Source organism: Elephas maximus, chromosome 22 (genome assembly GCF_024166365.1).
Source record: "Elephas maximus indicus isolate mEleMax1 chromosome 22, mEleMax1 primary haplotype, whole genome shotgun sequence".
NCBI lineage: Eukaryota > Metazoa > Chordata > Mammalia > Proboscidea > Elephantidae > Elephas > Elephas maximus.
In genome coordinates, this window is record NC_064840.1 from 22082517 (window position 1) to 22226695 (window position 144179).

At 43.2% G+C, this 144179-nt stretch overlaps 1 protein-coding gene and 1 gene segment (V, D, J or C); one reads left to right on the top strand and one right to left on the bottom strand.

Annotated features, from left to right (window-relative positions):
* Positions 1-5576: 5576 nt before the first annotated feature.
* Positions 5577-77194, bottom strand: ZNF280B (zinc finger protein 280B). Of its 16 annotated transcripts, none has more exons than XM_049866816.1 (3): positions 77140-77161; positions 10120-10190; positions 5577-7501 (listed from the first exon to the last, which is right to left on the bottom strand). In XM_049866816.1, exon 3 carries the CDS (start codon positions 7437-7439, stop codon positions 5709-5711), a length of 1731 nt encoding a protein of 576 aa, XP_049722773.1. In that variant the 5' UTR covers positions 7440-7501; positions 10120-10190; positions 77140-77161; the 3' UTR covers positions 5577-5708. The 16 variants fall into 16 exon arrangements, with proteins under 16 accessions (XP_049722773.1, XP_049722772.1, XP_049722771.1 ...); XM_049866815.1 differs by lacking the exon at positions 77140-77161 and adding an exon at positions 71028-71049; XM_049866814.1 differs by lacking the exon at positions 77140-77161 and adding an exon at positions 64932-64953.
* A 48619-nt stretch (positions 77195-125813) lies between these two features.
* Positions 125814-133407, top strand: LOC126066082 (immunoglobulin lambda variable 3-21-like). The segment is given in 5 exon segments: positions 125814-125828; positions 126830-126898; positions 127899-127962; positions 128122-128448; positions 133337-133407. Coding segments are annotated over 5 exon segments (546 nt in total).
* The last annotated feature ends 10772 nt before the right edge of the window (positions 133408-144179 follow it).

The following is a 144179-nucleotide window of genomic DNA, read 5'->3' on the forward strand; positions in this document are numbered from 1 at the left end:
CAAAGTAACTGAATTATATAACATTTGAAAGAAAAAAGAACTATCACCATAATCTCAACGAGTAAACTCAACCACTGTTAGCCATTTAGCATTTTCACAGTTATTACTATGTATAACTATAATTGTGTAGTACGTGCAACTTTGCTTTTTCATTTTGCTTTATAATCTAATAAAATCTGGTACTGCTATAGCTTGATAGTCATTACTTTTTGATAACTGTGTATAAAAGCAAACCAAACCCATTGCCGTTGAGTTGATTCCGACTCACCAACCCTACAGGACAGAGCAGAACTGCCCCTTAGGGTTTCCAAGGAGCGGCTGGCGGATTCAAACTGTCGACATTTTGGTTACCAGCCAAGCTCTTAACCACTGCGCCACCAGGGCTCCAAAACTATATATTTAACAATTTGTTTGAGTGATCTACAGTTTGGTTTCCAAGTTTTGTTACCAGAAATCACTCTCAAATAAATATTTCCATCCACCTTTTATATGAGATTCATTCTTTTGGGATAGAGTCCTAGAAGAGTTATTTAAAACATATTTTGTATTTTTACCACAGAAATAGAAGATAGGCCATTTTCTCAATGATTCATTTAGTAATCTTAAAAGAGTATTTATATTGACACTTAAGTGTACACACACACATACACTCAAAACTCCAAGGAAAACTTAATTCTCAGTAAAACTATAAATTAAGACTAAAATATTCAGCATGCAAAACTCTAAAATCTTTAGAATTCTAAACTTGCTAAAAATATATACACATCTATATATAGTGAAAATTTTAATAAAAATGAAAGTAATATTAATAAAAATCTTTGGAATTCAGTCAAGCTGTACACAGAGGCAGTTAAGGTCTTAAATCCTATTAAAGAAAAATAAAGCTTTTAAAATAAAAGGGTACAAGGAGAACAATCCTAAAGAAAGCAGATGGAAGCTAATGAATAAAAATAAAAATAGAGAACAATGAAAACAAAACTAGTTGCGATGATAACTCAAACCAAAGGCTCCTTCTTTGAGAAAGTCAATCAGAAACATAGAAAACCTGCGACAAATCTGATGAGGGGAAGAGAAAACAAGCGTCTACGGCAGAAATGAGAAACAGAATGGGATTCTGAGTAGTCAGAGTCATGTTCTACCCCAAGGGGGGCTACTTTTGCTTCAAGAAAGGAAGATTTCTAATAGAAAATTTGTGAATGCAGCCAAGCAAAACCTTTGGTTAATAAAGAAAAATCAAATGATTACCTCAATAGATGGTGTAAACTATCTAATAAAACTACACAATAATTATCTTTAAAGATTCTAAAGCAGAAATAGAAAGTTAATTCTGTAAGCAATATACTCATTATCTTTAATGGCAAAGAAATTTCTCATTACAACCACGCTTTTGTGTGTGTGTGTGTGTATCTGAAAAGTCACAAGTGATTTGGAACCAAGTCAGAAGGAAATCATCATGAACCTGAACACATTTCAAGCTATGGACGTGGCAAGTTTTGATTGTTTGCTTGTGTTTTTTTTTTTTAAACCCAACTACAAATACAGTCCCTATTTTACCTCACACAGAGCCGAGACATGAAATATTCTGCCTCGGCTCTCTTCATGTACTTCATATTGTACACGTCAGCTTCTCACATCTACTTTTTTTTTTAGCCATTTCAACTTTTTTTAATTGTGGTAAATATGGAACAAAAAACTTGACATTTGAACATTCTTCTCACGTACAGTTCAGTGACATTGATTATGCTTATCATACTGTGCAACCATCAGCAGTATTGGTTTCCAAATTTTTCTATCACCTACTAGTAAATTTTAGTCTCTATACATTTGTCTATTCTAGGTATTTCATATAAATGGGATCATATAATATTTGTCCATTCATTCGTTGACTGTTGGTTGCTTCTATTATTTTTTCCTGAACCATCTGAGAGTAAGTTGCATCATGACACTTCCACAGCCCTAAATATCTATACACTATCTATTTCCTAAGATTAAGAACATTCTCTCACACAATCACATTTATTATGGTACAAAAATTTAACAGTTGGCAGTATTTCACCCACTCCTCACTTACTATCTTGTTATCTGAAATTTTGCCTTTACAAGGATAGTAAAAAAACCTCCTGTTTGACTATCTTGCCCATTAACAATGTATATGTGGCAGTAACGAATGTTGAGGTATGAGGTGAGAGTAACCCCGGCTGTGATGGTTAAGGTTATGTGTCACCTTGCCTGGGCTATGGTTCTCAGCAGTTCGGCAGTTACGTAATGTTGTAGTCATCTTCCATTTTATGATCTGATGTGGCTGCCTCCCACTTTGTGACCGGATGTGAGCAGTCAATCAATTGAAAGGGAGTTTATCTGGGGGTGTGGCTTGCATTCAATATAATGCCGATTTTTGCATAGTGACCAACCACGTACTTTTTAAAAAGTCAGTTAACTCTATCATACTCACAATTGTTTGGAAGTTGTGACCAATTCAATGGGACTGAAAATAACACAACTGGCAGGAAGGCAAAGAGTTTACATAGTGACGCTAAATAAAAAATGAAAAAAAAAAACTAAAAACATGCCTTGTTATTGATGGAAAGACAATATTTTATTCACAAAACATTTTACTATTATCACTGCTATTTTCCTTACAATTTTGGCAAGATTAATAACAATAAATTTTATCTGAATAAACAAGCAAGCCAATAGACAAGGAAATCCACAAAGAGAAGGACAATAATAAAATAGTAATTTTGACAGATACTCAATATTCAAACATTTGTAAACAAAACAAAGTGACGTTGCATTAAAAAAATACAGCGATATCAGTAGAAAAACAGAGAAAGGTCCTGAAACGACTCACTATATCTTCTTTTGCTTGCAGGCACAGAAACTGATTCAGGCTAGCTCATTTCTAAGAGAGATGCCAAGCCCTTGATGATTATCTCCTCCCAGCTTTTCGTGAAAGTTCAGGAAATGTAACCAGACCGGGGAGAGAAGAAAGAGCGGAGAGAGGTAAAGTGCCTTTAAAGTGGAGGAGAAAGTAAGGGTAAAAGAAGAGAGATTTCACTGCCAGTGTCATTATGAGGACATTGTTGAAGCTCAATGAAGCAAAGGTAGTACTGAACGATTAAGTGAGGTAGCAAGCCATGCAGGCCTAGGGAAAGAGCATTCAAAGTCTCTGAATGGAGAAGTGTAGTTTGCTTGAGGAAAAGCAAGGTCAGTGTGTCAGAAAACACTGTACCAGTGGGGAGAGTAGGAGAGAAGCAAGGCAGAGAATGAAAGCCAGAGAAGAGGTAGGCAGGAGCCAGATTACTGGAACCTGTAGTTGGCAAGGAAAGACAATTTGTACTCCCTAAGAGTATGCATCAGGGAAGTAGCAAACAACACATCAGGGGAGTACCAAACAACAGTAATAGTGTTATAATACTAAGCAACCACAAAAACACATATACCACCAAAAGGGACATAAGTACGCAAAAATCTGCAGATCTATTTATACACAGTAAGAGCTTCCACCTGAGAGCACAACAAATAGAAGAGACACAGTGGTTTCAAATACTTAGGGGAAAATAACCTTTCTACACCTAAACAAAGAGCTCAGGCTTAAATTTTAGGAAAAGTGCCTTGGCCCATGCAGACTGAAAGGCCTAGTAAAACATTCAAGGTACAAATCAATCAAGTACTGAACAAATAAATAAAACAGGATCTACACTAAATTATCTCAAATTTACACAATACACTCAAAACACTTTGTTATCTGTAGTCCTTCTTCCCTAGATTCTAAGAGGGAAGCTGAACTCTTGATGTATATTTCCCAGCTTTTTGTGAAACTTCAGGAAAGTGAACTAGATTGGGGAGGGAAGAAAGGAGTGGAGACAGGTAAGGTGCCTTTAAAGGAGAGGAGAAAGCAAGGGAAAAAAGGGAGATTTCTCCAGGCCTATGTCTAGGGCCAGAATCCCAGACTGCTTGAGTGGTACACAGAGGCTGCTGGGCACCTCGGTCAGGGGTAGAGGATGCAGGTATGGTGCTAGAACATACCTAGGGAGACTCAACACTGGGAACCACAGAAGCAGCCAAGACTGCTGATATTCAGGAACCAACACTCAGAGGGCCCTCCCCAGTTCTGTGAAAGAGCTCTTGCGGAGGGCAAGCAGAAGTGGTTCCCCTATAGCAGAGATTAGATTCCCGACAGTGCTGAGGGACAGTAACTCTAAGGCTTAATATTTATTGAAATACGTGGGCTATTTCTTGCACACTAGCGTGCGTCAAGGCCCAAACTCAGTATCAGTTTAATATGGAAATTATTCATACATATGAATAATTACTGTTAACTGTAATACATTCATGTCCAAGGCAAGATACAAAACTGCACATGTCAATTAGAGTTAAGATACATGTGCACAGAAAAATCTAAGGAAAATCCATGTTATGAGTTTTAGTCATGTTGGGCTTTCTATTTTTATCCATTCTATCTACTGTTCTTGGACAAACCCCATTCCAACTTACCAGTGGGAGACTAAACTTAACCCAGTCCGTGAACTGGGCAGGCATCATTTGTTTGGTCCCTTTCAGTTAAAATAATGGGTTCAGTCCACTTCAAACTATGGGAGTCAGGGCTCCTTTCTCTTGGGAGCCTTTACTTGTTCTAACTGCCTGCAGAGTGAGAGGAATTCTCCACCAAAGGCCAGCCAGAGGGAGAGGGGGAGTGGATTAATGGGTATCCCCTTTAGATCACTCAGCAGGAGGCCCACTGGCACCAGGCCCCATTCTATTAACTTATGCCGCTGCTTCATCTGAAGCCAGTGATACACAGCCATTGTTTGATATCTGCAGGAACAACATCAAAACAGACAAACCCCTCCCAAACCTTTAACTTTGTTGTTCGTCTTATTTTCGTTTGTTGGTTTGTGACTTTGGAGATCCCATGTGTGACAGAGTAGAACTGTTCTTTAGAGTTTTCTTGAGTATAATCTTTACAGAAGCAGATGGCCAGGGCTGTTTCTTCCCTGGTGCCACTGGGTGGGTTCAAACTGCCACCTTTTTGTTACAAGTACAAACTGTTTGCGCCACCCAGTGACCTTCGAGCCGTTTATTTTGAATGGTTTTGCACCCTTTCATGTTCTTGGGTTAAAAAAAGATACTTAAAAATATACATATATATTTCAGTATTCTTTTTATATTGGCTCCAAAACCTAAGTGAATGTGTGCTTCTCCCTCAATTGGACAAGGAGCCATTGTTCCTCCCTAAGCACTGCATTGCCTGGGCCCCTTCATGCCAAGCTTCTCATCAGCTTCTGGACACCCAGGCTTTCAGAACTAGCTTATCTTGGGCAAGCACAGCAGAGGCACTTCTGGGTGTTCAGGAGCAAACAGGGCCAGGCCTCGCCCCTTAGCAAAGCCATTCCTGTCAGACTAGAGTTAATACTGAAATCTTCGATGCATGGAAAAAGTTGAAAATACAGTTAAGTATTTGAAAAACTCCACAGATTCTATATACAGAAGTAAGAACTTGCAAGCTCAGGCATAACAAAAAATAACCAATACAACTTTTTTTTCCCTCTCTCTCTCTCTCACACAAAAACCTTTTACGTATTAAACCAGATTAAAAAAAAAAAAAAAAAACATGAAAATCAGACAATATATTTTAAAATAACACTTCAGACCAAGAAATGTTGCACATCATGAATTTAAGAAACTCATGAATGATTCATTGGTTTCTATTCATTTGGTGCTATCGACAAATGTGCGCTTTGTGGTTTTCGCTTTATTGGGGCTTTTGACTTGGACTGAAACCCTTGAGATTTACACAAACTAGAATTAATGGGTTTTCCTGGCAATTCTTTTAGACCCAGGGGTGGCAGTTCAGATGAACTCACAGTGATGGATGCTACTCCTGCTGATCCCAGATGAGGAGGTGCTGGCGACACCTGAATAACAACTTTTGTTTCAGGCGGTAATCCTTGTAGTTGCTTAGGCTTCGTAAACATTTGATGACACTGGGTCTTATGCTCCATTTTCTCCTTGAAGGTCAAAAACTGTAGTCGGCATTTGGAACACTGGTGAACGCTCTTTTCCCTGTGCCCCGTATAATGACACATGTAGGGTACTGCAGTTTTGAAAATTTTGAGACAAAATGGACAAAGCAAATTCTTAGTGTTTTCATGGCGGGATCTAAAATGGGTTTCCACGTCAGCAAAGGCCGACGATCTGTAATTGCAAACTTGGCACACATAGGGCATTTCACCTGGCTTGTGTGTGTCCTTCATGTGTTGTAAGAGAGCGTGGTCTGTTTCGAATGACAGCTCGCAGATTTTACAAACCGTGGAGGGGTCCTGGCTGACGTGCACACTTTCGATGTGGCGCTGCAGCTGGAAGGGAGTGAGAAACTGCCGGTTGCAGTGCTGGCAGATGGTGTAGCTGTCCCAGCTGTTACTCCTCTGCCTCTCGAGTTCCAAATGGTGTTTCATGTGGTTCATAAACCTCACGTTCTTTAGAACTTTCAGGCAGCTGAGGCACTTAAAGTTTGTAAAAGTCTTCTCTTCTGGCTGCCCATTTCCTTCACTATGTCCATAGTAGAAGTCAGGAAGTAACACAATCAGGTTTCCTTCCTGGGAATCAAAGGTCTTGTTTTCACTTGCTATTCTTGAAAAGTCTGTTTTTGCCCGTCCCCCGTTTTCTCTATCCAGATTTAAGGTCTTAAAATTGGCACTGTCCTTTGGAAAAGCTGTTGGAAAAGGTGCTCTATTCTGAACACGGCTTAGTGAGGTATAAATATCTTTTGAGGGTATATTTTGCTGCACGTTCCTTGTAGGAGAGATACCTAAGGAGGACAAAGCTAAAGAATGTCCCCCTGGGACTCCATCACTGAGTTTAGGCCTTTTGGGATTTGTGCTGTTCACTTCGGAAGTGGAAAGTTGCTTTGACACACGACGCCCTTCATTCACACCTCCTACAGAAAATGCTGCTCCTCCTGGATGCTGCAATGAACTTGTGAACCTAATCAAAGGAGAGCATAACTCCGAAGCGCTATTAGGCTTGACTTGTGGCGAGTTATTTTTATAATCAGGATTAGACGAGGGCTCAATAATAATAGGACTATCTGTTGATCTCACTTCAGATGGAGAAACTGGTGAGAGAGTCGCCACTTTTGATGCTGGGGTCATATGACTTGAAGGCTGCGAGATACTGCAAGGAGGATCTTGTCTGAGGTGACCATACTTTCTCCTCCGCGAATATGAACCTGGGGTGGCTCTGTTCAAAATGGTTGAAACGACTGGTTTTGATTGTGAAGTGACGCCAACGAAGATCAGCTCAGCATCTTCATTTACATGTTCCACCCCAACAAAGATCAGTTCAGAATCTTCATCATTCACTTGTGTGGTTTCTTTTACGCTTTTCTGTGGTCCCGGCTCTTGTTCTTCCTCACATAGCACAGATGGTTGCTCCATTTTTTTTGCTTGGAGGGTATGGTCACAACAAGTCCCAAGGCTTCCTTTATATAAATCGCCACCTAAGTACAAACACACGACATCAGTAAGTACAGTAAAATGTATTATTTAATTCATATTTTACAGATAAGGATAGTAAGACACAAAAGAGAGTACATGACAGCTTAAAATCTGTCATTACAAAATCAGATCTGTAACTCCAAAATCATTACTTTGCACTACACTGATTATGATTTCTCCTGTTACAAAAAAAAAAAAAAAATTAAAAAGCTACAACATCAAGTCTTCCAGGAAATTTTGCTCTGTTAACCAAGCCCTCCATCAAATCCCTAAAAATGTAATACTATTTTAACTGATTTTTTTTTTTTTTTTTAAAGGCTGGACTAGTAACTTCAATGTAATTATCCTAGCTTGCTTATTTTCCAAACCCTCGGCAAACTAGAAAAATGTCCTTTTTCAGATCAATAAATATTTGAAGAATGCTAAAAACACACAAAAAACCTTCAACAAGCACTAGGAAAAAGAACGAGTATTTTTACACAGGGATCATTGTGCAGTGTTTAAAAACATGGGCTTTGGACTCAGAGAAGACTGAGTTGGAATTCTAAAGCCATCACATACCAGTTGTGTCTTCTTTGGCAAGTTTCAGAACTTTTAAATGTGTTTCTGTATCTAAAAACCCACCAAAATTTCACCAAAAAAGAGGTAAAATTTTGTATTTCCTACACTTAAGGTGTACAGTCAAAATGTTCCCTAGAAGCAAGGATGGCAAAACTTTGTGTTATTTACTTTGGATGTGTTATCAGGAGGGACCAGTCACTGCAGAGGGACATCATGCTTGGTAAAGTAGTGGGTCAGTGAAAAAGAGGAAGACCCTCGATGAGATGAACTGACACATTGGCTGCAACAACGGACTCAAATGTATCAACGACTGTGAGAATGGTGCGTTTCATTCTGCTGTACGCTGGGTTTTTCTGAGTTGGAACCAACCCAACGGCACCCAGTGACAACAATAACAACACACTTTAGGTAACAACTATTTTTTGAAAAGCACCAACTATTCAGTGATACCTTGTTTTGTAGTGGGATCGGAAGAAAAATTCTATTAAACCCATGTATCTCGATTCATATACACAAACTTCATAAATGTTAATGTAGAAAACCAAAACAAACAAAAACAACCCTGTTGCCATTCTGTCAACTCCAACTCAAAGAAAAGAGACATCAAATTCAAAGGATACAGTAAAAGTATCGACACACAATCAATAAATGGCACAATGCAATGTCAACGCATGCCTGACAGAACACATTAAGAGTGAGCTCTCCCGGTAATCTCATCTTGACTCACAACCTGAACTATAATCCATTCTCTGATGTCTAATATCTTTCTCCCTTCAACTCTGACTTCTCCACTAAACTTAACTGCAACAGCATCCTGACTGACTTTCTCATTACCTCCCTCACCCCGCCTCAGTCTCTTCTCCATAAGGCAGGCAGAGTAAGCCTGTTAAACCAAGACAGACTGTATCACTCCTCTGCTCAAAACCCTCCAATGGCTTTCTGATTCACTCAGAGTAGAAGGTCAAGTCCTCCCAAGGGCCTGCAAGACCACTGGCACCCACCCCACATATCACCCTGCAGTAATCATCTCATACTCCTCTCCCTGACCCACTGAGTCTGGTCACACTAATTCCTGGCTGTTTCCAGAATGCACCAAACACTTTTACCATACTTAGGGCCCTTATGAGGACAATGGTGGTTCAGTGGTAAAAGTGTCAGTAGAGGCCTGCATGTTGCTATGATGATGAACAGGTTTCAGCAAAGCTTCCAGACAAAGACAGACTAGAAAGAAAGGCCTGGTGATCTACTTCTGGAAAATCAGTCAGTGAAACCCTCATGGATCACAACAGTGCAATCCACGACAGACTGCAAGGGTGGCCCAGGACCGGGCAGTGTTTTGTCCCACTGTGCGTGCGGTTGCCACAAGCTGACTCTACAGCGGCTAACAAGTGGGCCTTCATAGTTGCTGTTTCCTCTAACACGGATGCTCTGTATGTCCATCCGGCTCTTCCCCGCCTTCACGTGTGTTCCTCTGTTCAAGTCTCCTTTTAAGCAAGGTTCTCAAATATTTGAAAGAACTTCCAACTCAAATTCTGTCTCTCTCATAATTTTTGTTTTCACCTTAAAGCACTTATCACCATCTAACATAAACTTTACTTATTTATCTTGATTCTAGAAAATTGTCTGTCTAGTAGAATGTAAACCCAAAGGACAGGGATTGTTGTTTATTTTGTTCAAACTGCATCAGCAGTACAAAGAACAGAGTCTAGCAAAGCATGGGTACTTAACAAGATTTGTTGAATGAATTAAAAATTAATACATAGTAATTCCCATTAATAAGATTCTTTATATGCTGGACTTCTATCCAGCTCACCTTGGCTGGATTTTTGGCTGCTATTGATGGCACTGGGTGGCTGGGTATCTACGCTGATTAGCTGAATTGCAAGAATCACACGTAAACCTAATACGCTACCGGATGAGCTAATTCAGAACAAGAGTAGCATTAGAGAGAATTTTCTTATCCCTTTCATCTTGGTGTCCAGAGCCCCATCCTTATTGTCTATAATTTACCAGAATCTTGAGATATTAAGGTAGAGAAATAAGACAAGCAAAAACCTACCAGATCTAAGGGGTTAGTTCTCAAAGATCACTTCTTAACCTCCACCAATGAAGATTAACAAGGGCGTAGGCCTGGAAAAAGACAAAGGGAGAGTTTCATTCCAAAGATACCTGAGAGGTCAGGGACAGTGACCCACCACCCAGGTTATTCCTGTGTTTAAACAATGGCACTTTCAGTGGGTTGTTGTTAAATCCACGTGCCAGCTTCTTCCAAACATTACCCCCTTTCCTCTTAACTTCCTGAGGTTAGATTCTATACCACCAGGACTTCACTGGTAAGGAAGCACACCCTCTGCTCTCGCCCCTCCCTCTGTTCATGGAATTACATCTCCTTCAATCTCCTGCACTACCCCATTACACTCTCTCCATTCACATCACTTTTGTCCCCTACTATACCTCCCCTTTCCTCCATTAATCCCATACATTTGCTGTTCTTAGAATGTAATGCCCATTGTGACTGTTAAGGTTGCGTGTCAACTTGGCTAGGCCATGATTCTCAGTGGTTTGGCAGTTATGATGTAGTTTGGCAGTCATATAATGATGTGACCACCTTCATGATGAGATTTGATATAATATGATCACCTCTATAATGGGATCTTCTGTAAGTAGCCAGTCAGCTCAAAGGGTATTTCCTTGACGATGTGGCCTGCATTCAATATAAGTGGTGTCATGGGCTAAATTATGTCCCCCCAAAAATGTGTATTAACTTAGTTAGGCCATGATTCCTAATACTCCATGGTTGTCTTCCATTTTGTGATTGTAATTTTATGTTAAAGAGGATTAGGGTGGGATTGTAACACCACCCTTACCCAAGTCACCTCCCTGTCCAAGGTAAAGGGAGTTTCCCTGGTGTGTGGTCTACACCACCTTTTATCTCTCAAGAGATAAATGGAAAGGGAAGCAAACATAGAGTGGGGGGACCTCATATTACCAAAAAAGCAGCACCAGAAGCAGAGCACGTCCTTTGGACCCAGGGTCCCTGTGCCTGAGAAGCTCCTCGACCCGGGGAAGATTGAGTACAAAGAGCTTCCTCTACAGAGAAAGCAGAGAGAAAGCCTTCCCCTGGAGCCAACCCCCTGAATTTGGACTTTTAGCCTACCTTACTGTGAGAAAATAAATTTCTCTTTGTTAAAGCCATCCACTTGCGGTATTTCTGTTATAGCAGCACCATATAACCAAGACAGGTGGACTTTCTGGCAAGGCTCATGGCTTTTGTTTGCTCTGGATCCTGCAGCTGGCTCCTGTTTGTCTGACCTTTGGTTCTCAGGACCTGAGTTACCAGCTTGCCTGGCATCTTGCCTGCCAATCTGGCATTCATCGATCTTTGCAGCCTGTGACCAAGAGCCCTGCTGTCTGACTTGCTGACCTTAGGTTTGCCAGCCCTGCGGCTATGTGAATCAGGAGAAGCTGCACTGAGACCCAAGGACTTAGGACATTCCAGCCTCTAAAACCGTATGAGCCATTTACTTCATACAAATTTCTCTCTACATATATTTATATGCTTTACTGGTTTTGCTTCTCTAGAGAACCCAGCCAAAGACATTTGGTACTGAGAGCGGTTCTAGAGAAGCAAAATTCTAAGGATGAGTTTTATAAATGGTTCTCAAGTGTGGCTGGTCTTAAAGATGTTGATGACTTTGCCTCCAGTAGTAAAGAAGGCACTGCTAATCCATGACATTGAGATAGATAGGATCAACTGTGCTGGCTGAACAAAAGGCCTGTTAAAAGATTACCATAAGAACCACACCCTGTCAACATGAGATAAGGCTGAAACAACCAGTGAATTACTATCTCCTTCTTAGTGTTTTTTCTAGTCCCTTCCCCCTTTACAGAAGAACAAACTGTGACTGCGGCTTAACCTTCCTTAGCCCTCCGAAGATGGTGATGCACTGCCAAAGATCAGTGTGCTTGCGCTATATCCCATAAGTAATGCCAAGGGCTGCTGAGAGGAGTCCATCTTGAATATCAGCAGGTTCCATCTTGGATCCCAGATGCAGGCAACCTAATTAACATGCACTGCCATCCTGAGAAGTACCCACCCCTTGAAAGAAGCCCACTAAATATTCATTACTCTATTGTCTCCACCGAACCCATATAAGCCCTAGCCTAGCTTCCCTTTTCGAGTCAGTCTTTTGGAGAGGCTTAGATCCTCGCTGAATCCTTTTGCTTGACTCAAGCAAAATAAAACTTGCTGAAGCTAGAGTTTGTCTTTCGCATGTATTCTTACTCAGGAAAAGACAAGGACCCTTTGTGTCAGGTGGGCAATTGGTAACAACATGAGGTAGCGATAGAAATACACAAAACACCACCACCAACATATTAAGTATTGATGAAAAAACGAGGCTCTGGAGGGGGCGGAGCCAAGATGGCGGACTAGGCAGACGCTACCTCGGATCCCTCTTGCAACAAAGACTCGGAAAAACAAGTGAATCGATCACATACATAACAATCTACGAACCCTGAACAACAAACACAGATTTACAGACGGACAACGAACTAATACAGGGAAGCAGCGATTGTTTCCAGAGCCTGGACCCAGCGTACCAGTCAGGTACGGCACAAGCACAGAGAGCTGCTCCACCCCCCTGAACTAACCCCGGGAGGGGGACCAGCCGGTTCCATGGGCGGCGTGGGACGCAGCCGGTAGGAGAAGTCCCTGGGAGGCAGCGACTGGTATTGGAGCGGGGAGAACAGCGTCCCAGCCGGGACACTCGGTCACGGCACAAGCACAGGGAGCTGCTCCACCCATCTGAACTAACCCCGGGAGGAGGCCCAACTGGTTCTCGGAGGCGGCACGGCCACGCGGCTGGAGGGACGAGAAGTCCCCAGGAGGCAGCGACTGATTTTGGAGTCGAGAGTGCATCATCCCAGTAGGGGAGCCTTGACGCTGGGCGTGGGGCTGGAAGCGGAGGATCTGACCGTGACTCCAGCGGGCCAGACCCCCCGGGGGCAATCTCCACACAGCCAGCACACATAGGCGATGCACCCGCGGGAATCTCAGATATAATAGTCATTCCAAGCAAGACAAGCAACTCTGGCTATATTCTGAGGTGCTACTCTCCTATCTCTCTGTTCCCTCCCCCACCCTCCCCAGGCGGCTTCATTAACATCTGAATAGCCTGAGCCAGAGGGAGAACTCTGATAGGGATCTGACTGCATTTTTTTTTTAGCAGATTTTCTGGAAAAACTAGTTTCCCAGTGATGGCTCGGAGACAACAATCCATATCAAGCCACTTAAAGAAGCAGACCATGACAGCTTCTCCAACCCCCCAAACAAAAGAATCAAAATCTTTCCCAAATGAAGATACAATCTTGGAATTATCAGATACAGAATATAAAAAACTAATTTACAGAATGCTTAATGATATCACAAATGAAATTAGGATAACTGCAGAAAAAGCCAAGGAACACACCAATAAAACTGTTGAAGAACTCAAAAAGATTATTCAAGAACATAGTGGAAAAATTAATAAGTTACAAGAATCCATAGAGAGACAACATGTAGAAATCCAAAAGATTAACAATAAAATAACAGAATTAGACAACACACTAGGAAGCCAGAGCAGCAGACTCGAGCAATTAGAATGCAGACTGGGACATCTGGAGGACCAGGGAATCAACACCAACATAGCTGAAAAAAAATCAGATAAAAGAATTAAAAAAAATGAAGAAACCCTAAGAATTATGTGGGACTCTATAAAGAAGGATAACCTGCGGGTGATTGGAGTCCCAGAACAGGGAGGGGGGACAGAAAACACAGAGAAAATAGTTGAAGAACTCCTGACACAAAACTTCCCTGACATCATGAAAGACGAAAGGATATCTATCCAAGATGCTCATCGAACCCCATTTAAGATTGATACAAAAAGAAAAACACCAAGACATATTATCATCAAACTCACCAAAACCAAAGATAAACAGAAAATTTTAAAAGCAGCCAGGGAGAAAAGAAAGGTTTCCTTCAAGGGAGAATCAATAAGAATATGTTCTGACTACTCAGCAGAAACCATGCAGGCAAGAAGGGAATGGGACGACATATACAGAACACTGAAGGAGAAGAACTGCCAACCAAGGATCATATATCCAGCAAAACTCTCTCTCAAATATGAAGGCGAAATTAAGATATTTACAGACAAACACAAGTTTAGAGAATTTGCAAAAACCAAACCAAAGCTACAAGAAATACTGAAGGATATTGTTTGGTCAGAGAACCAATAATATCAGATATCAGCACAACACAAGGTCACAAAACAGAACGTCCTGATATCAACTCAAATAGGGAAAGCACAAAAACAAACAAATTAAGATTAATTAAAAAAAAAAATACACATAACGGGGAATCATGGAAGTCAATAGGTAAAAGATCACAATAATCAAAAAGAGGGACTAAATACAGGAGGCATTGAACTGCCATATGGAGAGTGATACAAGGTGATATAGAACAATACAAGTTAGGTTTTTACTTAGAAAAATAGGGGTAAATAATAAGGTAACCACAAAAAGGTATAACAACTCTATAACTCAAGATAAAAACCAAGAAAAACGTAACGACTCAACTAACATAAAGTCAAGCACTATGAAAATGAGGATCTCACAATTTACTGAGAAAAACGCCTCAGCACAAAAAAGTATGTGGAAAAATGAAATTGTCAACAACACACATAAAAAGGCATCAAAATGACAGCACTAAAAACTTATTTATCTATAATTACACTGAATGTAAATGGACTAAATGCACCAATAAAGAGACAGAGAGTCACAGACTGGATAAAGAAACACGATCCATCTATATGCTGCCTACAAGAGACACACCTTAGACTTAGAGACACAAACAAACTAAAACTCAAAGGATGGAAAAAAGTATATCAAGCAAACAATAAGCAAAAAAGAAGAGGAGTAGCAATATTAATTTCTGACAAAATAGACTTTAGACTTAAATCCACCACAAAGGATAAAGAAGGACACTATATAATGATAAAAGGGACAATTGATCAGGAAGACATAACCATATTAAATATTTATGCACCTAATGACAGGGCTGCAAGATACATAAATCAAATTTTAACAGAATTGAAAAGCCAGATAGATACCTCCACAATTATAGTAGGAGACTTCAACACACCACTTTTGGAGAAGGACAGGACATCCAGTAAGAAGCTCAACAGAGACACGGAAGATCTAATTACAATAATCAACCAACTTGACCTCATTGACTTATACAGAACTCTCCACCCAACTGCTGCAAAGTATACTTTTTTTTCTAGCGCACACGGAACATTCTCTAGAATAGACCACATATTAGGTCATAAAACAAACCTTTGCAGAGTCCAAAACATCGAAATATTACAAAGCATCTTCTCAGACCACAAGGCAATAAAACTAGAAATCAATAACAGAAAAACTAGGGAAAAGAAATCAAATACTTGGAAAATGAACAATACCCTCCTGAAAAAAGACTGGGTTATAGAAGACATAAAGGAGGGAATAAGGAAATTCGTAGAATGCAATGAGAATGAAAATACTTCCTATCAAAACCTCTGGGACACAGCAAAAGCAGTGCTCAGAGGCCAATTTATATTGATAAATGCACACATACAAAAAGAAGAAAGAGCCAAAATCAGAGAATTGTCCCGACAACTTGAACAAATAGAAAGTGAGCAACAAAAGAACCCATCAGGCACCAGAAGAAAACCAATAATAAAAATTAGAGCTGAACTAAATGAATTAGAGAACAGAAAAACAATTGAAAGAATTAACAAAGCCAAAAGCTGGTTCTTTGAAAAAATTAACAAAATTGATAAACCATTGGCTAGACTGACTAAAGAAATACAGGAAAGGAAACAAATAACCCGAATAAGAAACGAGAAGGACCACATCACAACAGAACCAAATGAAATTAAAAGAATCATTTCAGATTACTACGAAAAATTGTACTCTAACAAATTTGAAAACCTAGAAGAAATGGATGAATTCCTGGAAAAACACTACCTACCTAAACTAACACATTCAGAAGTAGAACAACTAAATAGACCCATAACAAAAAAAGAGATTGAAACGGTAATCAAAAAACTCCCAACAAAAAAAAGCCCTGGCCCGGACGGCTTCACTGCAGAGTTCTACCAAACTTTCAGAGAAGAGTTAACACCATTACTACTAAAGGTATTCCAAAGCACAGAAAATGACGGAATACTACCCAACTCATTCTATGAAGCCACCATCTCCCTGATACCAAAACCAGGTAAAGACATTACAAAAAAAGAAAATTATAGACCTATATCCCTCATGAACATTGATGCAAAAATCCTCAACAAAATTCTAGCCAATAGAATCCAACAACACATCAAAAAAATAATTCACCCTGATCAAGTGGGATTTATACCAGGCATGCAAGGCTGGTTTAATATCAGAAAAACCATTAATGTAATCCATCACATAAATAAAACAAAAGACAAAAACCACATGATCTTATCAATTGATGCAGAAAAGGCATTTGACAAAGTCCAACACCCATTTATGATAAAAACTCTTACCAAACTAGGAATTGAAGGAAAATTCCTCAACATAATAAAGGGCATCTATGCAAAGCCAACAGCCAATATCACTCTAAATGGAGAGAACCTGAAAGCATTTCCCTTGAGAACGGGAACCAGACAAGGATGCCCTTTATCACCGCTCTTATTCAACATCGTGTTGGAAGTCTTAGCCAGGGCAATTAGGCTAGACAAAGAAATAAAAGGTATCCGGATTGGCAAGGAAGAAGTAAAGTTATCACTATTTGCAGATGACATGATTATATACACAGAAAACCCTAAGGAATCGTCCAGAAAACTACTGAAACTAATAGAAGAGTTTGGCAGAGTCTCAGGTTATAAAATAAACATACAAAAATCACTTGGATTCCTCTACATCAACAAAAAGAACACCGAAGAGGAAATAACCAGATCAATACCATTCACAGTAGCCCCCAAGAAGATAAGATACTTAGGAATAAATCTTACCAAGGATGTAAAAGACCTATACAAAGAAAACTACAAAGCTCTACTACCAGAAATTCAAAAGGACATACTTAAGTGGAAAAACATACCCTGCTCATGGATAGGAAGACTTAACATAGTAAAAATGTCTATTCTACCAAAAGCCATCTATACATTTAACGCACTTCCGATCCAAATTCCAATGTCATATTTTAAGGGGATAGAGAAACAAATCACCAATTTCATATGGAAGGGAAAGAAGCCCCGGATAAGCAAAGCACTACTGAAAAAGAAGAAGAAAGTGGGAGGCCTCACTCTACCTGACTTCAGAACCTATTATACAGCCACAGTAGTCAAAACAGCCTGGTATTGGTACAACAACAGACACATAGACCAATGGAACAGAATTGAGAACCCAGACATAGATCTATCCACATATGAGCAGCTGATATTTGACAAAGGACCAGTGTCAATTAACTGGGGAAAAGATAGCCTTTTTAACAAATGGTGCTGGCATAACTGGATATCCATTTGCAAAAAAATGAAACAGGACCCATACCTCACACCATGCACAAAAACTAACTCCAAGTGGATCAAAGACCTAAACATAAAGACTAAAACGATAAAGATCATGGAAGAAAAAATTGGGACAACCCTAGGAGCCCTAATACAAGGCATAAACAGAATACAAAACATTACCAAAAATGATGAAGAGAAACCCGATAACTGGGAGCTCCTAAAAATCAAACACCTATGCTCATCTAAAGACTTCTCCAAAAGAGTAAAAAGACCACCTACAGATTGGGAATGAATTTTCAGCTATGACATCTCAGACCAGCGCCTGATCTCTAAAATCTACATGATTCTGTCAAAACTCAACCACAAAAAGACAAACAACCCAATCAAGAAGTGGGCAAAGGATATGAACACACATTTCACTAAAGAAGATATTCAGGCAGCTAACAGATACATGAGAAAATGCTCTCGATCATTAGCCATTAGAGAAATGCAAATTAAAACTACCATGAGATTCCATCTCACACCAGCAAGGCTGGCATTAATCCAAAAAACACAAAATAATAAATGTTGGAGAGGCTGCGGAGAGATTGGAACTCTCATACACTGCTGGTGGGATTGTAAAATGATACAACCACTTTGGAAATCTATCTGGCGTTATCTTAAACAGTTAGAAATAGAACTACCAATACATCCCAGAAATCCCACTCCTGGGAATATACCCTAGAGATACAAGAACCTTCATACAAACAGATATATGCACACCCATGTTTATTGCAGCTCTGTTTACAATAGCAAAAAGTTGGAAGCAACCAAGGTGTCCATCAACGGATGAATGGGTAAATAAATTGTGGTATATTCACACAATGGAATACTACGCATCGATAAAGAACAGTGACGAATCTCTGAAACATTTCATAACATGGAGGAACCTGGAAGGCATTATGCTGAGCGAAATTAGAGGCAAAAGGACAAATATTGTATAAGACCACTATTATAAGATATTGAGAAATAGTAAACCTGAGAAGAACACATACTTTTGTGGTTACGAGGGGGGGAGGGAGGGAGGGTGGGAGAGGGTTTTTTATTGATTAATCAGTAGATAAGAACTGCTTTAGGTGAAGGGAAAGACAACACTCAATACATGGAAGGTCAGCTCAATTGGACTGGACCAAAAGCAGTTTCCGGGATAAAATGAATGCTTCAAAGGCCAGCGGAGCAAGCGCGGGGGTCTGGGGAACATGGTTTGAGGGGACTTCTAAGTCAATTGGCAAAATAATTCTATTATGAAATCATTCTGCATCCCACTTTGAAATGTGGCGTCTGGGGTCTTAAATGCTAACAAGCGGCCATCTAAGATGCAGCAATTGGTCTCAACCCACCTGGAGCAAAGGAAAATGAAGAACACCAAGGCCACACGACAACTAAGAGCCCAAGAGACAGAAAGGGCCACATGAACCAGAGACCTACATCATCCTGAGACCAGAAGAACCAGTTGGTGCCTGGCCACAATCGATGACTGCCCTGACAGGGAGCACAGCAGGGGACCCCTGAGGGAACAGGAGATCAGTGGGATACAGACCCCAAATTCTCATAAAAAGACCAAACTTAATGGTCTGACTGAGACTGGAGGAATCCCGGCGGCCATGCTCCCCAGACCTTCTGTTGACACAGGACAGGAACCATCCCTGAAGGCAACTCATCAGAAATGAAACGGACTGGTCAGCGGGTGGGAGAGAGATGCTGATGAAGAGTGAGCTAATTATATCAGGTGGACACTTGAGATTGTGTTGGCAACTCTTGTCTGGAGGGGGGATGGGAGGATAGAGAGAGAGGGAAGCCGGCAAAATTGTCAAGAAAGGAGAGACTGAAAGGGCTGACTCAAGAGGGGAAGAGCAAGTGGGAGTAGGGAGTGAGATGTATGTAAACTTATATGTGACAGACTGATTGGATTTGTAAACGTTCACTTGAAGCTTAATAAAAGTTATTAAAAAAAAAAAACGAGGCTCTGGGTGATCACATGGTTAATACCTTTCCACAATTTTGTCATAATGAGAAGTATAAGGAAGCTGGTTGGTTCGTCCTCCTTGCACTATACAAAATGGTGAAAGAAAGAGATGAGCTCAGGGCTTCAGAGTCAAAGCTCAAGCGCTGCATAAATGACCTCAAAGTTTCCACTTGTGCCTTGAAAGAAAGCCTTACTTCTTGTAGTAAAAGAGCTGATACTGCCAAAAACCAAATCCAGAATCTTACTGTAAGAGTGGCTGAATTACGACATCAACTTAATCCCCAACCTCAAGTGGTGTCTGAAGTTACTTAGGGCATTATAGGAAGAAATGGGATCCTTAAACTTGGGAATATATGAGCAGATAATCAAGAAGCTGGGGACACTGAGCCCCTAAACGCTGTTGAAATACTCTTGCCAACAGAAACAGCCCTCTCAATCCCAGCTGAGGAGATTACTCCATCTTTGTTTGCTAAACCACCCTCCCCAGCAAAACCATTAGCCCCTTGACCCCCATCTGATGAGATTAACCCAGCTGAGTCTGAAAAGCCTTTGTCTGAATCATTGCCGGTGGCATCACCTGAGGCAGATGCCTTACAAGACAACGCTGAATGTTCTCAAAACACAGCCCCACCACCCATTTTGGCTTCTAGACCTTTAACTACTTTTAAGTCTCAGCAACCCCCAAAAGGAAAAGTACAAAAAGGGACCCAGGAGGAGGCACACACACTCCAAAAGAACTCCTTGACTTTTCTAATATGTACAAACAGAAATCTGGGAATACGGCTGGGAATGGCTATTAAGGGTGTAGGATAATGGTGCAAGGAACATAAAGATGGATCAGTCCGAGTTTATTGATATGGGACTACTAAGCACAGATTCTTCAATGTTTCAGCTCCAGAGAGTAGGAAAGGATGTAATAGTTGATGTGGTTGGGTTGCTGAAGCACAGATTACACAGTGGCCTACACTAAATCAAGGTGAAGTACCAGACCTGCCCTGGTACACTGCAGAAGAAGGTATCTAAGGGCTCAGGGAAATCAGCAGGTTAGAGTAGATTTATCAGGTTTGAACCACAGACCCATACATGTAGTGCCCAGAGGACACACCTTTTACCACAGCACTGAGGAACAAATTTGTGAAGGTAGCCCCAGTATCCTTGAGGAATGCTGTGATTGCTAATTTACGTATGGGAGTTGCCCTAACTGAATTAAGATACCTAACTACAACGGGCCTGATTGAACCTCATGGTAGTAGGCGCAAAGTAACGGCACTCGATCCACAAAGGCGGGTGTGGTTACCATAATGAACAGCAGAGTCAAAGCAGTAATCAGAATAGCCTGACACATATGGAATTATGGTGTTGGCTACTTAGTCATGGTGTCCTATGAGTGAAACAGATAGGAAATCTACTAATTATCTACTTAATCTGTACAAGTGAAAGAATTCTAGGTCAAATGAAAAGCAGTCTAACTCAAATCACCAGAACAGAGAGTCATGCCCCCTCAATCAATTCCCAGGCCTGAGCAAGTTTACAAACCCACGACTCCTTGAATGAAGGGTTGAAGGGGAGGGAGGACTCCACTACAGTGCCAAAAACTTACACCGTTAATCTTTCTCCTAGCCTTCCCAAAGGGATTTACGGCCTTTTACTAGAGTGACTGTTCAATGGGGAAAAGGAAATAATCAGACTTTCTGGGATTACTGGATACTGGCTCTAAACTGACACTAATTCCAGGAAACCCAAAGTGTCACTGTGGGCCACCAATCAGGGTGGGGGCATATGGAGATCAGGTTATTAATGGAGTCTTAGCTCATGTCCATCTCACAGTAAGTCTGGTGGGTCCCTGAATCAATTCCTGTAGTGCTTTGGCCAGTTACAGAATGCATAATTGGGACAGATATACTCATCGACTGGAAGAACCCCCAACACTGGATCCCTGACAAGTGTAGGCGCTATTATAGTAGGAAAGCCAAGTGGAAGCCATTAAAACTGCACCTAAGAAAAAAGTACACCAAAAGTAATACCACACTCCTGGAGATTACTGCCACCATCATGGCCTTGAAGGATGCAGGGGTGGTGATTCCCACTACATCCCCATTCAATTCGCCTATTTGGCTTGTGCAAAAAACAGATGGATTTTGCAGAATGACAGTGGATTATCGTAAACTTAACCAGGCGGTGACCGCAACTGCAGCTGCTGTTTCAGATGTGGTTTCATTGCTTGAGCAAATTAATATATCTGGTATTTGGTATGCAGCTACTCATCTGGCTAATGCCAGGACCACGAGAAGCAGCTTGCCTTCAGCTGGCAAGGCCAGCAATACACCTTTACTCCTCATGGGTATAGCAACTCTCTAGTCCTATGTCATGATTTCATTCCCAGGTACCCTGATTGCCTTTCCCTTCCACAAGATGTCATATTGGTCAATCACATAAATGACATTATGCTGACTGCACCTAGTAAGGGTGAAGTATCAACAACTAGGACTTACTGGTAGAACATTTGTATGCTAGAGTGTGGGAAATTCATCCAACAAAAATTCAGGCATATTGCACGTGAGTAATGCTTTTATGGATCCAGTGGTATAGGGCATGTTGAGATATTCCTTCTAAAGTAAGGGATAAGTTATTGCATTTGGCCCCTCCTACAACTAAAAGGGAGGTGCAACACCTGATAGGCCTCTTTGGATTTTGGAGGCAACATATCCCTCATTGGGGTGTGCTACTCTGGCATCTTTATCAAGTGACTCGAAAATCTGCTAGTTTTCTGTGGGGCCAAGACCAAGAGAAGGCTCTGCAACAGGTTCAGGCTGCCATGCAAGCTGCCCTGCCACCTGGGCCATATGATCCAGCTGATCCAATGATGCCTGAAGTGCCAATGGCAGACAGAGATGCTGTTTGGAGTCTTTGGCAGGCCCCTGTTGGTGAATCACAACACAAACCCTTAGGATTTTGGAGGAAAGCCCTGCCATCTTCTGTAGACAACCACTCTCCTTTTGAGAAAAAGCTTTTGGCTTGTTACTGGGCTTTGGTAGAGACTGAATGCTTAATTATGGGCCACCAAGTCACCATGCTGCTCAAACTGCCCATCATGTACTCAGTGTTGTCTGACCCACAGAGTTAAAAAGACAGACGTGCACAGCAGCACTCCATCATTAAATGGAACTCGTATATATGAGAGTGGGCTGAAGGCACAACTAAGTTATATGAGAAAGTAGCCCAAATGCCCATGGTCTCCACTCCTGTCACATTACCTTCTCTGTCCCAGTCTGCACCTATGGCCTCATGGGGAGTTCTTATGATCAGCTGACTGAGGAAGAGAAAACTTGTGCCTGATTTACAGATGATTCTAAGAAATATGCAGACACCAGTTGAAAGTGGACAGTGGCAGCACTACAGCCTCTTTTGGGACCTCCCTGAAGGACAGAGGTGAAGGGAAATCCTCCTAAAGGTAGAAATTCAAGCAGTACACCTGGTTGTCCACTTTGCTTGGAAGGAGAAATGGTCAGATGTGCTGTCAGATCTGTCAGCAAGTTCCTCAGCTGGTCGTGATACTTTGCCTGGTGGGCTGACCCAAACCTACATTCTTGAAGGGTCTGGGCCATTGGTGGTCATGTCGGAATTGGGTTGCTTTAGTTTTCCATTGACTTTAATCACAGGATATAGTAGTACTAAGAAGCGCCCAGATGAGTCATGGGTTGTAGCCAATGGTTTTGGTTGGTTGGTCAGGGACCTGGAAGGAACATGATTGGAAAATTGGTGACAAGGTGGTATAGGGAAGAGGTATGTTGACAGACTTCCCTGAATGTGCCAAGGAGGTGAAGGTATTTGTATCCCCTGTGAATGCTCACCAAAGGATGACCTCAGCAGAGGAGAATTTTAATAACAAAGTGGATAGGATGATGTGTTCTGTTGAAGCCAGTCATCCTCTTTATCCAGCCACTCCTGTCATCGCTCAATGGGCTCATGAACAAAGCGGCCATGGTGGCAGGGATGGAGGTTATGCGTGGAATCAGCAATGTGGACTTCCATTCACCAAGGCCAATTTGGCTATATCCACTGCTGAGTGCCCAATTTGCCAGCAGCAGAGACCAACACTGAGTCCCTGAAATGGCACCGTTCCTCGGGGTGATCAGCCAGCAATCTGGTGGCAGGTTAATTGCATTGGACTGCTTCTATCATGGAAAGGGCAGTGTGTTATTCTTACTGAAGAGACACTTACTCTGAATACAGATTTACCTTCCCTAGACACAATGCTTCTGGCAAAACTACCATCTGTGGACTTACAGAATGCCTTATCCATTGTCACGCTGTCGCATACAGCATTGCCTCAGATCAACTGACTCACTTCACAGCAATAATGAAGTAAGGCAATGGACCCATGCTCAAGGAATTCACTAGTCTTACCATGCTCCTCATCATCCTGAAGCAGCTGGCTTAACAAAATGATGGTCTGAATTTCTAAAGACACAATTACAGCGCTAGATAGGTTACAATGCTCTGGAGAGTTGGGGCAATGTTCTCCAGGAGGCTGTATATGTTCTAAACCAGCATCCAATACACAGTGCTGTTTCTCCCATAGCCAGGACTCACGGATCAAGGAATCAGAGGGTGGAAATGGAGTGGCACCACTCATTAATATTCCTATGACCCACTTGCAAATTTTTGCTTCCTGTCCCCACAACCCTATGCTGTATGGGTCTAGAGATCTTAGTTTCAAAGGAGGAATGCTCCCACTTGTAGACACAACACTGATTCCATAGAAGTTAAGAATGCCACCTAGCTGCTTTGGGCTCCCCATGCCTCCAGACTAACAGGCAAAGAAGGGAGTTACCATATTGGCTGGTGTGACTGATTTTCATTACCAAAGGGAAATCAGGTTGATATTACATAATGTGGGAAATGAAGAGCTTCTGGAATAGATGAGATCCCTTAGGGCACCTCTTGGAAAACCTGGTGGTGTAGTGGTTAAGAGCTACGGTTGCTAACCAAAAGGCTGGCAGTTTGACTCTACCAGGAGCTCCTTGGAAACTATGGGGCAGTTCTACTCTGTCCTACAGGGCTGCTATGAGTCAGAATTGACTCAACAGCAATATGTTTTTTTCTTAGGGCGCTTCTTAGTACTACTATATCCTGTGATTAAAGTCAATGGAAAACTAAAGCAACCCAATTCCGACATGACCACCAATGGCCCAGACCCTTCAAGAATGTAGGTTTGGGTCAGCCCACCAGGCAAAGTATCACGACCAGCTGAGGTACTTGCTGACAGCAAAGGGAACACAGAATGGATGGTGGCAGAAGGTAATTCTAAATACTACCTATGACCACATGACCAGTTGCAGAAATGAGGAATGTAACCGCGGTACTTCTTCTTTGTTTTGTTACATGTGTGTGTAATACATAACATATACATACATACATACATGCTGTTGCCCTAAGGTGAAATTGAGTCGCTTCTGACTCATAGCAACCCTATGTACAACAGAACAAAACACTGCCCGGTCCTGTGCCATCCTCACAATGTTGGAGCTCACTGTTAAAGCCACTGTACCAATCCATCTCACTGAGGGTCTTCCTCTTTTTCAGTGACCCTCTACTTGACCAGGGATGATGTCCTTCTCCAGGGACTGGTCCCTCCTGATAACATGTCCAAAGTATGTAAGACAAAGTCTTGTCATCCTTACTTCTAAGGAGCATTCTGGCTGTACTTCTTCCAAGACAGATTTGTTTGTTCTTCTGGCAGTCCATGGTGTATTCAATATTCTTCTCCAAAACCATAATTCAAATGCATCAATTCTTCTTTGGTCTTTTTTACTGTTCAGCTTTCCCATGCATATCAGGCGATTGAAAATACCACGGCTTGGGTCAGGCGCACCTTAATCCTCAAAGTGACATCTCTGCTTTTTAACACTTTAAAGGGGTCTTTTGCAGCAGACTTGCTTAATGCAGTACATCATTTCATTTCTTGATTGCTGCTTATGTGGGCATTGACTGTGGATTCAAGTAAAATGAAATCCTTGACAATGTCAATATTTTCACTGTTTATCATGATGTTGCTTAATGGTCTAGTTTTGCGAATTTTTGTTTTATGTTGAGATGCAATCCATACTGAAGGCTGTATTCTTTGATCTTCATCTGTAAGTGCTTCAAGTTCTCTTCTCTTTCAGCAAGGAAGGTTGTGTCATCTTCATATTACAGGGTGTTAATGAGTCTTCCTCCAATCTTGATGCCATGTTCTTCATATAGCCCAGCTTCTCGGATTATTCGCTCACCATACGGATTGAACAAGTATGGTAAAAAGATACAACCCTGATGCACACCCTTCCTGATTTTAAACCACATAGGTCTCATTGTTCTGTTCAAACAACTACCTCATCGTCTATGTACAGGTTCACTAATGGCATAAGTTAAGTGTTTTTTCTGGAATTCTCATTCTTCTCAATGTTATCCATAGTTTGTTATGATCCATATCCCTTTGCATAGTCGATAAAACACAGGTAAACATCTTTCTGGTATTCTCTAATTTCAGCCAAGATTCATCTAACATCAGAAATGATATCCCTCATTCTACACACACACACACACACACACACACACACATATGTATGTATACATATAGTCATGTGCCACATAACATCCGTTCAGGAAATACCCCACCATATATAGGTCTGTGATCCCATAGTATTTTTTTTTTTAAGGGAAAGCAGCTCTGCTTTTGTTTATTATTCCCCCTAATGGTTTTAAAGTTCCCAAGCCCCCAGGGTGAATGAGGAGTAGGACTCTAGGGCACATCCCAATCCCCATCGCATTCCTCTTTAGCCTCTTCCTCCTCCCCCACTCTCCTGGCTTTATTCATCTGCTCATAAGCTGTGTAACCTTTCACTCCCAGTGCAGGGCAGAGCCTGCTGGGGCTTCTCTGTTCCTGTTGAGGGGGTTCCAGCCTTGCTAGAAGCACTGGCTGGCTCTCAGCTCCAGGCAGCCGCAGCTGCACATGGTCAGTGACGGCTGCACCAACACTGCAGCACCAGCCAGGGTTGCCACCGCCAGCTGCGCTTCTGGCACCTGCACACCCACTCCCTGCAGCCACCTCTCTGCCCCTCCACATGCACCCCCTGCCCTGCACTTGGAATTGCACAGTCCCCATCAGGCTGCCAGCATAGCCCCCACCGCCGGCCCACAGCTGCACGCCTGGCGAGGCTGGCCTCCTGTATCCATGGATACAGCTTTCAGGCTTTGTCAGGCAGACAGGCAGCTCCCACTGCCGGTCTGAGCCTGGATGGCTCCTGCTCATCAGCAGGCAAGACAGTGAGTGGGGGTGGGCACACGTCCTGGGGACTGCCTATGTAAAATATGGAGTTCACGCAACGTCCATGTCAGATAATGTCCTTTTTCACTGAATGTATAGGGTCGCTAGGAGTCAGAATCAACTCGATGGCAGCGGGTTTGTTTTTTTGGTTTTATCATGGACGTTAAGTAACGTATGACTGTATAGCAAATATTTGTTTTCTTCCCTCCTTTATGCCATTATTTATTATAAATATGTAAATGGGGCTAGTGGAACACACTGCCCAGCCATGACAGGAACAAGGTCTATCCCATTTTTCTCTCTTCTAATTTTAAACTTATTTTGACTGCTTAGTTCCTTTTTCCTTATTGAATTTTTACTAATGACTAATGTCTTTTTCAGGGTGTAAAAACAAATAATACAATCTAAGAAAACCTTATGACCACCAAAATCACCCCAGGAGACCAGTCAACCCCAGGCAGATGAGATGATACCTTGGGACAATAATCACTGGAACCACCCCAGGAGAGAATGACATTCCACAAGTTCCTGAAACCCGTGATTTTGCCCTATAAATCTTTGAGCCAGTCTCCATTTGGGGAAGACAGGCTTTGGAGGAGATCATTCCCCTCTGTGTCCTGTGTATCGACACACATTAAAGCTCTTGCTACTCACTTCACCCCGTCTCTGGAACTGGCTATCTGCGGCAGGCGAAACTGAGGTAACGCTAGCATGTTTTCAGTTGCATACATGTTAGCTGCATCCTGTTAAACACAAGTACGAGTTTATAACTATTCAGAGATTATATATGGTTTAAGGACATGTGCGCAGGTGCCAAATTAACAAGAGATTAACTGTGATGGTTAATGTTATTGGTCAACTTAGCTAGGTCATGATTCTCAGTATTATGTAATTATCCTCCATTTTGTGGTCTGGTGTAAGGGGAGTTTCCTTAGGGGTGTGTGGCCTGCATCCAGTATGTATGGACCGTCTGGCAAAGCTCGATCCTCTCTCAATCAATCAACATGATCCTGCATTTGTCTCGTTGCCGCCTGACCTATAGATTTGAAGTTCATCAACCCCTTCAACCACATGAATCAGGAGAAGCATTTGGCCTGCTGCCTCTGCCTAACCCACAGATTTGGGATTTGCCAGCTCCCACAACTGCATGAACCATTTCCTTAAAATAAATCCCTGTGTATATACCTATACACACTTCACTGGTTTTGCTCCTAAGAACCCAGACTAAAACAATCTCCAAGGACTTTCCCCAGAGCAGATAGAGAAGGAGCCTTCCCCTAGAGCCCAGACTCCTAAACTGTGAGTAAATAAATTTGTTTGTTACAGCCACCCACTTGTGATAGTTCTGTTATAGCAGCACTAGATAAGTAAGGCAGATACAAACAACTGAACTGACTCATGAAAAAAACAGAAAATATGAATAGACTTATGACAAGAGATTGATTCAGTAATGAAAAAACTCCACACAAAGAAAAGTTCAGGACCAAATGGCTCTACAAGTGATTCTACCATCCATTTCAAGAAGAATTCACACTAACTGTTTACATACTCTCCCAAATAATAGATGGGAACATTTCCTAACTCATTACATGAGGCCTGTATCACCCTGATATTAAAACTAAAGACACATAAAAAAAGAAAACTACAGACCAATTACTCTTAGAAATACAGACAAAAAAGTCCTCATTAAAATATTAGTGAACTATATCCAATAATACCTAAAAAGGATTATACACTATGACAAAGTAGGATTTATCCAAGGAATGCAAAGTTAGCTCAATATGGAAAAATCAATCAATGTAATACATGATTTCAGTAGTACAAATGACAAAAATCACGTTATCGTCTCAGTAAATGCAGGAAGAGTATTTGACAAAATCCAATACCCTTTCATAATAAAAAAATCCTCAACCCAAAAGAGGACATCTGTGAAAGACCCAAAGCTATCATCATACTTAATGGTGTAAGACTGAAAGCCTTTCCTCCAAGATCAGAAAAAAGACAAAGATGTCTATTTTTGCCACTTCAATTCAACACTGTACTAGAGGTTCTATAGCAAGAAAGAGAAACAAAAAGCATCCAGACTGGAAAGAAAGATGTAAAACTATTTCTATTTGCAGATGACACGATCTTCTACACAAAAAATCCTAAGAAATCCATAAAAACGTATTAGAACTAATAAATGATCTCACATTGTTGCAGAATACAAGGTCAAAATATAAAATCAAAGTATTTCTACAGAATAGCAACGATCATTCAGAAAAAGAATTTAAAAAAATCTCTTATGATAGCGTCAAAAAGAATACTTAATGACATTAATAAAAGAAATGCACAGCTTGTTTGCTGTAAACTACAAACAATGTTGAAATTAAAAACCTAAATAAATAGAAAAGCATCCCATGTACATGGATCAGAAGATTAAATATTGTAAAGACAGCAATACTCCCCAAATTGAGCTACCGATTAATGTGATTTCAGAATAGCCAAAACAATATTAAAAAAAAGAAAAAGAAAATTTGAGGAATCATATCTCCCAATTTCAGAACATACTACAAAGCTACGGTAATCAAAAGTATGGTAAAGGCATAGGATAAAAATACAAATCAAAGGAATAGCACCGAGAGTCCAGAAATAAACCCTTATATTTATGGTTAATTGATTTTTAGCAAGGATGCCAAGACAATTCAATGGAAGAAAGAATTACTTTTTGAACAAATAATGCCTGACCATGAAGCTTTTGTATATTCAAAAATTAACTATATAGTATTTTACTATACACAAAAATTCCACCATGCTTCTGTTAGTTTGTCATACTGTGGTGGCTTTCTTGGTGCTGTGATGATGGAAGCTACGCCACTGGTATTTCAAATACCAGCAGGATTGCCCATGGGGGACAGATGGAAGCAGAGCTTCCAGACTAAGAGAGACTAGGAAGAAAGACCTGGCAGTCTACGTCTGAAAAAAAAAAATGGCCAGTGAAAACCTTATGAATAGCAGCAGAACCTGTACACAGGCCAATACACACTGATTCAAACAGAATGAGATGACGCTGCATGGTTTAAAATCAGGAGACATGTGCATCAGGGTTGTACCCTTTCACTATACTTATTCAATCCTCATGCTGAGCAAGTAATCCAAGAAGCTGGACTATATGAAGAACATCATCATCAGAACTGGAGAAGACTCATTAACAACCTACAATGTGCTGATGACAACCTTCTTGCCGAAAGTGAAGAGGGCTTAAAGTACTGAAAAACAAAGATCAAAGACAACAGCCTTCATTAGGAAGATCAAAGACTACAGCCTTCAGTAAACCTCAACATAAATAAAACAAAAATCCTCACAACTGGATCCATAAGCAACATCATGATAAACGGAGAAGATAGTGAAGTTGTCAAGGGTTTTATTTTAATCCTCAACACCTTCAGAAGCAGCAGTTAAGAAATCAAACAACGTATCGGATTGGGCACCTGCTGCAAAAGACCTCATTAAAATGTTGAAAAGTAATGATGTCACTTTGAGGATTAAGATGTGCCTGACTCAAAAGGTATTTTCGGTCACCTGATATGCACGCAAAAGCTGGACAATGAATAAGGAAGGCGAGAGAAGAATTGATGCCTTTGATTTATGGCTTTGGGGAATAATACTGAATACACCATGGACTGTAAAAAGAAGAAACAAGTCTGTCTTGGAAGAAGCAGGGCCAGAGTGTTCTATGGAAGCAAGGACGGCAAGACTTCCTCTCACGTACTTTGGACATCTTATCAGGAAGGACCAGTCCCTGGAGAAGGAGAGTCAGTGAAACAGAGGAAGACCCTCGATGAGATAGTCTGACACAGAGGCTGCAACAAGGGGCTAAAACGTAGCAGTGATTGTGAGGATGGTGAAGGACTGGGCAGTGTTTCGTTCTGTTGTACATAGGAATGTTGTAAGTTGGAACTGACTCGACAGCATCTAACAACAAAAGACAATGTATACAAAAATTAACTCAAAATAGATTATAGCATTCCTAAAGAAGTTAAACACTGTATTACCACAGGACCTAGCAACTCTACTCCTAGGTATATATCCAATAATTTACAACAAATGTTCAAAGAAAACCATGTAAACTAATGTTCATAGTTGCATAACTCAAAATAGCCAGTCAAAAGATGAAGTCACGCAAATGTACACAAACAGATGGAGTCTTCAGCATATAACGTTATTTAAAACAGAAGATTGGATGAAGTCACCTAGGGAAAGAGACAGCAAAAAAAAAAAGGGTCTGAGAACCAAACCCTGGGATACTCTATCGGTTAGATAGAGATCAGGGAGATGAGAAGGAGACACTAAGCAGATAAAAAAAAAAAAAAAACTCAGAGCCACTCGGGAGAATTCAATCACAAGAGAAGGATTCTGGAATACAAATGCAAAATTATTTTCAGGGAAGAGGAAATGAACCACTCCGACAAACACTCCCAATAGGCTGAATGAAATAAAAACTAAAAATTGACCATTGCATTAAGCAATGGAATTCACTGATGACCTTGACAGAAGTGGGTTTAAGGAAAAACGGGAGAAGAATTGGAGACGGCAAATACAGCCAACTGTGAAGAAACTGCTGGAAGAACAAGCAAAAGTCAATTAAGCAGGACGAAGATATGGCATAAGAAGAGAGACACGGAACGAGGAGACATCAAGATAAGTATCTTTGCCAGTGTGCATGATCCAGAGAAACAGAAAATTTAATAATTCGGGACAAAGGAGAGACTTGCTGGGACAATATCCTGAATATACACGAATGGTTTGGATGTACGACACAGGTATAGGGTCTGACTTACCTAGAAGCCAATTAATTCACCCTTATTAACAGGACAATGCCTAAGATTATAGGGAGAAGGGTTGTAATGGTGAATACCTGGGTGTGGTAAGCAGCCTCCAGGATGGTTCAGTATCTCCTGCCTCCTGATAGTCACAGCCTGTGGCTCTTCCACACTGTACCAGGGTTGGTGTGTGTGGCCATTTCCATCCAGAAGAAGTGATGGGATGTCACTTTGGAAATGAGGTGATAAAAAGACTCTGTGCCATCAGCTTCATCTCTAGTAGGAGCTCTCTCTTAGATCACTTGCTCAGGGGAAAGCCAGCTGCCATGATGTGAGGAGGCCCAGGGAGAGGCCCACACAGTGAAGAACTGGGGCCTCCTGCCAACAACCAAGTGAGTGAGCTTGGAAGCTGATTATCCAACCCTAGTCAAGTCTGCAGACACTATATAGACCCAGCCAAAGGTTTGACAGGAAACGCATGAGTGCCCACAGAACAACAACCAGCTAAACTACTCCTGAATTCCTAACCTTCAGAAACTGTGAGGTAATAAATTTTGGGATAATTTCTTACTCAGGAATAGATAACTAATACAATTGGATTTCACTGACTGTATGGTCAAATGTGCGGGGCACAAAACTTGCTTATAATTTCACCTACTGGCATGGAATACACTTAGATGGACTACCCTGCCAGGTCATATGCAATTACTTTACGAATTCAAGCCTCCAAGGGAACAGATATGAAGTAAACTAACTAATCCCATGTGACTGTGTTAAAAAATACACATTTACCCTGAATCAACTACTTTAATTCCTTCGCTAAAATCTTAGGGTATAAACTATATCTATCAGTCCATCTAAGCCCAACAGCATAGTAAGTCACGTTTACATAGCTTAATACCTATGCTGTTCTTAAAAAGCAGTTGCCATCGAGTCAATTCCAATACATGACAAGCCCATCCATGTACGCAAAGGAGCACTTTGCTCCATAGGGTTTTCAAAGACGTGACCTTCTGGAAGCAGGACACCAAGCCTCTGTCCTATGGCAACTGTGGGTGTGTTTAAACCACCAACCTTTTGGTTAGTGGTCAAGCACTTAACCATATGCACTGTGCAGGCCTCCTATGTGGGCATGGTTTTCTTTTTCCTTTCAAGACATCAGATGAAAGAATGACACTCCTCACTTTTCTTTTAAGGAAATAATTCAGTGGGTTTCAGAACTACCCGGAGCAACAGTTGGCCTGAATTTACCATAAAAAATAGTAGGTGAATTTACCATAAACACTCAGATTTCCTCAGGAAACACTTTGTATAAAGTAATGTTTTACCAAGAGGAGCCCTGGTCGTGCAGTGGTGAAAGCACTCGTCTGCTAACTGGACGATCAGCAGTTTGAACACACCAGCCACCCTGAGGGAGCGACATGCGGCAGTCTGCTTCCGTAAGGATTTACTGCCTTAGAAACACCACAGAGTAGTTCTACTCTGTCTGACAGGGTTGCGATGAGTCCGAATGAACCCAACGGCAACAGGTTTGGTTTTCCGGTTTTAAGGTTCTAGCACAAGAGATAAAAAACCTTAAGAAAAAAGAACATAATGTTGGTCCTTATTCTAAAGACCGCTCATCCTACCTGAGGTGTGCACTGAAACTTCAAAGAGCTGAGATATTCCAGGCAGCAGATGATCACACTTTTCAGACAACCAGAGACAAAGATTAGGGTTTCTCACATTTTCCAGGGATTTTTTATATCATACTGCTTACCTGACTTATAAGAAACCCTAGTTCTGCTAATGTTAAGCGCTCAGCTGCCAATGAAAAGCCCAAGAAACCTTCAGAAGCAGTTCTACTCTGTCACTTGGGGTGGTTATGAGTCAGAATGAACTTGAACTTGACAGAACCTAACAACACCTGACAAGGAGGCTCCCTGGGTGATGCAAACACTTAAGTACTAGAATACTAACTAAAAGGATGGTGGTTTGAGCCCACCAGAGGTGCCTCAGAAGACAGCCTTTGCACATCCTTGACAATCCTATCATGATGGCAACTGCTTTCTTTTGTTGCTGTTCCTGTTGTTTTTGCATTTCTTACCCAACACAGCCATCTGGATATTTAGCAAGCATCTCAACCTTAATCAGAAAAGACCACTGCACTACTCCCCACCACTACCACCGCCCCGTCCTCCCCACAAACCTGATCCTTCATTGGAGCCTGCAGCAAAAAACAACACCCCACCGGTCAGCTGCCCAAATCCCAAGCCTGGAGGCCACCCTGGTCCAGGCGCTCAAGAGGGCTGCGTTAAGGTGAAGGCAGACATACAGCGAACAGGACAAATAGGAAGGTACAGCGGTGAAGGGGCGACCCACAAAGCGATTTAAAACAGGTGAACGCACTACGGGGTCTGGGCCAGCAGAACCGCAGAACGGGGGTCCGCGGGGGTCCCTAATGCGCGATCCCACCCGGGGAGGACAGGCCCGAGGTCCGGACGCTGAACAGGAGAGCCCTCTGCTGAGCAGAGGAGCCAGAGTGGGAGGGCTAGGCCGCCTGCTCCCCGAGCCTCCCCTCAGGGCCGCTGGCACCGGGTTCGGGGCGGACAGATGGCCGCGCGCCCACATGCTTACCGCTACTCCGCGGGCTCCAGGGCTCCCCGCAGCGATGCAGGCCCGAGGCACCCGGGCTGCAGAGCCCGCGGCCACCAAGCCGAACCAAACCCAGGCACCGCCTCCGTGGCTGCCTGGACACGCGCAGGCGAGGGCTACGGGGCGCATGCGCGCACTTCAGCGTCCCTGGCTGCCACCGCTGCGTGGCAGCCAGCTGCAGCAAGGCGACAGGGGGAGGGTGGAGAAGGGGAGCAGTCGTGGCCCCGATCCCCTGCAAGAGTTTGGGGGCGTCACAGTTCCAGAACCGGCCAGCACTCAAGCCCGACGACGGGCGTCGGAAGGTCCAGGCATTTGGCTGCGCTCCTGGAGGCCAGGGCTCAGAGCCCTGAGGTGCAGTCCCCTTTCCGTGGCTGCACCAGTTACCTGCCCCATGCTGAAGGTCCTCGCCTCTGCAGCTGCCTTGAAGTTACACCTACGCGCCCGCCAGAAGCCCAGTTGCAGCCTGAGCACTTTGCTGCCTCAGCATCCATTCATTCCTCCTCTTGCCCTTTCACTGTGTGTGAGGAACTTTGAAATTTTGAGGTGCCGGTAGGTCTAACCCGGGAGATTTCAGAACGAAAATCAAGCGTTCCGTTTAGAAATTAAACGGAGGGCTTTACTTCTACACTCCTCATAACCATTGAGGGCACTGCCATCAAGTGGATTCTGACTCAAAGGGACCCAATAGGGCAGGGGGGAACTGCCCCATAGAGGTTCCAAAGAGGACCTGGTGGATTCAAACTGCTGACCTTCTGGTTAGCAGCTGTAGCTCTTAACCACTAGCCACCAGGGTTTCCATTCCCACACCAAAATTAGGCTTCTGTGAAAGTCTGCCATTTGAAAAACAAAGCTCAGTCATGTTTGTTATGTTAAGAGTGTTCCTACCAGTGGCTTTAGAAAAAGATTCATTGAGTTGTTAACATCAGTTAGAGCCTAGAGATAAACATGTTGTTTTAACTACCTTAAAGAAGTTCCCCAGTAAGCACCTAGGCATGATTTCCTTTCTCTCAGCTCAGTAAGCAGAGTTTACCTACACTTTCCTAACTAAGGGTCCCTTCTGGATCCAAAGATTCCAATTAAGTTGGCCCAGCAACAATTATGTCACTAACTGCCATATCACTAAGCTTTCACGTTGAAAGGTTTTATACTTTTCATTCATGAAATATTGCATTAGTGCAAATTTATCAAGTGTAGGAGATGTGTGTGTTTCCTTAAAAAGCTAGATAGAACTACCATAGGATCCAGCTGTCCCACTCCTTGGAATGCATCCTAGAGAAATAAGAGCCTTTACATGAACAGATAGATGCACACTCATGTTCACTGCAGCATTGTTCATCATAGGAGAAAGACGGAACCAACCAGGGTGCCCATCAACGCATGAATGAATAAATACATCACTGTATATTCACACAATGGAATACTACGCATGCAGAAAGAACATTGATGAATCCTTGAAACATTCCATAACATGGAGGAATGTGGAAAGCATTATGTTGAGTGAAACTAGTCAGTTGCAGAAGAAGAAATAGTGTAGGAAAGTGCTATTGTAAGAACTCGAAAAAGAGTTTGAACAGAGAAGAAAATATTCTTTGATGGTTACGAGAGCTGGGAGCGAGAAAGGTTAAGAGGTTTTCACTCATTAGATAGTAGATGCTAAGAACTACTTTAGGTGAAGCGAAAGACAACACACAATACAAGAGAGGTCAGCACAACCGGTCTACACCAAAAGCAAAGAAGTTTCCTGAATAAACTGAATGCTTCACAGGCCAGTGTACCAGGGGCGGGGGTTTGGTGACCATGGATTCAGGGTACATCTAGGTCAACTGGCATAAAAAAAATCTGTAAACATTCTGCATCCCATGTTGGAGAGTGGAGTCTGGGGTCTTAGACGCTAGGAAACGGTCATGTAAGATGCATCAATTGGTCTTAATCCACCTGCAGCAGAGGAGAATGAAGAACACCAAAGATACAAGGTAGTCATGAGACCGAGAGGCAGAAAGGGTCACATAAAGCAGAGGTTACATTCGCCTGAGGCTAGAAGAACTAGATGATACCCACGTACAACCGATGACTACCCTGACAAGGAACACAGCAGAGAACCCCTGAGGGAACAGCAGAGCAGTGGGATGCAGACCCCAAAATCTCATAAAAAGACCAGACTTAATGGTCTGAGACTAGAAGGACCCCGGAGGTCATGTTCCCCAGACCTTCTGTTCGCCCAAGACAGGAACCGTTACCCAAGCCAACTCTTCAGACAGGATGGGACTGGACTATGGGATAGAAAATGATACTGAGGAAGAATGAGCTTCTTGGATCAAGTAGATACGTGAGACTATGTTGACATCGCCTGTCTGAAGGGGAGAGGAGAGGATAAAGGGGGTCAGAAGCTGGCCAAAATGACACAAAAAGAGAGAGTGGAGGGAAGGAGTGTGCTGTCTCCTTAGGGGAGAGCAATTAGAAGTATACAGCAAGGTGTATATAAATTTTTGTATGAGAGACTGACTTGATTTGTAAACTTTCAATTAAAACACAATACAATTTTTTTTTTTTAATGTGATACAGAGCAGGTAGGTGTATGAGACTAAAAACCAGAGAGACGTCTGCACTAGGTATATCAATTCTGGAGTCTTCAGCACGTGATGTTATTGAAAACACAAGATTGGATGAGGTCAGCTAGGGGAAGAGTTAGATGGCAAAAAAAGAAAGGTCTGAGAACCAAGCCCTCAGACACTCCATTGGTTAGACAGAGATCAGGGAGATGAGAAGGAGCCAGTAAGGAGATCAAGAAAGAACTCAGAGTCACTGAGGAGGATAATCAAAAAAAAAAAAAAAAAAAGGAAGGATTCTGGAATAGATATGCAAAATTATTTTCAGGGAGGAGAAAAATGAACCACTCTGACAAACACTCCGAAATAGCGAATGAAATAAAAATTAAAAATTGACCATTGCATTAAGCAATGGAATTCACTGATGACCTTGACAGAAGTGGGTTTAAGGAAAAACGGGAGAAGAATTGGAGATGGCAAATACAGCCAACTGTGAAGAAACTGCTGGAAGAACAAGCAAAAGTCAATTAAGCAGGACGAAGATGTGGCATCCGAAGAGAGACACGGAACGAGGAGACATCAAGATAAGTATCTTTGCCAGTGTGCATGATCCAGAGAAACAGAAAATTTAATAATTCGGGACAAAGGAGAGACTTGCTGGGACAATATCCTGAATATACACGAATGGTTTGGATGTACGACACAGGTATAGGGTCTGACTTACCTAGAAGCCAATTAATTCACCCTTATTAACAGGACAATGCCTAAAATTATAGGGAGAAAGGTTGTAATGGTGAATACCTGGGTGTGGTAAGCAGCCTCCAGGATGGTTCAGTATCTCCTGCCTCCTGATAGTCACAGCCTGTGGCTCTTCCACACTGTACCACGGTTGGTGTGTGTGGCCGTTCCCATCCAGAAGGAGTGATGGGATGCCACTTTGGAAATGAGGTTATAAAAAGACTCTGTGCCGTCAGCTTCATCTCCGGTAGGAGCTCTCTCTTAGATCACTTGCTCAGGGGAAAGCCAGCTGCCATGATGTGAGGAGGCCCAAGGAGAGGCCCACACAGTGAGGAACTGGGGCCTCCTGCCAACAACCAAGTGAGTGAGCTTGGAAGCTGATCATCCAACCCTAGCCAAATCTTCAGGCACTACAGACCAGGCCAAAGGCTTGACTGCAAACTCATGAGTGGCCTCAGAGCACCGCCCAGCTAAACTACTCCTGAATCCCTGACCTTCAGAAACTGTGTCAGGTAATAAATTTGGGGATAATTTGTTACTCAGGAATAGACAACTAATACAATTGGATTTCATTACCTGTAGGGTCAAATGTGCTGGGCACAAAACTTGCTTATAATCTCACCTACTGGCATGGAATACACTTAGATGGCCTACCCTGCCGGGTCATATGCAATTCCCTCATGAATCCAAGCCTCTCAGGGAAAGGAGGAAACCCTGGTGGCGGTGCTTAAGCGCTCTGGCTGCTAACCAAAGGGTCGGCAGTTTGAATCCGCCAGGCGCTCCTCGGAAACTCTATGGAGCACTTCTACCCTGGCCTACAGGGTCGCTATCCACCCGACGGCAGTGGCTTTGGTTTGGTTTGTTTTTGAAGGGAAGGACAGAGAAGTAAACAGACTAATCCCACGTGACTGTGTTAAAAAATACACATTTACCCTGAATCAACTACTTTAAATCCTTCGCTGAAATCTTAGGGTATAAACTATATCTAGATTTTTTTATCAGTTCATCTTAGCCCAACAGTATAGTAAGTCACTTTTACGTAACTTAATACCTATGCTGTTCTTAAAAAGCAGTTGCCATCCAGTCAGTCCCAATTCATGACAAGCCATCCACGTGCGCAAAGGAGCACTTTGCTCCATAGGGTTCTCAAACACGTGACTTCTGGAAGCAGGTCACCAGGCCTCTCTCCTGTGGGTGTGTTCAAACCAACAACCTTTTGGGTAGTGGTCAAGCACTTAACCGTATGCACTGTGCAGGCCTCCTATGTGGGCATGGTTTTCTTTTTCCTTTCAAGAGGTCAGATGAAAGAATGACCCTCCTCACTTTTCCTTTAAGGAAACAATCCAGTGGCTTCCAGAACTACCCGGAGCAATAGTTGGCCTGAATTTACCATAAACATTCAGATTTCCACAGGGAACATTTTCTATAAAGCAACTTTTTACCAAGAGGAGCCCTGGTCGTGCAGTGGTGAAAGCACTCGTCTGCTAACTGGACGATCAGCAGTTTGAACACACCAGCCACTCTGAGGGAGCGACATGCAGCAGTCTCCTCCCGTAAGGATTTACTGCCTTAGAAACACCAAGGAGTGGTTCTACTCTGTCTGATAGGGTTGCCATGAGTCGGAGTCAACTCAACGGCAACAGGTTCGGTTTTTTGGTTTTAAGGTTCCAGCAAAAGGGATAAAAAAAAAAAAAACCTTAAGAAAAAAGAACATAATGGTGGTCCTTATTCTAAAGACCTCTCATCTTACCTGAGGTGTGCACTGAAACTTCAAAGAGCTGAGATACTCCACGCAGCAGATGATCACACTTTTCAGACAACCAGAGACAAAGATTAGGGTTTCTCACATTTTCCAGGGATTTTTCATATCGCACTGCTTACCTGACATATAAGGAACCCTACTTGTGCTAATGTTAAGCGCTCAGCTGCCAATGAAAAGGTGGCCCTTGGAACCCACCCAGTGGCTCCGTGGGAGAAAGACCTGGCTCTCTGCTTCCAGGAAGATTACAGCCCAGGAAACCTTAGGGGGCAGTTCTACTCTGTCACATGGGGTCGCTAGGAGTCAGAATGAACTAGAACTTGTCAGAACCTAACCACACCTGACAACTAGGTTCCCTGGGTGGTGCCAAAAGATAAGCACTCCAATACTGACTCAAAGGTTGCTGGTTTCAACCCAGCAGAGGTGCCTCGGAAGAAAGGCCTTGCCATCGGCTTCGGAGAGGTCACATCCTTGAAACCCCTATCATGATGGCAACTGTTTTTTTGTTGTTGACGTTCTTTTTCCTTTGCTTACCCGACACAGCCATCTGGATGTTTAGCAAGCATCTCAACCTTAATCAGAAAAGACCACTGCACTATTCCCAACGCCCCCCCACCCCGCCCCCCAACAAATAATCCTCTTCCTTCATTGGAGCCTGCAGCAAAAAACAACACCCCACCGGTCAGCTGCCCAAATCCCAAGCCTGGAGGCCACCCTGGTCCAGGCGCTCGAGGGGGCTGCGTTAAGGTGGGGGCAGACATGCAGCCAACAGGGCAAATAGGAAGGTACAGCGGTGAAGGGGCGACCCACAAAGCGATTTAAAACGGGTGAACGCACTACGGGGTCTGGGCCAGCAGAACCGCAGAACGGGGGTCCGCGGGGGTCCCTAATGCGCGATCCCACCCGGGGAAGACAGGCCAGAGGCCCGGACGCTGAACAGGAGAGCCCTCTGCTGAGCAGAGGAGCCAGAGTGGGAGGGCTAGGCCGCCTGCTCCCCGAGCCTCCCCTCAGGGCCGCTGGCACCGGGTTCGGGGCGGACAGATGGCCGCGCGCCCACATGCTTACCGCTACTCCGCGGGCTCCAGGGCTCCCCGCAGCGATGCAGGCCCGAGGCACCCGGGCTGCAGAGCCCGCGGCCACCAAGCCGAACCAAACCCAGGCACCGCCTCCGTGGCTGCCTGGACACGCGCAGGCGAGGGCTACGGGGCGCATGCGCGCACTTCAGCGTCCCTGGCTGCCACCGCTGCGTGGCAGCCAGCTGCAGCAAGGCGACAGGGGGAGGGTGGAGAAGGGGAGCAGTCGTGGCTCCGACCCCCTGCAAGAGTTTGGGGGCGTCACAGTTCCAGAACCGGCCAGCACTCAAGCCCGACGGCGGGCGTCGGAAGGTCCAGGCATTTGGCTGCGCTCCTGGAGGCCAGGGCTCAGAGCCCTGAGGTGCAGTCCCCTTTCCGTGGCTGCACCAGTTACCTGCCCCATGCTGAAGGTCCTCGCCTCTGCAGCTGGCCCTTGAAGTTGCACCTAGGCGCCCGCCAGAAGCCCAGTTGCAGCCTGAGCACTTTGCTGCCTCAGCATCCATTCATTCCTCCTCTTGCCCTTTCACTGTGTGTGAGGAACTTTGAAATTTTGAGGTGCCGGTAGGTCTAACCGGGGAGATTTCAGAACGAAAATCAAGCGTTCCGTTTAGAAATTAAACGGAGGGCTTTACTTCTACACTCCTCATAACCATTGAGGGCACTGCCATCAAGTGGATTCTGACTCAAAGGGACCCAATAGGGCAGGGGGGAACTGCCCCATAGAGGTTCCAAAGAGGACCTGGTGGATTCAAACTGCTGACCTTCTGGTTAGCAGCTGTAGCTCTTAACCACTAGCCACCAGGGTTTCCATTCCCACACCAAAATTAGGCTTCTGTGAAAGTCTGCCATTTGAAAAACAAAGCTCAGTCATGTTTGTTATGTTAAGAGTGTTCCTACCAGTGGCTTTAGAAAAAGATTCATTGAGTTGTTAACATCAGTTAGAGCCTAGAGATAAACATGTTGTTTTAACTACCTTAAAGAAGTTCCCCAGTAAGCACCTAGGCATGATTTCCTTTCTCTCAGCTCAGTAAGCAGAGTTTACCTACACTTTCCTAACTAAGGGTCCCTTCTGGATCCAAAGATTCCAATTAAGTTGGCCCAGCAACAATTATGTCACTAACTGCCATATCACTAAGCTTTCACGTTGAAAGGTTTTATACTTTTCATTCATGAAATATTGCATTAGTGCAAATTTATCAAGTGTAGGAGATGTGTGTGTTTCCTTAAAAAGCTAGATAGAACTACCATAGGATCCAGCTGTCCCACTCCTTGGAATGCATCCTAGAGAAATAAGAGCCTTTACATGAACAGATAGATGCACACTCATGTTCACTGCAGCATTGTTCATCATAGGAGAAAGACGGAACCAACCAGGGTGCCCATCAACGCATGAATGAATAAATACATCACTGTATATTCACACAATGGAATACTACGCATGCAGAAAGAACATTGATGAATCCTTGAAACATTCCATAACATGGAGGAATGTGGAAAGCATTATGTTGAGTGAAACTAGTCAGTTGCAGAAGAAGAAATAGTGTAGGAAAGTGCTATTGTAAGAACTCGAAAAAGAGTTTGAACAGAGAAGAAAATATTCTTTGATGGTTACGAGAGCTGGGAGCGAGAAAGGTTGAGGGGTTTTCACTCATTAGATAGTAGATGCTAAGAACTACTTTAGGTGAAGCGAAAGACAACACACAATACAAGAGAGGTCAGCACAACCGGTCTACACCAAAAGCAAAGAAGTTTCCTGAATAAACTGAATGCTTCACAGGCCAGTGTACCAGGGGCGGGGGTTTGGTGACCATGGATTCAGGGTACATCTAGGTCAACTGGCATAAAAAAAATCTGTAAACATTCTGCATCCCATGTTGGAGAGTGGAGTCTGGGGTCTTAGACGCTAGGAAACGGTCATGTAAGATGCATCAATTGGTCTTAATCCACCTGCAGCAGAGGAGAATGAAGAACACCAAAGATACAAGGTAGTCATGAGACCGAGAGGCAGAAAGGGTCACATAAAGCAGAGGTTACATTCGCCTGAGGCTAGAAGAACTAGATGATACCCACGTACAACCGATGACTACCCTGACAAGGAACACAGCAGAGAACCCCTGAGGGAACAGCAGAGCAGTGGGATGCAGACCCCAAAATCTCATAAAAAGACCAGACTTAATGGTCTGAGACTAGAAGGACCCCGGAGGTCATGTTCCCCAGACCTTCTGTTCGCCCAAGACAGGAACCGTTACCCAAGCCAACTCTTCAGACAGGATGGGACTGGACTATGGGATAGAAAATGATACTGAGGAAGAATGAGCTTCTTGGATCAAGTAGATACGTGAGACTATGTTGACATCGCCTGTCTGAAGGGGAGAGGAGAGGATAAAGGGGGTCAGAAGCTGGCCAAAATGACACAAAAAGAGAGAGTGGAGGGAAGGAGTGTGCTGTCTCCTTAGGGGAGAGCAATTAGAAGTATACAGCAAGGTGTATATAAATTTTTGTATGAGAGACTGACTTGATTTGTAAACTTTCAATTAAAACACAATACAATTTTTTTTTTTTAATGTGATACAGAGCAGGTAGGTGTATGAGACTAAAAACCAGAGAGACGTCTGCACTAGGTATATCAATTCTGGAGTCTTCAGCACGTGATGTTATTGAAAACACAAGATTGGATGAGGTCAGCTAGGGGAAGAGTTAGATGGCAAAAAAAGAAAGGTCTGAGAACCAAGCCCTCAGACACTCCATTGGTTAGACAGAGATCAGGGAGATGAGAAGGAGCCAGTAAGGAGATCAAGAAAGAACTCAGAGTCACTGAGGAGGATAATCAAAAAAAAAAAAAAAAAAAGGAAGGATTCTGGAATAGATATGCAAAATTATTTTCAGGGAGGAGAAAAATGAACCACTCTGACAAACACTCCGAAATAGCGAATGAAATAAAAATTAAAAATTGACCATTGCATTAAGCAATGGAATTCACTGATGACCTTGACAGAAGTGGGTTTAAGGAAAAACGGGAGAAGAATTGGAGATGGCAAATACAGCCAACTGTGAAGAAACTGCTGGAAGAACAAGCAAAAGTCAATTAAGCAGGACGAAGATGTGGCATCCGAAGAGAGACACGGAACGAGGAGACATCAAGATAAGTATCTTTGCCAGTGTGCATGATCCAGAGAAACAGAAAATTTAATAATTCGGGACAAAGGAGAGACTTGCTGGGACAATATCCTGAATATACACGAATGGTTTGGATGTACGACACAGGTATAGGGTCTGACTTACCTAGAAGCCAATTAATTCACCCTTATTAACAGGACAATGCCTAAAATTATAGGGAGAAAGGTTGTAATGGTGAATACCTGGGTGTGGTAAGCAGCCTCCAGGATGGTTCAGTATCTCCTGCCTCCTGATAGTCACAGCCTGTGGCTCTTCCACACTGTACCACGGTTGGTGTGTGTGGCCGTTCCCATCCAGAAGGAGTGATGGGATGCCACTTTGGAAATGAGGTTATAAAAAGACTCTGTGCCGTCAGCTTCATCTCCGGTAGGAGCTCTCTCTTAGATCACTTGCTCAGGGGAAAGCCAGCTGCCATGATGTGAGGAGGCCCAAGGAGAGGCCCACACAGTGAGGAACTGGGGCCTCCTGCCAACAACCAAGTGAGTGAGCTTGGAAGCTGATCATCCAACCCTAGCCAAATCTTCAGGCACTACAGACCAGGCCAAAGGCTTGACTGCAAACTCATGAGTGGCCTCAGAGCACCGCCCAGCTAAACTACTCCTGAATCCCTGACCTTCAGAAACTGTGTCAGGTAATAAATTTGGGGATAATTTGTTACTCAGGAATAGACAACTAATACAATTGGATTTCATTACCTGTAGGGTCAAATGTGCTGGGCACAAAACTTGCTTATAATCTCACCTACTGGCATGGAATACACTTAGATGGCCTACCCTGCCGGGTCATATGCAATTCCCTCATGAATCCAAGCCTCTCAGGGAAAGGAGGAAACCCTGGTGGCGGTGCTTAAGCGCTCTGGCTGCTAACCAAAGGGTCGGCAGTTTGAATCCGCCAGGCGCTCCTCGGAAACTCTATGGAGCACTTCTACCCTGGCCTACAGGGTCGCTATCCACCCGACGGCAGTGGCTTTGGTTTGGTTTGTTTTTGAAGGGAAGGACAGAGAAGTAAACAGACTAATCCCATGTGACTGTGTTAAAAAATACACATTTACCCTGAATCAACTACTTTAAATCCTTCGCTGAAATCTTAGGGTATAAACTATATCTAGATTTTTTTATCAGTTCATCTTAGCCCAACAGTATAGTAAGTCACTTTTACGTAACTTAATACCTATGCTGTTCTTAAAAAGCAGTTGCCATCCAGTCAGTCCCAATTCATGACAAGCCATCCACGTGCGCAAAGGAGCACTTTGCTCCATAGGGTTCTCAAACACGTGACTTCTGGAAGCAGGTCACCAGGCCTCTCTCCTGTGGGTGTGTTCAAACCAACAACCTTTTGGGTAGTGGTCAAGCACTTAACCGTATGCACTGTGCAGGCCTCCTATGTGGGCATGGTTTTCTTTTTCCTTTCAAGAGGTCAGATGAAAGAATGACCCTCCTCACTTTTCCTTTAAGGAAACAATCCAGTGGCTTCCAGAACTACCCGGAGCAATAGTTGGCCTGAATTTACCATAAACATTCAGATTTCCACAGGGAACATTTTCTATAAAGCAACTTTTTACCAAGAGGAGCCCTGGTCGTGCAGTGGTGAAAGCACTCGTCTGCTAACTGGACGATCAGCAGTTTGAACACACCAGCCACTCTGAGGGAGCGACATGCAGCAGTCTCCTCCCGTAAGGATTTACTGCCTTAGAAACACCAAGGAGTGGTTCTACTCTGTCTGATAGGGTTGCCATGAGTCGGAGTCAACTCAACGGCAACAGGTTCGGTTTTTTGGTTTTAAGGTTCCAGCAAAAGGGATAAAAAAAAAAAAAACCTTAAGAAAAAAGAACATAATGGTGGTCCTTATTCTAAAGACCTCTCATCTTACCTGAGGTGTGCACTGAAACTTCAAAGAGCTGAGATACTCCACGCAGCAGATGATCACACTTTTCAGACAACCAGAGACAAAGATTAGGGTTTCTCACATTTTCCAGGGATTTTTCATATCGCACTGCTTACCTGACATATAAGGAACCCTACTTGTGCTAATGTTAAGCGCTCAGCTGCCAATGAAAAGGTGGCCCTTGGAACCCACCCAGTGGCTCCGTGGGAGAAAGACCTGGCTCTCTGCTTCCAGGAAGATTACAGCCCCGGAAACCTTAGGGGGCAGTTCTACTCTGTCACATGGGGTCGCTAGGAGTCAGAATGAACTAGAACTTGTCAGAACCTAACCACACCTGACAACTAGGTTCCCTGGGTGGTGCCAAAAGATAAGCACTCCAATACTGACTCAAAGGTTGCTGGTTTCAACCCAGCAGAGGTGCCTCGGAAGAAAGGCCTTGCCATCGGCTTCGGAGAGGTCACATCCTTGAAACCCCTATCATGATGGCAACTGTTTTTTTGTTGTTGACGTTCTTTTTCCTTTGCTTACCCGACACAGCCATCTGGATGTTTAGCAAGCATCTCAACCTTAATCAGAAAAGACCACTGCACTATTCCCAACGCCCCCCCACCCCGCCCCCCAACAAATAATCCTCTTCCTTCATTGGAGCCTGCAGCAAAAAACAACACCCCACCGGTCAGCTGCCCAAATCCCAAGCCTGGAGGCCACCCTGGTCCAGGCGCTCGAGGGGGCTGCGTTAAGGTGGGGGCAGACATGCAGCCAACAGGGCAAATAGGAAGGTACAGCGGTGAAGGGGCGACCCACAAAGCGATTTAAAACGGGTGAACGCACTACGGGGTCTGGGCCAGCAGAACCGCAGAACGGGGGTCCGCGGGGGTCCCTAATGCGCGATCCCACCCGGGGAAGACAGGCCAGAGGCCCGGACGCTGAACAGGAGAGCCCTCTGCTGAGCAGAGGAGCCAGAGTGGGAGGGCTAGGCCGCCTGCTCCCCGAGCCTCCCCTCAGGGCCGCTGGCACCGGGTTCGGGGCGGACAGATGGCCGCGCGCCCACATGCTTACCGCTACTCCGCGGGCTCCAGGGCTCCCCGCAGCGATGCAGGCCCGAGGCACCCGGGCTGCAGAGCCCGCGGCCACCAAGCCGAACCAAACCCAGGCACCGCCTCCGTGGCTGCCTGGACACGCGCAGGCGAGGGCTACGGGGCGCATGCGCGCACTTCAGCGTCCCTGGCTGCCACCGCTGCGTGGCAGCCAGCTGCAGCAAGGCGACAGGGGGAGGGTGGAGAAGGGGAGCAGTCGTGGCTCCGACCCCCTGCAAGAGTTTGGGGGCGTCACAGTTCCAGAACCGGCCAGCACTCAAGCCCGACGGCGGGCGTCGGAAGGTCCAGGCATTTGGCTGCGCTCCTGGAGGCCAGGGCTCAGAGCCCTGAGGTGCAGTCCCCTTTCCGTGGCTGCACCAGTTACCTGCCCCATGCTGAAGGTCCTCGCCTCTGCAGCTGGCCCTTGAAGTTGCACCTAGGCGCCCGCCAGAAGCCCAGTTGCAGCCTGAGCACTTTGCTGCCTCAGCATCCATTCATTCCTCCTCTTGCCCTTTCACTGTGTGTGAGGAACTTTGAAATTTTGAGGTGCCGGTAGGTCTAACCGGGGAGATTTCAGAACGAAAATCAAGCGTTCCGTTTAGAAATTAAACGGAGGGCTTTACTTCTACACTCCTCATAACCATTGAGGGCACTGCCATCAAGTGGATTCTGACTCAAAGGGACCCAATAGGGCAGGGGGGAACTGCCCCATAGAGGTTCCAAAGAGGACCTGGTGGATTCAAACTGCTGACCTTCTGGTTAGCAGCTGTAGCTCTTAACCACTAGCCACCAGGGTTTCCATTCCCACACCAAAATTAGGCTTCTGTGAAAGTCTGCCATTTGAAAAACAAAGCTCAGTCATGTTTGTTATGTTAAGAGTGTTCCTACCAGTGGCTTTAGAAAAAGATTCATTGAGTTGTTAACATCAGTTAGAGCCTAGAGATAAACATGTTGTTTTAACTACCTTAAAGAAGTTCCCCAGTAAGCACCTAGGCATGATTTCCTTTCTCTCAGCTCAGTAAGCAGAGTTTACCTACACTTTCCTAACTAAGGGTCCCTTCTGGATCCAAAGATTCCAATTAAGTTGGCCCAGCAACAATTACGTCACTAACTGCCATATCACTAAGCTTTCACGTTGAAAGGTTTTATACTTTTCATTCATGAAATATTGCATTAGTGCAAATTTATCAAGTGTAGGAGATGTGTGTGTTTCCTTAAAAAGCTAGATAGAACTACCATAGGATCCAGCTGTCCCACTCCTTGGAATGTATCCTAGAGAAATAAGAGCCTTTACATGAACAGATAGATGCACACTCATGTTCACTGCAGCATTGTTCATCATAGGAGAAAGACGGAACCAACCAGGGTGCCCATCAACGCATGAATGAATAAATACATCACTGTATATTCACACAATGGAATACTACGCATGCAGAAAGAACATTGATGAATCCTTGAAACATTCCATAACATGGAGGAATGTGGAAAGCATTATGTTGAGTGAAACTAGTCAGTTGCAGAAGAAGAAATAGTGTAGGAAAGTGCTATTGTAAGAACTCGAAAAAGAGTTTGAACAGAGAAGAAAATATTCTTTGACGGTTACGAGAGCCGGGAGTGAGAAAGGTTGAGGGGTTTTCACTCATTAGATAGTAGATGCTAAGAACTACTTTAGGTGAAGGGAAAGACAACACACAATAAAAGAGAGGTCAGCACAACCGGTCTACACCAAAAGCAAAGAAGTTTCCTGAATAAACTGAATGCTTCACAGGCCAGTGTACCAGGGGCGGGGGTTTGGTGACCATGGATTCAGGGTACATCTAGGTCAACTGGCATAAAAAAAATCTGTAAACATTCTGCATCCCATGTTGGAGAGTGGAGTCTGGGGTCTTAGACGCTAGGAAACGGTCATGTAAGATGCATCAATTGGTCTTAATCCACCTGCAGCAGAGGAGAATGAAGAACACCAAAGATACAAGGTAGTCATGAGACCGAGAGGCAGAAAGGGTCACATAAAGCAGAGGCTACATTTGCCTGAGGCTAGAAGAACTAGATGATACCCACGTACAACCGATGACTACCCTGACAAGGAACACAGCAGAGAACCCCTGAGGGAACAGCAGAGCAGTGGGATGCAGACCCCAAATTCTCATAAAAAGACCAGACTTAATGTTCTAACTGAGACTAGAAGGACCCCGGAGGTCATGTTCCCCAGACCTTCTGTTCGCCCAAGACAGGAACCGTTACCCAAGCCAACTCTTCAGACAGGATGGGACTGGACTATGGGATAGAAAATGATCCTGAGGAAGAATGAGCTTCCTGGATCAAGTAGACACGTGAGACTATGTTGACATCGCCTGCTTGAAGGGGAGAGGAGAGGATAAAGGGGGTCAGAAGCTGGCCAAATTGATACAAAAAGAGAGAGTGGAGGGAAGGAGTGTGCTGTCTCCTTAGGGGGAGAGCAATTAGGAGTATACAGCAAGGTGTACATAAATTTTTGTATGAGAAGCACAATACAATTTTTTTTTTAATGTGATGCAGAGCAGGTAGACGTATGAGACTAAAAACCAGGGAGACGTCTGCACTAGGTATGTCAATTCTGGAGTCTTCAGCACGTGATGTTATTGAAAACACAAGACTGGATGAGGTCAGCTAGGGGAAGAGTTAGATGGCAAAAAAAGAAAGGTCTGAGAACCAAGCCCTCAGACACTCCATTGGTTAGACAGAGATCAGGGAGATGAGAAGGAGCCAGTAAGGAGATCAAGAAAGAACTCAGAGTCACTGAGGAGGATAATCAAAAAAAAAAAAAAAAAAAAGGAAGGATTCTGGAATAGATATGCAAAATTATTTTCAGGGAGGAGAAAAATGAACCACTCTGACAAACACTCCGAAATAGCGAATGAAATAAAAATTAAAAATTGACCATTGCATTAAGCAATGGAATTCACTGATGACCTTGACAGAAGTGGGTTTAAGGAAAAACGGGAGAAGAATTGGAGATGGCAAATACAGCCAACTGTGAAGAAACTGCTGGAAGAACAAGCAAAAGTCAATTAAGCAGGACGAAGATATGGCATAAGAAGAGAGACACGGAACGAGGAGACATCAAGATAAGTATCTTTGCCAGTGTGCATGATCCAGAGAAACAGAAAATTTAATAATTCGGGACAAAGGAGAGACTTGCTAGGACAATATCCTGAATATACACGAATGGTTTGGATGTACGACACAGGTATAGGGTCTGACTTACCTAGAAGCCAATTAATTCACCCTTATTAACAGGACAATGCCTAAGATTATAGGGAGAAAGGTTGTAATGGTGAATACCTGGGTGTGGTAAGCAGCCTCCAGGATGGTTCAGTATCTCCTGCCTCCTGATAGTCACAGCCTGTGGCTCTTCCACACTGTGCCACGGTTGGTGTGTGTGGCCATTCCCATCCAGAAGGAGTGATGGGATGCCACTTTGGAAATGAGGTTATAAAAAGACTCTGCGCCGTCAGCTTCATCTCCGGTAGGAGCTCTCTCTTAGATCACTTGCTCAGGGGAAAGCCAGCTGCCATGATGTGAGGAGGCCCAAGGAGAGGCCCACACAGTGAGGAACTGGGGCCTCCTGCCAACAACCAAGTGAGTGAGCTTGGAAGCTGATCATCCAACCCTAGCCAAATCTTCAGGCACTACAGACCAGGCCAAAGGCTTGACTGCAAACTCATGAGTGGCCTCAGAGCACCGCCCAGCTAAACTACTCCTGAATCCCTGACCTTCAGAAACTGTGTCAGGTAATAAATTTGGGGATAATTTGTTACTCAGGAATAGACAACTAATACAATTGGATTTCATTACCTGTAGGGTCAAATGTGCTGGGCACAAAACTTGCTTATAATCTCACCTACTGGCATGGAATACACTTAGATGGCCTACCCTGCCGGGTCATATGCAATTCCCTCATGAATCCAAGCCTCTCAGGGAAAGGAGGAAACCCTGGTGGCGGTGCTTAAGCGCTCTGGCTGCTAACCAAAGGGTCGGCAGTTTGAATCCGCCAGGCGCTCCTCGGAAACTCTATGGAGCACTTCTACCCTGGCCTACAGGGTCGCTATCCACCCGACGGCAGTGGCTTTGGTTTGGTTTGTTTTTGAAGGGAAGGACAGAGAAGTAAACAGACTAATCCCATGTGACTGTGTTAAAAAATACACATTTACCCTGAATCAACTACTTTAAATCCTTCGCTGAAATCTTAGGGTATAAACTATATCTAGATTTTTTTATCAGTTCATCTTAGCCCAACAGTATAGTAAGTCACTTTTACGTAGCTTAATACCTATGCTGTTCTTAAAAAGCAGTTGCCATCCAGTCAGTCCCAATTCATGACAAGCCATCCATGTGCACAAAGGAGCACTTTGCTCCATAGGGTTCTCAAACACGTGACTTCTGGAAGCAGGTCACCAGGCCTCTCTCCTGTGGGTGTGTTCAAACCAACAACCTTTTGGGTAGTGGTCAAGCACTTAACCGTATGCACTGTGCAGGCCTCCTATGTGGGCATGGTTTTCTTTTTCCTTTCAAGAGGTCAGATGAAAGAATGACCCTCCTCACTTTTCCTTTAAGGAAACAATCCAGTGGCTTCCAGAACTACCTGGAGCAATAGTTGGCCTGAATTTACCATAAACATTCAGATTTCCACAGGGAACATTTTCTATAAAGCAACTTTTTACCAAGAGGAGCCCTGGTCGTGCAATGGTGAAAGCACTCGTCTGCTAACTGGACGATCAGCAGTTTGAACACACCAGCCACTCTGAGGGAGCGACATGCAGCAGTCTCCTCCCGTAAGGATTTACTGCCTTAGAAACACCAAGGAGTGGTTCTACTCTGTCTGATAGGGTTGCCATGAATCGGAGTCAACTCAACGGCAACAGGTTCGGTTTTTTGGTTTTAAGGTTCCAGCAAAAGGGATAAAAAAAAAAAAAAAAAACCTTAAGAAAAAAGAACATAATGGTGGTCCTTATTCTAAAGACCTCTCATCTTACCTGAGGTGTGCACTGAAACTTCAAAGAGCTGAGATACTCCACGCAGCAGATGATCACACTTTTCAGACAACCAGAGACAAAGATTAGGGTTTCTCACATTTTCCAGGGATTTTTCATATCGCGCTGCTTACCTGACATATAAGGAACCCTACTTGTGCTAATGTTAAGCGCTCAGCTGCCAATGAAAAGGTGGCCCTTGGAACCCACCCAGTGGCTCCGTGGGAGAAAGACCTGGCTCTCTGCTTCCAGGAAGATTACAGCCCAGGAAACCTTAGGGGGCAGTTCTACTCTGTCACATGGGGTCGCTAGGAGTCAGAATGAACCAGAACTTGTCAGAACCTAACCACACCTGACAACTAGGTTCCCTGGGTGGTGCCAACAGATAAGCACTCCAATACTGACTCAAAGGTTGCTGGTTTCAACCCAGCAGAGGTGCCTCGGAAGACAGGCCTTGCCATCGGCTTCGGAGAGGTCACATCCTTGAAACCCCTATCATGATGGCAACTGTTTTTTTGTTGTTGATGTTCTTTTTCCTTTCCTTACCCGACACAGCCATCTGGATGTTTAGCAAGCATCTCAACCTTAATCAGAAAAGACCACTGCACTATTCCCAACGCCCCCCCACCCCGCCCCCCAACAAATAATCCTCTTCCTTCATTGGAGCCTGCAGCAAAAAACAACACCCCACCGGTCAGCTGCCCAAATCCCAAGCCTGGAGGCCACCCTGGTCCAGGCGCTCGAGGGGGCTGCGTTAAGGTGGGGGCAGACATGCAGCCAACAGGGCAAATAGGAAGGTACAGCGGTGAAGGGGCGACCCACAAAGCGATTTAAAACGGGTGAACGCACTACGGGGTCTGGGCCAGCAGAACCGCAGAACGGGGGTCCGCGGGGGTCCCTAATGCGCGATCCCACCCGGGGAAGACAGGCCAGAGGCCCGGACGCTGAACAGGAGAGCCCTCTGCTGAGCAGAGGAGCCAGAGTGGGAGGGCTAGGCCGCCTGCTCCCCGAGCCTCCCCTCAGGGCCGCTGGCACCGGGTTCGGGGCGGACAGATGGCCGCGCGCCCACATGCTTACCGCTACTCCGCGGGCTCCAGGGCTCCCCGCAGCGATGCAGGCCCGAGGCACCCGGGCTGCAGAGCCCGCGGCCACCAAGCCGAACCAAACCCAGGCACCGCCTCCGTGGCTGCCTGGACACGCGCAGGCGAGGGCTACGGGGCGCATGCGCGCACTTCAGCGTCCCTGGCTGCCACCGCTGCGTGGCAGCCAGCTGCAGCAAGGCGACAGGGGGAGGGTGGAGAAGGGGAGCAGTCGTGGCTCCGACCCCCTGCAAGAGTTTGGGGGCGTCACAGTTCCAGAACCGGCCAGCACTCAAGCCCGACGGCGGGCGTCGGAAGGTCCAGGCATTTGGCTGCGCTCCTGGAGGCCAGGGCTCAGAGCCCTGAGGTGCAGTCCCCTTTCCGTGGCTGCACCAGTTACCTGCCCCATGCTGAAGGTCCTCGCCTCTGCAGCTGGCCCTTGAAGTTGCACCTAGGCGCCCGCCAGAAGCCCAGTTGCAGCCTGAGCACTTTGCTGCCTCAGCATCCATTCATTCCTCCTCTTGCCCTTTCACTGTGTGTGAGGAACTTTGAAATTTTGAGGTGCCGGTAGGTCTAACCGGGGAGATTTCAGAACGAAAATCAAGCGTTCCGTTTAGAAATTAAACGGAGGGCTTTACTTCTACACTCCTCATAACCATTGAGGGCACTGCCATCAAGTGGATTCTGACTCAAAGGGACCCAATAGGGCAGGGGGGAACTGCCCCATAGAGGTTCCAAAGAGGACCTGGTGGATTCAAACTGCTGACCTTCTGGTTAGCAGCTGTAGCTCTTAACCACTAGCCACCAGGGTTTCCATTCCCACACCAAAATTAGGCTTCTGTGAAAGTCTGCCATTTGAAAAACAAAGCTCAGTCATGTTTGTTATGTTAAGAGTGTTCCTACCAGTGGCTTTAGAAAAAGATTCATTGAGTTGTTAACATCAGTTAGAGCCTAGAGATAAACATGTTGTTTTAACTACCTTAAAGAAGTTCCCCAGTAAGCACCTAGGCATGATTTCCTTTCTCTCAGCTCAGTAAGCAGAGTTTACCTACACTTTCCTAACTAAGGGTCCCTTCTGGATCCAAAGATTCCAATTAAGTTGGCCCAGCAACAATTACGTCACTAACTGCCATATCACTAAGCTTTCACGTTGAAAGGTTTTATACTTTTCATTCATGAAATATTGCATTAGTGCAAATTTATCAAGTGTAGGAGATGTGTGTGTTTCCTTAAAAAGCTAGATAGAACTACCATAGGATCCAGCTGTCCCACTCCTTGGAATGCATCCTAGAGAAATAAGAGCCTTTACATGAACAGATAGATGCACACTCATGTTCACTGCAGCATTGTTCATCATAGGAGAAAGACGGAACCAACCAGGGTGCCCATCAACGCATGAATGAATAAATACATCACTGTATATTCACACAATGGAATACTACGCATGCAGAAAGAACATTGATGAATCCTTGAAACATTCCATAACATGGAGGAATGTGGAAAGCATTATGTTGAGTGAAACTAGTCAGTTGCAGAAGAAGAAATAGTGTAGGAAAGTGCTATTGTAAGAACTCGAAAAAGAGTTTGAACAGAGAAGAAAATATTCTTTGACGGTTACGAGAGCCGGGAGCGAGAAAGGTTGAGGGGTTTTCACTCATTAGATAGTAGATGCTAAGAACTACTTTAGGTGAAGGGAAAGACAACACACAATACAAGAGAGGTCAGCACAACCGGTCTACACCAAAAGCAAAGAAGTTTCCTGAATAAACTGAATGCTTCACAGGCCAGTGTACCAGGGGCGGGGGTTTGGTGACCATGGATTCAGGGTACATCTAGGTCAACTGGCATAAAAAAAATCTGTAAACATTCTGCATCCCATGTTGGAGAGTGGAGTCTGGGGTCTTAGACGCTAGGAAACGGTCATGTAAGATGCATCAATTGGTCTTAATCCACCTGCAGCAGAGGAGAATGAAGAACACCAAAGATACAAGGTAGTCATGAGACCGAGAGGCAGAAAGGGTCACATAAAGCAGAGGCTACATTTGCCTGAGGCTAGAAGAACTAGATGATACCCACATACAACCGATGAGTACCCTGACAAGGAACACAGCAGAGAACCCCTGAGGGAACAGCAGAGCAGTGGGATGCAGACCCCAAATTCTCATAAAAAGACCAGACTTAATGTTCTAACTGAGACTAGAAGGACCCCGGAGGTCATGTTCCCCAGACCTTCTGTTCGCCCAAGACAGGAACCGTTACCCAAGCCAACTCTTCAGACAGGATGGGACTGGACTATGGGATAGAAAATGATCCTGAGGAAGAATGAGCTTCCTGGATCAAGTAGACACGTGAGACTATGTTGACATCGCCTGCTTGAAGGGGAGAGGAGAGGATAAAGGGGGTCAGAAGCTGGCCAAATTGATACAAAAAGAGAGAGTGGAGGGAAGGAGTGTGCTGTCTCCTTAGGGGGAGAGCAATTAGGAGTATACAGCAAGGTGTACATAAATTTTTGTATGAGAAGCACAATACAATTTTTTTTTTAATGTGATGCAGAGCAGGTAGACGTATGAGACTAAAAACCAGGGAGACGTCTGCACTAGGTATGTCAATTCTGGAGTCTTCAGCACGTGATGTTATTGAAAACACAAGACTGGATGAGGTCAGCTAGGGGAAGAGTTAGATGGCAAAAAAAGAAAGGTCTGAGAACCAAGCCCTCAGACACTCCATTGGTTAGACAGAGATCAGGGAGATGAGAAGGAGCCAGTAAGGAGATCAAGAAAGAACTCAGAGTCACTGAGGAGGATAATCAAAAAAAAAAAAAAAAAAAAGGAAGGATTCTGGAATAGATATGCAAAATTATTTTCAGGGAGGAGAAAAATGAACCACTCTGACAAACACTCCGAAATAGCGAATGAAATAAAAATTAAAAATTGACCATTGCATTAAGCAATGGAATTCACTGATGACCTTGACAGAAGTGGGTTTAAGGAAAAACGGGAGAAGAATTGGAGATGGCAAATACAGCCAACTGTGAAGAAACTGCTGGAAGAACAAGCAAAAGTCAATTAAGCAGGACGAAGATATGGCATAAGAAGAGAGACACGGAACGAGGAGACATCAAGATAAGTATCTTTGCCAGTGTGCATGATCCAGAGAAACAGAAAATTTAATAATTCGGGACAAAGGAGAGACTTGCTAGGACAATATCCTGAATATACACGAATGGTTTGGATGTACGACACAGGTATAGGGTCTGACTTACCTAGAAGCCAATTAATTCACCCTTATTAACAGGACAATGCCTAAGATTATAGGGAGAAAGGTTGTAATGGTGAATACCTGGGTGTGGTAAGCAGCCTCCAGGATGGTTCAGTATCTCCTGCCTCCTGATAGTCACAGCCTGTGGCTCTTCCACACTGTGCCACGGTTGGTGTGTGTGGCCATTCCCATCCAGAAGGAGTGATGGGATGCCACTTTGGAAATGAGGTTATAAAAAGACTCTGCGCCGTCAGCTTCATCTCCGGTAGGAGCTCTCTCTTAGATCACTTGCTCAGGGGAAAGCCAGCTGCCATGATGTGAGGAGGCCCAAGGAGAGGCCCACACAGTGAGGAACTGGGGCCTCCTGCCAACAACCAAGTGAGTGAGCTTGGAAGCTGATCATCCAACCCTAGCCAAATCTTCAGGCACTACAGACCAGGCCAAAGGCTTGACTGCAAACTCATGAGTGGCCTCAGAGCACCGCCCAGCTAAACTACTCCTGAATCCCTGACCTTCAGAAACTGTGTCAGGTAATAAATTTGGGGATAATTTGTTACTCAGGAATAGACAACTAATACAATTGGATTTCATTACCTGTAGGGTCAAATGTGCTGGGCACAAAACTTGCTTATAATCTCACCTACTGGCATGGAATACACTTAGATGGCCTACCCTGCCGGGTCATATGCAATTCCCTCATGAATCCAAGCCTCTCAGGGAAAGGAGGAAACCCTGGTGGCGGTGCTTAAGCGCTCTGGCTGCTAACCAAAGGGTCGGCAGTTTGAATCCGCCAGGCGCTCCTCGGAAACTCTATGGAGCACTTCTACCCTGGCCTACAGGGTCGCTATCCACCCGACGGCAGTGGCTTTGGTTTGGTTTGTTTTTGAAGGGAAGGACAGAGAAGTAAACAGACTAATCCCATGTGACTGTGTTAAAAAATACACATTTACCCTGAATCAACTACTTTAAATCCTTCGCTGAAATCTTAGGGTATAAACTATATCTAGATTTTTTTATCAGTTCATCTTAGCCCAACAGTATAGTAAGTCACTTTTACGTAGCTTAATACCTATGCTGTTCTTAAAAAGCAGTTGCCATCCAGTCAGTCCCAATTCATGACAAGCCATCCATGTGCACAAAGGAGCACTTTGCTCCATAGGGTTCTCAAACACGTGACTTCTGGAAGCAGGTCACCAGGCCTCTCTCCTGTGGGTGTGTTCAAACCAACAACCTTTTGGGTAGTGGTCAAGCACTTAACCGTATGCACTGTGCAGGCCTCCTATGTGGGCATGGTTTTCTTTTTCCTTTCAAGAGGTCAGATGAAAGAATGACCCTCCTCACTTTTCCTTTAAGGAAACAATCCAGTGGCTTCCAGAACTACCTGGAGCAATAGTTGGCCTGAATTTACCATAAACATTCAGATTTCCACAGGGAACATTTTCTATAAAGCAACTTTTTACCAAGAGGAGCCCTGGTCGTGCAATGGTGAAAGCACTCGTCTGCTAACTGGACGATCAGCAGTTTGAACACACCAGCCACTCTGAGGGAGCGACATGCAGCAGTCTCCTCCCGTAAGGATTTACTGCCTTAGAAACACCAAGGAGTGGTTCTACTCTGTCTGATAGGGTTGCCATGAATCGGAGTCAACTCAACGGCAACAGGTTCGGTTTTTTGGTTTTAAGGTTCCAGCAAAAGGGATAAAAAAAAAAAAAAAAAACCTTAAGAAAAAAGAACATAATGGTGGTCCTTATTCTAAAGACCTCTCATCTTACCTGAGGTGTGCACTGAAACTTCAAAGAGCTGAGATACTCCACGCAGCAGATGATCACACTTTTCAGACAACCAGAGACAAAGATTAGGGTTTCTCACATTTTCCAGGGATTTTTCATATCGCGCTGCTTACCTGACATATAAGGAACCCTACTTGTGCTAATGTTAAGCGCTCAGCTGCCAATGAAAAGGTGGCCCTTGGAACCCACCCAGTGGCTCCGTGGGAGAAAGACCTGGCTCTCTGCTTCCAGGAAGATTACAGCCCAGGAAACCTTAGGGGGCAGTTCTACTCTGTCACATGGGGTCGCTAGGAGTCAGAATGAACCAGAACTTGTCAGAACCTAACCACACCTGACAACTAGGTTCCCTGGGTGGTGCCAACAGATAAGCACTCCAATACTGACTCAAAGGTTGCTGGTTTCAACCCAGCAGAGGTGCCTCGGAAGACAGGCCTTGCCATCGGCTTCGGAGAGGTCACATCCTTGAAACCCCTATCATGATGGCAACTGTTTTTTTGTTGTTGATGTTCTTTTTCCTTTCCTTACCCGACACAGCCATCTGGATGTTTAGCAAGCATCTCAACCTTAATCAGAAAAGACCACTGCACTATTCCCAACGCCCCCCCACCCCGCCCCCCAACAAATAATCCTCTTCCTTCATTGGAGCCTGCAGCAAAAAACAACACCCCACCGGTCAGCTGCCCAAATCCCAAGCCTGGAGGCCACCCTGGTCCAGGCGCTCGAGGGGGCTGCGTTAAGGTGGGGGCAGACATGCAGCCAACAGGGCAAATAGGAAGGTACAGCGGTGAAGGGGCGACCCACAAAGCGATTTAAAACGGGTGAACGCACTACGGGGTCTGGGCCAGCAGAACCGCAGAACGGGGGTCCGCGGGGGTCCCTAATGCGCGATCCCACCCGGGGAAGACAGGCCAGAGGCCCGGACGCTGAACAGGAGAGCCCTCTGCTGAGCAGAGGAGCCAGAGTGGGAGGGCTAGGCCGCCTGCTCCCCGAGCCTCCCCTCAGGGCCGCTGGCACCGGGTTCGGGGCGGACAGATGGCCGCGCGCCCACATGCTTACCGCTACTCCGCGGGCTCCAGGGCTCCCCGCAGCGATGCAGGCCCGAGGCACCCGGGCTGCAGAGCCCGCGGCCACCAAGCCGAACCAAACCCAGGCACCGCCTCCGTGGCTGCCTGGACACGCGCAGGCGAGGGCTACGGGGCGCATGCGCGCACTTCAGCGTCCCTGGCTGCCACCGCTGCGTGGCAGCCAGCTGCAGCAAGGCGACAGGGGGAGGGTGGAGAAGGGGAGCAGTCGTGGCTCCGACCCCCTGCAAGAGTTTGGGGGCGTCACAGTTCCAGAACCGGCCAGCACTCAAGCCCGACGGCGGGCGTCGGAAGGTCCAGGCATTTGGCTGCGCTCCTGGAGGCCAGGGCTCAGAGCCCTGAGGTGCAGTCCCCTTTCCGTGGCTGCACCAGTTACCTGCCCCATGCTGAAGGTCCTCGCCTCTGCAGCTGGCCCTTGAAGTTGCACCTAGGCGCCCGCCAGAAGCCCAGTTGCAGCCTGAGCACTTTGCTGCCTCAGCATCCATTCATTCCTCCTCTTGCCCTTTCACTGTGTGTGAGGAACTTTGAAATTTTGAGGTGCCGGTAGGTCTAACCGGGGAGATTTCAGAACGAAAATCAAGCGTTCCGTTTAGAAATTAAACGGAGGGCTTTACTTCTACACTCCTCATAACCATTGAGGGCACTGCCATCAAGTGGATTCTGACTCAAAGGGACCCAATAGGGCAGGGGGGAACTGCCCCATAGAGGTTCCAAAGAGGACCTGGTGGATTCAAACTGCTGACCTTCTGGTTAGCAGCTGTAGCTCTTAACCACTAGCCACCAGGGTTTCCATTCCCACACCAAAATTAGGCTTCTGTGAAAGTCTGCCATTTGAAAAACAAAGCTCAGTCATGTTTGTTATGTTAAGAGTGTTCCTACCAGTGGCTTTAGAAAAAGATTCATTGAGTTGTTAACATCAGTTAGAGCCTAGAGATAAACATGTTGTTTTAACTACCTTAAAGAAGTTCCCCAGTAAGCACCTAGGCATGATTTCCTTTCTCTCAGCTCAGTAAGCAGAGTTTACCTACACTTTCCTAACTAAGGGTCCCTTCTGGATCCAAAGATTCCAATTAAGTTGGCCCAGCAACAATTACGTCACTAACTGCCATATCACTAAGCTTTCACGTTGAAAGGTTTTATACTTTTCATTCATGAAATATTGCATTAGTGCAAATTTATCAAGTGTAGGAGATGTGTGTGTTTCCTTAAAAAGCTAGATAGAACTACCATAGGATCCAGCTGTCCCACTCCTTGGAATGCATCCTAGAGAAATAAGAGCCTTTACATGAACAGATAGATGCACACTCATGTTCACTGCAGCATTGTTCATCATAGGAGAAAGACGGAACCAACCAGGGTGCCCATCAACGCATGAATGAATAAATACATCACTGTATATTCACACAATGGAATACTACGCATGCAGAAAGAACATTGATGAATCCTTGAAACATTCCATAACATGGAGGAATGTGGAAAGCATTATGTTGAGTGAAACTAGTCAGTTGCAGAAGAAGAAATAGTGTAGGAAAGTGCTATTGTAAGAACTCGAAAAAGAGTTTGAACAGAGAAGAAAATATTCTTTGATGGTTACGAGAGCCGGGAGCGAGGAAGGTTGAGCGGTTTTCACTCATTAGATAGTAGATGCTAAGAACTACTTTAGGTGAAGGGAAAGACAACACACAATACAAGAGAGGTCAGCACAACCGGTCTAAACCAAAAGCAAAGAAGTTTCCTGAATAAACTGAATGCTTCACAGGCCAGTGTACCAGGGGCGGGGGTTTGGTGACCATGGATTCAGGGTACATCTAGGTCAACTGGCATAAAAAAAATCTGTAAACATTCTGCATCCCATGTTGCAGTGTGGAGTCTGGGGTCTTAGACGCTAGGAAACGGTCATGTAAGATGCATCAATTGGTCTTAATCCACCTGCAGCAGAGGAGAATGAAGAACACGAAAGATACAAGGTAGTCATGAGACCGAGAGGCAGAAAGGGTCACATAAAGCAGAGGCTACATTCGACTGAGGCTAGAAGAACTAGACGATGCCCACGTAAAACCGATGACTACCCTGACAAGTAACACAGCAGAGAACCCCTGAGGGAACAGCAGAGCAGTGGGATGCAGACCCCAAATTCTCATAAAAAAAACAAACTTAATGGTCTGACTGAGACCAGAAGGACCCCGGAGGTCACATTCCCCAGGCCTTCTGTTCGCCCAAGATAGGAAGCGTTACCCAAGCCAACTCTTCAGACAGGGATGGGACTGGACTATGGGATAGAAAATGATCCTGAGGAAGAATGAGCTTCTTGGATCAAGTAGACACGTGAGACTATGTTGACATCGTCTGTCTGAAGGGGAGAGGAGAGGATAAAGGGGGTCAGAAGCTGGCCAAATTGACACAAAAAGAGAGAGTGGAGGGAAGGAGTGTGCTGTCTCCTTAGGGGGAGAGCAATTAGGAGTATACAGCAAGGTGTACATAAATTTTTGTATGAGAAGCACAATACAATTTTTTTTTTTAATGTGATGCAGAGCAGGTAGACGTATGAGACTAAAAACCAGGGAGACGTCTGCACTAGGTATATCAATTCTGGAGTCTTCAGCACGTGATGTTATTGAAAACACAAGATCGCATGAGGTCAGCTAGGGAAAGAGTTAGATGGCAAAAAAAGAAAGGTCTGAGAACCAAGCCCTCAGACACTCCATCGGTTAGACAGAGATCAGGGAGATGAGAAGGAGCCAGTAAGGAGATCAAGAAAGAACTCAGAGTCACTGAGGAGGAGAATCAAAAAAAAAAAAAAAAAAAAAAAAAGGAAGGATTCTGGAATAGATATGCAAAAATTATTTTCAGGGAGGAGAAAAATGAACCACTCTGACAAACACTCCGAAATAGCGAATGAAATAAAAACTAAAAATTGACCATTGCATTAAGCAATGGGATTCACTGATGACCTTGACAGAAGTGGGTTTAAGGAAAAACGGGAGAAGAATTGGAGACGGCAAATACAGACAACTCTGAAGAAACTGCTGGAAGAACAAGCAAAAGTCAATTAAGCAGGACGAAGATGTGGCATCAGAAGAGAGACACGGAACGAGGAGACATCAAGATAAGTATCTTTGCCAGTGTGCATGATCCAGAGAAACAGAAAATTTAATAATTCGGGACAAAGGAGAGACTTGCTGGGACAATATCCTGAATATACACGAATGGTTTGGATGTACTACACAGGTATAGGGTCTGACTTAACCTAGAAGCCAATTAATTCACCCTTATTAACAGGACAATGCCTAAGATTACAGGGAGAAGGGTTGTAATGGTGAATACCTGGGTGTGGTAAGCAGCCTCCAGGATGGTTCAGTATCTCCTGCCTCCTGATAGTCACAGCCTGTGGCTCTTCCACACTGTACCAGGGTTGGTGTGTGTGGCCGTTCCCATCCAGAAGGAGTGATGGGATGCCACTTTGGAAATGAGGTTATAAAAAGACTCTGTGCCGTCAGCTTCATCTCCGGTAGGAGCTCTCTCTTAGATCACTTGCTCAGGGGAAAGCCAGCTGCCATGATGTGAGGAGGCCCAAGGAGGGGCCCACACAGTGAGGAACTGGGGCCTCCTGCCAACAACCAAGTGAGTGAGCTTGGAAGCTGATCATCCAACCCTAGCCAAATCTTCAGGCACTACAGACCAGGCCAAAGGCTTGACTGCAAACTCATGAGTGGCCTCAGAGCACCGCCCAGCTAAACTATTCCTGAATCCCTGACCTTCAGAAACTGTGTCAGGTAATAAATTTGGGGATAATTTGTTACTCAGGAATAGACAACTAATACAATTGGATTTCATTACCTGTAGGGTCAAATGTGCTGGGCACAAAACTTGCTTATAATCTCACCTACTGGCATGGAATACACTTAGATGGCCTACCCTGCCGGGTCATATGCAATTCCTTCATGAATCCAAGCCTCTCAGGGAAAGGAGGAAACCCTGGTGGCAGCGCTTAAGCGCTCTGGCTGCTATCCAAAGGGTCGGCAGTTTGAATCTGCCAGGCGCTCCTCGGAAACTCTATGGAGCACTTCTACCCTGGCCTACAGGGTCGCTATCCACCCGACGGCAGTGGCTTTGGTTTGGTTTGTTTTTGAAGGGAAAGGACAGAGAAGTAAACAGACTAATCCCATGTAACTGTGTTAAAAAATACACATTTACCCTGAATCAACTACTTTAAATCCTTCGCTGAAATCTTAGGGTATAAACTATATCTATCAGTTCATCTCAGCCCAACAGTATAGTAAGTCACTTTTACGTAGCTTAATACCTATGCTGTTCTTAAAAAGCAGTAGCCATCCAGTCAGTCCCAATTCATGACAAGCCATCCATGTGCGCAAAGGAGCACTTTGCTCCATAGGGTTTTCAAAGACGTGACCTTCTGGAAGCAGGTCACCAGGCCTCTCTCCTGTGGCAACTGTGGGTGTGTTCAAACCACCAACCTTTTGGGTAGTGGTCAAGCACTTAACCGTACGCACTGTGCAGGCCTCCTATGTGGGCATGGTTTTCTTTTTCCTTTCAAGAGATCACATGAAAGAATGACACTCCTCACTTTTCTTTTAAGGAAACAATTCAGTGGCTTCCAGAACTACCTGGAGCAATAGTTGGCCTGAATTTACTATAAACATTCAGATTTCCGCAGGGAACACTTTCTATAAAGCAACTTTTTACCAAGAGGAGCCCTGGTCGTGCAGTGGTGAAAGCACTCGTCTGCTAACTGGACGATCAGCAGTTTGAACACACCAGCCACTCTGAGGGAGCGACATGCGGCAGTCTCCTCCCGTAAGGATTTACTGCCTTAGAAACACCAAGGAGTGGTTCTACTCTGTCTGATAGGGTTGCCATGAGTCGGAGTCAACTCAACGGCAACAGGTTCGGTTTTTTGGTTTTGAGGTTCCAGCAAAAGAGATAAAAAAAAAAAAAAAAAAAAAAAAAAACCTTAAGAAAAAAGAACATAATGGTGGTCCTTATTCTAAAGACCTCTCATCTTACCTGAGGTGTGCACTGAAACTTCAAAGAGCTGAGATATTCCAGGCAGCAGATGATCACACTTTTCAGACAACCAGAGACAAAGATTAGGGTTTCTCACATTTTCCAGGGATTTTTCATATCGCACTGCTTACCTGACATATAAGGAACCCTACTTGTGCTAATGTTAAGCGCTCAGCTGCCAATGAAAAGGTGGCCCTTGGAACCCACCCAGTGGCTCCGTGGGAGAAAGACCTGGCTCTCTGCTTCCAGGAAGATTACAGCCCAGGAAACCTTAGGGGGCAGTTCTACTCTGTCACATGGGGTCGCTAGGAGTCAGAATGAACTAGAACTTGACAGAACCTAACCACACCTGACAACTAGGTTCCCTGGGTGGTGCCAACAGATAAGCACTCCAATACTGACTCAAAGGTTGCTGGTTTCAACCCAGCAGAGGTGCCTCGGAAGAAAGGCCTTGCCATCGGCTTCGGAGAGGTCACATCCTTGAAACCCCTATCATGATGGCAACTGTTTTTTTGTTGTTGATGTTCTTTTTCCTTTCCTTACCCGACACAGCCATCTGGATGTTTAGCAAGCATCTCAACCTTAATCAGAAAAGACCACTGCACTATTCCCAACGCCCCCCCACCCCGCCCCCCAACAAATAATCCTCTTCCTTCATTGGAGCCTGCAGCAAAAAACAACACCCCACCGGTCAGCTGCCCAAATCCCAAGCCTGGAGGCCACCCTGGTCCAGGCGCTCCAGGGGGCTGCGTTAAGGTGGGGGCAGACATGCAGCCAACAGGACAAATTGGAAGGTACAGCGGTGAAGGGACGACCCACAAAGGGATTTAAAACGGGAGAAAACACAACGGGGTCTGGGCCAGGAGAACCAAAGAAGGGGGGTCTGCGGGGGTCCCTAACGGGCGATCCCACCCGGGGAAGACAGGCCCGAGGCCCGGACGCTGAACAGGAGAGCCCTCTGCTGAGCAGAGGAGCCAGAGTGGGAGGGCTAGGCCGCCTGCTCCCCGAGCCTCCCCTCAGGGCCGCTGGCACCGGGTTCGGGGCGGACAGATGGCCGCGCGCCCACATGCTTACCGCTACTCCGCGGGCTCCAGGGCTCCCCGCAGCGATGCAGGCCCGAGGCACCCGGGCTGCAGAGCCCGCGGCCACCAAGCCGAACCAAACCCAGGCACCGCCTCCGTGGCTGCCTGGACACGCGCAGGCGAGGGCTACGGGGCGCATGCGCGCACTTCAGCGTCCCTGGCTGCCACCGCTGCGTGGCAGCCAGCTGCAGCAAGGCGACAGGGGGAGGGTGGAGAAGGGGAGCAGTCGTGGCTCCGACCCCCTGCAAGAGTTTGGGGGCGTCACAGTTCCAGAACCGGCCAGCACTCAAGCCCGACGGCGGGCGTCGGAAGGTCCAGGCATTTGGCTGCGCTCCTGGAGGCCAGGGCTCAGAGCCCTGAGGTGCAGTCCCCTTTCCGTGGCTGGACCAGTTACCTGCCCCATGCTGAAGGTCCTCGCCTCTGCAGCTGCCTTGAAGTTACACCTAGGCGTCTGCCAGAAGCCCCGTTTCAGCCTAATCACTTTGCTGCCTCAGCATCCATTCATTCCTCCTCTTGCCCTTTCACTGTGTGTGAGGAACTTTGAAATTTTGAGGTGTCGGTAGGTCTAACCGGGGAGATTTCAGAACGAAAATCAAGCGTTCCGTTTAGAAATTAAACGGAGGGCTTTACTTCTACACTCCTCATAACCATTGAGGGCACTGCCATCAAGTGGATTCTGACTCAAAGGGACCCAATAGGGCAGGGGGGAACTGCCCCATAGAGGTTCCAAAGAGGACCTGGTGGATTCAAACTGCTGACCTTCTGGTTAGCAGCTGTAGCTCTTAACCACTAGCCACCAGGGTTTCCATTCCCACACCAAAATTAGGCTTCTGTGAAAGTCTGCCATTTGAAAAACAAAGCTCTGTCAAGTTTCTTATGTTAAGAGTGTTCCTACCAGTGGCTTTAGAAAAAGATTCATTGAGTTGTTAACATCAGTTAGAGCCTAGAGATAAACATGTTGTTTTAACTACCTTAAAGAAGTTCCCCAGTAAGCACCTAGGCATGATTTCCCTTCTCTCAGCTCAATAAGCACAGTTTACCAACACTTTCCTAACTAAGGGTCCCTTCTGGATCCAAAGATTCCAATTAAGTTGGCCCAGCAACAATTACGTCACTAACTGCCATATCACTAAGCTTTCACGTTGAAAGGTTTTATACTTTTCATTCATGAAATATTGCATTAGTGCAAATTTATCAAGTGTAGGAGATGTGTGTGTTTCCTTAAAAAGCTAGATAGAACTACCATAGGATCCAGCTGTCCCACTCCTTGGAATGCATCCTAGAGAAATAAGAGCCTTTACATGAACAGATAGATGCACACTCATGTTCACTGCAGCATTGTTCATCATAGGAGAAAGACGGAACCAACCAGGTGCCCATCAACGCATGAATGAATAAATACATCACTGTATATTCACACAATGGAATACTACACATCGATAAAGAACATTGATGAATCCTTGAAACATTCCATAACATGGAGGAATGTGGAAAGCATTATGTTGAGTGAAATTAGTCAGTTGCAGAAGAAGAAGTAGTGTAGGAAAGTGCTATTGTAAGAACTCGAAAAAGAGTTTGAACAGAGAAGAAAATATTCTTTGATGGTTACGAGAGCCGGGAGCGAGGAAGGTTGAGGGGTTTTCACTCATTAGATAGTAGATACTAAGAATTACTTCAGGTGAAGGGAAAGACAACACACAATACAGGAGAGGTCAGCACAACTGGTCGAAACCAAAAGCAAAGAAGTTTCCTGAATAAACTGAATGCTTCACAGGCCAGTGTACCAGGGGCGGGGCTTTGGTGGCCATGGATTCAGGGTACATCTAGGTCAACTGGCATAAAAAGAAATCAGTAAACATTCCGCAACCCATGTTGGAGAGTGGAGTCTGGGGTCTTAGACGCTATCTAAGATGCATCAATTGGTCTTAATCCACCTGCAGCAGAGGAGAATGAAGAACACCAAAGATACAAGGCAGTTATGAGACCGAGAGGCAGAAAGGGTCACATAAAGCAGAGACTACATTCGCCTGAGGCTAGAAGAACTAGACGATGCCCACGTAAAACCGATGACTACCCTGACAAGGAACACAGCAGAGAACCCCTGAGGGAACAGCAGAGCAGTGGGATGCAGACCCCAAATTCTCATAAAAAGACCAGACTTAGTGGTCTGACTGAGACCAGAAGGACCCCAGAGGTCACGTTCCCCAGACCTTCTGTTCGCCCAAGATAGGAAGCGTTACCCAAGCCAACTCTTCAGACAGGGATGGGACTGGACTATGGGATAGAAAATGATCCTGAGGAAGAATGAGCTTCTTGGATCAAGTAGACACGTGAGACTATGTTGACATCGTCTGTCTGAAGGGGAGAGGAGAGGATAAAGGGGGTCAGAAGCTGGCCAAATTGACACAAAAAGAGAGAGTGGAGGGAAGGAGTGTGCTGTCTCCTTAGGGGGAGAGCAATTAGGAGTATACAGCAAGGTGTACATAAATTTTTGTATGAGAAGCACAATACAATTTTTTTTTTTAATGTGATGCAGAGCAGGTAGACGTATGAGACTAAAAACCAGGGAGACGTCTGCACTAGGTATATCAATTCTGGAGTCTTCAGCACGTGATGTTATTGAAAACACAAGATCGCATGAGGTCAGCTAGGGAAAGAGTTAGATGGCAAAAAAAGAAAGGTCTGAGAACCAAGCCCTCAGACACTCCATCGGTTAGACAGAGATCAGGGAGATGAGAAGGAGCCAGTAAGGAGATCAAGAAAGAACTCAGAGTCACTGAGGAGGAGAATCAAAAAAAAAAAAAAAAAAGGAAGGATTCTGGAATAGATATGCAAAAATTATTTTCAGGGAGGAGAAAAATGAACCACTCTGACAAACACTCCGAAATAGCGAATGAAATAAAAACTAAAAATTGACCATTGCATTAAGCAATGGGATTCACTGATGACCTTGACAGAAGTGGGTTTAAGGAAAAACGGGAGAAGAATTGGAGACGGCAAATACAGACAACTCTGAAGAAACTGCTGGAAGAACAAGCAAAAGTCAATTAAGCAGGACGAAGATGTGGCATCAGAAGAGAGACACGGAACGAGGAGACATCAAGATAAGTATCTTTGCCAGTGTGCATGATCCAGAGAAACAGAAAATTTAATAATTCGGGACAAAGGAGAGACTTGCTGGGACAATATCCTGAATATACACGAATGGTTTGGATGTACTACACAGGTATAGGGTCTGACTTAACCTAGAAGCCAATTAATTCACCCTTATTAACAGGACAATGCCTAAGATTACAGGGAGAAGGGTTGTAATGGTGAATACCTGGGTGTGGTAAGCAGCCTCCAGGATGGTTCAGTATCTCCTGCCTCCTGATAGTCACAGCCTGTGGCTCTTCCACACTGTACCAGGGTTGGTGTGTGTGGCCGTTCCCATCCAGAAGGAGTGATGGGATGCCACTTTGGAAATGAGGTTATAAAAAGACTCTGTGCCGTCAGCTTCATCTCCGGTAGGAGCTCTCTCTTAGATCACTTGCTCAGGGGAAAGCCAGCTGCCATGATGTGAGGAGGCCCAAGGAGGGGCCCACACAGTGAGGAACTGGGGCCTCCTGCCAACAACCAAGTGAGTGAGCTTGGAAGCTGATCATCCAACCCTAGCCAAATCTTCAGGCACTACAGACCAGGCCAAAGGCTTGACTGCAAACTCATGAGTGGCCTCAGAGCACCGCCCAGCTAAACTATTCCTGAATCCCTGACCTTCAGAAACTGTGTCAGGTAATAAATTTGGGGATAATTTGTTACTCAGGAATAGACAACTAATACAATTGGATTTCATTACCTGTAGGGTCAAATGTGCTGGGCACAAAACTTGCTTATAATCTCACCTACTGGCATGGAATACACTTAGATGGCCTACCCTGCCGGGTCATATGCAATTCCTTCATGAATCCAAGCCTCTCAGGGAAAGGAGGAAACCCTGGTGGCAGCGCTTAAGCGCTCTGGCTGCTATCCAAAGGGTCGGCAGTTTGAATCTGCCAGGCGCTCCTCGGAAACTCTATGGAGCACTTCTACCCTGGCCTACAGGGTCGCTATCCACCCGACGGCAGTGGCTTTGGTTTGGTTTGTTTTTGAAGGGAAAGGACAGAGAAGTAAACAGACTAATCCCATGTAACTGTGTTAAAAAATACACATTTACCCTGAATCAACTACTTTAAATCCTTCGCTGAAATCTTAGGGTATAAACTATATCTATCAGTTCATCTCAGCCCAACAGTATAGTAAGTCACTTTTACGTAGCTTAATACCTATGCTGTTCTTAAAAAGCAGTAGCCATCCAGTCAGTCCCAATTCATGACAAGCCATCCATGTGCGCAAAGGAGCACTTTGCTCCATAGGGTTTTCAAAGACGTGACCTTCTGGAAGCAGGTCACCAGGCCTCTCTCCTGTGGCAACTGTGGGTGTGTTCAAACCACCAACCTTTTGGGTAGTGGTCAAGCACTTAACCGTACGCACTGTGCAGGCCTCCTATGTGGGCATGGTTTTCTTTTTCCTTTCAAGAGATCACATGAAAGAATGACACTCCTCACTTTTCTTTTAAGGAAACAATTCAGTGGCTTCCAGAACTACCTGGAGCAATAGTTGGCCTGAATTTACTATAAACATTCAGATTTCCGCAGGGAACACTTTCTATAAAGCAACTTTTTACCAAGAGGAGCCCTGGTCGTGCAGTGGTGAAAGCACTCGTCTGCTAACTGGACGATCAGCAGTTTGAACACACCAGCCACTCTGAGGGAGCGACATGCGGCAGTCTCCTCCCGTAAGGATTTACTGCCTTAGAAACACCAAGGAGTGGTTCTACTCTGTCTGATAGGGTTGCCATGAGTCGGAGTCAACTCAACGGCAACAGGTTCGGTTTTTTGGTTTTGAGGTTCCAGCAAAAGAGATAAAAAAAAAAAAAAAAAACCTTAAGAAAAAAGAACATAATGGTGGTCCTTATTCTAAAGACCTCTCATCTTACCTGAGGTGTGCACTGAAACTTCAAAGAGCTGAGATATTCCAGGCAGCAGATGATCACACTTTTCAGACAACCAGAGACAAAGATTAGGGTTTCTCACATTTTCCAGGGATTTTTCATATCGCACTGCTTACCTGACATATAAGGAACCCTACTTGTGCTAATGTTAAGCGCTCAGCTGCCAATGAAAAGGTGGCCCTTGGAACCCACCCAGTGGCTCCGTGGGAGAAAGACCTGGCTCTCTGCTTCCAGGAAGATTACAGCCCAGGAAACCTTAGGGGGCAGTTCTACTCTGTCACATGGGGTCGCTAGGAGTCAGAATGAACTAGAACTTGACAGAACCTAACCACACCTGACAACTAGGTTCCCTGGGTGGTGCCAACAGATAAGCACTCCAATACTGACTCAAAGGTTGCTGGTTTCAACCCAGCAGAGGTGCCTCGGAAGAAAGGCCTTGCCATCGGCTTCGGAGAGGTCACATCCTTGAAACCCCTATCATGATGGCAACTGTTTTTTTGTTGTTGATGTTCTTTTTCCTTTCCTTACCCGACACAGCCATCTGGATGTTTAGCAAGCATCTCAACCTTAATCAGAAAAGACCACTGCACTATTCCCAACGCCCCCCCACCCCGCCCCCCAACAAATAATCCTCTTCCTTCATTGGAGCCTGCAGCAAAAAACAACACCCCACCGGTCAGCTGCCCAAATCCCAAGCCTGGAGGCCACCCTGGTCCAGGCGCTCCAGGGGGCTGCGTTAAGGTGGGGGCAGACATGCAGCCAACAGGACAAATTGGAAGGTACAGCGGTGAAGGGACGACCCACAAAGGGATTTAAAACGGGAGAAAACACAACGGGGTCTGGGCCAGGAGAACCAAAGAAGGGGGGTCTGCGGGGGTCCCTAACGGGCGATCCCACCCGGGGAAGACAGGCCCGAGGCCCGGACGCTGAACAGGAGAGCCCTCTGCTGAGCAGAGGAGCCAGAGTGGGAGGGCTAGGCCGCCTGCTCCCCGAGCCTCCCCTCAGGGCCGCTGGCACCGGGTTCGGGGCGGACAGATGGCCGCGCGCCCACATGCTTACCGCTACTCCGCGGGCTCCAGGGCTCCCCGCAGCGATGCAGGCCCGAGGCACCCGGGCTGCAGAGCCCGCGGCCACCAAGCCGAACCAAACCCAGGCACCGCCTCCGTGGCTGCCTGGACACGCGCAGGCGAGGGCTACGGGGCGCATGCGCGCACTTCAGCGTCCCTGGCTGCCACCGCTGCGTGGCAGCCAGCTGCAGCAAGGCGACAGGGGGAGGGTGGAGAAGGGGAGCAGTCGTGGCTCCGACCCCCTGCAAGAGTTTGGGGGCGTCACAGTTCCAGAACCGGCCAGCACTCAAGCCCGACGGCGGGCGTCGGAAGGTCCAGGCATTTGGCTGCGCTCCTGGAGGCCAGGGCTCAGAGCCCTGAGGTGCAGTCCCCTTTCCGTGGCTGGACCAGTTACCTGCCCCATGCTGAAGGTCCTCGCCTCTGCAGCTGCCTTGAAGTTACACCTAGGCGTCTGCCAGAAGCCCCGTTTCAGCCTAATCACTTTGCTGCCTCAGCATCCATTCATTCCTCCTCTTGCCCTTTCACTGTGTGTGAGGAACTTTGAAATTTTGAGGTGTCGGTAGGTCTAACCGGGGAGATTTCAGAACGAAAATCAAGCGTTCCGTTTAGAAATTAAACGGAGGGCTTTACTTCTACACTCCTCATAACCATTGAGGGCACTGCCATCAAGTGGATTCTGACTCAAAGGGACCCAATAGGGCAGGGGGGAACTGCCCCATAGAGGTTCCAAAGAGGACCTGGTGGATTCAAACTGCTGACCTTCTGGTTAGCAGCTGTAGCTCTTAACCACTAGCCACCAGGGTTTCCATTCCCACACCAAAATTAGGCTTCTGTGAAAGTCTGCCATTTGAAAAACAAAGCTCTGTCAAGTTTCTTATGTTAAGAGTGTTCCTACCAGTGGCTTTAGAAAAAGATTCATTGAGTTGTTAACATCAGTTAGAGCCTAGAGATAAACATGTTGTTTTAACTACCTTAAAGAAGTTCCCCAGTAAGCACCTAGGCATGATTTCCCTTCTCTCAGCTCAATAAGCACAGTTTACCAACACTTTCCTAACTAAGGGTCCCTTCTGGATCCAAAGATTCCAATTAAGTTGGCCCAGCAACAATTACGTCACTAACTGCCATATCACTAAGCTTTCACGTTGAAAGGTTTTATACTTTTCATTCATGAAATATTGCATTAGTGCAAATTTATCAAGTGTAGGAGATGTGTGTGTTTCCTTAAAAAGCTAGATAGAACTACCATAGGATCCAGCTGTCCCACTCCTTGGAATGCATCCTAGAGAAATAAGAGCCTTTACATGAACAGATAGATGCACACTCATGTTCACTGCAGCATTGTTCATCATAGGAGAAAGACGGAACCAACCAGGTGCCCATCAACGCATGAATGAATAAATACATCACTGTATATTCACACAATGGAATACTACACATCGATAAAGAACATTGATGAATCCTTGAAACATTCCATAACATGGAGGAATGTGGAAAGCATTATGTTGAGTGAAATTAGTCAGTTGCAGAAGAAGAAGTAGTGTAGGAAAGTGCTATTGTAAGAACTCGAAAAAGAGTTTGAACAGAGAAGAAAATATTCTTTGATGGTTACGAGAGCCGGGAGCGAGGAAGGTTGAGGGGTTTTCACTCATTAGATAGTAGATACTAAGAATTACTTCAGGTGAAGGGAAAGACAACACACAATACAGGAGAGGTCAGCACAACTGGTCGAAACCAAAAGCAAAGAAGTTTCCTGAATAAACTGAATGCTTCACAGGCCAGTGTACCAGGGGCGGGGCTTTGGTGGCCATGGATTCAGGGTACATCTAGGTCAACTGGCATAAAAAGAAATCAGTAAACATTCCGCAACCCATGTTGGAGAGTGGAGTCTGGGGTCTTAGACGCTATCTAAGATGCATCAATTGGTCTTAATCCACCTGCAGCAGAGGAGAATGAAGAACACCAAAGATACAAGGCAGTTATGAGACCGAGAGGCAGAAAGGGTCACATAAAGCAGAGACTACATTCGCCTGAGGCTAGAAGAACTAGACGATGCCCACGTAAAACCGATGACTACCCTGACAAGGAACACAGCAGAGAACCCCTGAGGGAACAGCAGAGCAGTGGGATGCAGACCCCAAATTCTCATAAAAAGACCAGACTTAGTGGTCTGACTGAGACCAGAAGGACCCCAGAGGTCACGTTCCCCAGACCTTCTGTTCGCCCAAGATAGGAAGCGTTACCCAAGCCAACTCTTCAGACAGGGATGGGACTGGACTATGGGATAGAAAATGATCCTGAGGAAGAATGAGCTTCTTGGATCAAGTAGACACGTGAGACTATGTTGACATCGTCTGTCTGAAGGGGAGAGGAGAGGATAAAGGGGGTCAGAAGCTGGCCAAATTGACACAAAAAGAGAGAGTGGAGGGAAGGAGTGTGCTGTCTCCTTAGGGGGAGAGCAATTAGGAGTATACAGCAAGGTGTACATAAATTTTTGTATGAGAAGCACAATACAATTTTTTTTTTTAATGTGATGCAGAGCAGGTAGACGTATGAGACTAAAAACCAGGGAGACGTCTGCACTAGGTATATCAATTCTGGAGTCTTCAGCACGTGATGTTATTGAAAACACAAGATCGCATGAGGTCAGCTAGGGAAAGAGTTAGATGGCAAAAAAAGAAAGGTCTGAGAACCAAGCCCTCAGACACTCCATCGGTTAGACAGAGATCAGGGAGATGAGAAGGAGCCAGTAAGGAGATCAAGAAAGAACTCAGAGTCACTGAGGAGGAGAATCAAAAAAAAAAAAAAAAAAAAAAAAAGGAAGGATTCTGGAATAGATATGCAAAAATTATTTTCAGGGAGGAGAAAAATGAACCACTCTGACAAACACTCCGAAATAGCGAATGAAATAAAAACTAAAAATTGACCATTGCATTAAGCAATGGGATTCACTGATGACCTTGACAGAAGTGGGTTTAAGGAAAAACGGGAGAAGAATTGGAGACGGCAAATACAGACAACTCTGAAGAAACTGCTGGAAGAACAAGCAAAAGTCAATTAAGCAGGACGAAGATGTGGCATCAGAAGAGAGACACGGAACGAGGAGACATCAAGATAAGTATCTTTGCCAGTGTGCATGATCCAGAGAAACAGAAAATTTAATAATTCGGGACAAAGGAGAGACTTGCTGGGACAATATCCTGAATATACACGAATGGTTTGGATGTACTACACAGGTATAGGGTCTGACTTAACCTAGAAGCCAATTAATTCACCCTTATTAACAGGACAATGCCTAAGATTACAGGGAGAAGGGTTGTAATGGTGAATACCTGGGTGTGGTAAGCAGCCTCCAGGATGGTTCAGTATCTCCTGCCTCCTGATAGTCACAGCCTGTGGCTCTTCCACACTGTACCAGGGTTGGTGTGTGTGGCCGTTCCCATCCAGAAGGAGTGATGGGATGCCACTTTGGAAATGAGGTTATAAAAAGACTCTGTGCCGTCAGCTTCATCTCCGGTAGGAGCTCTCTCTTAGATCACTTGCTCAGGGGAAAGCCAGCTGCCATGATGTGAGGAGGCCCAAGGAGGGGCCCACACAGTGAGGAACTGGGGCCTCCTGCCAACAACCAAGTGAGTGAGCTTGGAAGCTGATCATCCAACCCTAGCCAAATCTTCAGGCACTACAGACCAGGCCAAAGGCTTGACTGCAAACTCATGAGTGGCCTCAGAGCACCGCCCAGCTAAACTATTCCTGAATCCCTGACCTTCAGAAACTGTGTCAGGTAATAAATTTGGGGATAATTTGTTACTCAGGAATAGACAACTAATACAATTGGATTTCATTACCTGTAGGGTCAAATGTGCTGGGCACAAAACTTGCTTATAATCTCACCTACTGGCATGGAATACACTTAGATGGCCTACCCTGCCGGGTCATATGCAATTCCTTCATGAATCCAAGCCTCTCAGGGAAAGGAGGAAACCCTGGTGGCAGCGCTTAAGCGCTCTGGCTGCTATCCAAAGGGTCGGCAGTTTGAATCTGCCAGGCGCTCCTCGGAAACTCTATGGAGCACTTCTACCCTGGCCTACAGGGTCGCTATCCACCCGACGGCAGTGGCTTTGGTTTGGTTTGTTTTTGAAGGGAAAGGACAGAGAAGTAAACAGACTAATCCCATGTAACTGTGTTAAAAAATACACATTTACCCTGAATCAACTACTTTAAATCCTTCGCTGAAATCTTAGGGTATAAACTATATCTATCAGTTCATCTCAGCCCAACAGTATAGTAAGTCACTTTTACGTAGCTTAATACCTATGCTGTTCTTAAAAAGCAGTAGCCATCCAGTCAGTCCCAATTCATGACAAGCCATCCATGTGCGCAAAGGAGCACTTTGCTCCATAGGGTTTTCAAAGACGTGACCTTCTGGAAGCAGGTCACCAGGCCTCTCTCCTGTGGCAACTGTGGGTGTGTTCAAACCACCAACCTTTTGGGTAGTGGTCAAGCACTTAACCGTACGCACTGTGCAGGCCTCCTATGTGGGCATGGTTTTCTTTTTCCTTTCAAGAGATCACATGAAAGAATGACACTCCTCACTTTTCTTTTAAGGAAACAATTCAGTGGCTTCCAGAACTACCTGGAGCAATAGTTGGCCTGAATTTACTATAAACATTCAGATTTCCGCAGGGAACACTTTCTATAAAGCAACTTTTTACCAAGAGGAGCCCTGGTCGTGCAGTGGTGAAAGCACTCGTCTGCTAACTGGACGATCAGCAGTTTGAACACACCAGCCACTCTGAGGGAGCGACATGCGGCAGTCTCCTCCCGTAAGGATTTACTGCCTTAGAAACACCAAGGAGTGGTTCTACTCTGTCTGATAGGGTTGCCATGAGTCGGAGTCAACTCAACGGCAACAGGTTCGGTTTTTTGGTTTTGAGGTTCCAGCAAAAGAGATAAAAAAAAAAAAAAAAAAAAAAAAAAACCTTAAGAAAAAAGAACATAATGGTGGTCCTTATTCTAAAGACCTCTCATCTTACCTGAGGTGTGCACTGAAACTTCAAAGAGCTGAGATATTCCAGGCAGCAGATGATCACACTTTTCAGACAACCAGAGACAAAGATTAGGGTTTCTCACATTTTCCAGGGATTTTTCATATCGCACTGCTTACCTGACATATAAGGAACCCTACTTGTGCTAATGTTAAGCGCTCAGCTGCCAATGAAAAGGTGGCCCTTGGAACCCACCCAGTGGCTCCGTGGGAGAAAGACCTGGCTCTCTGCTTCCAGGAAGATTACAGCCCAGGAAACCTTAGGGGGCAGTTCTACTCTGTCACATGGGGTCGCTAGGAGTCAGAATGAACTAGAACTTGACAGAACCTAACCACACCTGACAACTAGGTTCCCTGGGTGGTGCCAACAGATAAGCACTCCAATACTGACTCAAAGGTTGCTGGTTTCAACCCAGCAGAGGTGCCTCGGAAGAAAGGCCTTGCCATCGGCTTCGGAGAGGTCACATCCTTGAAACCCCTATCATGATGGCAACTGTTTTTTTGTTGTTGATGTTCTTTTTCCTTTCCTTACCCGACACAGCCATCTGGATGTTTAGCAAGCATCTCAACCTTAATCAGAAAAGACCACTGCACTATTCCCAACGCCCCCCCACCCCGCCCCCCAACAAATAATCCTCTTCCTTCATTGGAGCCTGCAGCAAAAAACAACACCCCACCGGTCAGCTGCCCAAATCCCAAGCCTGGAGGCCACCCTGGTCCAGGCGCTCCAGGGGGCTGCGTTAAGGTGGGGGCAGACATGCAGCCAACAGGACAAATTGGAAGGTACAGCGGTGAAGGGACGACCCACAAAGGGATTTAAAACGGGAGAAAACACAACGGGGTCTGGGCCAGGAGAACCAAAGAAGGGGGGTCTGCGGGGGTCCCTAACGGGCGATCCCACCCGGGGAAGACAGGCCCGAGGCCCGGACGCTGAACAGGAGAGCCCTCTGCTGAGCAGAGGAGCCAGAGTGGGAGGGCTAGGCCGCCTGCTCCCCGAGCCTCCCCTCAGGGCCGCTGGCACCGGGTTCGGGGCGGACAGATGGCCGCGCGCCCACATGCTTACCGCTACTCCGCGGGCTCCAGGGCTCCCCGCAGCGATGCAGGCCCGAGGCACCCGGGCTGCAGAGCCCGCGGCCACCAAGCCGAACCAAACCCAGGCACCGCCTCCGTGGCTGCCTGGACACGCGCAGGCGAGGGCTACGGGGCGCATGCGCGCACTTCAGCGTCCCTGGCTGCCACCGCTGCGTGGCAGCCAGCTGCAGCAAGGCGACAGGGGGAGGGTGGAGAAGGGGAGCAGTCGTGGCTCCGACCCCCTGCAAGAGTTTGGGGGCGTCACAGTTCCAGAACCGGCCAGCACTCAAGCCCGACGGCGGGCGTCGGAAGGTCCAGGCATTTGGCTGCGCTCCTGGAGGCCAGGGCTCAGAGCCCTGAGGTGCAGTCCCCTTTCCGTGGCTGGACCAGTTACCTGCCCCATGCTGAAGGTCCTCGCCTCTGCAGCTGCCTTGAAGTTACACCTAGGCGTCTGCCAGAAGCCCCGTTTCAGCCTAATCACTTTGCTGCCTCAGCATCCATTCATTCCTCCTCTTGCCCTTTCACTGTGTGTGAGGAACTTTGAAATTTTGAGGTGTCGGTAGGTCTAACCGGGGAGATTTCAGAACGAAAATCAAGCGTTCCGTTTAGAAATTAAACGGAGGGCTTTACTTCTACACTCCTCATAACCATTGAGGGCACTGCCATCAAGTGGATTCTGACTCAAAGGGACCCAATAGGGCAGGGGGGAACTGCCCCATAGAGGTTCCAAAGAGGACCTGGTGGATTCAAACTGCTGACCTTCTGGTTAGCAGCTGTAGCTCTTAACCACTAGCCACCAGGGTTTCCATTCCCACACCAAAATTAGGCTTCTGTGAAAGTCTGCCATTTGAAAAACAAAGCTCTGTCAAGTTTCTTATGTTAAGAGTGTTCCTACCAGTGGCTTTAGAAAAAGATTCATTGAGTTGTTAACATCAGTTAGAGCCTAGAGATAAACATGTTGTTTTAACTACCTTAAAGAAGTTCCCCAGTAAGCACCTAGGCATGATTTCCCTTCTCTCAGCTCAATAAGCACAGTTTACCAACACTTTCCTAACTAAGGGTCCCTTCTGGATCCAAAGATTCCAATTAAGTTGGCCCAGCAACAATTACGTCACTAACTGCCATATCACTAAGCTTTCACGTTGAAAGGTTTTATACTTTTCATTCATGAAATATTGCATTAGTGCAAATTTATCAAGTGTAGGAGATGTGTGTGTTTCCTTAAAAAGCTAGATAGAACTACCATAGGATCCAGCTGTCCCACTCCTTGGAATGCATCCTAGAGAAATAAGAGCCTTTACATGAACAGATAGATGCACACTCATGTTCACTGCAGCATTGTTCATCATAGGAGAAAGACGGAACCAACCAGGTGCCCATCAACGCATGAATGAATAAATACATCACTGTATATTCACACAATGGAATACTACACATCGATAAAGAACATTGATGAATCCTTGAAACATTCCATAACATGGAGGAATGTGGAAAGCATTATGTTGAGTGAAATTAGTCAGTTGCAGAAGAAGAAGTAGTGTAGGAAAGTGCTATTGTAAGAACTCGAAAAAGAGTTTGAACAGAGAAGAAAATATTCTTTGATGGTTACGAGAGCCGGGAGCGAGGAAGGTTGAGGGGTTTTCACTCATTAGATAGTAGATACTAAGAATTACTTCAGGTGAAGGGAAAGACAACACACAATACAGGAGAGGTCAGCACAACTGGTCGAAACCAAAAGCAAAGAAGTTTCCTGAATAAACTGAATGCTTCACAGGCCAGTGTACCAGGGGCGGGGCTTTGGTGGCCATGGATTCAGGGTACATCTAGGTCAACTGGCATAAAAAGAAATCAGTAAACATTCCGCAACCCATGTTGGAGAGTGGAGTCTGGGGTCTTAGACGCTATCTAAGATGCATCAATTGGTCTTAATCCACCTGCAGCAGAGGAGAATGAAGAACACCAAAGATACAAGGCAGTTATGAGACCGAGAGGCAGAAAGGGTCACATAAAGCAGAGACTACATTCGCCTGAGGCTAGAAGAACTAGACGATGCCCACGTAAAACCGATGACTACCCTGACAAGGAACACAGCAGAGAACCCCTGAGGGAACAGCAGAGCAGTGGGATGCAGACCCCAAATTCTCATAAAAAGACCAGACTTAGTGGTCTGACTGAGACCAGAAGGACCCCAGAGGTCACGTTCCCCAGACCTTCTGTTCGCCCAAGATAGGAAGCGTTACCCAAGCCAACTCTTCAGACAGGGATGGGACTGGACTATGGGATAGAAAATGATCCTGAGGAAGAATGAGCTTCTTGGATCAAGTAGACACGTGAGACTATGTTGACATCGTCTGTCTGAAGGGGAGAGGAGAGGATAAAGGGGGTCAGAAGCTGGCCAAATTGACACAAAAAGAGAGAGTGGAGGGAAGGAGTGTGCTGTCTCCTTAGGGGCAGAGCAATTAGGAGTATACAGCAAGGTGTATATAAATTTCTGTATGAGAGACTGACTTGATTTGTAAACTTTGAATTAAGGCACAATAAGATTTTTTTTTTAATCAGATGCAGAGCAGGTAGATGTATGAGACTAAAAACCAGGGAGATGTCTGGACTAGGTATGTCAATTCTGGAGTCTTCAGCACATGACGTTGTTGAAAACAGAAGATTGGATGAGGTCACCTAGGGAAAGAGTTAGATGGCAAAAAAAGAAAGGTCTGAGAACCAAGCCCTCAGACACTCCATCGGTTAGAGAGAGATACAGGGTGATGAGAAGGAGCCAGTAAGGACATCAAGAAAGAACTCAGAGTCACTGAGGAGGATAATCAAAAAAAAAAAAAAAAAGGAAGGATTCTGGAATAGATATGCAAAATTATTTTCAGGGAGGAGAAAAATGAACCACTCTGACAAACACTCCGAAAGAGCGAATGAAATAAAAACTAAAAATTGACCATTGCATTAAGCAATGGAATTCACTGATGACCTTGACAGAAGGGGGTTTAAGGAAAAGCGGGAGAAGAATTGGAGACGGCAAATACAGACAACTCTGAAGAAACTGCTGGAAGAACAAGCAAAAGTCAATTAAGCAGGACGATGATGTGGCATCGGAAGAGAGATACGGAACGAGGAGACATCACGATAAGAATCTTTGCCGGTGTGAATGGTCCAGAGAAACAGAAAATTTAATAATTCGGGACAAAGGAGAGACTTGCTGGGACAATATCCTTGAATAAACAAGAATGGTTAGGATTTACTACACACGTACAGGGTCTGAAGAAGCCAATTAATTCACCCTTATTAACAGGACAATGCCTAAGATTACAGGGAGAAGGGTTGTAATGGTGAATACATGGGTGTGGTAAGCAGCCTCCAGGATGGTTCAGTATCTCCTGCCTCCTGATAGTCACAGCCTGTGGCTCTTCCACACTGTACCAGGGTTGGTGTGTGTGGCCATTCCCGTCCAGAAGGAGTGATGGGATGTCACTTTGGAAATGAGGTGATAAAAAGACTCTGTGCCGTCAGCTTCGTCTCCGGTAGGAGCTCTCTCTTAGATCACTTGCTCAGGGGAAAGCCAGCTGCCATGATGTGAGGAGGCCCAGGGAGAGGCCCACACAGTGAGGAACTGGGGCCTCCTGCCAACAACCAAGTGAGTGAGCTTGGAAGCTGATTATCCAACCCTAGTCAAATCTTCAGGCACTACAGACCAGGCCAAAGGCTTGACTGCAAACTCATGAGTGCCCTCAGAGCACCGCCCAGCTAAACTACTCCTGAATCCTTGACCTTCAGAAACTGTGTGAGGTAATAAATTTGGGGATAATTTGTTACTCAGGAATAGACAACTAATACAATTGGATTTCATTACCTGTAGGGTCAAATGTGCTGGGCACAAAACTTGCTTATAATCTCACCTACTGGCATGGAATACACTTAGATGGCCTACCCTGCCAGGTCATATGCAATTCCTTCATGAATTCAAGCCTCTTAGGGAAAGGAGGAAACCCTGGTGGCGTAGTAGTTAAGTGCTCTGGCTGCTAAGCAAAGGGTCGGCAGTTTGAATCCGCCAGGCGCTCCCTGGAAACTCTATGGGGCGGTTCTACCCTGGCCTACAGGGTCGCTACAAGTCGGAATCAACCCAACGGCACTGGGTATGGTTTGGTTTGTTTTTTAAGGGAAAGAACAGAGAAGTAAACACACTAATCCCATGTGACTGTGTTAAGAAATACACATTTAAACTGAGTCAACCACTTTAATTCCTTCGCTGAAATCTTAGGGTATAAACTATATCTATCAGTCCATCTCAGCCCAACAGCATAGTAAGTCACTTTTACGTAGCTTAATACCTATGCTGTTCTTAAAAAGGAGTTGCCATCGAGTCAGTCCCAATTCATGACAAGCCCACCCACGTGCGCAAAGGAGCACTTTGCTCCATAGGGTTTTCAAAGACGTGACCTTCTGGAAGCAGGTCACCAGGCCTCTCTCCTGTGGCAACTGTGGGTGTGTTCAAACCACCAACCTTTTGGGTAGTGGTCAATCACTTAACCGTACGCACTGTGCAGGCCTCCTATGTGGGCATGGTTTTCTTTTTCCTTTCAAGAGATCACATGAAAGAATGACACTCCTCACTTTTCTTTTAAGGAAACAATTCAGTGGCTTCCAGAACTACCTGGAGCAATAGTTGGCCTGAATTTACCATAAACATTCAGATTTCCTCAGGAAACACTTTCTATAAAGCAATTTTTTACCAAGAGGAGCCCTGGTCGTGCAGTGGCGAAAGCACTCGTCTGCTAACTGGACGATCAGCAGTTTGAACACACCAGCCACTCTGAGGGAGCGACATGCGGCAGTCTCCTCCCGTAAGGATTTACTGCCTTAGAAACACCAAGGAGTAGTTCTACTCTGTCTGATAGGGTTGCCATGAATCGGAATCAACTCAACGGCAACAGGTTCGGTTTTTTGGTTTTAAGGTTCTGGCACAAGAGATAAAAAACCTCAAGAAAAAAGAATATAATGGTGGTCCTTATTCTAAAGACCTCTCATCTTACCTGAGGTGTGCACTGAAACTTCAAAGAGCTGAGATATTCCAGGCAGCAGATGATCACACTTTTCAGACAACCAGAGACAAAGATTAGGGTTTCTCACATTTTCCAGGGATTTTTCATATCGCACTGCTTACCTGACATATAAGGAACCCTACTTGTGCTAATGTTAAGCGCTCAGCTGCCAATGAAAAGGTGGCCCTTGGAACCCACCCAGTGGCTCCGTGGGAGAAAGACCTGGCTCTCTGCTTCCAGGAAGATTACAGCCCAGGAAACCTTAGGGGGCAGTTCTACTCTGTCACATGGGGTCGCTAGGAGTCAGAATGAACTAGAACTTGTCAGAACCTAACCACACCTGACAACTAGGTTCCCTGGGTGGTGCCAACAGATAAGCACTCCAATACTGACTCAAAGGTTGCTGGTTTCAACCCAGCAGAGGTGCCTCGGAAGACAGGCCTTGCCATCGGCTTCGGAGAGGTCACATCCTTGAAACCCCTATCATGATGGCAACTGTTTTTTTGTTGTTGATGTTCTTTTTCCTTTCCTTACCCGACACAGCCATCTGGATGTTTAGCAAGCATCTCAACCTTAATCAGAAAAGACCACTGCACTATTCCCAACGCCCCCCCACCCCGCCCCCCAACAAATAATCCTCTTCCTTCATTGGAGCCTGCAGCAAAAAACAACACCCCACCGGTCAGCTGCCCAAATCCCAAGCCTGGAGGCCACCCTGGTCCAGGCGCTCCAGGGGGCTGCGTTAAGGTGGGGGCAGACATGCAGCCAACAGGACAAATAGGAAGGTAGAGTGGTGAAGGGGCGACCCACAAAGGGATTTAAAAGGGGTGAACACACTACGGGGTGTGGGCCAGCAGAACCGCAGAACGGGGGTCCCTAATGGTCTATTCCACCCGGGGAGGAGAGGCCCGAGGACTGGGACGTTGAACAGGAGATGCGTCCGCTGAGGAGGGGAGACTGAGTGGAAGTGCAGGCTGTAGGCTTCTCCTAAGGGCCCTTGTAGGGGCTCGGGGGCGGGCAGAGGGCCGTGTGCCCACGTGCTTACCGGTAGTTCGCTGGGTCCGGGGCTCCCCGCGGCGCTGCCTACCGAAGGGGCCCCGGGCAAGGGCCACCACGCCTCGTGAGACCCAAGCGCCGCCGCGGTCGCCCCCTCGACACGCGGTCTTGCTCTAGCTTCTCATTAGCTGCTGGGGCAGTGGCCACCAGCCTCGGGAGGGCTGCGGGACGCATGCGTGCCCTTGAGCGGCCCTGGCGGCGACCAATGGCGCGGCGACCCGCTGCAGGAAGGCGACAGTGGGAGGGTGGAGATCGGTAGTAGTCATGACCTCAACCCCCTGGAAGAGTTTGGGGGCGCCACCAGTTCCAGAGCTGGCCAGCACTCAAGCCGAGGGCGGGCGTCAGAAGGTCCAGGCGTTTGTCTGCGCTTCTGGAGGCCAGGGCTCATAATCCTCAGGTGTAGTTCCTTTTCCACAGCTGCACCTGTTACCTGCCCCATGCTTAAGGAACTTTACTCTGCAGCTGGCCCTTGAAGTTGCGTCTAGGTGCCTGCCAGAAGGCCAGTTTTCAGCCTGAGTGGTTTGCTACCTCAGCATCTATTCATTCCTCCTCGTTGCCCTGTCCCTATGTGTGAGGAACTTTTAAATGTTGAGGTGCCAGTAGGTCTACTAGGGAAGATTTCAGAACTAAAATCAAGCATTCCATTCAGATATTAACCTGAGGGCTTTACTTCTACACTCCTGATAACCATTAAGCCCACTGCCATCAAGTCCATTCTGACTCATAGTGACACAATAGGACAGGGTGGAACTGCCCCATATAGTTTAGAGAAAATACATTTTCTGCAGTGTTTTAATATTAAAGTAGAGGGAATATATTGTCTAGTTTGTTTTAGTATAGCTGTATAAGCTGTGATTAATCTCTAGTCCTTGGAAAATGGCACAGGTTCTGTTCAAGATATGGGGCAACAGCCTGTTCCACTCTTAACAAACGCCCTAATACCGTACCACATGTTTTCTCCTATTCACAATGGGTGACTGAGGGCTTGACATAACTAACGCCATAATGATGCTTTAAGTAATCCGTGAAAACATTTTTTATTAGACCAGCTGCACCAGTGTCTTCCAAAGGGGCGCGGAGCTCCCTCAGCTCCTGTGGCTTCGGTCTCTCTTTTCTTTTTTGTTCTCTTGAGAAATGGCCTTCAGCCTGTAAAACAACAGAAAAGCTGCCTGACATTTTTAATCTGCAGTTTTCTTTCTTGCTCCCTATCTCAGCCAGGGTAGACTTGGCAGGGCAGTTCTACTAGCCGAGAGATTCTTATGTGAGTTTTTTTCAGCCTGTTACAAACATACTGATTAGAGTCCAGATGTCTGACAGGCATATCTTTAGTTTAATAAAGAGTTTCTTGTAGTTGTTTCGTGATGTATAAGACCATCTGTGGACTACGTGTTCAAAACATTAAGTAACCCTGACCCTCCCCATATAAAATTCTCCTGATAGCTCTTCAGAATTAGACAGAATTTGGGAGACATTTAACCCTCTCTGTCTCTTGAATACCACTATTCAGTAAAGCCCTCTTGCTGCTTTCCTCCTCCTATCTCAGTATTGGCTTTGTGGCAGGCAGCTCAAACCTGCGATTTGCAGTAACAAGAGCACCTGGTGGATTCAAACTGCTGACTTTTTGGTTAGCAGCTATAGCTCTTAACCACTAGCCACGAGAGTTTCCATTAGGCATCTGTTAACGTCTGTTAACGTCTGCCGTTTGAAAAACAAAGCTCAGTCATTTTTGTTATGTTAAGAGTGTTCCTACAAGTGGCTTTAGAAAAAGATTCACTGAGTTCTTAAAATCAGAGCCTATAGATAAACATGTTGTTTTAACTACCTTAAAGAAGTTCCCCAGTAAGCACCTAGGCATTATTTCTCTTCTCTCAGCTCAATCAGCAGAGTTTATCTACACTTTCCTAACTAAGGGTCCCTTCTGGATCCAAAGATTCCAATTAAGTTGGCCCAGCCTCAATTATGTCAGTAACTTCCCTATCACTAAGCTTTCATTTTGAAATTTTTTATGTTTTTCATTTATGAAGTATTGCATTAGTTGAAATGTATCAAGTATAAGAGATTTGTGCACTTCCTTAAAAAGCTAGAAATAGAACTACCATACCATCCAGCAATCCTGCTCCTTGAAATATACCCTAGAGAAATAAGAGCCTTCACATGAACAGATATATGCGCACCCATGCTCACTGCAGCATTGTTTACAATAGCAAAAAGATGGAACCAACCAAGGTGCCCATCAATGGATGAATGGATAAATAAATTACTGTATATTCACACAATGGAATACTAGGCATCAACAAAGAACAGCAATGAATCCATGAAACATTTCACAGCATGGAGGAATCTGGAAGGCATTATGCTAAGTGAAATTAGTCAGTTGCAAAAGGACAAATATTGTAAGAGACCACTATTATAAGAACTCGAAAAATAGTTTAAACAGAGAAGAAAATATTCTTTGATGATTATGAGAGCGGGGAGGGAGGGAGGGAGAGGGGTTTTCACTATTAGATAGTAGATAAGAACTATTTTAGGTGAAGGGAAAGACAGCACACAATACGGGGGAGGTCAGCACAACTGGACTATATCAAAAGCAAAGAAGTTTCCTGAATAAAATGAGCACTTCAAAGGTCAGCGAAACAGGGGCAGGGGTTTGGGGACCATGGTTTCAGGGGACATCTAAGTCAATTGGCATAATAATATCTATTAAGAAAACATTCTGCATCCCAGTTTGGAGAGTGGCGCCTGGGGTCTTAAACGCTAGCAAGTGGCTATCTAAGATGCAACAATCGGTCTCATCCCACCTGGAGCAAAGGAGAATGAAGAACACCAAAGACACAAGGTAACTATGAGCTGAAGAGATAGAAAGGACCACATAAACCAAAGTCTGCATCAGCCTGAGACCAGAAATACTAGATGGTGCCTGGCTACAACTGAAGACTGCCCTGACAGGGAACACAGCAGAGAACCCCTGAGGGAGTAGGAGAGCAGTGGGATGCAGACCCCAAATTCTTGTAAAAAGACCAGACTTAATGGTCTGACTGAGACTAGAAGGACCCTGATAGGGATTGGACTGGACTATGGGAAAGAAAATGATACTGGTGATGAGTGAGCATCTTGGATCAAGTAGACACATGAGACTATGTGGGCGGCTCCTGTCTGGCAGGGAAATGAGAGGGCAGAGGGGGTCAGATGCTGGTCGAATGGACACAAAAACAGACAGTGGAGGGAGGGAGTGTGCTGTCTCATTAGAGGGTGAGCAACTAGTGGTATATAGCAAGGTGTCTATAAGTTTTGTATGAGAGACTGACTTGGTTTGTAAACTTTCACTTAAAGCATAATAATAATAAAAAAAGGTTTGTGTTAGACTAGAAACTGATATAAAGAGTTTTACAGTAATTGCCACTCTTGTAAATCTCACCTCCTTTCCTGCCATTGCTTTTGAGACTGGCAGTCTGTCTGCCATCTTGAATAGGCAAAGGGCTGTGCCTGTCAACTTCTGTGTATAGGAACTAACTCCCTCTCTTTAAGCTATCTCCTTATTTAGGTATACTTCCTGTTTCTGGCCAACTTGAGGAAAACAAGAGACTGGGGCTGAAACTGGCAGGAACTAGATCTGGCCTGCCTGACATGCATAGAACCATTGACCCTGTCCTCTGGGTGACCCTGGAACTCTTCTCCCACCTGCGGAACCAAACTTTAGCACCCAAGATTGGGGGAAGGCTTTCAGAAGCGAGGGATTGGAGCCTAAGATCTATTTTGAGAGACCTCCCCCACCCCCTTTTTAGACTAAGCAAGTGCAGAAGGGCTGGACTGCTCCGGGAATGCCTTTTCTGGCCAGACCAATCAGCAAGCTGGCTCCACCTCAAGGTGTCCCTAAAGACCCTAGACCCGATTTACTTCACCCATATAAACCCCTTGGTCTATTCTGGGAGCCATCTTTGCGATGCAGGTCCCAGTGTGCTCCTTTGCTTGGCCAACAAAATAAAGCTTCTTCTTTCACTTTCACCCGTTTCATGTCTTTATGGCTACATGGGGCGGACCTGGAACAGCCTGGTTACACTTTGATGTGAAGTTGTTATCTGTACTCACTCTACTTGTTAAATATCTCTTTGTTTTGCCTGTAAGACAGAGCATACCGTTACAACTAAGCTGAATGCATGCTCTTCTGTGGTTCATTCCTTCAATAAATTTTATTTGTTAATTATCAAATTTTATTTGTTAAATGTCTCTGGAGAAAGACATCACGCTTGGCAAAGTACAGGGTCAGCGGAAAAGAGGAAGACCCTCAACGAGGTAGATTGACACGGTGGCTGCAATAATGAGCTCAAGCATAACAACGATTTTAAGGATAGCTCAGAACCAGGCATTGTTTTGTTGTGTTGTGCATAGGGTCACTATGAATCAGAACTGACTCGACAGCACCTAACAACAACAACAAATATCTAATTAGAGTGTTGGTCCGGCAACATCACGAGGACAACTCTTTCTGACAAGGCCTTTCCTATATATATCACACAGCCTTTCATCAGGTGTGTCTCTAACTGGCCCTTCAGGCCATGCCCCATATGGTTTCCTGTGATAGAAACCCATTAATATCTTATAACCCAAGAGTCCCTGGGTGGTGCAAACGGATAAATGCTCAGCTAGTAGCTGAAAGGATGGAGGTTCAAATTCACCCAGTGACATCTCAGAAGACAGTCCTGGCAACCTGCTTCCAAAAGATCACAGCCTTGAAAACCCTGTGGAGCAGTTTTACTCTGTGCAAGTGGGATCACCATGAGTTGGAATCGACTTGATGGCGGAGAACAACATTTTATAACTGTCTTCTCAATAATAAATACTTTTCCCTTTCCCCATGCTAATCCACCAGGAACTTTTAAACTGACAAATAAGACTTCAGTGTACGCCAACCCAGAGACCTCACCCTGCTTGCCATAATAAGCCCACTCCTATAATTACAACTTGTTTTTACTTTTAGGAGCACTGGTGGCAAAGTGGTTAAGGGCTCAGCTGCTAATGGGAAGGTCAGTGGTTTGAACCCACAAGCTGATCCAAGGGATTCTGCAAAGATTACAGTCTTGGACAACCTGTGGGGCAGTTCTACCCTGTCCCATAGGGTTGCTATGAGTCAGAATTGACTAGACAGCAATGTTTTGTTTTTTTACTTTGTCCCCAGGTGCAAATCTCTGTGTGGCCCTGTGTCCAGACATGCCGTAGTTTTATCTGTAGGGGTTCTGTATTAAATTCTATTTTCCATAAAATAGAATCTTTCCATAAAAGATTACAGCCTAGAAAACCCTATGGGCAATTCTACTCTGTCCTACAGGGTCACTATGAGTCAGAATTGACTCCATGGCTCGTAACAACAGTCCAATCTGGCACACCGCCTGTTTTTGTGCAGCTTTCAGCAAGCTAAGAATGGCTTTTATATTTTTAAATGCTTAGAAAAAAACCAAGAAGAGAATATTGTTTAGTGACATGGAAATCGTATGAATTCAAATTACAGTGCCCATAAATAAAGTTTTATTGAAACATAACCATACCCATTCATTTAGGTATTTTCTGTGGCTGTTTCCCTGCTACAGCAGAGTTGATTAATTTCCACCAGACCTTAAGGCTGACAAAAATTAAAATATTTACTATCTGACTGTTATGGATTGAATTGTGTCCCACAGAAGTGTTTATCAACTTGGCTAGGCCATAATTCCCAGTATTGTGTGATTGTCCACCATTTGTGATCTGATGTGATTATACTATGTGTTGCAAATCTTAACCTCTGTGATGTTATTGACTATGCAAAGGCATTTGGCTGTGTGGATCATAACAAATTATGGATAACATTGCAAAGAATGGGAATTTCAGAACATTTAATTGTGCTCATGAGAAACCTGTACATAGATCAAAAGGCAGTTGTTCAGACAGAACAAGGGGATACTGTATGATTTAAAGTCAGGAAAGGTATGTGTCAGGGTTGTATCATTTCACCGTACCTATTCAATCTGTATGCTGAGCAAATAATCCTAGAAGCTGGACTATATGAAGAAGAATGGGGCATTAGGATTGGTGGAAGACTAACAACCTGCATTATGCAAATGATACAAACTTACTTGCTGAAAGGACTTGAAGCACTTACTGATGAAGACCAAAGACTACGGCCTTCAGTATGGATTGCACTTCAACATAAAACAAAAATCCTTACAACTGGACCAATAAGCAATACCATGATAAATAGAGAAAAGATTGAAGTTGTCAAGGATTTCATTTTACTTGGATCCACAATAAACACACATGGAAACAGCAGTCAAGAAATCGAAAGACACATTGCATTGGGCAAACCGGCTGCAAAAGACCTTCTTTAAAGTGTTGAAAAGCAAAGATGTCACCTTGGAGACTAAGGTGACCTGATCCAAGCCATGGTATTTTCAATCACATCATATACATGAAAAAGCTGTACAATGAATGAGGAAGACAGAAGAAGAATTGATGCCTTTGAATTGTGCTGTTGGCGAAGAATATTGACTATAACATAGACTGCCAAAAGAATGAACAAATCTGTCTTGGAAGAAGTACAACCAGAGTGCTCCTTAGAAGCAAGGATGGCGAGACTGCATCTTACATACTTTGGCCATGTTGTCAGAAGGGATCAGTCCCTGGAGAAGAACATCATGCTTGGTAAATTACAGGGTCAACAAAAAAGAGGAAGACCCTCAATGAGATGGACTGACATGGTGGCTCCAACAATGGGCTCAAGCATAACAAAGATTGCGGGCATTGAGCAGGACTGGGTAGTGTTTCGTTCCATTGTACATAGGGTCACTGTGAATAGGAACTGACTCAATTGCACCTAACAAGGAGAACAACACGATGTTAATGACTCAGGATAAGAGGTTGTTATGTTAATGAGGCAGGACACAATCTACAGGATTAGGTTGTATCTTGAGTCAATCTCTTTTGAGATATATAAGACAGTTGAACAGAGAGGAGAAGGACTTCATACCACCAAGAAAGAAGCACCAGAGTGGAGCTCATCCTTTGGACCCTGGGTCCCTGCACTGAGAAGCTCCTAGACCTGAGGAAGATTGATAACAAGGACCTTCCCGCAGAAACGACAGAGAAAGAAAGCCTTCCCCTAAACCTGGCACCCTGAATTTGGATTTCTAGCCTCCTAGACTGGTGAGAGAATAAATTTCTGTTTGTTAAAGGCATCCACTTGTGGTATTTCTGTTATAGCAGCAGTGGATAACTAAGACACTGGCCCTTTGCAGAAAAAGTTTGCTGATCCCTGGTTTATTTGCATCTTCTTTTTTTCCTTTTTCCTTATTAATTTTTTTTATTGTCGTATATATGTAACAAAACATTTGAGAGTTCAACAGTCTTCACATGTGCAGTTCACTAACGTTATGTTCATTATATTGTTGAACCAGCACCCTTAGCTGTTCCCAAACGTTTCCATCACCCTTAGTGGAAGCTCACTGTCCCCTAAGCGTTGAGTACTACTTTTCCCCTCCTTCCTCCCCACCCCTGGTAATAAACTTTGATCTCTATACAGTTGCCTATTCTAACTATTTCATATAAGTGGGATCATACAATATTTGTCTTTTTGTGATTGACTTATTTCACTCAGCATAATGTTTTCAAAGCTCACCCATGTTGTAGTATATGTCAGGATTTCATTTCTCTATATGGCTGATAGTATATGGCTGAGTAGTATTCTCTTGTAGTATACCACATTTTGTTTATCCATTCCTCTGTTGATGGATATTTTCTTATTGACCAGTTCTGCCAGAGGTTTGTCTATCTTAGTAAACTTTTGAAAGAACCAGTGTTTGATTTTGCTAGTTTTCTATAATGTTATTTTCCTCTCTCTTTCACTTATTTCTTCCATTCTTTAGTATCCCCTTCTTTCCTGTCTCTGTAAGTTTGTTCTGTTGCTCCTCTTCTTGAGATGAATGCCTACCTTATTTGTTTGTAAGCTCTCTTTCTTTTCTAATGTATTTAATGCTATAAATTTCCATTCAAGTACCGGTTTCACTATCTCCCAAGTTTTGCCTTACAATATGTTCATTACCATTCAGTTCCAACTATTTCATAATTTCCTTAATGATTTTTTTTTTTTTTTAACAAAAGGCTATGCAGTAATATGTTACTTATTTTACAAATCTGTGGAAATCTATGGGGAAAAAACATGTAAAAATCTGTTTTTACACTGTTTTTCTTTTTTTTCAATTTCTAATTTGTTGCATTATGGTCAGATCAACAGTTTAAATGTTATTGATCCTTTGCATTTGAAGATTTTTGTTCAATGAAGCACTCCATAGCCAAAATTAAGAGAACATAGATTTAGAGATGTTTGCAATGCCTAAGATGTGTATATGTGAAATGACCTCCTTTAGGCCTCACAATAACTCCAACACTGGCACGTAGCTATAAAACTCCAGACTTTATTCAGATTCACTAGTTTTTCCACTAATGTCCTTCTTTTGTTCCAGGATTGTTGTTGTGTGCTGTGGGGTCAGTTATGACTCATAGTAACCCTGTAGGATAGGGCAGAACTGCCCCATAAAGTTTCCTAGGTTGTAATCTTTAAAGCAGCAGATTTCTAGGTTTTCCCTCCCACCACCCCAGCCCCTGGAGCCTCTGGTGGGTTTAAAACCCCCATCTTTCAGTTAGTAGCTGAGTGCTTAACCATTGTGCCACCAGGGCTCTTTCCATCTACTTTACCACATTCCATTTAGTTATCATGTCTCCTTAGCCGTCTCTGATCTGGGACGCTTTATCAGACTTTCCTTGCTTTTCATGGCCTTGGCAATTTTACAGAGTATTTGCTGTTGTTGTTAGTTGTTGTGATGGTTAATGTTATGTGTCAACTTGGCTAGGCCATGATTCTCAGTATTACCTAATTATCCTCCATTTTGTGATCTTACGTATGGGGAGTTTCCTTGGGGGGTGCAGCCTGCATCCATTATATATGGATGTTCTGGCAAAATTCTCTCTCTCTCTCTCACTTGCAATCCTGCATCTGACTTGTCATCATCTGACCTCCAGTTCTTGGGATGTGAGCTAGCAGCCTGCCACCTGACCTGCAGATTTTGGGATTCGCCAGCTCCTACAGCCCTATAAGCCAGCAGCCTACCATCTGACCTGCTGATTTAGGGTTTGTCAGCCTCTGCAACCTCGAGTCAGCAAAAGCCTCCAGCCTGACGCTTGACCCACGGATTTGAGGGCTTGCCAGCCTCCACAACTGTGTGAGCCGTTTATCTTTTTTTTTTTATTGTGCTTTTAGTTCAAGTTAGTTTGTCGTACAAAAATTTATACACACATCGTTATTTAACCCTAGTTGCCCTCCCTATAATGTGGCAGCACGCTCCTCCTTTCCACCCCGGATTTCCTTTGTCTATTCAACCAGCTCCTGTCCCTTTCTTCCTTCTCATCTTGCCTCTGGGCAGGAGCTGCCCATTTAGTCTCATACATCTACTTGAGCTAAGAAGCATATGCTTCACGAGTATCATCTTATGTCTTACAGTCCAGTCTAATCTTTGTCTGAAGAGTTAGCTTCAGGAATGGTTTTCATTTTGGGCTAACCAGGATTCCAGGGGCCATGACTTCCAGGGCCCCTCCAGTCCCAGTCAGACCATTAAGTCTGATCTTTTTACTAAAATCTGAGTCTTGCACCCCACTTTTCTCCTGCTCCATCAGGGACTCTCTGTTGTGATTCCTATCAGGGCAGTCATGGGCAGTAGCCGAGCACCATCTAGTTCTTCTGGTCTCGGGCTAATGGAGAGCTATTTATCTTGAAATAAATCTCTTTCTCTGTCTCTGCCTCTTTCTGTCTTTCTGTCTCATTATATATATTCATATATGTATTTGCTTCACTGGTTTTCTTCCTCTAGAGAACCCAGCCTAAGACAGCTGCTGTTAAGTTGCCTTTGACTAGTCAGCTGTTTTATAAAATGTCCCTCAATTTGGGTTTGTCTGATGTTTTTCTCGTGGTCACACTGGGGTTGTGAGTTTTTAGGAAGAATACCACAGAAGGTGTACCCTTCTCATCTCTTCAGGGATATGCAATCAGCATGACCCACCACAGGTTGTGTTAAACTTGATCACCTGGCCAAGGTAAGTTTGACAGGTTTCTCCACTGTAAAGTTACTTTTTCCCTTTTTGATATTCTATTCTTGGAAGCAAGTCACTAAGTCCAGCCTACAATTGGGAAGAGAAGAGGGTTAAGCTACCCGTCATTGAGGGGAGATTATATACATACATTATTTGGAATTCTTTTGTAAGGAAGAGTTATTTATATTCCCTTTAAATTTAATTTTAAATCTATCAAAATGAAATTAAATAAAAAATTCAGTAACTCTATCTCACTAGCCACATTTCAAGTGCTCACTAGTCACATGGCTACTATATTGGATGATGCAGATGTAGAACATTTCCATCTCTGCAGAAAGTTCTATGGACTTAAATCATTGAGTTTTCAATCTTCCTTCTTTTCAAACACAGTGAAACCTGTGAGAGCTGGAACTCAAAGGGACTGCCTTGTTTCTCCAGGTCTTGCAAGTTTTCTGCCTTTGACAGGGTGCAGCCTTACCACTTTTCTATCACTATTAAGAATCCTACCTCATAAACACCAAGTGAGTTTTCCTTCTCTGACGGGTTTCCACCTTACACAGGTTCTGACAGGTTTTACTGTATATGAATTTAAAGAAAAGGGATTTCCAAGAACTACTTTAGCTCTCACCCATATATTTTGTTGTTTTCAATATCATACAGTTCCAAATATTTTTTCCACAGCAGTTTCTTACTAAACATATGGATTATTTAGAACCAAGACTAGGATGAGGCAAGCAAGGAGCCTAGGGCACAAAATTAAGAAGGCACTCGCTCTGGGTTCGTGAAAATGCAGAGACTCCTTGCTTGCTTCACCCTAGTCCCAGCCCTGTTTAGAACTGTATTGTTAATTTCCAAGCTTTGGGTTTTTTTTCCAACTGTCTTTCTGTTATTGACTTCTAGTTAAATTCCACTGGTGTCACTGGGTAGCTACAAAAAGCCATATAGCTAATATCATAATGATGAATTATGATTTCATTTATTTCTTCCACTCTTTAGTATTCCCTTCTTTCCTGTCTCTGTAAGTTTGCTCTGTTGCTCTTCTTTACTTCTTGAGATGAATACCACATTTCAATTAAGCACGAGTTTGAGAACCATAGAAAGATGTTCTCTATAACCACTTCAATAGAATGATGAAGATAATTTTGAAGACCAAAGCTGGATTACTTAAACTTTCAAATATACAGATTTATATAAAGCTACAATAATTAAGATATCTGGCACTGGACAAATAGGAGAGAATAGAGTCCAGAAATATATATACAGTCACCTATATGATTTACACAAAGGCTCTACTGCAGTACAGTAGGGAATGCATGTGAAAAAAATTAGCCTCGATTCCTCTCATACATAAATAAAAAATCAATTTAAGATGCCTCATAGACCTAAGTTTGAAAGGTTAAACAGTAAAGGTTCTAGAAGAAAATACGAAGAATATCTTTATGTCTTTGGTAGGCACCACAGCCACCAGTAGTTCCCATCCAGTCAACTATGTCTCATGGTGACCCCATGTGTGTCAGAGTAGAACTGTGCTCCATAGGTTTTATTTATTTAGTTATTTTAGGTGAAAATACGTATAGCAGAACATATGCCATTCAACAATTCCTACATATACGGTTCAATGACATTGGTTATATTATTCTTGTTGTATCAGCATTCTTCCTACCTCAACCCATATTGTTACACCACCATTGACCTAGATATACTACCCTCCATAGGGTGATCAATAGCTGATCTTTCAGAAGTAGATTTGCCAAGCTTTTCTTCTGAGATGCCACCAAAGTTTCTTAAATGGGACATATGAAGTACCAACCGTAATGTACATACCTATGAAACCACCATTCACATCAAGGTATGGGACATTTTCAGTGCCCCAGCAATTCCCTCATGCCCCTTCCAGTTGACAGAAAACTCAGTTAAAAAAAAAATTAAGATTAGAACAGACACTTTATGAGAGAGGATAACATCCAAATGGCTAATAATCATATGAGAAAATATATGTCCAAGATCATTACTCATCAGGAAAATGTAAATTAAAGCCTCCATGAGATACCACTACAACTTCAAGAGAATGGCTGTAAGTAATCTTCTAATTAGAAAATACCCAGTGTTGGAAATTAACTCTCAATATTGCTGATGGGAATATAAATTGTTTCAGTCACTTTGTAAAAGTGATAGGCATTATTTACACTAAAGTTAAATATATGCAGTTCTAGCACTTCTTTCCATAGCTATGTATATCCAAGAGAAATTAATGCAGATGTCCACCAAAAGACATGTGCAAAAATGTCTATGGCACAGCTCCTGTCTGGAGGCGAGATGAGAAGGCAGGGGAGACAGAAGCTGGTTGGATGGACATGGGGAATACATGGTGGAGTGCTGTCTCATTATGGTGAGAGCAGCTAGGAGTACTTAGCAAGGCATGTATATGTTTTTGTATGAGAGACTGACTTGATTTATAAACTTTCACTTAAAGCACAATAAATAAATAAAAATGTCTGTGGCATCTTTATTCAAAATAACAAAAGAATCAGCCTCAAAGTATAATGTATATATAAAACTGCCATATTTATTTAACGGAATTTTATCCAACAATGAAAAAGGATGCTTGTGTCCTTAAGTCTAAGGTGTGTCTCTCATAGGCAGCATATAGATGGATTGTGTTTTTTTATCCATTCTGCGACTCTCTGTCTCTTTATTGGTACATTTAGTCCCTTTTACATTCAGCGTGATTTTAGATACCGTGATTTTGATGCCTTTTTTGTGTGTTGTTGACCATTTCATTTTTCCACTTTTTTGTGTTGAGAAGTTTTTCTTTGTAAATTGTGTGTTCCTCTTTTTCATTGTAGTTGAATTTGTTTTTGCTGATCTTTATATTTTTCATGTTTTTTTTTATTTTGAAGTGTAAGATTGTTAGTCTTCTTTGTGATTACCTTAATATTTACCCCTATTTTCTAAGTTTAAACCTAACTTGTATATCTCCCTGTATCACCTTGATTTCCTCTCCATGTGGAAGATCTATGCCTCCCATATTTAGTCCCTCTTCATGGACTTAATATTATCTTTTACATAATGACATCACTGATTTCCTGTCTTGAGAGTTTTTTTAATCTTCATTTATTTTTGTGATTTTTCTGAGTTGATATCTGGTTGTTCTGTTCTGTGTTCTAATGTTGGGTTGATATCTGATATTGATTTTCTAAACAGAGAATTCCCTTTAGCATTTCTTGTAGTTTTGGTTTGGTTATTGTAAATTCCCTAAGCTTCTGTTTATCTATAAATGTCTTAATTTCGCCTTCATAGTTGAGAGACAGTTTTGCTGGATATACGATTCTTGGTTGGCAATTTTTCTCCTTCAGTGCTTTATATATGTCATTCCATTGCCTTCTTGCTTGCATGGTTTCTGCCAAGTAGTCTGAGTTTATTCTTATTGATTTTCCTTTGTAGGTGAATTTTCTCTTATCCCTGGCTTCTCAAAATTTTCTCTTTATCTTTGGTTTTGGCAAGTTTGATTATGATATGTGTTGGTGACTTTCTTTTGGGGATCTACCTTGTGTGGGGTTTGATAAGAATCTTGGATAGATATTCTTTCATCTTTCACGATGTCAGGGACATCTTCTGCCAACAAATCTTCAACAATTCTGTCTGTATTTTCTGTTATCCCTCCCTGTTCTGGTATTCCAATCACTCTCAAGTTATTCTTCTTAATACAGTCCCACATGATTCTTAGGGTTTCTTCATTTTTAAAAAATTCTTTTATCTGATTTTTCTTTGAGTATATTGTTGCCAAGAATTTTATCTTCAATCTCACTAATTCTGCATTCCACTTCCTCAATTCTGCTCTTCTGACTTTCTATTGAGCTTTTTAATTCTGTAATTTTATTATTAATCTTCTGAATTTCTGATTGCTGTCTCCATATGGATCCTTGCAGTTTATTAAATTTTTCATTATGTTCTTGAATAATCCTCTTAATTTCTTCAACTGCTTTATCTGTGTGTTCCTCGGCTTGTTCTGCATATCGTCTGACCTTGTTCCTGATGTCTTATAAAGTTCTGTATATTAATCTTCTGTATTCTATATCTGGTAATTCCAGGAATACATCTTCATCTGGGAGAGTCCTTGACTGTTTTATGAGTTTGTTGACGCAATCGTGGTCTGCTTCTTTATGTGATTTAAAATCGAACGTTGTCTCCTAGCCATGTATAAGTTATTGTATTAATTTATTTCATGTTTGGTCACTGTGTCCTAGTTTCTTTCTTTGTTTTGTTTTGATATACCCAAATAGGTTACTTGTGTGAGCTAACTTGATTACTGGAGCATTTGAAGCACTAATGTCCTGTTACCAGATGGCTAGAGCTGTTACCAGGTATATGAGCCTGGGAGTCCATTCACTATTCTTGTTTAGATTCAGCTCAGGTGTCCTGATAGCTGGTCACCTAGTTTGTGGTATAGGCTCTCACCTACTATCTTAGGAGCGGTGGTGATGGGTGTATATACAGGTTTCTGGTAGCGGCAGAGGGTCACACTCTGAAGAAGACAGGAGGCTGACAGCCTTCCCCCAAGTGTCAGTGAGGAAGGAGCATCCCTCTTTGCTAAAGTGCTCTGGTGGTTGGGCTCTGCAGCTGTACCTTAGGCACCCAATGCTTATACCTGTAAGGACTGGTAAGCACTACTATCCTTGGACCCCTTTCACGGGTAGCTGGGTGTGGTAGATGGAGCCTCCAGTCCTCAGGCCTCTGTTGTAGGTAGGTAAAGGCCCTGTTTAATAGGCAGAGTGGTATCAAACCTCCAAAACCTGCCTCTTCACCACACAGCTGAAACAATTACAGTCAGGCCTCAAACAGATTTGCCCTTGCAATATAATAGCCACCTGGAACCATGCAGGCATGAAAGAAAGTCTGTGGATCGCTTGTGCCTGGACTGGAGCCACTTCTGTTCTGAGCTTCCAGATTAGGGGAGTTGGCAGAATATTTTTCCCCCATTTGTTAATTTGTTCCTTCTCCAAGGCCAGGAGAATGGCTCAGGGAGTACAGCAGGGCCTATCTCAGACCCAGAGAAATCTACCGTTAATGAAGCCGGCTGGGACAGAGGGAGGAGGGATCAGATAGATAGAGTTCTTTCAAAAGAAGGTGTTATTAGATCCACGTGTGGTAAATTAGACAAAATCACTTATCTTGTGCTGAGAGCACTGTTTTATCTCAGGTTCCAGAGGTGTGTGTAGCTGTGTGTGATGCCTGGGTCCCTGCCAAGATCGCCCCAGGGGATTAGGGCTGCTTCTGCACCGTCTCTCCCTCCCCCATCACTCAGTCCGATTCCCTAACTTTGCCTGTGATGCTCAGTGTTCCTAGCTTATCGTATATATAATCAATTCACTTGTTTTTTCAGGTCTTTTTTGTTGTAAGAGGGATCAGCAGAAACATCTGCTACTTTGCCATCTTGGCCCTGCCTCAATTCCGTTGATTCCTGATCATATGCTGCTTCATGAAATGACTGAACATCAACCAATTCTTTTTGGTGCAGTGACTCTGTGTATTCCTCCCATCTTCTTTTGATGCTTCCTGCATTATTCAATATTTTGCCCACAGAATCCTTCAAAATTGCAACTCAAGGCTTGAATTTTTTCTTCAGTTCTTTCAGGTTGAGAAATGCTGAATGTGTTCTTCACTTTTAGTTTTCTAGCTCTAGGTTTTGCACATATCATTATAACACTTTACTTTGTCTTCTCGAGATGCACTTTGAAATCTTGCATTCAACTCTTTTACTTGATTATTTCTTCCATTTGCTTTAGCTACTCTACTTTCAAGAGCAAGTTTCAGGGTGTCTTCTCACATCTATTCTGGTCTTTTCTTTCTTCCTGTCTTTTGAATGACCTTTTGTTTTCTTCATGTATGATGTCCTTATTGTCATCCTACAACCTGTCTGGTCTTTGGACATTAGTGTTCAGTGTGTCAAATCTATTCTTGAGATGGTCTCCAAGTTCAGGTGGGATATACTCAAGATTTTGTTTTGGCTCTTGTGGACTTATTTTAATTTCCTTCAACTTCAACTTGAACTTGCATCTGAGCAGTTGGTGATCTGTTCCATGGTCAGTCCCTGACCTTGTTCTGACTGATGATATTGAGCTTTTCCATCATCTCTTTCCACAGATGTAGTGGATTTGATTGCTGTATTTTCCATCCATTGAAGTCCACACGTATATTCACCATTTATGCTGTTTAAGAAAAGGCATTTTCAATGAGTAAGGCATTGGTCTTGCAAAATTCTATCATGTGATCTCTGGCATCATTTCTATCACCAAGGCCATATTTTCTATTTACCGACCCTTCTTCTTTTTTTCCACCTTTCACATTCCAATCACCAGTTATTATCAATGCATCTTGGTTGCATGTTTGATCAATTTCAGACTGCAAAGTTGGTAAAAGTCTTCAGTTTCCTCATCTTTGGCATTAGTGGTAGGTGCATAAATTTGAATAATAGTCATATTAACTTGTCTTCCTTGTAGGCACATAGATATTATCCTATCACTGATGGCATTGTGCCTCAGGATAGATCTTGAAATGTTCTTTTTCGTGATGAACATGACGCCATTCTTTAATTTGTCATTCCTGACATATTAGACCACATGACCGTCTGATTCAACATGGCCAATACCAGTCCATTTCAACTCACTACTGTCTAGGATATTAATCTTTATATGTTCCATTTCATTTTTGAAGACTTCTTATTTTCCTAGATTCATATTCTGATTATTAATGGATGTTTGCAATTGTTCTTCTCATTTTGTGTCCTGCTATATCAGTAAATGAAGGCCTGGAAAGCTTTATTCTATCCAAGTTATTAAGATCAACTCTACTTTGAGAAGGCAGCTCTTCCCCAGTCATTTTTTGAGTGCCTTCCAACCTGAGGGGGGTCATCTTCCAGCACTCTATTATAAGGTTTTCACTGGCCAATTTTTCAGAAGTAGACTGCCATGTTCTTCTTCCTAGTCTATCTTAGACTGGGAACTCTGCTAAAACCTATCCACCATGGTGTCCCTGTTGGTACTTGAAATACCAATGGCATAACTTCCAGTATCACAGCAATGCACAAGCCACCACAGTACGACAAATTGATGCATGGTACACATATAAAAGAAATAAGTGCATATACATGTATGTGTGTGCATGCGTGTTCATATATATAATAAAGCTCATGAGGTGTCATAGTTACTGATACTTCTTAGATATAACCAAATACCTCACAAGATTGGTTTTCTGGATTGAAGGCTTAGGACCGTAGTCTCATGGGACAACCTGGTCATGACATAATATAGTTTATAAAATTTATGTTCTACATCCTAGTTTGGTAAGTAATGTCTGGGGTCTTAAAAGCTTCTGAGTGGCCTTCTGAAATACAACTACTGGTGAGGTGTGGCCAAGATGGTGGAGTAGTCAGACACTTCCTGTGGTCCCTCTTGCAACGAAGACTCAAAGAAACAAGCTAGGAGCCCTGAACATCAAAGGCAAAGTTAAGAAATCAGACTGAGTGGCAGAGGGAGGGAAAAAATGGCTTAGAAGCAGCGAGGAGTTGCCAGACCGGACCCAGTGGGAACCAGCACCCTGCAGGCCAATTCCACTGGAGTGAGCATGGTGAGGCAAGCAGTGGCATTTGGGAAGTGTTTTCCACATTGGGAGACAACAAGTGGTGGAGAGTCTGCTCAACCCTCCAGAACAAGTGAGAAGCAGCCCACAATCGGCAACAGATAAGTACCTGCATTTAACCTACCATGTGGATCCCAAAATATTCCTTTGGGAAAACCCTCCTCCCACTTACCTGCTCCCTTCCCACTCTGCACTTGGTTCTAGCCAGCTGCATCTCCTGGGCCTGAAGAAGGACCCTGTACTCACCTTGAGCAATTCTCCCAATCTTGGAGAGGGAAAAAATTAACAAACAGGGAAAAAATAATCTGCTGGCTCCCTTAAGCCAGGAACTCAGGGCAGAAACAGCTCCTTTGCCTAGGCACAAGGATAAGGGGGGTCCACGGACTTTGAATGACTTTCAACCTGCGTAGACTTGTGTGGGCCCATTTTAATAGTGTAGGCCCTCATTAGCACAGTACAAAAGGGTATATAACTGAAGTCTAACTTCAACTGTTTCAGCTACATGGTGGAGAGGTAGGTTTGTGACATTTGACGTTGCTTTGCCTATGAAGCAGGGTCCTCTACTACCCACAACAGGGGACTGAGGACTGGTGGCTCCACCCATGATATCTAGCCACCCATGACAGGGGTCCAAGAATAAGTGGTGCCTCCGTGTCCTTACAGGCAGCAACATCAGGTGCCCATAGTCCAGCTGCAAAACCCACCTACCTGTGTGGTCTAGGGAACAGGTATATGCTTTCCTCACAGACACTTAGGTGCGGTTGTCAGCCACCTGCCTTTCTCAGCACATGACCCCCTACTACAGCCAGACACCTGTGCCTACACCAATCATCCCTGCTTGTCTAAGACTGTAGGTGAGAGCCTGCACCACACATTCGGTGACTGACTACCTGGACACGTGAGCTGAATCTGTACAGGAAAACTGAATGGTCTCCTGGGCTCGCTTACCTAGTAACAGCTCTAACCACCTGGTGACAGGACATTAGAGCTTCAAAGACACCAATAATCAAACTAGCTTACTTGAGCAGCCTATTTGGGTATATCAAAACAAAATAAAACAAGAAGCTAGGACACAATAAGCAAACATAAAATAAATAAATACAATAGCTTGTTGATGGCTTGGAGACAACAGCGAATATCAAATCCCATAAATAGGCAGACAACAATAGCTTCAGCAAGCTCCCAAAATAAAGAATCAAGAAATCTTCCAGATGAAGAGAACTTCCTGAAATTACCAGAGGTAGAATACAAAAGATTAATATATAGAATTATTCAAGAGATCAGGCAAAACCCAGGACAAGCCAAGCAGCACACCAATAAAGCATTAGAGGAATTTAAGCATATTAGACAAGAGCATAATGACAAATTTAATAGACTTCCAGAATCCATAAAGGAATAGCAAAGAGAAATTCAGAAGATTAACAACAAAATTTCAGAATGAGACAATTCAATAGAAAGTCATCAGAGCAGAACTGAGGCAATAGAAGTCAGAATTAGTAAGACTGAAGATAAAGCACTTGACACGAACATATCTGAGGAAAAATCAGATAAAAGAATTTAAAAAACTGAAGAAACCCTAAGCATTACGTAGGACACTATCAAGAGGAATAATCTGCAAGTGATCGGAATGCCAGAATAGGGGCAGGGGGATAACAGAAAATAAAGAGAGAATTGTTGAATATTTTTTAGCAGAAAACTTCCCTGATATCATGAAAGATGAGAAGAGATCTATCCTAGATTCTCATCGAACCCCACACAAGATAGATCTCAAAAGAAAGTCACCAAGACATATTATAATCAAGCTTGCCAAAACCAAAGAAAAGGAGGGAATTTTAAGAGTGGCTAGGGATAAACAAAAAGCCACCTACAGAGGAGAGTAATAAGACTAAGCTCGAACTACCTGGCAGACACCATGCAGGCAAGAAGGCAATGCGATGACATATATAAAGCCTTCAAGGAAAAAAAAATTGCCAAGAATTATATATCCAGCAAAAATGTTTCTCAGATATGATGGCAAAAATAGGACATTTCCATATAAACAGAAGTTTAGGGAATTTCCAAAAACCAGACCAAAATTACAAGAAATACTTAAGGGAGTCCTCCAGTTAGAAAGTCAATTACATCAGAAACAACCCAAAACTAGGACACAGGACAGAGCAACTAGATATCAACCCAGATAGGGAAATCACAAAAATAAATCAAAGCTAAAAAGCTCAAAACAGGGAAACAGAGATATCACTATGTAAAAGATGACAACATTAAAACAAAAAAGAGGGACTAAAAAATGTAGTCATAGATCTTTCATATGGAGAGGAAGTCAGCCAATATAAAGAAATAAAGACTGGATAAACTTAGAAAAATAGGGGTAAATATTAAGGTAACCACAAAGGAAACAAACAATCGTATACCTCAAAATAAAAAAGAAGAAAAACATAAAGACTCACCAAATACAAAATCAACAATAAAAAAGATGAAAAGAAAATATATATAAAAAAGACTCAGTGCACAAAATTAAGTGGAAGAAAGAAACTATCAACAACACACACACACAAAAGACATCAAAATGACAACACTAAACTCATACCTATTAATAACTACCCTGAATGTAAATGGACTGAATGCACCGATAAAGAGACAGAAAGTGGCAGATTGGATTTAAAAAAGATCTGTCTATATGCTGCCTACAAGAGAGATACACCTTAGACTTAGAGACATAAACAAACTAAAAGTTAAAGGATGGAAAAAATATACCAAGCAAACAACAATAAAAAAAAAAAAACAAACAAAAAACAGCAGGAGTGACAATATCAATTTCTGACAAAATAGGGTTTAAAGTAAAATCCACCACAAAGGATAAGGAAGGACACTGTGTAATGATGAAAGGGTCAATACGCCATGAGGACATAACCATAATAAATGTTTACCCACCCAATGACAGGGCTCCAAAATACATAAAACAAACTCTAAGGGCATTGAAAAGAGAGATAGACAGCTCCGCAATAATAGTAGGAGACTTCAACACATCATTTTTGGTGAAGGCAGAACATCCAGAACGAAGCTCAATAAAGACATGGAAGATCCAAATGCCACAATCAAACAACTTGATTCATGCACATATACAAAGCACTCTACCCTACAGCAGCCAAGCACACTTTCTTTTCCAATGAACATGGAACATTCTCCAGAATAGACCACATATTAGGCCATAAAGCAAGCCTTAACAGAATCCAAAATATTGATATATCACAAAGCATCTTTTCTGACCATAAAGCCATAAAAGTAGCAATCGAGAGAAAAAGCGAGGAAAAAAAAACCGAACTTACGGAAACTGAACAAAGCCTTGGTCAAAAACTATTGGATTATAGTAGAAATTAAGGACGGAATAAAGAAATTAATAGACTCAAATGAGAATGAAAACACATCCTACCAGAACCTTTGGGACACAGTAAAAGCAGTGCTCAGAGGTCAAGTTATAGCAATAAATGCACACATCCAAAAGGAATGGGCCAAAGGAAAATATCAATCCTACAACTCAAACAAATAGAAAGAGAACAGCAAAAGAAGCCCTCGGGCACCAGATAAAAGGAAATAATAAAAATGAAAGCAGAGTTAAATGAAATGGAGACAGAAAAACAATCAAAAGAGTTAACAAGACCAAGAGCTGGTTATTTGAAAATATCAATAAAATCAATAAACCATTGGCCAAATTGACAAAAGAAAAACAAGAAAGGAAGTAAATAACCCAATAAGAAATGATAGGGGATATCACAACAGACCCAACAGAAATTAAAAAATCATAACAGAATACTATGAAAAATTGTACTGTAACAAATTTGAAAACCTAGGAGAAATGGAAAAATTTCTAGAAACACACTACCTCTTACCTAAGCTAACACAAACAGAGGTAGAACAACTAAATAAACCCGTAACAAAAGAAGATATTGAAAAGGTAATTAAAAAACTCCCAACGAAGAAAGCCCTGGTCCTGACGGCTTCACTGGAGAATTCCACAAAACTTTCATAGAAGAGTTAATACCACTACTACTAAAGGTATTTCAGAGCACAGAAAAGGAAGGAATACTCCCAAATATTCTATGAAGCCAGCATAACCCTGGATACCAAAACCAGATAAAGACACCACAAAAAAAGAAAATTACAAACCAATATCCTTCATGAATTTAGACGCAAAAATCCTCAGCAAAATTCTAGCCAATAAAATTCAACAACATTATCAAAAAAAATAATTCACCATGACCAAGTGGGATTCATACCAGGTATGCAGGGATGGTTCAACATTAGAAAAGCAATCAATGTAATCTACCACATAGAACAAAAGACAAGAACGACATGATCTTATCAATTGATGCAGAAAAGGCATTTGACAATGTCCAACACCCATTCATGATAAAAACTCTCAGCAAAATAGGAACAGAAGGAAAATTCCTGAACATAATAAAGGGCATTTGTATAAATCCAACAGCCAACATCATCCTAAATGGAGAGAGTCTGAAAGCATTCCCCTTGAACACAGGAACCAGACAAGGATGCTCTTTATCATCACTCTCATTCAACATTGTGCTGGAGGTCCTAGCCAGAGCATTTAGGCTGGAAAAAGAAACAAAGGGCATCCAAACTGGTATGGATGAAGTAAAAGTATCTTTTTGCAGATCATATGGTCTTATACAGGGAAAACCCTAAAGAATCCACAAGAAAACTGCTGGAACTAATAGAAGAGTTCAGCAGAGCATCAGGATACGAGATAAACATACAAAAATCAGTTGGATTCCTTCACACCAAGAGGACATCGAAAAGAAAATCATCAAATCAATACCATTTACAGTAGCCCCCAAGAAGATAAAACACTTAGGAATAAATCTAACCAGAGATGTAAAAGACCTATACAAAGAAAACTACAGGACACTACTGCAAGAAACCAAAAGAGACCTACGTAAGTGGAAAAACATACCTTGCTCATGGATAGGAAGACTCAACATTGTGAAAATGTCTGTTCTACCCAAAGTGATCTACAGAAACAATGGAATCCCAATCCAAGCTCCAATGACATTTTTTAAGGAGATAGAGGAACAAATCATCAACTTCATATGGAAAGGGAAGAGGCCCCAGATAAGTAAAACATTATTGAAGAAGAACAAAATGGGAGGCCTCCCACTACCTGATTTTATAACCTATTGTACTGCCACAGTAGTCAAAACAGCCTGGTACATGTACTACAACAGATATCTTGTGCTTCCTTAAAAAACTAGAAATAGAAGTACCATACAATCCAGCAATCCCACTCCTTGGAATATATCCTAGAGAAGTAAGAGCCATCACACGAATAGATATATGCACATCCATGTTTGATGCAGCAATGTTTACTATGGCAAAAAGTTGGGAACATACAAGGTGCCCACCAACGGATGGATGGATAAACAAATTATGGTATATTCACACAATGGAACACTATGCAATGATAAAGAACAATGAAGAATCCGTGAAACATCTCCAAACATGGAGGAATCTGGAAGGCATTATGCTGAGTGAAATTAGTCAGATGCAAAAGGACAAATATTGTATGAGACCTCTATTATAAGAACGCAAGAAAAGGTTGAGATTGCTGTTGGCTGTACTTTATTCATCGAAGGTTTGACTAGGGGTGGAGGATCCACTTCCGATATGGCTTACTCACATTCCTGTGGGATGCTTGAGTGTCCTCACAAGTGGGCAGTTGGCCTCTTCCAAAGAGAATGATCCAAGGGAGAATAAGCAGCCAAGACAGAAGTTACAATGTCTTCTCTAATTTAGTAACAGGACTGACATGTCATCACTTTTGACATATTCTATTTGATCACACTCAGATCAACCAGGGAACATTGTGGGATAAAACTATGTCAGTGTGTGAACTTAAGGAGGCAGGAATCATTAGACATCCTCTTGAAAGTTGACTACCACATAAAGGTAATAAATACTCAAAACACATCATTTCCTAACTGTTTAACTATGTATTCTTATCTATGCTCTTGAGAACATTTACATCTATTTCACCTCTACGGTGGAAATGCTATATGACAGTGCAGTTCCCCCACAAAGTTTTTTTTGCAACACAACCACACTCATTCATTTATGTATTGTCCATGAATACTTTCATACTAAAACAGCAAAAGTGAGTAGTTGCAAATGAGACTATACGGCCTCAAAGTGTAAATTATTTACTATCTTGGGCTTTTACAGGAAAAGTTTGCAGATCTCTGTTCTAGTGGGATCTGAATCCCAAGTTACAGAGATTCAATGTACACATGAGGGTTTCCTTGGGAATAAACCAGAATGATTGGAGCAGAATGTTTCAATACACACATACACATTTCATGAGAGAATAGTCCCCCAAAATATTAAAACTTGATTTTATGCTTTTAAGGAAATCTCTGCTGCTATCCCTCCTATTAAATATTAAATAAAAATTAATGGCCATTTGGCCAGGTGCAAAATCTTTCTGAGAACAATAAATCAAAATAGCCAGTTTTGTCAGATACAAATCTTGAAAGGACAGGGTTTTCAAAAATGTTCTAACGATAGGAACTTTCCCAGAAAAACAACTTGACAGAGCATAGAAAAGGATGGAATACTCCCAAACTTATTCTATGAAGCCAGCATATCCCTGATACCAAAGCCAGGTAAAGACACTAGAAAAAAAGAAAATTACAGACCTATATCCCTCATGAACTTAAATGCAAAAATCTCAACAAAATTCTAGCCAATAGAATTCAACAACATATCAAAAAATAATTCACCATTACCAAGTGAGATTCACACCAGGTATGCAGGGATGGTTCAACACTAGAAAACCAATTAATGTAATCCATCATATAAATAAAACCAAAGACAAGAACCACGTGATCTTATCAATTGATGCAGAAAAGGCATTTGACAAAGTCCAATGCCCATTCACGAAAAAACTCTCAGCAAAATAGGAATAGAAGAAAAATTCCTCAGCATAATAAAGGGCATTTATATAAAGCCAACAGCCAACATCATCCTAAATGAAGAGAACTAGAAAGCATTCACTTTGAGAACAGGAACCAGACAAGGATGCACTTTATCACTACTCTTATTCAACATTGTGCTGGAGGTCCTAGCCAGAGCAATTAGGCTAGATAAAACAATAAAGGGCATCCAGACTAGTAAGGAAGAAGTAGAAATACCTTTATTTTCAGATGACAAGATCTTATACACGGAAAACCCTAAAGAATCCTCAAGAAAACTACCGAAACTAATAGGAGAGTTCAGCAGAGTATCAGGATACAAGATAAGCATACGAAAATACACCAACAAAAACATCGAAGAGGAAATCACCAAATCAGTACCATTTACAGTAGCCTCCAAGAATATAAAATACTTAGGAATAAATCTAACCAGAGAGGTAAAAGACCTATACAAAGAAAACTAAAAGGCACTACCACAAGAAACCAAAAGAGACATACATAAGTGGAAAAACATACCTTACTCATGGATAGGAAAACTCAACATTGTAAAAATGTCTGTTCTACCAAAAGTGATCTATAGATACAATGCAATCCTGATCCAAACTCCAATGACATTTTTTAATGAGATGGGAAAACAAATCCCCAACTTCATATGGAAGGAAAAGAGGCCCTGGATAAGTAAAGCATTAGTGAAAAAGAAGAACAAAGTGGGAGGCCTCATGCCACCTGATTTTAGAACCTATTATACTGCCACAGTAGTCAAAACAGCCTGGTACTGGTACAACAACAGATACATACACCAATGGAACAGAATTGAGAATCCAGACATAAATCCATCCACCTAAAAGCACCTGATATTTGACAAAGGCCCAAAGTCTGTCAAATGGGGAAAAGACAGTCTCTTTAACAAATGGTGCTGGCATAACTGGATATCCATCTGTAAAAAAATGAAACAAGACCCATACCTCACACCATGCAGAAAAATGAACTGAAAATGGATCAAAGACCTAAACATAAAATCTAAAACTATAAAGATCATGGAAGGAAAAATAGGGACAATGCTAGGAGCCCTAATACATGGCATAAACAGTATACCAAACATTACTAACAGTGCACAAACACCAGAAAAGAAACTAGATAACTGGGATCTCCTAAAAATCAAACACCCATGCTCATCCAAAGACTTCACCAAAAGAGTAAAAACATTACCTACAGACTGGGAAAAAGTTTCTAGCTATGACTTTTCTGATCAGCATCTGGTCTCTAAAATCTACATGATACTGCAAAAACTCAACAACAAAAAGGCAAATAACCCAATTAAAAGATGGGCAAAGGAGGAGGCGGGGCCAAGATGGCGGACTAGGTGGACGCTACCGCGGATCCCTCTTGCAACAAAGACTCGGAAAAACAAGTGAATCGATCACATACATAACAATCTACGAACCCTGAACAACAAATACAGATTTAGAGACGGAGAACAAACAAATACGGGGAGGCAGCGATTGTTTTCAGAGCCTGGAGCCAGCGTACAAGTCAGATTTTCTGGAAAAACTAGTTTCCCAGTGATGGCTCGGAGACAGCAGTCCATACCAAACCACATAAAGAAGCAGACCATGACAGCTTCTCCAACCCCCCAAACAAAAGAATCAAAATCTTTCCCAAATGAAGATACAATCCTGGAATTATCAAATACAGAATATAAAAAACTAATTTACAGAATGCTTCAAGACATCAGAAACGAAATAAGGCAAACTGCAGAAAAAGCCAAGGAACACACCGATAAAACTGTTGAAGAACTCAAAAAGATTATTCAAGAACATAGTGGAAAAATTAATAAGTTGCAAGAATCCATAGAGAAACAACATGTAGAAATCCAAAAGATTAACAATAAAATTACAGAATTAGACAACGCAATAGGAAGTCAGAGGAGCAGACTCGAGCAATTAGAACGCAGACTGGGACATCTGGAGGACCAGGGAATCAACACCAACATAGCTGAAAAAAAATCAGATAAAAGAATTAAAAAAAATGAAGAAACCCTAAGAATCATGTGGGACTCTATCAAGAAGGATAACCTGCGGGTGATTGGAGTCCCAGAACAGGGAGGGGGGACAGAAAACACAGAGAAAATAGTTGAAGAACTCCTGACACAAAACTTCCCTGACATCATGAAAGACGAAAGGATATCTATCCAAGATGCTCATCAAACCCCATTTAAGACTGATCCAAAAAGAAAAACACCAAGACATATTATCATCAAACTCACCAAAACCAAAGATAAACAGAAAATTTCAAAAGCAGCCGGGGAGAAAAGAAAGGTTTCCTTCAAGGGAGAATCAATAAGAATATGTTCTGACTACTCAGCAGAAACCATGCAGGCAAAAAGGGAATGGGACGACATATACAGAGCACTGAAGGAGAAAAACTGCCAGCCAAGGATCATATATCCAGCAAAACTCTCTCTGAAATATGAAGGCGAAATTAAGATATTTACAGACAAACACAAGTTTAGAGAATTTGCAAAAACCAAACCAAAGCTACAAGAAATACTAAAGGATATTGTTTGGTCAGAAAACCAATAATATCAGATACCAGCACAACACAAGGTCACAAAACAGAACGTCCTGATATCAACACAAATAGGGAAAGCACAAAAACAAACAAATTAAGATTAATTAAAAAAAAAAATACACATAACAGGGAATCATGGAAGTCAATAGGTAAAACATCACAATAATCAAAAAGAGGGACTAAATACAGGAGGCATTGAACTGCCAGATGGAGAGTGATACAAGGCGATATAGAACGATACAAGTTAGGTTTTTACTTAGAAAAATAGGGGTAAATAATAAGGTAACCACAAAAAGGTATAACAACTCCATAACTCAAGATAAAAGCCAAGAAAAACGTAACGACTCAACTAACATAAAGTCAAACACTATGAAAATGAGGATTTCACAATTTACTAAGAAAAACGTCTCTGCACAAAAAAGTATGTGGAAAAATGAAATTTCCAACAACACACATGAAAAGGCATCAAAATGACAGCACTAAAAACTTATTGATCTATAATTACGCTGAATGTAAATGGACTAAATGCACCAATAAAGAGACAGAGAGTCTCAGACTGGATAAAGAAACACGACCCGTCTATATGCTGCCTACAAGAGACACGCCTTAGACTTAGAGACACAAACAAACTAAAACTCAAAGGATGGAAAAAAATATATCAAGCAAACAATAAGCAAAAAAGAAGAGGAGTAGCAATATTAATTTCTGACAAAATAGACTTTAGACTTAAATCCACCACAAAGGATAAAGAAGGACACTATACAATGATAAAAGGGACAATTGATCAGGAAGACATAACCATATTAAATATTTATGCACCCAATGACAGGGCTGCAAGATACATAAATCAAATTTTAACAGAATTGAAAAGTGAGATAGACACCTCCACAATTATAGTAGGAGACTTCAACACACCACTTTCGGAGAAGGACAGGACATCCAGTAAGAAGCTCAATAGAGACACGCAAGACCTACTTACAACAATCAACCAACTTGACCTCATTGACTTATACAGAACTCTCCACCCAACTGCTGCAAAGTATACTTTTTTTTCTAGCGCACATGGAACATTCTCTAGGATAGACCACATATTAGGTCATAAAACAAACCTTTGCAGAGTCCAAAACATCGAAATATTACAAAGCATCTTCTCAGACCACAAGGCAATAAAACTAGAAATCAATAACAGAAAAACTAGGGAAAAGAAATCAAATACTTGGAAAATGAACAATACCCTCCTGAAAAAAGACTGGGTTATAGAAGACATAAAGGAGGGAATAAGGAAATTCGTAGAATGCAATGAGAATGAAAATACTTCCTATCAAAACCTCTGGGACACAGCAAAAGCAGTGCTCAGAGGCCAATTTATATTGATAAATGCACACATACAAAAAGAAGAAAGAGCCAAAATCAGAGAATTGTCCCGACAACTTGAACAAATAGAAAGTGAGCAACAAAAGAACCCATCAGGCACCAGAAGAAAACCAATAATAAAAATTAGAGCTGAACTAAATGAATTAGAGAACAGAAAAACAATTGAAAGAATTAACAAAGCCAAAAGCTGGTTCTTTGAAAAAATTAACAAAATTGATAAACCATTGGCTAGACTGACTAAAGAAATACAGGAAAGGAAACAAATAACCCGAATAAGAAACGAGAAGGACCACATCACAACAGAACCAAATGAAATTAAAAGAATCATTTCAGATTACTACGAAAAATTGTACTCTAACAAATTTGAAAACCTAGAAGAAATGGATGAATTCTTGGAAAAACACTACCTACCTAAACTAACACATTCAGAAGTAGAACAACTGAATAGACCCATAACAAAAAAAGAGATTGAAACGGTAATCAAAAAACTTCCAACAAAAAAAAGCCCTGGCCCGGACGGCTTCACTGCAGAGTTCTACCAAACTTTCAGAGAAGAGTTAACACCACTACTACTGAAGGTATTTCAAAGCATAGAAAATGACGGAATACTACCCAACTCATTCTATGAAGCCACCATCTCCCTGATACCAAAACCAGGTAAAGACATTACAAAAAAAGAAAATTACAGACCTATATCCCTCATGAACATAGATGCAAAAGTCCTCAACAAAATTCTAGCCAATAGAATCCAACAACACATCAAAAAAATAATTCACCCTGATCAAGTGGGATTTATACCAGGTATGCAAGGCTGGTTTAATATCAGAAAAACCATTAATGTAATCCATCACATAAATAAAACAAAAGATAAAAACCACATGATCTTATCAATTGATGCAGAAAAGGCATTTGACAAAGTCCAACACCCATTTATGATAAAAACTCTTACCAAACTAGGAATTGAAGGAAAATTCCTCAACATAATAAAGGGCATCTATGCAAAGCCAACAGCCAATATCACTCTAAATGGAGAGAACCTGAAAGCATTTCCCTTGAGAACGGGAACCAGACAAGGTTCCTTTATCACTGCTCTTATTCAACATCGTACTTGAAGTCCTAGCCAGGGCAATTAGGCTAGACAAAGAAATAAAGGGTATCCGGATTGGCAAGGAAGAAGTAAAGTTATCACTATTTGCAGATGACATGATTATATACACAGAAAACCCTAAGGAATCCTCCAGAAAACTACTGAAACTAATAGAAGAGTTTGGCAGAGTCTCAGGTTAGAAAATAAACATACAAAAATCACTTGGATTCCTCTACATCAACAAAAAGAACATCGAAGAGGAAATAACCAAATCAATACCATTCACAGTAGCCCCCAAGAAGATAAAATACTTAGGAATAAATCTTACCGAGGATGTAAAAGACCTATACAAAGAAAACTACAAAGCTCTACTACAAGAAATTCAAAAGGACATACTTAAGTGGAAAAACATACCTTGCTCATGGATAGGAAGACTTAACATAGTAAAAATGTCTATTCTACCAAAAGCCATCTATACATATAACGCACTTCCGATCCAAATTCCAATGTCATATTTTAAGGGGATAGAGAAACAAATCACCAATTTCATATGGAAGGGAAAGAAGCCCCAGATAAGCAAAGCATTACTGAAAAAGAAGAAGAAAGTGGGAGGCCTCACTCTACCTGATTTCAGAAGCTATTATACAGCCACAGTAGTCAAAACAGCCTGGTACTGGTACAACAACAGGCACATAGACCAATGGAACAGAATTGAGAACCCAGATATAAATCCAACCACCTATGAGCAGCTGATATTTGACAAAGGACCAGTGTCAGTTAATTGGGGAAAAGATAGTCTTTTTAACAAATGGTGCTGGCATAACTGGATATCCATTTGCAAAAGAATGAAACAAGACCCATACCTCACACCATGCACAAAAACTAACTCCAAGTGGATCAAAGACCTAAACATAAAGACTAAAACGATAAAGATCATGGAAGAAAAAATTGGGACAACCTTAGGAGCCCTAATACAAGGCATAAACAGAATACAAAACATTACCAAAAATGATGAAGAGAAACCCGATAACTGGGAGCTCCTAAAAATCAAACACCTATGCTCATCTAAAGACTTCTCCAAAAGAGTAAAAAGACCACCTACAGACTGGGAAAGAATTTTCAGCTATGACATCTCAGACCAGCACCTGATCTCTAAAATCTACATGATTCTGTCAAAACTCAACCACAAAAAGACAAACAACCCAATCAAGAAGTGGGCAAAGGATATGAACACACATTTCACTAGAGAAGATATTCAGGCAGCCAACAGATACATGAGAAAATGCTCTCGATCATTAGCCATCAGAGAAATGCAAATTAAAACTACGATGAGATTCCATCTCACACCAACAAGGCTGGCATTAATCCAAAAAACACAAAATAATAAATGTTGGAGAGGCTGCGGAGAGATTGGAACTCTTATACAACTGCTGGTGGGAATGTAAAATGGTACAACCACTTTGGAAATCTATCTGGCGTTATCTTAAACAGTTAGAAATAGAACTACCCTACAACCCAGAAATCCCACTCCTTGGAATATACCCAAAAGATACAATAGCCTTCATACAAACAGATATATGCACACCCATGTTTATTGTAGCTCTGTTTACAATAGCAAAAAGTTGGAAGCAACCAAGGTGTCCGTCAACGGATGAATGGGTAAATAAATTGTGGTATATTCACACAATGGAATACTACGCATCGATAAAGAACAGTGATGAATCTGTGAAACATTTCATAACATGGAGGAACCTGGAAGGCATTATGCAGAGCGAAATTAGTCAGAGGCAAAAGGACAAATATTGTATAAGACCACTATTATAAGATCTTGAGAAATAGTAAAAACTGAGAAGAACACATACTTTCGTGGTTACAAAGCGGGGAGGGACGGAGGGAGGGAGAAGGTTTTTTATTGATTAATCAGTAGATAAGAACTGCTTTGGGTGAAGGGAAAGACAACACTCAATACATGGAAGGTCAGCTCAATTGGACTGGACCAAAAGCATAGAAGTTTCTGGGATAAAATGAATGCTTCAAAGGTCAGCGGAGCAGGGGCAGGGGTCTGGGGAACATGGTTTGAGGGGACTTCTAAGTCAATTGGCAAAATAATTCTATTATGAAAACATTCTGCATCCCACTTTGAAATGTGGCGTCTGGGGTCTTAAATGCTAACAAGCGGCCATCTAAGATGCAGCAATTGGTCTCAACCCACCTGGAGCAAAGGAAAATGAAGAACACCAAGGTCACAGGACTACTAAGAGCCCAAGAGACAGAAAAGGCCACACGAACCAGAGACCTACATCATCCTGAGACCAGAAGAACTAGTTGGTGCTCGGCCACAATCGATGACTGCCCTGACAGGGAGCACAACAGAGAACTCCTGAGGGAACAGGAGATAGGTGGGATGCAGACCCCAAATTCTCATAAAAAGACCAGACTTAATGGTCTGACTGAGACTAGAGGAATCCCGGCGGCCATGCTCCCCAGACCTTCTGTTGGCACAGGACAGGAACCATCCCCGAAGACAACTCATCAGACATGAAAGGGACTGGTCAGCGAGGGGGAGAGAGATGCTGATGAAGAGTGAGCTAATTAAATCAGGTGGACACTTGAGAGTGTGTTGGCAACTCTTGTCTGGAGGGGGGATGGGAGGATAGAGAGAAAGGGAAGCTGGCAAAATTGTCACGAAAGGAGAGACTGAAAGGGCTGACTCAATAGGGGAAGAGCAAGTGGGAGTACGGAGTAAGATGTATGTAAACTTATATGTGACAGACTGATTGGATTTGTAAACGTTCACTTGAAGCTTAATAAAAGTTAATAAAAAAAAAAGATGGGCAAAGGATATGAACAGGCACTTCACTAAAGACATTCAGGTAGCTAACAAGTACATGAGAAAATGCTCACAATCATTAGCCATTAGAAAAATGCAAATGAAAACTATAATAAGATGCCATCTCACTCCGACAAGGCTGGTCTTAATCCAAAAAACAGAAAATAATAAATGTTGGAGAGGTTGTGGAGAGACTGGAACACTTATACACTGCTGGTGGCAATGTAAAATGGTACAAACACTTTGGGAATCGATTTGGCACTTATTTAAAAAGCTAGAAGTAGAACTACCATGCATTCCAGCAATCCCACTCCTTGGAATATATCCTAGAGAAATAAGAGCCTTTACACGAACAGATATATGCACACCCATGTTTATTGCAGCTCTGTTTACAATAGCAAAAAGCTGGAAGCAACCAAGGTGCCCATCAATGGATGAATGGATAAACAAATTATGGTATATTTACACAATGGAATACTACGCATCCATAAAGAACAATGATGAATCTGTGAAACATTTCATAACATGGAGGAATCTGGAAGGCATTATGCTGAGTGAAATTAGTCAGTTGCAAAAGGACAAATATTGTAGGAGATCACTATTATAAGAACTCAAGAAATAGTTCAAACAGAGAAGAAAATACTCTTTGATGGTTAAGAAAGCGGGGAGGGAGGGAGAGGGGTATTCACTAGTTAGATAGTAGACAAGAACTAATTTAGGTGAAGAGAAAGACAACATACAATACAGGAGAGATCAGCACAGCTAGACTAAATCAAAAGCAAAGAAGTTTCCTGAATAAACTGAATGCTTCGAAGGCCAGTGTAGCAGGGTGGGGCTTTGGGAACCATGGTTTCAGGGGACATCTAAGTCAATTGGCATAATAAAATCTATTAAGAAAAATTCTGCATCCCACTTTGGATAGTGGTGTCTGGGGTCTTAAACGCTAGCAAGCAGCCATCTAAGAAGCATCAATTGGTCTCAACCCACCTGGAGCAAAGGAGAATGAAGAACACCAAAGACACAAGGTAACTATGAGCCTAAGAGACAGAAAGGGCCACATAAATCAGAGACTACATCAGCCTGAGACCAGAAGATCTAGATGGCGCCTGGCTACAACTGATGACTGCCTAGACAGGAAACACAATGGAGAACCCCTGAGGGAGCAGGAGAGCCGTGGGATGCAGACCACAAATTCTCGTAAAAAGACCAGATTTAATAGTCTCACTGAGACTAGAAGGACCCCAGAGGCTCCAGGCTTTCTGTTATCCCAAGACAGGAATCATTACCAAAGTCAACCCTTCAGACAGGGATTGGACTAGACTGTAAGATAGAAAATGATACTGGTAAGGAGTGAGCTTCTTGGATCAAGTAGACACGAGACTTTGTGGGCACCTCCTGTCCGGAGGGGAGATGAGAGAGCAGAGGGGGACAGAAGCTGGCTGAATGGACAGGGGGAATACAGGCTGGAGAGAGAGAGTGTGCTGTCTCATTAGGGGGAGAGCAACTAGGAGTACATAGAAGGTGTATATAAATTTTTGTATGAGAAAATGACTTGATTTGTAAACTTTCACTTAATGCACAATAAAAAAAACTCTGGAGGCAGACTGGAGGTAGAATACAAAAGATTAATATACAGAACTCTTCCAGAGATCAGGCAAAATGCAGAACTAGCAAAGGAACACACAGACAAAGCAATAGAGGAACTTAAGAAGATTATAGAAGAGCATAATGACAAATTTAACAGACTGCAAGAATCCATAGAGAGACAGCAAACAGAAATTCAGAAGATTAACAACAAAATTTCGGAATTAGACAACTCAATAGAAAGTCATAGCAGCAGAATTAAGGCAATGGAAGATAGGATTAGTGAGATTGAAGATAAAGCACTTGACACCAACTTATTTGAGGAAATAGCAGATAAAAGAATTAAAAAAAAATGAAGAATCCCTGAGAATTATGTGGGATTCTATCAAGAAGAATAACCTGCAAGTAATTGGAGTAATAGAACAAGGAGGGATAACAGAAAAAACAGAGAGAATTGTTGAATATTTGTTGGCTGAAAACTTCCCTGATATTGTGAAAGATGAGAAGATACCTATCAAAGATCTACCCATACAAGGTAGATTCCCAAAAGAAATTCACCAAGATATAATCAAATTTCCCAAAACCAAAGATAAAGAGAGAATTCTAAGATCGGCTAGGGGTATACAAAAGGTTGTCTACATCTGTGTAAGCTCAGACTACACAGCAGAAGGCAATGGGATGACATATATAAAGTCTTGAAGGAAAGAAATTGCCAGCCAAGAATTATATATCCAGCAAAAATTTCTCTCAAATATGATGGCGAAATTAGAGCATTTCCAGATAAACAGAAGTTTAGGGAATTTCCAAAAACCAAGCCAAATTTACAAGAAATACTAAAGGGAATCCTCCGGTTAGAAAATCAATAATGTCAGATAAAAACCCAGGCTAGAACACAGAGCAACCAGGTATCAACCCAGATAGGGAAGTCATAAAAATAAATCAAAGCTAAAACACTGAAAATAGGAAAACAGAGATGTCAATATGTAAAAGATCAGAGTATTAAAACAAAAAAGTGACTAAAAAATATAATTATAGATCTTTCATATGGAGAGGAAATCAAGGCAATATAAAGAAATAAAAGATTGGTTTAAAATTAGAAAAGTAGGGGTAAATATTAAGGTAACCTCAAAGGCAACAGACAATCCTACACATTAAAATAAAATCCAAGAAAACATAAAGACTCAGCAAATACAAAACCAATAACAAGAAAAAGAGGAAAATATATAAAGAAAAACAATGGCTCAGCACAGAAAATTAAGTGGAATAACGAAACTGTCCAACATAAAAAAAGACATCAAAATGACAGCACTAAGCCCATACCTATCATAATTACGCTGAATGTAACTGGACTATAAAAAAAAAAAAAAGACTATATGCACCAATAAACAGAGAGTAGCAGAATGGTTAAGAAAACACCATCCATTTATATGCTGTCTACAAGAGACACACCTTAAAGACACAAACTAAAACTGAAAGGATGGAAAAAATATATTTCAAGCAAACAACGATCAAAAAAGAGCAGGAATGGCAATATTAATTTCTGACAAAATAGACTTTAAAGGTAAATCCACCACAAAGTATAAGGAAGGACTCTACATAATGATTAAAGGGTCAATATACAAGGAGGACACGACCATAATAAATATTTACACATCCAACGACAGGGCTCCAAAATACATAAAAACAACTCTAACAGCATTAAAATAAGAGACAGACAGCTCCACAATAATAGTAGGAGACTTCAACACACCACTTTCGGTGAAGGACAGAACATCCAAGAAGAAGCACAATAAAGACACGGAAGCTCTAAATGCCACAATCAACCAACTTGACTTCATAGATATACACAGAACACTCCACTCAACAGCAGCCAAGTATACTTTCTTTTCCCATGCACGTGGAACATTCTCAAGAATAGATTACATATCAGGCCATAAAGCAAGTCTTCACAGAATCCAAAACATCGAAATACTACAAAGCAAAGGATGGAATAAAGAAATTCACAGAATCAATGAGAGTGAAAACATATCCTACCAGAACCTTTGGGACATAGCAAAAGCGATGCTCAGAGGTAAATTAATAGCAATAAATGCATACATCCAAAAAGAAGAAAGGAGCAAAATCAAAACATTAACCCTACAACCTGAACAAATAGAAAGAGAACAGCAAAAGAAACCCTCAGGCACAAAAATAAAGGAAATAATAAAAATTAGAGCAGAATTTAATGAAATAATAGAGAATAGAAAAATCATTGAAAGAGTTAATAAGACCAAAAGCGAGTTCTTTGAAAAGATGAACAAAATTGATAAACCACTGGCCAGACTGACAAAAGAAAAACAGAATAGGAAGCAAGTAACCCAAATAAGAAATGAGATGGGCGATATCACAACAAACCCAACAGAAATTAAAAGAATCATAACAGAATACCATGAAAATTATACTCCAACAAATTTGTAAACCTGGAGGAAATGGACAAATTTCTAGAAACACACTACTTACATAAACAGAGGTTGAACACAAACAGAAGTTGAACAACTTAAATAAACCTGCAACAAAAGAAGAGATTGAAAAGGTAATTTAAAAACTCTCAAAAAAAAAAAAAAACCAACCAAAAAACCCTGGCCCTGATGGCTTCACTGGGAATTCTACCAAACTTTCAGAGAAGAGTTACCACCACTACTAAAGGTATATCAGAGTATAAAAAAGGATGGAATACTCCCAAACTCATTGTATGAAGCCAGCATAACCCTGCTACCAAAACCAGTTAAAGACACCACAAAGGAAGAAAACTACAGAACAATATCCCTCATTAACTTAGACACAAAAATCCTCAATAAAATTCTAGCCAATAGAATTCAACAACATATCATCAAAAAAAAAAATTTTTTTTTTTCACCACAACTAAGTGGGGTTCATACCAGGTATGCAGGGATGGTTCAACATTAGAAAAACAATCAATGTAATCCATCACATAAATAAAACAAAAGACAAGAACCACATGATCTTATCAATTGATGCAGAAAAGGCATTTGACAAAGTCCATTAACCATTCATGATAAAAACTCTCAGCAAAATAGAATAGAAGGGAAATTCTATTTCCAACTGATAGATAGACCAATGGAACAGAATTGAGAATCCAGACGTAAATTCATCCACTATGAGCAGCTGATATTTGACAAAGGCCCAAAGTCCATTACTTGGGGAAAAGACAATCTCTTTAACAAATGGTGCTGGTGTAACTGGATATCCATCTGCAAAAAAATGAAACAAGACCCATACCTCATACCATGCACAAAAACTAACTCAAAATGGATCAAAGGCCTAAATATGAAATCTAAAATAATGAAGATCATGGAAGAAAAAATAGGGATGCTGCTAGGAGCCCTAATACACAGCATAAACAGTATACAAAACACTATTAACGGTGCAGAAACACCAGAAGAGAAACTAGATAACTGGGAGCTCCTAAAAATCAAACACTTATGCTCATCCAAAGACATCACCAAAAGAGTAAAAAGACAACCTACAGACTGGGAATAAATTTTTAACTACAACAAATTCGATCAGCATCTAATCCCTAAAATCTAGAAGATACTACAAAAATTCAACAATAAAAAGACAAATAACCCAATTAAAAAACGGGCTAAGGATGAGAACAGGCACTTCACCAAAGAAGACATTCAGGCAGCTAACAGATACATTAACCATTAGAGAAATGCAAATCAAAACTGCAATGAGAAACCATCTCATCCCAACAAGGCTAGCATTAATCCAAAAAACACAAAATAATAAATGTTGGAAAGGCTGGGGAGAGACTGAAACACTTATACACTGCTGATGGGAATGTAAAATGGTACAACCACTTTGGAAATCGATTTGGTGCTTCCTTAAAAAGCTAGAAATAGAACTACCTTACCATTAAGCAATCCCACTCCTTGGAATATATCTGAGAGAAATAAGGGCCCTCACACGAATAGATATATGCACACCCATGTTCATTGCAGCACTGTTTACAATAGCAAAAAGATGGAAACAAGCAAGGTGACCATCAACGGATGAATGGATAAACAAATTATGGTACATTCACACAATGGAGCACTATGTATCTATAAAGAACAATGATGAATCCGTGAAACATTTTATAGCATGGAGGAATCTGAAAGGTGTTATGCTGAGTGAAATTAGTTAATTGCAAAAGGACAAATATTGTATAAGACCACTATTACAAGAACTCAAGAAAAGTTTTAAACAGAAGAAAACATTCTTTGATGGTTACAAAGGTGGGGAGGGAGGGAGAGAGATATTCACTAACCAGATGGTAGACAAGAATTATTTTAGGTGAAGGGAAGGACAACACACAATACAGGGGAAGTCAAAACAACTGAACTAAACCAAAACCTAAGAAGTTTCCTGAATACAACCAGACACTTTGAGGGACAGAGTAGCAGAGGCAGGGGTCAGGGGACCATGGTTTCAGGGGACATCTAGGTTAATTGGCATAACAAATTTTATTAAGAAAACATTTTGCATCCCATTGTGGCAAGTGGTGTCTGGGGTCTTAAAAGCTTGCAAGAGGCCATCTAAGATGCATCAGTGTGTTCCAACACATCTGGGGTAAAGGAGAATGAAGAACATTGAAAGCACAAGGAAAATATGAACCCAAGAGAAAGAAAAGGCCACATAATCCAGAGACTCCATCAGCCTGAGACCAGAAGAACTAGGTGGTGCCCAGCTACCACCAATGACTGCCCTGACAGGGAACATAACAGAGAGTCCCTGATGGAGCAGGAGAAAAGTGGGGTGCAGAATTCAAATTCTAGTAAAAAGACCAGTATTAATGGTCTGACTGAGACTGGTGACCCCAGAGGACATGGCCCCCACACTCCCAGTTAGCCCAAAACTAAAAACATTCCCAAAGCCCACTTTTCAGACAAAGATTAGACTGGACTATAAGACACAAAATGATACTGGTAAGGAGTGTGCTTCTTAGCTCAAGTAGATACCTGAGACTAAGTGTGTAGCTCCTGTCTGGAGGCGAGATGAAATAGGCAGAGGAGGACAAGAGCTGGTTGAATGGACACTGGAAATACTGGGTGGAGAGGAGAAATGTGCTGTCACATTATAGGGAGAGCAACTAGGTTTACATAATTACGTGTGTACAAGTTTTTGTATGAGAAACTGACGTGAACTGTAAACTTTCACTTAAAGCACAATTTTTGTTTTAAAAGAAGAAAAAAAAAGTTTCAAGCAGCTAACAGATATATGAGGAAATGTTTGTGATCACTAGCCATTAGAGAAATGCAAGTCAAAACCACAGTGAGGTATCCTCTCACCTCGACATTGCTGGCACAAATCAAAAAACAGAAAATAACAAATGTTGAAGAGGTTGAGGAGAGACTGGAACTCTTATGCACTGCTGGTGGGAATGCAAAAAGGTACAACCATTTTGGAAAACGATATGATGCTTTCTTCAAAAGTGAGAAATAGAAATACCATATGATCCAGCAATCCCACTCCTAGGAACATATCCTAGAGAAATAAGAGCCGTTGCACGAATAGACATATGCACACCCATGTTTGGAGTCCTGGTGGCCCTGTGGTTAAGAGCTCAGGCTGCTAACCAAAAGGTCAGCAGTTTGAATCCACCAGCTGCTCTTTGAAAACCCTATAGGGGCAGTTCTACTCTGTCCCATAATGTTGCTATGAGTCGGAATGGACTCCACGGCAACAGGTTTTGGGTTTTTTTTTTTTTTTTTTTTGGTTCATTCCCTGCAACATTATTCTCCATACTAAAAAAAAAAAAAATGGAAACAGCCTAGGTGCCCATGACCAGATGAACTGATAAACTGTGGTGCATACACGCAATGGAATATTACTTAAGGATAAAGAACAATGATGAATCTGCAAAGCATCTCATAACATGGATGAATTTGGAGGCCATTATGCTGAGTGAAATAAGTCAATCAAAAAAGGACAAATATTGTATGAGACCACTACTACAAAAACTCATGAAAATTTCAAACAAAAAAAGAAACAACCTTTGGTGGTTACCAGGGAGGGGAGAAGCGGGAGAGAAAAACACTAGAGAGCAGATAAGTGGTAACTTTGGTGAAGGGTAAAACAGTACACAGCACTGGGCAAGCCAGCACAGCTTGTTGAAGGCAAGGTTATGGAAGCTCCATAGACACATCCAAACTCCCCGAGGGACCTAATTGCTGGACTGTGGGGATCATGGACTCCGGGAACACCTAGCTCAATTGGCTTAACATAGTTTATAAAGAAAATGTTCTACATTCTACTTTGGTGAGTACCATCTGTGATCTTAAAAGATTGTGAGCGGCCATCTAAGATACTCCACTGGTCTCACCCCATCTGGAGCAAGGGAGAATGAAGAAAACCAAAGACACAAGGAAAAGGTTAGTCAAAAGGACTAATGGGCCACAAGTACCACAGCTTCCACCAGACTGAGTCCAGTACAACTAGATGGTGCCCAGCTACCACGACTGACAGGGATCACAATAGAGGGTCCTGGACAGAGCTGGAGAAAAATGTAGAACAAAATTCTAAAAAAAAAAAAAGAATCATTGGTCTGACAGAGACTGGAAAAACCCCAAGAATATGGCCTCCAGACACCATTGTAACTCAGTAATGAAGTCACTTCTGAGGTTCACCCTTCAGCCAAAGCTTAGACAGGCCCATCCCATAAAACAAAATGAGAATAAAAGGGCACACCAACCCAGGGGCAAAGACTAGAAGGCAGGAGGGAACAGGAAAGCTGGTAATGTGGAACCCAAGGTCCAGAAGGGGAGAGTGTTGACGTGTCGTGGAGTTGGCAACCAATGTCATAAAACAATATGTGTATTTATTGTTTAGTGAGAAACTTGTTAGCTCTGTAAACCTTTGTCTAAAGTACAATTAAAAAAAAAGACTTCTATATCTGGAACAACTATCCTTCACAAATGAGAAATTAAGATATATCCAGATAAACAAAAACTAACAGAGTTCTTTCCTACTAGACCTACCCTACAAGAGTTGCTTAAAACCAAAACCATTGCTCTCAAGTCGATTCCTACTCATAGCAACTTTTTAGGATAGAGTGGAACTGACCCACAGGGTTTCCAAGGAACAGCTGGTGAATTTTAACTGCCGACCTTTTGCTTAGCAGCCAAGCTCTTAACCAATGCACCACCATAAACGCAAAAGGGAGTCCTTAAGATTGAAATACAATGATATTAGATGGTAACTAAAAGATGTGAAGAAATAAATATCTCTGGTAAAGTTAACTGTTGTTGTTAGGTGCCATCAAGTTGATTCTGACCCTCCTACATACAACAGAACGAAACACTGCCCGGTCCTGCACCATCCTCACAATTGTTGCTATATCTGAGCCCGTTGTTACAGCCTGTATGTCAGTCCATCTCACTGAGGATCTTCCTCTTTTTTGCTGACTCCCTACTTTACCAAGCATGATGTCCTTCTCCAGGGACTGATCCCTCCTGATAACATGTCCAAAGTAAGTGAGACAAAGTCTCACCAACCTCACTTCTAAGGAGCATTCTGGCTATGCTTCTTTCAAGACAGACTTGTTTGTCAGGAGACAGGAGGAGGGAATGGGGAGTGGTTACTTAATGTGTATGTTTAAAGTTTTGAAACTAGAGAGGGTGGTGGTCACGTAACATTTTGAAGACTCTAAATGCCACTGAATTATATACTTAAAAATGGTTAATAATACAATTTGTGAATTTTATGTTAATAAACAAAAAAGAGCAGAACCAACAGAAATCCTGAGAGTACAGATCCAGTGACCACTCACCCTGTACAGACTAAGGGTGAGCTTGTTCTGATGGCCAAGTCATGATGTGAGAAGGCAGTGAGCCAGTGAGTACACAAATCTTATCAGCCCTGGTCTGGCAATCACGATCCCCTCCCTTGAGGTCCTGGTCAAGTTCCGCTTTAAGAGTCCAGAATTTGAAATCAGGACAACTGAGCTCCATTCACGGACTTGCTTCCACTTCTCTCAGGGCATCTTAGGTTCTCTGGGCCTCACCTTTATCTGCTGTGTAGTGGGGAGACTTCACTGAATTTAAGAAGCTATTTTTTTTTTTCAAATTAAATGTACAAAAGCCACAGAAGGTTTTTTATTAATTAAACATGGACTCAGCGGGGGTCTCGGTCAGTGGGTCTCAGTCTTTGGAGTCTCCTGTCCTTCTGCTGGAATCCAATGAAAAGGCTCTGCATGGAATGTTTTCTGGGTGGTGGAAATGGGTGTCCCCATGTTTGAATAAGCACGAAATTTTCAGTTTCATAAAAATGGCAGACTAGATTAGCGTAGAAAATTCTCAACCACAGACTCTGAGAGGGGATGATAAAATAAAAATAGTAGTAGTAGTGACGATGATGATGATTAAGGTGATTAACTGTAAAGGCAAGCCTTATCTGGAACCCCCTGAGTGCCAGAGATAATAAACATACCTGCTCTAGACACAGCATCTTTATAAGGGTGGGGTGAGTATCAGTCTTGGTTCCTAAACACGTAGGAAGTTCAGGTCTATTAAGGGTGTGTAACAAATGTTTTCTGGACATTGGTGTCTTTGAAGAAGAGAGATAATTTCTCATGTACTCTCCTTTCTGCTAAAAAAAAAAAAAAGACCATGGGAGGGTATTTAAGCGTGGAGATGAGGTTACAGAATCTGCACCCCACCCTGCCCCCCGCACACCGCAGGTCCAATTGCTCTGTGTGTGGCAGGGTAGTACACAGTGGGCATTGGTCATCACAGAGTGAGGGCAGGACTTTCTGGTCCAGATCCTCGCAGGTGAGACGTGCTTTGGAGTCACCAAGGGGAGGAAGATCCTGATCTGAGCTCTCCTCCACCAGCAGGGGGCAGCAAATGTGCAGCCAGGAGATTCAGGGAGAAGCTGGGACTGCCCACTTGGAGGGAGCCTAAGTGGGGAACCAGCCCTGAAGTGAAGACAACTGTCCAAGTTCTGTCCTCAGACTGGAAGGTCAGGACTGTCCATCCTATCCCCTCAGGCTAGAGAACATGTTCTAAGAGTCAGATGTACTCAGGCAAGAGTCTCAAGACCCTGAGTGGGAGTCCAGGCCAAAAGTCTTCACCTGTGAAATGCATATGGGAGAAGCCTGGTCCAGGCGTGACCTGGGAAGCTCCTGAACAGCTGGGATTCACTCAGGAGAACACCCCCAGGTTGAGGTGCTCTATGGGGGCTACAGAGAGAGGACATTGCTCACAGGGCCTGTGTCCTTCCCCCAGAAAAGCTGCAAGACCCTCCCTCCCACTCTCAGGGCATTGTCCCCTCACTGTACAGCAGTGGTCCTGGGAGCTGATCTCTGTTCCAGCATTTCCAGAGATCCCTCCCCTCCCCCCTACTTTGTCTCTCTTCTCATCTCCAAGCTGTCTCTGCCCTCAGATGACCCCACAGGCCCCTTGAGGCTGCAGCTTCATACTCAGGTCCAGTTTCAGGTCGGTGTGAGGTGGAGCAGAGAGGCCCCCTTGTCCCTGGATGATACCATCCGAGCACCCTCAGGAGTCTCCATTCCCTAAGCAACATGGTGTCTCCCTGCTCAGTGTCACAGCCCTCATACTAGGCTGTCCTCAGTTCAGGGACAGAGTTGTCATCATTGCAGAGGACACTCACACTCCAGCCCCCCAGAGCCCACCTCTGTGCAGAGACTGTGACCGGGAGACCCAAAGGAGAACCCAAGATGCCTAGAATTGGTGTGTCAGTCAGGGAGGTTTCTGAAGTTTTTACAAGTTCACATATAACATGAATTTTAAGAAAGGTGAAAAATGAAAGATTGGTCAGTGCCAATTGATAGCCCATTGAGTAAGAGCGTCATAGAAGGGATGCTAACACCACATGTGAAATGAGGCTAGAAGGTGTGATGAATCTACAAGAGCAGGTTGTTGATTAAACAAGAAAACCATGGTATCTGAAACGAATCACAAATTCCCAGTCACATAGAAACATGTCCTAATAAAATGGGGGGACACAGTGAGCCTTGGGAGACCCCGAAAGGAGATGAAGGAGGAAGAGGAAGGTAACGGGACTACAGGACCACCTCCTGCTGCATCAGATGCTATCAATAGTCTCACAACGGGGCCCAGCTCAGCCCCATGACCAGTAGTCTGACAGACCGGGAGTCCAAAAACCCCTTTGAGCCAGGCCCAGACAGAGGGGTTTGAGACAGTGGTCATGTGGCCGAACCCCAGGGAGGTGACTGTGGTCACAGACCTTGCAACCAATGCTGATTTTTCACCTGAGAGCAACTCAAAGGAAACTGCTAGAAACTTTAACCCTTCCTCTCTGGCCTGCCCCACACAGCTGGTTTCAGGGCCTTTCAATTAGGATCCCCAGAGAAAGGGAAAATTTGCCTAAAGACCAAACAATCTCTGCCCCAAAGGGCCTCAGAAGGGAATAAGAGGGTCTTGGGGACCCTCCTGAGCTGTTGGCTAGGGGTAGAGCTCAAGTGTGTCCACAGTGGCCTGGACCCCTCTCCTGCTCCCCCTTCTCAGTCTGTGCACAGGTGCTGCTGCCTTCAAGGCCAAGTCCTTGGGCTCACACCCCAGAACACTGAGCTTGGCCTGCCATGAACCCTGAGCTGAGCTCAGTCATGGCCTCGAGGGCGACCACCTGGAAATTAGCCTCTTGGGCTCAGACCCTTTTCTCCTCTCTTCTCTTCCAGGCTCTGTGACCTCCTATGAGCTGACTCAACTGCCCTCAGTGTCTGTGGCCCAGGGACAAACAGCCAGCATCACCTGCTATGGAGATAACATCAGGCGTAAATATGTTTACTGGTCCCCGCAGAAGCCAGGACAGGCCCCTGTGCTGGTCATCTATAACTGTAACAGCCGAGCCTCAGGGATCACTGATCGGTTCTCTGGCTCCAACTCAGGGAACACCGCCACCCTGACCACTAGCAGGGTACAGGCCAAGGATGAGGCTGACTGTTACTGTGAAGTGTGGGACAGCAGCAGCAATGCTACTCACAGTGACACAGGCAGATGGGGAAGTAAGACAGAAATCTGCCCACCCAGCCTGGCTTACCCTCCCCATCCCCAAGGTCACACAGAGCAGGACACGGCCTTGCATATGCAGAAGCTGATGCTCCTGTCCACTCCTCATCACCACAGTCTCTCTGTTGTGACTCTGATTTGTGAGGAAAGGACGCAGCATCCTCATCGATGGCCGCACAATGTGGACCTGTTTCCATGGTGACCTCTGCAAAGACACCACATCTGAGACAGAAACTGCAAAAGGGACAAGTATGTGATTGGATCCGCAGGAATCCACTTTCACTTTCAGGATCCACTCAGCTCTAATAGGGGCAGACTATTCACTCAATAGAAATATAATACCAAACTCAACCTTATGTCCTTCAGGTCTTCAAAGGTGGCATTAATCTATGCCATTCTCCACCTTATACCCATAAGTAATACTTTTTTTAGTGAGTACATTGGATGAGGTGAGGATGAAGAAAGATTCAGGATTCACCAGGTCGCCCTCAGACTACAATTGCTCTTTCCCAGATGCCAAGACACCAATGTGGGGATGATGAACCTCACCAAAGAAGCCCATCCAATGACTAATTCAGAGGGGAGAAATAGCCACCAGGCAGGAGCATGATCCCAGGGGACACTGATGTGAGCTAAGCTGGCCTTTATTCACTACCTGACCCCTGTGCCCCATCCTGACAGTGAGGTTATTGTGGTATGTGGTTCCCCAAGTATCTGAGTCAGCTCAGACCCCAGTGTGTCCAGTAGTTCTTCGTGTGGTCAGGGGTCCTCTTTCCCAGGGTTCTCTGTCCTCAGTTACTGATGCTGGTCCATTTGGGGAAGTTCTGTGGATCATTACCTAAAATCTAGGGCCATCAAACTTTTTCCAGAAAAGGCCAGAAAGTAAAAGTTGTAGTTTTTATGTCCATATTCTCTCTGTTTCAACTACTCAATGCTTTTGTTGTAACACCTGGAAATCCAGCAGCACTCATTGTGTGAGGACTATGGGAGAGCTCACCCTGCTGGGGCCTTTGTGGAGTCTCAGAAGGTGGTCGGGGGAGTTTACAGGAACGAGTGTCAGCATGGGGCTGGGTGAGGCAAGTCTTTCAAGGGGGAAATATCTGGAAATGGACCACATCTGTGAGATAACAGGATTGGGATTGGGGACAGAGAGGGGAAGATCTAGAAGAAAGTCTTGATAGTAAACTTTGATCTGATAAGTAAGCTCTTTGCCTAGATGAGCAAAAGGTTTATCTGAACAATTGGTTTTCAGAATACTCTTGAAGCACAGAGTGACATTATTTATTGGTTTACAGCTCATCTTCCAGGTGAAGAATTTCCTGGAACTAACAATTAAGTCCTGTTGACACAGGTGGTCTTAGTCATCAGCACTAATAAACACCCACTGCAGATTGTAAGTGGCTAAGAAAGAAAAGAGTATTAAACCCATAGAGGGATACAGACATGAGCCTCCCTTTGGCAGGGGTGAGGGATGTTGTGTTCCTGGCCTCTCCCTACAGGAGTTCGTTGCCCCTTTGATGGAAAGGAGCACGTGAGGTCCCCAGAGAAGGTGTGTTGGGAGCAGGGTCCAGACGGAGGGAACATGGTTCCCAGGTCTCATGCTGGGCTAGGCAGTTCTGTTAAGGAATGGAAGCCTGCCTGGCCCACCCTGGAGAGGACCACCCAATCCTGTCCTCCCAAGAATCTTCCTCCCTTCCTCCTCAGGTTTTGGCCTCAGCATCTGTCTTCGTTATCTAGTGCTGCTATAACGGAAATGCCACAAGTGAATGGCTTTAACAAACAGAAATGTATTCCCTCCAAATATAGGAGGCCAGTAGTCTGAATTCAGGGTGCCAGCTCCAGGAAAAGGCTTTCTCTCTCTGTCAGCTCTAGGAGAAGGTCCACAGTGTTATCAATCTACCTCTGGCCTAGGAGCTTCTCAGCACAGGTACCCGGGGTCGAAAGGGCACAGGCTCCTGGATCTTTTTGCTTGGTGGTAACGGGGTCTCCTGTCTCTCTGCTCTCTTCTCTCTTATAATGTCTCAAAAGAGATTGACTTAAAACAAACCACAACCTTGTAGATTGAGCCCTGCCTCATTGACATCATAGAGGTAGGAATAACAACACATGAGAAAATCAGATAAAATATGATAAAATGGTGGACAATCACACAATCCTGGGAATATGGCCTAGCCAACTTAACAGGTTTTTTTTTAAATTTTGATTGTGCTTTAAGTGAACGTTTACAAATCAAGTCAGTCTCTCATACAAAAATTTACATACACCTTTCTATATTCTTTTTTTTCTATATACTCGTAGTTCCTCTCGCCCTAATGAAACAGCACTCTCCTTCTCTCTACCCTCTATTTCCATGTCTATTCAGTCAGCTTCTGTCCTCCTCTGCTTCTCTTCTCCCCTCCAGAAAGGAACTGCCCACATAGTCTCATGTGTCCACTTAATCCAAGAAGCTCACTCCTCACCAGTATCATATTCTGTTTTACATTCCAGTCCAATCTCTGTTTGGGGAGCTGGCTTTGGGAATGGTTCCTGTCTTAGGCTAACAGAAGGTCTTTGGACCATGACTTCCGGGGTCCTTCTAGTCTCAGTCAGACCATTAAGTCTGTTTTTTTTTTTTTTTTTTTTTAATGAGAATTTAAGGTCTGCATCCCACTGCTCTCCTGCTCCTTCATGGGTTCTCTGTTGTGTTCCCTTTCAGGGCAGTCATCAGTCATAGCCAGGCACAATCTATTTCTTGTGGCCTCAGGCTGATGTAGTCTCTCATACATGTGGCCCTTTCTGTCTCTTGGGCTCATAATTACCTTGTGTCTTTGGTGTCCTTCATTCTCCTTTGCTCCAGGTGGGTTGAGACCAATTGATGCATCTTATATGGCAGCTTGCTAGCATTTAAGGCCCCAAATGCCACTCTCCAACTTGGGATGCAGAATGTTTTCTTAATAGATTTTATTATGCCAACTGACCTAGATGTCCCCTGAAACTATGGTCTTCAAACCCCTACCCCTGCTACCCTGGCCTTCAAAGCATTCGGTTTATTCAGGAAACTGCTTTGCTTTTGGTTTAGTCCAGTTGTGCTGACCTATCCTGTATTGTGTGTTGTCTTTCCCTTTACCTAAAATAGTTCTTGTCTACTATCTCATTAGTGAATACCCCTCTCCCTCCCTTCCTCCGCACTCTCTTAACCGTCAAAGAATATTTTCTTCTCTGTTTGAACTGTTTCTTGAGTTCTTATACTAGTGGTCTCATACAATATTTGTCCTTTTGCAACTGACTAATTTCACTCAGCATAAAGCCTTTCAGATTCTTCCATGTTATGAAATGTTTCACAGATTGAACATCGTTCTTTATGGATGCCTAGTATTCCATTGTGTGAATATACTGTAATTTCTTTATCCATTCATCTGTTGATGGGCACCTTGGTAGCTTCCATCTTTTTGTTATTGTAAACAGTGCTGCTATGAACATGCGTGTGCATATCTGTTTGTGTAAAGGCTCTTATTTCTCTAGGATATATTCCAAAGAACAAGATTGCTGGATCGTATAGTAGTTCTATATCTAGCTTTTTAAGGAAGCACCAAATCGGTTTCCAAAATGTTTGTACCATTTTACATTTCCACCAGCAGTGTATAAATGTTCCAGTCTCTCCACAACGTCTGCAACATTTATTATTTTGTGTTTTTTGCATTAATGCCAGCCTGTTGGAGTAAGATGGAATCTCATTGTAGTTTTGATTTGCATTTCTCTAATGGCTAATGATTGTGAGCTTTTCCTCATGTATCTGTTAGCTCCCTGAATATGTTCTTTAGTGAAGTGCTTGTTCATATCCTTTGCCCGTTTTTTAATTGGGTTATTTGCCTTTTTGTTGTTGAGTTTTTGCAGCATCATGTAGATTTTAGAGATCAGACGTTGATTGGATATGTCATTGAAAAATCTTTTTCAAGTATGTAGGTAATCTTTTTGCTCTTTTGGTGAGGTCTTTGGATGAGCATAGGTGTCTGATTTTTAGGAGCTCCCAGTTATCTAGTTTCTTTTCTGGTATTTGTGCATTGTTAGTAATGTTTTGTATACTGTTTATGCCATGTATTAGGGCTCCCAGCATTGTCCTTATTTTTTCTTACATGATCTTTATAGTTTTAGATTTTATATTTAGGTCTTTGATTCATTTTGAGCTAGTTTTTGTGCCTGGTGTGAGGTATGGGTCTTATTTCATTTTTTTACAGATGGATATCCAGTTATGCCAGCACCATTTGTTAAAGAGTGTCTTTTCCCCCATTTGACAGACTTTGGGCCTTTGTTAAATATCAGCTGCTCATAGGTTGATGGATTTATGTCTGGATTCTCAATTCTGTTCCATTGGTGTATGTATCTGTTGTTGTACCAGTACCAGGCTGTTTTGACTATTGTGGCTGTATAATAGGTTCTAAAATCAAGCAGTGTGAGGGCTCCTTATGCTCAGCTGGCCTGGACGTCTTAGTTCCAAAGGAAGGAATGCTTCAACCTGGAAACACATCACTGATTTCATTGAGCTGGAAGTTAAGAATGCCACCTGGACAATTTGGGCTGCTTATACCTCTGATCAACAGGCAAAGAAGGGAGTTACCATGTTGGCTGCTGTGATTAATCCTTATTACCTCCTAAGAAAACAGATTGATATTACACAATGGAGGTAAAGAAGAGTATGTCTGGACTGCAGGAGATCCCTTAGGGTGTCTCTTTTACCACCATGCCCTGTGATTCAAATCAGGGGTAAACTACAGCAACCCAATTCCAACATGATTACAACCGCCGACTGGTACTAGAACAAGCCAGGCCAGGCCCCTGTGCTGATCATCTATAATGATAGCCAATGCCCTTCAGGAATCCCTGATTGATTCTCATGCTTCAACTCAGGGAACACGGCGACCCTGACCATCCGTGGGGCCCCAGCCAAGGATGAGGCCTACTATTACTGTCAGGTGTGAGACAGCAGTGCTGGCCACAGTGTGACACTGGAAGACAGGGAGGTGAGACACAAACCTGCCCACCTGGCCTGCCTTACCTGGCCCCTCCCCCCAGTCACACTGAACAGGACAAATCTTCAACATAGAGCAGAATTTTCTAGTCCTGCCTCAGCCTTTACACTCCTGACAAAAGGAAAAAAACTTCCCGCACCTCTAGGCCTCATCACATTCCACTGTAAACACAGCAGATCGTTCTGAACTATCACTTTCAGCTGCCTAAAGACCCTAAAAAAAGACCCTAAAGACCCTAAAAAAAGACCCTAGGCACCTGGAAATCTAGCAGCACTCAGTGTGTGAGAACTAAGGTAGAGCCCACCCTGATGGGGCCTCAGTGGAGCCTCAGAAGGTGGTCAGGGGGTGTTTATAGGTACAAGTGTCAGTATGGGGCCGTGTGAGGTATTTCTTTCAAGAAAGAAACATCTAGAAATGGACCACATTTGTGAGATAACAGCACAGGATTTGGGGACCCATTAGGAAGGTCTAGAAGTAAGTCTTTATTTCTTTATTTTATTGTATTTTTGGTGAAAGTTTACAGCTCAAAATTAGTTTCTCATTAAAAACTTTATAGACATATACGAAAAGAATGGTTTTATAACATTGGTTGCAAACCCCACAATCTGTCAGCACTCTTCCCCATTCCCTTTCTACTTCAGGTTTTCTGAGTCCATTCATTCAGTTTTCCTGTCCCTTCCTGCCTTCACATCTTTGCTTTTGGGCAGGTGTTGCCAATTGGTCTTGTGTCCATGATTGAACTAAGAGGCACATTCCTCAAGTGTGTTATTGTTTCTCTCCTAAGCCTATCTAATCTTTGGCTGAAAGGTGGACCCCGGGAGTGGTTTCAGTTCTGATTTAGCAGGGTGTTTGGGGTCCATAGTCTCAGGGTTTCGTACGGTCTCTGTCAGACTAGTAAGTCTGGTCTTTTATTTATTTTTTTAATTTTAATGATGTTCTACATTTTTCTCCCATTCTGTCTGGAACCCTCTATTGTGATCTCTGTCGGGTGAGTCTGTGATGGTAGCCGGGCATCATCTAGTTCCCCTGCGCTCAGGTTGGTTGAAGCTGTGGTTCATATGGTCCATTAGTCCTTTTGGACTCAGATTTTCCTTGTGTCCTTGGTTTTCTTCATGCTCCTTTGCCCCGAACATGACGGGACCAATAGATGTAATTTAGATGGCGGCTGGTAACCTTTTAAGACCCAAGATGCTACTCCCCAAAGTAGGATGCAGAACATTTTCCTTATGAGCTGTGTTATACCAATTGAACTAGATGTCCCTGGAGACCGTGGTCCCCAGCCATCCGCCCTAGTAATTTGGTCCCTCAAGGTGTTTGGATGTGTCTCAGAAGCTTCTGTGTCTTTGCCTTGGTCAGGTTGTGCAGACTTCCCCTATATTGTGTGTTGTTTTTCCCTTTACCAAAGTTAACACTTGTCTGCTATCTAGTTAGTGATTTCCCTTCCCCTCAGCTCCCGCCCCCCTTGTAAACATCCAAGTTTTTTTTTTTTTTTTTTCTGTGTGTAAACCTTTTCTTGGGTTTTTAGAATAGTGGTCTCATATAATATCTGTCCTTTTGTGATTGACTTATTTCACTCAGCATAATACCCTCCAGATTTGTCCATGTTATGAGATGCTTAGCAGATTCATCTTTGTTCTTTATAGTTGCTTAATATTCCATTGTGTGTCTGTACCATAATTTGTTTATCCATTGATCTGTTGATGGGTACCTAGGGTTGTTTCCATCTTTTTCGTGTTGTGAATAATGCTGCAATGAACATGAATGTGCATATGTATATTCGTTTGATGGCTCTTATTTGTCCAGGCTACATTCCTAGAAGTGGAATGGCTGGATGGTATGCTATTTCTATCTTTTTAAGGAGACGCCATATCATTTTCCATAGTGGCTGTACCGTTTTGATATTCCCACCAGCAGTGCATAAGAGTTTCAATCTTGAGGTGGGTCCAAAATGGTATAGTAGTCAGATGCTTCTTGTAACCCCTCTTCCAACAAAGACCCCAAAAAACAAGCTAAATGATTATATTTATGACAAGCTAGGAACCCTGAACATCAAAGGCAAAGTTAGAAAATGGACTGAGCGACAGGGGAAGGCAGAGATGGTTCAGAAGTAGAGAGGAGTTGCTGGGCATGAATCACCGGGAACCCTCAGGCACCATCCCTGGAGTGACAGTGGCAGGGGTAGTCGTAGCTTTCCAGGTGTGGTTTTCTCAGGGACAGACAGGGAGCTACACAGCCTACTCACACCTCGGGAGCCAGAGAGGTACGGCGCTCTTGGCAAAACCTAAATACTTGTGTTTATTTTACCACGGCACCATCCCCCAAGCCAGCTTCGGTGGCTGTCAATTTCCCTAGGCCTGAGATAGGTCCTGCTGCATGCTCTAAGGCATTCTCCCAGCCTTGGAGAAGGAATAAATTCACAACTGGGAGAAATGATAATCTGCCAGCTCCACTAAGCTGGGGAGCTCAAGACGGAAGCGGCTGCTGTCCAGGCACAAATGGTCCATGAATACCTTTCACCCTTGCATGGGCTGTGTGGGCCTGTTTCAGGACAATAGGCCCTTGTTGGCAGACTGCAACTCTTTTAAGTGTGTGGTGGAGAGGTGGGTGTTAGATGGTTGACACCACTTTGCCTATTAAACCTACCTTCATCAGGAGCCTAAGGACTGGTGGCTCTGCCCACATCACCTAGCCACCCACCACAGGGGTCCAAGGGTAAGGGGTACTTACAACCAAAAGCATTGGGTGCCCATGGTCCATCTGCAGAACCCTCCCACCTGGGTGCTCTAGGGAACAGTGACATTCTTTCCTCACAGACACTCAGGGGATGGTTGTCAGCCCTTTGCCTTGTTCAGAGCATGACCCTATGCTCAACCAGATATTGGTACAGACAACAGTCACCACTGTCCCTGTAAGACTATAGGACAGAGCCTATACCACACACTGGATGACCAACTAATTGGACACCTGAGCTGAATCCATACAACAAAGGTGAATGGACTGCTAGGCTCATATACCTGGTAAAAGCTGTAGCCATCTGGTGACAGGAAGTTAGAGCTTCAAAGAGAAAATAATCAAGCTAGCTCACTCAAGCAGCCTAGTTGGGCATATCAAAACAAAATAAAGGAAGAAACTAGGATACAGTAAGCAAACATAAAATAAAATAATACAATAACTTGTAGATGGCTTGGAGACAACAGTCAATATGAAATCACAAAAAGAAGCAGACCATGATCGCTTCAACAAGTTCTCAAAACAAAGAATCAAGGAATCTTCCAGATGAAGGTGCCTTCCTGGAATTTCCAGATGCAGAATAAAAAAGATTAGTATACTGAACTCTTCAACACATCAGGAACGAGATTAGGCAACACACAGAACAAGCCAAGGAACACACAGATAAAGCAGTTGAATAAATTGAAAAGGTTATTCAAGTACCTAATGAAAAACTTAATAGGCTGCAAAAATCCAGAGAGAGACAGTAATCAGAAATTTAGAAGATTAACAATAAAATTTCAGAATTAGACAACTCAATAGAAAGTCAGGGGAGCAGAACTGAGGATGTGGAAGACAGAATTACTGAGATTGAAGATAAAACACTTGGCACCAATATATTTGAAAAAAAAAATCAGACAATAGTATTTAAAAACATGAAGAAAACTTAAAAATTATGTGGAACTCTATCAAGGAAATAATCTATGAGTGATTGAAGTGCCAGAACAGGGAGGGATAACAGAAAATACGGAGAGAATTGTTGAAGATTTGTTGGCTGCAAAAAAAAAAAAACTTCCCTGATATCATGAAAGATGAGAAGATATCTATCCAAGATGGTCTTCGAAATCTGCATAAGGTAGATCTCAAAAGAAAATCACAAAGACATATTATAATCAAGCTTGCCAAAACAAAAAATAAAGAGCAAATTTTAAGAGTGGCTAGGGATAAGCAAAAAGTCACCTACAAAGGAGAGTCAATAACAATAAGCTTGGACTACTTAGCAGAAACCATGCAGGCAAGAAGGCAATGGGATGACTTATATAAAGCATCAAAGGAAAAAAATTGCCAGCCAAGAATCATATATCCAGCAAAACTCTCTCTCAAATATGAAGGCCAAATGAGGACATTTTCAGATAAACGGAAGTTTAGGGAATTTGTAAAAACAAACCAAAACTACAAGAAATACTAAAGGGTGTTCTCTGGTTAGGAAATTAAAAATATCAGATATCAATCCAAGATTGGAACACAGGACAGAGCAACCAGATGTCAACACAGGTAGGGAAATCACAAAAAGAAATCAAGATAAAAAAAAATGCTGTAAATGGGGAAACAGTGATGTCATTATGTAAAAGAAGACAGCATTAAAAGAGTAAAGAGGGACTAAGAAATGTAGCCATATATCTTTCACATGGAGGAAGACAGGACAATATAAAGAAATAAAAGTTTCGTTTAAATTTAGAAAAATACCACTAAATATTAAGGTAACCACAAAGGAGACTAACAATCCTACTCATCAAAATAAAATGCAATCGATTGGTCTCAACCCACCTGGAGCAAAGGAGAATGAAGAACACCAAGGTCACACGATAACTAAGAGCCCAAGAGACAGAAAGGGCCACATGAACCAGAGACCTACATCATCCTGAGACCAGAAGAACTAGTTGGTGCCTGGCCACAATCGATGACTGCCCTGACAGGGAGCACAACAGAGAACCACTGAGGGAGCAGGAGATCAGTGGGATGCAGACCCCAAATTCTCACAAAAAGACCATACTTAATGGTCTGACTGAGACTAGAGGAATCCCGGCTGTCATGGTCCCCAAACCTTCTGTTGGCCCAGGATGGGAACCATTCCCGAAGACAACTCATCAGACATGAAAGGGACTGGACAGTGGGTGGGAGAGAGATGCTGATGAAGGGTGAGCTAATTATATGAGGTGGACACTTGAGACTGTGTTGGCATCTCCTGTCTGGAGGGGGGATGGGAGGATAGAGAGTTGGAAGCTGGCAAAATTGTCACGAAAGGAGAGACTGGAAGGGCTGACTCATTAGGGGGAGAGCAGGTGGGAGTACGGAGTAAGGTGTATATAAACTTATATGTGACAGTCTGACTTGATTTGTAAACGTTCACTTGAAGCTCAATAAAAGTTAATAAAAAAAAATTAAATAAACCAAAAAAAAAAAAAAAAAAAGCTAGAAACAGAACTACCATACAATCCAGCAATCCCACTCCTTGGAATATATCCTAGAGAAATAAGAGACTTTACACAAACAGATATATGCACACCCATGTTTATTGCAGCACTGTTTACAATAGCAAAAAGATGGAAGCAACCAAGGTGCCCATCAACAGATGAATGGATAAATAAATTATGGTATATTCACACAATGGAATATTACACATCAATAAAGAACAATGATGAATCCGTGAAACATTTCATAACATGGAGGAATCTGGAAGGCATTATGCTGAGTGAAATTAGTCAGTTGCAAAAGAACAAATATTGTATAAGACCACTATTATAAGAACTTGAGAAATAGTTTAAACTGAGAAGAAAACATTCTTTTGTGGTTATGAGAGGGGGAGGGAGGGAGGGTGGGAGAGGGGTATTCACTAATTAGATAGTAGATAAGAACTACTTTAGGTGAAGGGAAAGACAGCACACAATACAGGAGAGGTCAGCACAACTGGACTAAACCAAATCAAAGAAGTTTCCTGAATAAACTGAATGCTTTGAAGGCCAGCGTAGCAGGGGCAGGGGTCTGGGGACCATGGTTTCAGGGGACATCTAAGTCAACTGGCATAATAAAATTTATTAAGAAAACATTCTGCGTCCCATTTTGAAGAGTGGCGCCTGGGGTCTTAAACGCTAGCAAGTGGCTATCTAAGATGCAACAATCGGTCTCATCCCACCTGGATCAAAGGAGAATGAAGAACACCAAGGACACAAGGCGATTACGAGCCCAAGAGACAGAAAGGGCCACATGAACCAGAGACTACATCATTCTGAGACCAGAAGAACTAGATGGTGCCCGGCTACAACTGATGACAGCCCTGACAGGGAACACAACAGAGAACCCCTGAGGTAGCTGGAGAGCAGCGGGATGCAGACCCCAAATTCTCATAAGACCAGACTTAATGGTCTGACTGAGACTAGAAGGACCCTGGTGGTCATGGCTCCCAGACCTTCTGTTGGCCCAGGACAGGAACCATTCCCGAAGCCAACTCTTCAGACACGGATTGGACTGGACAATGGGTTGGAGAGGGATGCTGGCGAGGAGTGAGCTTCTTGGCTCAAGTGGACACTTGAGACTATGTTGGCATCTCCTGCCTGGAGGGGAGATGAGAGGGTGGAGGGGGTGAGAAGCTGGCGAAATGGACACGAAAAGAGAGAGTGGAGGGAGGGAGCGGGCTGTCTCATTAGGGGGAGAGTAATTGGGAGTGTGTAGCAAGGTGTATATGGGTTTTTGTGTGAGAGACTAACTTGATTTGTAAACTCTCACTTAAAGCACAATAAAAATTATTTTAAAAAATTAATAAATAAATAAAATGCAAGAAAAAATAAAGCCTGAACAGAAACAAAATCAACAACAACGAGTAAGAGGAAAAGTCAATATACAAAGATAAACTACTCAGAACAAAATATTAAGTGGGAAAAAAGAAACTGTCAACAGCACACGAAAAAAGACACCAAAATGACGGCACTAAATATATATAAAAAAATATATATACCTACCCATAATTACCCTGAATGTAAATGGACTAAATGCACCAATAAAGAGATAGAGAGTGGCAGAATGGGTAAAAAAAAATACGATCCATCTATATGCTGCCTACAAGAGACACACCTTAGACTTAGAGAAAGAAACAAAAACTCAAAGGATGGAAAAAATATATCAAGTAACCAACCATCAAAAAAGAGCATGAGTACCAATATTAATTTCTGACAAAATAGACTTTAAGGTTAAATCCACCGCAAAGGATAAGGAAGGACACTTTATAATGATTAAAGGGATAATATAGTGGGAGGATATAACCATATTAAATATTTACGCACCCAACGATAGGGCTGCAAGATACATAAAACAAACCCTAACAGCATCAAAAAGTGAGATTGACAGCTCCATAATTGTAGCAGGAGACTTCAACATACCACTTTCAGTGAAGGATAGAACACCTAGACAGAAGCTCAATAAAGACACAGAAGATCTCAATGCCACAATCAACCAACTTGACCTCATACACATATACAGAACAGTCCACCCAACAGCAGCCAAATATACTTTCTTTTTATAGAGCACATGGAACATTCTCTAGAATAGACCACATATTAGATCATAAAGCAAGACTTAATAGAACCCAAGACATCAAAATATTACAAAACATCTTATCTGACCATAAAGCCATAAAAGTAGAAGTAAATGACAGAAAAAGCAGGGAAAGGAAATCAAACACTTGGAAACCGAACAATACCCTGCTCAAAAATGACCGGGTTATAGAATACACTAAGTATAAAAAAAAAAAGTATGGAATAAAGAAATTCATAGAATCCAATGAGAATGAAAACACTTCCTATCAGAACCTTTGGGATACAGCTAAAGCAGTGCTCAGAGGTTAATTTATATCAATAAATGCACACATACAAAAAGAAGAAAGGGCCAAAATCAAAGAATTATCCGTATACCGTGAACAAGTAGAAAGCGAGCAACAAAAGAAGTCCTCAGGAACCAGAAGAAAGCAAATAATAAAAATCAGAGCAGAATTAAATGAAATAGAGAACAGAAAAACAATTGAAAGAATTAAGACCAAAAGATTGGTCTTTGAAAAAATTAACGAAATTGATAAACTTTTGGACAAAAGAAAAACAGGAGAGGAAGCAAAAACCTGAATAAAATGTGAGATGGGTGCTATCATGACAGACCCAACTGAAATTAAAATAATCATATCAGAATCACAGAAGAAATTGTACTCTAACAAATTTGAAAACCTAGAAGAAATGGATGAATTCCTAGAAACACACTAAACACACTAAAACACACTAAACTAACACAGAGGTAGAAAAACTAAATAAACCTGTAACAAAAGAAGAGATTGAAAAGATAACTTAAAAACTCCCAACAACAACAACAAAAAAAGCCCTGGCCAGGACAGCTTGTCTGGAGAGTTCTACCAAACTTTCAGAGAAGAGTTAACACCACTACCACTGAAGGTATTTCAGAGCATAAAAAAGGATGGAATACTGTGAAACTCATTCTATGAAGCCAGTGTAACTCTGATACCAGAACCAGGTAAAGACATCACAAAAAAGAAAACTAACTCATGAACTTAGATGCAAAAATCCTCAACAAAACTCTTGCCAATAGAATTCAACAACATATCAAAAAAATAACTCACCCTGAGCAAGTGGGATTCATATCAGGTATGCAGGAATGGTTGAACATTAGAAAAACAATTAAAGTAATCCATCATGTAAATAAAACAAAAGACAAGAAGCACAAGATCTTTTCAATTGATGCAGAAAAGGCATTTGACAAAGTCCAACACCCATTCATGATAAAAGCTCTCAGCAAAATAGGATTAGGAGGGAAATTCTTCAACATAATAAAAGACGTTTTAACGAAGTCAACAGCCAGCATCATCATAAATGGAGAGAGTCCCAAAGCATTCCCCTTGAGAATGGGAGCCAGACACGGATGCCCTTTATCACCATTCTTATTCAACATTGTGCTGGAGGTCCTAGCCAGAGCAATTAGGCTAGATAAAGAAATAAAGGGCATCCAGATTGGTAAGGAAGAAGTAAAAGTATCTCTATTTGCAGATGACATGACCTTATAAACAGAAAACCCCAAAGAATCCTCAAGAAAACTGCTGAAACTAATAGAAGAGTACAGAAGAGCATCAGGATACAAGATAAACATACAAAAGTCAGTTGGATTCCTCTATGCCAACAAAAAGAACATCAAAGAGGAAATCATCAAATCAATACCATTTACATTAGCCCCCAATAAGATAAAATACTTAGGAATAAATCTTAAAGACCTATACAAAGAAAACTACAAGACACGACTGCGAGAAATCAAGAGACCTACGGTGGTTGTTGTTGTTAGGTGCCATCCAGTCGGTTCTGACACATAGCGGCCCTGTGCACAGCAGAACGAAACACTACCAGGTCCTGCGCCATCCTTACAATCATTGTTATGCTTGAGCTCATTGTTGCAGCTACTGTGTCAATCCACCTCGTTGAGGGTCTTCCTCTTTTCCGCTGACCCTGTACTTGGCCAAGCATGATGTCCTTCTCCAGGGACTGATCCCTCCTGACAACATGTCCAAAGTATGTAAGACGCAGTCTCACCATCCTTGCTTCTAAGGAGCATTCTGGTTGGACTTCTTCCAAGACAGATCTGTTCGTTCTTTTGGCAGTCCATGGTATATTCAATGTTCTTCACCAAAAGTACAATTCAAAGGCACCAATTCTTCTTTGGTCTTCTTTATTCATTGCCCAGCTTTCACATGCATGTGATGCGATCGAAAGTACCATGGCTTGAGTCAGGTGCACCTTAGTCTTCAAGGTGACAGCTTTGCTTTTCAACACTTTAAAGAGTTTCTTTGCAGCATATTTGCCCAATGTAATGCATTGTTTGATTTCTTGACTGCTTCTTCCATGTGCGTTGATTGTGGATCTAAGTAAAATGAAATCCGTGACAAATTCAGTCTTTTCTCCATTTGTCATGATGTTGCTCATTGGTCCAGTTGCAAGGATTTTTGTTTTCTTTATGTTAGGGTGCAATCCGTACTGAAGGCTGTGGTCTCTGATCTTCACTAGTAAGTGCTTCAAGTCTTTTTCATTTTCAGCAATCAAGGTTGTGTCATCTGCATAGCACAGGGTGTTAATGAGTCTTCCACCAATCCTGACGCCCCGTTCTTCTTCATATAGTCCAGCTTCTTGGGTAATTTGCTCAGCATGCAGATTAAATAGGTATGGTGAAAGGATACAACCCTGACTCACACTGTTCCTGACTTTAAACCGCTCAGTATCCCCTCATTCTGTCCAAACGACTGCCTCTTAATCTATGTAAAGCTTCCTCATGAGCACAATTAAGTGTTCTGGGATTCCCATTCTTTGCAATGTTATCCATAATTTGTTATGAGCCACACAGTCAAATGCCTTTGCATAGTCAATAAAACACAGGTAAATATCCTTCTGGTATTCTCTGTTTTCAGCCAGGATCCATCTGACATCAGCAATGATATCCCTGGTTCCATATCCTCTTCTGAAACTGGCCTTGATTTCTGGCACTTCCCTGTCAATACACTGCTGCAGCCGTTTTTGAATGATCTTCGGCAAAATGTTCCTTGCTGTGATATTAATGATATTATTCTATAATTTCTGCACTGGGTTGGGTCACCTTTCTTGGGAATAGGCATAAATATGGATCGCTTCCAGTCATTTGGCCAGGAAGCAGTCTTCCGCTAGTCACTAGACAAGTGAGTACCTCCAGCGCAGAACTGGAAAGAGACCTACATAAGTGGGAAAACATACCTTGCTCATGGATAGGAAGACTTAACATTGTACAAATGTCTATTCTACCAGAAGTGATCTATAGACACAATGCAATTCCAATCTAAAATCCGAGGACATTTTTTAATCACCAACTTCATATGGAAGGGAAAGAGGCCCCAGATAAGTAAAGCATTACTGAAAAAGAAGAACAAAGTGGGAGGCCTCACACTA

What these genes read in the sequence shown, in the direction of transcription:
- ZNF280B (XM_049866825.1), bottom strand. Translation starts at nt 7,439, where the DNA reads ATGGAGCAACCATCTGTGCTATGTGAGGAAGAACAAGAGCCGGGACCA.